Raw genomic sequence first — 144,179 nt, 5'->3', positions numbered from 1 at the left:
TATATCAAGCTAGAGAAATGCGAGTTTGAGCGAACCACTCAGTTCCTCGGATACATCATCTCCCCAGAGGGCCTAAGTATGGACCCGGGGAAGGTCCAAGCCGTGATGAACTGACCCATTCTGAGAAACGAGAGGAGATACAAAGATTCATTGGCTTCGCCAACTTCTATCGGAAGTTTATCTGGAACTTCTCCAAGGTCATAGCACCAATCACCCAACTCACCAAGAAGGCAGTCCCCTTCTCCTGGACACCCGAGGCCCAGGAGGCCTTCACCAAGGTGAAACTCCTCTTCACTTCTGCTCCAATCCTAATCCACCCGAACCCAGAGCTGCCATTTACAGTCGAAGTGGATGCATCAGACTCCGCGGTGGGGGCAGTTCTGTCACAACGGACAGGGGAGAAGATGCTACTACACCACCCGTGCGCATATTTCTCCCGCCAGATGTCCCCCTCCGAAAAGAACTATGACATCGGGAACAAAGAACTACTGGTGATCAAGGATGCCTTCTCCGAGTGGAGACACCTGCTGGAGGGAGCCATAAAGAACTCCTGGGCACAATCAAAGAAGGATACGAAAATGACCCCTTCCTCGCCCACCCCACAAGGAATGTCAACCTTATGTTTAAGAACGGTCATTGGTTTCATCAGGACCTACAACTATATGTACCAAAAATCGCACGGCTCGAAGTGCTCAAACTCAACCATGACTCTAAGCTGGCCGGCCATTTTTTCTCCCGCACCTTCTGGTCTCCAACATACAAGGAGGACATCAAGAGGTACATCTCCTCGTGCACGGTCTGTGCCCGCAATAAGACTCCTCGTTCTTCTCCCGTGGGTCTGTTACAACCCCTCCAGATTCCCTCCCGCCCCTGGGGCTCGATCTCCATGGACTTTGTGGTAGACCTTCCTCCTTCAAAAGGGATGAACACCATCCTGGTCGTGGTCGACTGCCTCACCAAGATGGCCCATTTCATCCCCTACAAAGGCCTACCCACCGCCAAACAGACGGCCGATCTTATTCTCAAAGAGGTCTTCAGGCTGCATTGGATCCCGGACGACGTGGTCTCCGACCGAGGCGTACAATTTGCCTCAAAGTTCTGGAAGAACTTCTGCCTAGCGCTCAGGGTTAAAGTGAACCTGTCCTCCGCTTTCCACCCTCAGTCAAACGGGCAGATGGAGAGAACTTATCAGACCCTAGAGCAGTACATACGCTGTTTCAGCTCCCACCTGCAGGATGACTGGTTTGACCATCTCCCCACGGCCGAGTTCGCCTACAATAATGCTGAGCACAGCTCAACCAAGCACAGCCCCTTCTTTGCTAACACAGGCTCGCACGCGGTGTTCATTCCCCACCTACCCGTCGCCTTCACCCTCCCAGCAGTGGGCGAACGCCTATACAGGAGGCACAAAAGAACATTATAGACAACCTCCAGCTCGCCCAGAGGCGCTTTAAACAGGGAGCAGACAGACACCGCAAACCCACCCCGGGCTTCCATGTGGGAGACAAGGTGTGGCTGTCCACCAGGAACCTCAGATTGAAGGTCCCCTCCAAAAAGTTGGCCCAAAGATACATGGGTCCGTTCTGGATCACCACACAAATCAATGAGGTCACGTTCCGGCTCGACCTTCCGGACTCCATTAGGGTGCACCCTGTCTTCCATTGCTCCCTCCTCAAGCCATACGTGGAGAACACCTTCACAGGCCGCCACTCACCCCCTCCACCACCCGTGAGTGTACAGGGTGAAGAAGAATACGCTGTCACATAGATCCTTGACTCCAGAATCCACCGGGGAAGACTACAATACCTAATTGGGTGGGAGGGCTACTCTCCCGAGGATAACTCCTGGGAGCCAGAAGAAAACGTCCACGCCCCCAGACTGGTAAAAGAGTTCCACCACCAGCATCCCAGTAAGCCTGCCCGGAGGTCACCTTGGAATGGGGGGAGTACTGTCGGGATTCGAACCCGTGACCAGCCATATCCCAGGCGGTAGCCCTGCTGACTAGGCTACCGTCCTCTCTGGACATTCCACCCTCAAGCCTATTATTTAACCTCAGTCTTGCCAAGCCTTGCTCATACCCTTGATTCCCCACACCTGGTACTTCCCTATATAAGTCCAGCCCCTTGCACTCTAGTGTGCTGATTATTGAGCTCCTGAGCCTTGATCAAGCGTCTCCTCATCTGCTGCTCTTGCTACTACTGTATGTCCACTGCTGACCAGGAATTGACTACCGACTACTCTTCTGCTGTCCTCTGACTCAGGTGAGCCTGTAGGATTGTTACAATATTAATCCATATTCCTCACACACCCCTGCACAGAAAGTGCCGTCGTTCAGTTAGCGGGAGTGCTGTTGCACAGTTCGGCCATCTATTAGTATGCAATTTATATTACTTCAACCCTGCGAAGAGCAGCGCCCTCTATCGGTTTTTAATACATTTTTTCCTGGGTCATAAAGTTTTAGCGCCATCAGCTGGTTGTATATTTTGTCACCCTATTGAATTGTTATAGTAACATTCCTAACATTTCCTATGGCGGATCTCAATAGCGGAAAAGAGACACGCTAGTGTGAAAGAGGCCTAAGGATACTTTCACACTTGCGTTGTTGTTTTCCAGTATTGAGATCCGGCAGAGGATTTCAATACCGGAAAAAAACTTTTCAGTTTTGTCCCCATGCATTCTGAATGGAAAGAGATCCGTTCAAGATACATCAGAATGTCTTCTGTTCCGGCAGCAAGCTGTGGTTTTGTATCCTGTCATAAAAACGGAAAAAAACTGATCTGGGCCTGAAAAATGGAAGTCAATGGTGATGGATTGACTTTCAATGTATGTAGTGACGTATCTGTTTTTTTTTTTTTGGGGGGGGGGGGGGAAGGTGGGTAATCACTCAGTGATGAAATCGGACACTGGGAAAGCTGGGTAATCACTCAGTGATGAAATCGGACACTGGGAAAGCTGGGTAATCACTCAGTGATGAAATCGGACACTGGGAAAGCTGGGTAATCACTCAGTGATGAAATCGGACACTGGGAAAGCTGGGTAATCACTCAGTGATGAAATCGGACACTGGGAAAGCTGGGTAATCACTCAGTGATGAAATCGGACACTGGGAAAGCTGGGTAATCACTCAGTGATGAAATCGGACACTGGGAAAGGTGGGTTATAACTCAGTGATACTACCCAGCTTTCCCAGTGTCAGATATCATCACTAAGTTATTACCCAGCTTTCCCAATGTCCGATAGTAAGTATGTGATAATATCTGACACTGGAAAAGCTGGGCAATAACTCAATGAGGATATCTGACATTGGGAAAGCTGGGTAATAACTTAGTGATGCTATTGGACACTGGGAAAGCTGTAATATAACTCAATGATGATATCTGACACTGGGGAAGCTGGGTATTAACTTATGTACCAGTGCAAATTAGGGCAGCACTATCGATAGCATAAGATAAAGGAGTGCCAGCAGTTAAGTGTATCTCAACATCAAAGAATCAATAAAAGAAAAAAGACCGCGGCACATCCATGTGGTGAAAAAATGTGTCGTCCTTTTATTCACCCATGTATGAGCCACTGTCCTTTTTTCTTTTATGGGCAAAGGAGAGCATCGGAGAATGAACTGCTCCAATGTTCTTGTCAGGGGGGCTGCCTGGGTGACCTTCTGGGTATATCCGGGACAACCCCTTTAACTCAGTGATTATATCTGACACTGGAAAAGCTGAGTGTGACATCACTGATCTGTCACCATTCCTGGTGTGTGTGTTCTAGAATCCTAAATTTGAGCCCCTGATTGACCAGTATCTTTATGTGAGAAGTGATGACCGCCTTCAGAATGTCCAAACACCTTCTCAACAAGGGTTTTTCTTCTTCTGTCTCTTTTTACCGCTACAGGACCGCCGTACGCAGGATTGCGTCCTGGCGGCGGCCCTGCTCTTCTGGGTGGAAGCATATACGCGTCCTCCCGCGAGAGCCGAGATTTCCTGTGAACGAGCGCACACAGGCGCGTGCGCTCACAGGAACGGAAGGTAAGCGAGTGGATCTCCAGCCTGCCAGCGGCGATCGCTCGCTGGCAGGCTGGAGATGTGATTTTTTTTAACCCCTAACAGGTATATTAGACGTCCGTATGATTTTTACGGATACATGGATCGGATCCGCAAAACGCATACGGACGTCTGAATGGAGCCTTACAGGGGGGGTGATCAGTTCCGTCGCCGGAACTGCCTGCCGAATCAGGCAAAATGTATGCTAACTGATGGCATTAGGCTACTTTCATACTTGCGGCAGTGTGATCCGGCGGGCAGTTCCGTCGTCGGAACTGGCCTCCGGATCTGCCGCTGACTGAAAGCATTTGTGAGACGGATGCGGATCCGTCTCACAAATGCATTGCAAGGACGAATCAGTCTCTCCGCTTGTCATGCGGACCGACGGATCCGTCTTGTACATTTTTTCACATTTTTACTGATCTGCGCAGACCGGAAGGACGGATCCGGTATTCTGAATGCCGGATCCGGCGCTAATACATTCCTATGGGAAAAAATGCCGGATCCAGCGTTCAGGCAAGTCTTCAGTTTTTTTCGCCGGAGAGAAAACCGTAGCGTGCTGCGGTTTTCTCTTTTGCCTGATCAGTCAAAACGACTGAACTGAAGACATCCTGATGCAAACTGAACGGATTACTTTCCATTCAGAATGCATGGGGATATGCCTCTTATTTGCATGGGGATATGCCAGTTATTTTCCGGTATAGAGCCCCTGTGACGGAACTCTATGCCGGAAAAGAAAAACGCAAGTGTGAAAGTACCCTAAGATTAGCAACATCTCCTACTAATGATCAGGACCAGGACACTAGGGCCCCCAAAGGAAGCTTCAAATGTGGCCACCAAAGAGGTTTATGTTACATTAGTATTTACCAAAGATCATCTTTTTTCCCCTCCCCCACGACAGCACCTTAGAGAGATGTCTCCGCCCCAGGACAGGAAACCTGCAGCATAAAAAAGGTGGAGCCGCTCTCCCACCTCAGTGAGGTTTCCTGTCCTGGTACGGGAGCCTGCAGTGTCGTCCTGACCTTGAAGTCCCGGTAGAAGCCGGAGGGTCGGGGCGGCAGTCGGTACCTGCCCGATTGTTCCCCACAGGCGCGGGGATGAAGTTCCGGAGGCGGCCGGGCGTCTCACTGGATTCAGGGCGGAAGGTGCTGGTCCCTCAGGCGAGGAGGACGGCGCCGGCGGTTGAAAAAGGCCAGAGGGCCTTGCTGACTTGCAGACTCGCCAGACGCCGCCGGATGTGAACGCAGCGAACCGGAAGTGCCATGCGTTCCACGGCCGTGCGTTCCACGGCAATGCACTTCCGGTCAGGTGACCGGAAGTTCGGCTTCCCGGTAGTTTTTAAACCCGGCTCCAGGCAGGTATGATAACTGGGTGGTTCTGGACGCCAGAGGCGGATATCCAGAGGCCAGAAAGTGGACCAGAGGGGTTCCTGGACAAATTTGGCGTGGTGGGTCTGCAGAAGCAGTGATCTCTCAGGTGAGAGTAGCACTTGGTGGTAGTTTATAATTAAGGCATTGTTGTATCAGTGCAGGTTGTTGCCCCCACTATGGACGAGGAGAAGAGGTCTGAAAGTGCGGATGTGGAGATCCTGCCACCGGTATTGTGAGTCCTATTCTCGATTGTTAGAGAGATCTGGACTGTTCCTTAGTGTTGGGTGTGTTCCGTTTTTTCTTAGACGGTGCCTAAGAAGGTGGCGGCAAAGAAAAAGAATAAAGAATGCCCTATCTGCAAATGCCCGCTGTCTTCTTCTTACACTAAAAAGCTCTGTCAGCAGTGCATTGAGAAGACGGTGGAGGAGGAGACTCCAAGTCTTCTGAAAGACCTGAAGTCAATCATGTCTGAAGTTCAAAATTCCCTGAGAAGTAGGAAGAGGAGAAAAGCAGTGAGGCAGGAGTCCGACGTCGAATCGAAGGATAGCGACTCTTTATCCAGGGACGAGGACTCTGATGATTCCTTTTCTTCGGAAGATAATATAAAAGAAGGAAAGTTTCTATTTCCTGCGGAAGATACGGACAAATTATTAAAAGTTATCCGATCTACCTTGGAGTTAGAAGATACCAGGGAGGACAGGTCGGTAGAGGATGTTATGTTTGAAGGCCTTAGGGAAAGGAAGCGTAGATGTTTCCCGGTCCATAGGTCTATCTCAGCTGTGATAGAAAAAGAATGGAAAAAACCGGATAAAAAGCCGTTCATTTCTAAAACCTTCAAACGGAAGTATCCATTTGAGGAGGAAGCGTCTACATCTTGGGACAAGGCCCCTAAGCTGGATGTAGCCATTTCCAAGATTTCTAAAAAATCCTCACTGCCCTTTGAGGACATGGGGTTCTTAAAAGACCCCTTAGATAAAAGAATTGACTCCTCCCTTAAGAATGCATGGGAGTCTTCTGCGGCTGCTTTCAGACCTAGTATAGCTGCCACGGTTGTTGCAAGGTCTATGTCACTTTGGTTGGAGAGGTTAGAAGGGCAGATTAGGGAAAAATGCCCTAGGGAGCAGTTATTGGCTTCAATTCCGACCTTCCAGAAAGCCGCGGATTTTATTGCAGATGCCGCGGTGGACTCGGTAAGGCTGGAAGCAAGGACCGCTTCCCTTTCTAATTCTGCACGACGTGCTTTGTGGCTGAAGAATTGGAAAGGGGGAGATCTGTCATCCAAGTTGAGGCTTTGTAGCATTCCCTGTGATGGCCAGTTTCTTTTCGGGTCAGAGCTTGACTCTTTACTCGAGAAGGCGGCAGATAGGAAGAAGTTTCCCCAGGAATCTCTTACGCAGTTTAGACAATATAAGCGGCCCTTTCGGAACCCGTCAAGGTTCCAGGGTAAGAGGCAGATGGGGGACAAAGAACAGGGATCTAGGCCTAGATCAGGAAATAAGGGGTTTTTGTTTGGATCTGCCACAGGCCGTACACCCAAACAGGGTAAGCAATGACGCCATGATCCCAGTAGGAGGAAGGTTAAAGTTCTTTCTTCCTGCTTGGGAAAAGATGGCAGGAAGATGGTTAGTGAGTCTTCTGCGGGAGGGTCTAAGTTTGGAGTTCCTCAGTTGCCCCGCAGAAAGATTTGTGGTGTCAAGGTCTTCCCCTGTCATGCTGCAAGAAATAAAAAAATTGATAAGCAAGAAGGTGTTGATTCCTGCCCCAGAGTCAGAGCTAGGGCAGGGGTTTTATTCCACCCTGTTTTTAGTAAAGAAACCAGATGGGTCATACAGGACCATCATAAATCTCAAATATCTGAACAAATTCTTAAAAGCCAGAAAATTCAAGATGGAGACTATCAGATCAGCAATATATCTTTTATCTCCAGGGTGTCATATGGCGGTTCTGGATTTAAAAGATGCTTACCATCATATTCCGATCCATCCAGATCACCAGAGATTCCTCCGGGTGGCAGTGAGGACCGAGGTGGGACTTCTTCATTTTCAGTTCCAGGCCCTTCCCTTTGGCCTCTCCATGGCACCTCGGATCTTCACCAAGGTAGTGGCGGAGATGGCTTCCTTCATCAGAAGAGAGGACATCACGTTTTTGCCTTACCTGGACGACTTTTTGGTGGTAGCCCAGTCTCGGGAGGAGTGTGCCAGGTCTCTGGATCGGGTTATGGAGGTTCTTCGGTCTCTGGGTTGGCTGCTAAACATCCAAAAGTCCAGGTTGGAGCCGTCAACGAGCCAGGTTTTTCTGGGTCTGGTTCTGAACTCCAGGCTGGAGAGAACCTTTCTCACAGACGAGAAGGTAGCTGGGGTTCAGGGAAGAGTTCTGGGGGTTCAGTTAGAACGGAACCTGTCTATAAGAAAAGCTATGTCTCTGTTAGGAGTTCTAACTTCCTGCATACCAGCAGTCCAGTGGGCTCAGAGACATTCCCGCCAGTTACAGGTAGAGATCTTGGCTGCTACAAGATGGGCGGGGGCATCCCTGGAGTCAGTGATGAGCTTGTCAGAGGTGACTCTTTCTTCCCTAGATTGGTGGAAGCAGGTAGAAAATCTGAATCAGGGACTTCCCTGGGTCTTTCCGGAACCAGTGGTGGTTACTACAGACGCCAGCCCCTGGGGTTGGGGGGCTCATGTGGAGGATCGGATCTTTCAGGGAGAGTGGTCCCAGGGTCAGAAACAGTTTTCATCGAATCGGAAGGAGCTGAGGGCAGTTTTACTGGCCTTGAGAGCGATTCTTCCGATGATCCTGAACAGACATGTGAGGGTGATGTCCGACAATCGGACAGTGGTCTCATATCTCAATCGCCAGGGAGGGACCAGGTCAGATTCTTTACTGAGGGAGTCGAGGTGGATATTCGAGGAGATAGAGGGGAGAGTACTTCATCTCTCGGCCATTCATATCAGAGGGGTCGAGAATTCTCGAGCAGACTTTCTGAGTCGCCACAGACTGCGTCAGGGAGAGTGGTCTCTAAATCCCAAGATTTTTTCCCGGATAATAAGATTATGGGGGTTACCTTCGGTAGATATGTTCGCCACAAGAGAGAACAGAAAGGTACAGAATTTTTTTCTCCCTCAGTCCAGAGGAGTGCCCATCTGGGGTAGACGCCTTTCTCCAGAAATGGGATTTTCCACTAGGCTACGCCTTCCCTCCACTTCAGCTGATTCCTCTGGTAGTAAGGAAGATCAGGTACGAAGGAGCCAGGGTGATCATGATAGCCCCCTTCTGGCCGAAGAGGGCGTGGTTTTCCCTGTTGAGAGCAATGTCAGTCTCGGATCCTTGGATCCTCCCAGAAATTCCAGATCTATTATCTCAGGGTCCCGTGTCCCACCCAGAAGTGGGGTCCCTACATCTTTCAGCATGGAATTTGAGAGGTCATTTTTAGCCAGTCAGGGATTCCTCGAGGAAGTAATTTCCACTTTGATGAAAAGTAGGAAGGAGGTAACAAATGTTATTTATGCTCGAGTATGGAGAAAGTTCCTGTCCTTTATAGGCACAGAAGTGGTTTCCTGGCCGTTAGAATTTTCCATAGTTCAGGTGTTGGAATTTTTACAGAGGGGATTGTCCCTCGGGTTAGCAAAAAGTACACTAAAGGTGCAGGTGTCAGCCTTATCAGTTCTGGGGAGAAGAAGTTTGGCCATGGACCCTTGGGTGGTTAGGTTTTTTAAGGCAGTGGATAGGATTATGCCAGTAGCAGGCCCTAGGTTTCCTCCCTGGGACCTTAACTTAGTACTTAATGCCCTTACCAGACATCCCTTTGAACCTCTGGCATCTTGCTCGGTCAAAATACTTTCCCTTAAGTTAGTTTTGCTGGTAGCTTTAACTTCAGCCAGAAGAGTTGGGGAGATTCAGGCCCTCTCTATTAACCCCCCTTTTATGTCCATCAGGGAGGACAGAGTGGTTCTTAGACCAGATCCTGGGTTTATGCCAAAGGTTCCTTCCAGGGTTAATAGGGCTCAGGAGGTAGTTCTCCCAGCTTTCTTTTCAGAGCCTAAGGATGATAGAGAGAAGGAGTTACATTCTCTGGATGTCAGGAGGTGCATTTTGCAGTACCTGGAGGTGACTAAAGACTGGAGGAAGTCCTCTGCCTTGTTTGTTCTGTTTGGTGGGGCAAGAAAAGGTAATACTGCCTCTAAGGCTTCTATTGCCCGGTGGATTAGAGAAGCTATATCCTTGGCATATTCAGTAACCGGCGTGTCTCCCCCGATTTCGGTGAGGGCTCACTCCACGAGGGCGGTATCCACGTCTTGGGCAGAGAGGGCTAGCGTATCTATTGAACAGATCTGTCGGGCAGCCACCTGGTCTTCTCCGTCCACCTTCTATAAGCACTATAGGCTTCAGCTTGATTCTATCTCTGACCTTCTTTTTGGCACTAAGGTTTTGAGTTCTGTCACCCACCCTGAGGATGATCTCTGAAATCTCTCTCTAAGGTGCTGTCGTGGGGGAGGGGAAAAATGATGATTACACTTACCGGTAATCGGATTTTCCTGACCCCACGACAGCACCTCTTTATTCCCTCCCTATTGGTGTAAGTCTGTGTGTTCACGGGTGTTGCAAAAAAAAAAAAAAGAAAATATATATACAGTATGTAGATTAAACTAACGTAAGGGGGAGTCCCTCATGCTCTGGAAACTCACTGAGGTGGGAGAGCGGCTCCACCTTTTTTATGCTGCAGGTTTCCTGTCCTGGGGCGGAGCCATCTCTCTAAGGTGCTGTCGTGGGGTCAGGAAAATCCGATTACCGGTAAGTGTAATCATCATTTTCCTATCGCCCATGACAGCACCACCAGAGAAAAGGATCCGCCCCCCGAGACAGAAAACCTGCAGAATAAAAAGGGCGGACACTCTCCTCCCCTTCAGTGTGGTTTCCTGTCTCTGGTGGGAAGCCTGCAGCATGGATGCATCAGATGCCTCTCTCTGGTGGCGCTCCGCTACTGACCTGCGGTCCCTGAAAGTTGGCGGCATCGAGGTGCGCTGAGGACCGTACAGAGGCACAGCTGAACTCCGGAGGGGGTATTCAGTGTGCTGGAGCTGGGAGAAGCCGGCACCTCCGTGGAGGTGCTGCGAAGATTGACGCCGGCCGCCAGGGGGAGGAAGAGGAGGGGCTTCGGCAGTGAGTGCCGGATAGCGCTCCTACAGTCATGTGACCGGCGTATGCGTCGGCGGTGACGTCATCGGTATGCGCCCTATGAGAGGAGCGCGATTTTCCTATTGCCGGCGTCTGTTTGCGACCTGGCTGAGCTGCCTGCATCATGGAGGAAGACAAGCCATCTGAGGAGCTTGCTGTCCCTCCTGCTCCGGTACCTCTGAAGGGGTGAGTGGGGTCTTTTATGACCTAGATTCCCTTTTACTAATTGGCATTACTGTTTACTTACAGGTTAAGCCTAAGAAAGTGGTGGCCAAAAAGAAAAATAGTGTGCTTTGTGTAAAGTGGGGTTACCCTCAGATTGGGATAAAAAAAATGTGCCAGGCCTGTATAGACAAAACAGTTGCAGAAGAATCTCCTTCCTTTTATAAATGTCTACAGGCGTTGGTTCAGTCAGAGGTTAACTCCTCCTTAACTGCTAAAAAGGATCAGAGGCCTATTCGTAAAGAGACCCGGCGAAATCCAATTTTTTTTCAGAAGAGGAAGATTTTCCTTTTTCAGTAATTGAACTTTCTGACGTCTCATATCAGTCCTCTCCTGATGAGGAAGAAGGTCAGGGGCGGAGACCGTGTTTCCCTGTGGAAGATACGGAGAAGCTTTAAAAGGCCGTTCGTTCTACTATGGGCATAGAAGAGACCCGGGAGCCCCATTCCTTTCAGGACATTATGTTTGAAGGGTTAGAAGCCAGACAACATGGTACATTTCCGGTACACAAAAATGTAGCTGCGTTGATTAAAGGGGAGTGGAAGAAACCAAATAAGAGTATTTATTTCCAAGAATCTCAAACGCAAATACCCCTTTAAAGAAGAGGACGTGGCCATCTCCAAGGTCTCTAGGAAAACGGCCTTGCCATTTGAAGATACCGGTATACTGAAAGACCCTCTAGATAAAAAAGCAGACGGTTTTCTTAAAGGAGCTTGGGAGGCATCTACCTCTTCCTTCAGGCCCAGTATAGCCTCCACCTGTACTGCCCGTTCCTTAATTGTTTGGCTATCCGAATTAGAAGCTCAGCTAAAAAACAGGAGTCCCCGTGAGGAGATACTGGCATCCCTCCCTACGATTAAAAAAGCAGCTGATTTTTTAGCGGATGCATCTGCTGACTCAGTCAGACTGGCCGCTAAGTCAGCAGCCTTATCCAGCTCGGCTGGATAAAGAATTGGAGTGGCGATACTGCCTCCAAGACTAAGCTCTGCGGAGTTCCATGTGAGGGGGAGTACCTCTTTGGTCCTAGTTTGGACGACCTCCTGGATAAGGCGGCTGACAGAGAAAGTTTCCCGGTTTTCAGAGCTCTTTCCCCAGTAAAAACAGGTTTAGTCGCTCCTTTCGTCCATTTAAAAGTAACCAGGAACAGGATAGAAAACCTAGAGAAGACCGGTTTAGGGGTCAAAGGAAGAGCAGAAATTTTTTCTTTAACCAGCCCTCCTCAGATAAAAAGTCAGACCAGCAATGACTCCAGCATTCCGGTAGGGGGCAGACTGAAGGGTTTTGCTTTTGAATGGAGGAGTATTTCCTTGAGCCCTTGGGTACTTGATACCATTTCCAGAGGCCTATAGCTGGAATTCCTTCAGTCTCCTCCTGCCAGATTCTTACCCACCGTAGTTCCTTGTTCCGTGCAGGGAAGATCCATCATGGAAAAAGAGGTGGTGAAATTAGTAAAAAAATCCGTTTTAATCCCGATGTTAGAAGAGGAAAGAGGGAAAGGGTTCTATTCCCCGCTTTTTCTGGTCAAAAAAACAGACGGTTCCTGGAGAACCATCATAAATCTAAAGAAGCTAAATCTCTTCCTTCAGCCAAAGAAATTCAAGATGGAGACGATAAAATCAGTGATCAATCTCTTATACCCTCAGTGCTTTATGGCAGTTCTCGACCTAAAGGACGCATACTACCACGTCCCCATTGCTGTAGAACATCAGAAGTTCCTAAGGGTAGCAGTTTTTTTTAGACGGTCATCTTCAACATTTTCAGTACCAGGCTCTCCCTTTCGGGCTTTCCATGGCTCCGAGTTTTCACAAAATTGGTAGCAGAGATGGCGGCCCACATAAGGGAAAGGGACATTCTTTTTATCCCTTACTTAGGTCAGTCAGAAGAGGCTTGCAGTCTAGGAGTTCTAGAGGTCCGTACCATTTTAGGAAAACTGGGTTGGATGATAAACGAGGAAGTCAAGATCCCGTCCACTGAAGAAACAGATGTTCCTGGGCCTAATTTTGGACTCCTCTCTTCAGAGATGTTTTTTACCTGTAGAGAAGATATAGACCGTTCAAAGCAAAATTACGAGTCTAACCCAGTGACTTCCATAAGGAAAGCGATGTCAGTCCTGGGCTCCCTCACGTCCTGTATTCCAGCAGTAAGGTGGGCACAGCTTCATTCCAGGACCTTACAGTGGGAGATTCTGGCCAGTTGGGAGAAGAGCAGGTCACTGGATGCCAGTTTGGAAGTCTCTTCCCAGACTATCCAGGAACTAGCCTGGTGGCTAGAAAAAAGAAATCTAACACAGGGGACCCCTTGGAAAATCGAGAGTTTAGTTTGTCTGACTACGGACGCAAGCCCTTGGGGGTGGGGGGCTCACATTCAAGGTTCTTCCTATCAGGGCCGTTGGAATTCCCTTCAGAAAATTCAATCCTCAAATCTAAAGGAACTGATGGCAGTGGGCTTAGCAATGAGGAGTTCACTTCCAGAAATAAAGGGAAAGAATTTAAGAGTTCTTTCAGACAACAGGACGGTAGTTTCCTATTTAAACCAAGGAGGAACGAGATGCAGAGCCCTCATGAAAGAAGCCTTCTCTATTCTGGAGTTAGCAGAGAGAACGTGTACCTCGATTTCAGCCGTTCACATAAGGGGTGTGGAGAACAAACAAGCCGATTTCCTGAGCCGTCATACCCTGTCTCAGGGGGAGTGGTCTTTGGACCCATTAGTCTTCCAGAAGATTGTAGATCTTTGGGGCCTTCCGGAAATCGACTTGTTTGCTACCCATTCAAACAAGAAAGTACCGAGGTTCTTTTCTCTAAACCAGTCGGGGTCCCCTTGTGGGATGGATGCTCTGTCCCAGGAGTGGAAGTTTCATCTAGCTTACGCCATTCCCCGGGTTTTGAGGAAGATTCAGGAAGAAAAGGCCAGGGTAATCCTAATAGCACCCTTTTGGCCCAGGAGAGCCTGGTTCACGGGGCTCAGAACCATGTCAGTGTCCGATCCTTGGGTTCTTCCTTCGGCCAGGGGGCTTCTAAGCCAGGGACCGGTGATACATCCAGCAGTGGAGAACCTACACTTAACGGCCTGGAATTTGAGAGGTGGTTACTAAACAAGGAAGGGTTTTCTGACGCCCTAGTTTCTACCCTGCTAAAGAGCAAGAAAGAGGTCACTGTAGGAATTTATAGCAGAATCTGGCATAAATTTCTAGACTTCGCCCAGATCCAGTTAGGGAGCATCCCTGCAGTAGCCCCCTTACATACTATCCTGGAGTTTCTCCAGAAGGGGCTAGAACTAGGCCTAGCAGTCAGCACTCTAAAAGTTCAGGTCTCAGCTCTTTCAGCCTTGTTTAACCAGAACTTAGCAGGGAATCCATGGGTTTCCAGATTTTTTAGGGCTGTAGATAGAACCTCCCTAGTGTCAGTTCCTAGGCCTCCTCTGTGGAGTTTAGAGGTAGTGCTGAAAGCCTTATCAGAATCTCCCTTTGAGCCTATTGAGTCCTCTCTATCAAGCATCTGACCTTCAAACTAGCCTTGTTAATAGCCTTAACCTCCGCCCGCAGGATTAGTGAGATTCAGGCCATCTCCATAAACCCTCCGTACACTTTGATATTAGATGACAAGGTTATCATTCGTCCTGACCCGGCTTTCCTCCCGAAAGTTGTCTCTAAATTTCACCGTTCTCTGAAGATTGTTCTTCCTACCCTTTTTCAGAATCCTTCCACTAAGGAGGAAGAGTCATTCCATTGTCTAGATGTCAGAAGAGCTCTTTTAGCTTATCTATCCTCTACATCTACCTGGCGGAAGTCTTCTTCACTGTTTCTGCTGTTTCAGGGAGTGAATAAGGGTTCGGCTGCCTCTAAAGGTTCCATCACCCGATGGATTGTTGCTGCTATTTCCTTGTCCTATCTATCCTCTGGTCTGTCCCCTCCTGTTGGGTTAAGGGCTCACTCGACCAGAGCGGTGGCAGCATCTTGGGCAGAGAGGTCTGCGGTTCCAATTGAGAAAATTTGCAAGGCAGCCACTTGGTCTTCACCCTCTACCTTCTTTAAACATTATAGGTTGGACCTGAACTTTTGGGGGGATTCTTCCTTTGGTGAAGGGGTCCTTCTTTCTACATCCCACCCTTAAGAGTTCCTCTAGTAAGTCTCTGGTGGTGCTGTCATGGGCGATAGGAAAAAATGGTATTACTTACCGGTAATTTTATTTTACGGAGCCCATGACAGCACCACGGCTTTCCCTCCCTATGTGTCCTTCCTTTTTGCACGGGTGATATAAAAAATGTTCATTTACACGTCTAATATATGTTGGCGGCCTTCCTCCGGTACTTGGGGAAAACTCACTGAAGGGGAGGAGAGTGTCCGCCCTTTTTATTCTGCAGGTTTCCTGTCTCGTGGGGCGGATCCTTTTCTCTGGTGGTGCTGTCATGGGCTCCGTAAAATAAAATTTACGGGTAAGTAATACCATTTTTCACAGCTGAACCACTGGAGACTCCTTCTTAATCCAACACCATTTATCCTGTAACTCGAATCATGTGATACTTTGGAGAGAGTTCAGAGAAGAGCTACTAAACTGGTACATGGATTGCAGGATAAAACTTACCAGGAAAGATTAAAGGACCTTAACATGTATAGCTTGGAAGAAAGACGACAGAGGGGATATGATAGAAACTGCTAAATACATAAAGGGAATCAACAAGGTAAAAGAGGAGAGAATATTTAAAAGAAGAAAAACTGCTACAAGAGGACATAGTTTTACATTAGAGGGGCAAAGGTTTAAAAGTAATATCAGGAAGTATTACTTTACTGAGAGAGTAGTGGATGCATGGAATAGCCTTCCTGCAGAAGTGGTAGCTGCAAATACAGTGGAGGAGTTTAAAGGGACACCGACAGGCCCGATAAACATATTTAGTTATTCCTATGCAGTCATAGGTCTATTAAAGTGTATTCCAATCACATAAGAGTACCCCCTGTCCGCATTTTAAACCATGTAAAAACAACTTTATAATCATCTGTCAATCACCTTCCTTTATGCCCAAGGGGCGTTTTTTCACATTTCTTTATGCCCAAGGGGCGTTTTTACTCCTACCTTTGTGCCCAGCCGCGCCCCAACTGTTGCTTCCTAGCGCCGCCCAGCTCATTATTATTCACTGCGCTGGGCGGCTTTTACAGTCCCAGATCCTCCCGAGCAGGCGCAGCAGGAGACGCTGGCATTGAATAAGGGACGCAGGCGCACTGCGAGTGAGGGTGCCGGGCAAGTTATCCTGCACACGCGCAGAAGGTACAAGTGAGTTCAATGCCAGGGTCTCCTGCTGCATTGAACTCACTTGTACCTTCTGCGCGTGTGCTGGATAACTTGCCCAGCACCCTCACTCGCAGTGCGCCTGCGTCCCTTATTCAATGCCAGCGTCTCCTGCTGCGCCTGTGCCGGCTCGGGAGGATCTGGGACTGTAAAAGCCACCCAGCGCAGTGAATAATAATGAGTTGGGCGGCGCTAGGAAGCGACAGTTGGGGCGCGGCTGGGCACAAAGGTAGGAGTAAAAACGCCCCTTGGGCATAAAGAAATGTGAAAAAACGCCCCTTGGGCATAAAGGAAGGTGATTGACAGATGATTATAAAGTTGTTTTTACATGGTTTAAAATGCGGACAGGGGGTACTCTTATGTGATTAAAATACACTTTAATAGACCTATGACTGCATAGGAATAACTAAATATGTTTATCGGGCCTGTCGGTGTCCCTTTAAGCATGCATGGGATAGGCATAAGGCCATCCTTCATATAAGATAGGGCCAGGGGCTATCCATAGTATTCAGTATATTGGGCATATAAGGGCCAAATGGTTCTTATCTGCCAACACATTCTATGTTAATTTATTTGCTCAAGTGCCCATGCCACCTACAATACGTAGGCCGTACCATCCAGATTTAACAAGCATCATTCCAATATAAGAAAGGAATATATGAAGCACAGCGTGTCCAGACATGCGGCCGAACACCACGAAGGCTATGCTGTCGGGTTCTCTGTAACACCCATTGAACATATTTCAATGCATCTCCAAAAAGACATCCAATACATCAGACGCTGTGAGATGTATTGGATTTTTAAACTCAATAGCCTCAACCCTTATGGCCTGAATGAGGCCTTTAAAATCAATCTATAAAGCCGATTGTGTCTGTACAAGGATACAAACATATATTGAGTATGGGACAAACTCCCCTTCCCTGCATAAGCTCCCGTTCACATACAGTGGGATGCGAAAGTTTGGGCAACCTTGTTAATTGTCATGATTTTCCTGTATAAATCGTTGGTTGTTACGATAAAAAATGTCAGTTACATATATCATCTAGGAGACACACACAGTGATATTTGAGAAGTGAAATGAAGTTTATTGGATTTACAGAAAGTGTGCTATAATTGTTTAAACAAAATTAGGCAGGTGCATAAATTTGGGCACCACGAAAAAAGAAATGAAATCAATATTTAGTAGATCCTCCTTTTGCAGAAATTACAGCCTCTAAACGCTTCCTGTAGGTTCCAATGAGAGTCTGGATTCTGGTCGAAGGTATTTTGGACCATTCCTCTTTACAAAACATCTTTAGTTCATTCAGGTTTGATGGCTTCCGAGCATGGACAGCTCTCTTTGAGTCACACCACAGATTTTCAATTATATTCAGGTCTGGGGACTGAGATGGCCATTCCAGAACGTTGTACTTGTTCCTCACCATAAATGCCTTAGTGGATTTTGAGCAGTGTTTAGGGTTGTTGTCTTGTTGAAAGATCCAGCCCCGGCGCAGCTTCAGCTTTGTCACTGATTCCTGGACATTGGTCTCCAGAATCTGCTGATACTGAGTGGAATCCATGCGTCCCTCAACTTTGACAAGGTTCCCAGTCCCTGCACTGGCCACACAGCCCCACAGCATGATGGAACCACCACCATATTTTACTGGAGGTAGCAGGTGTTTTTCTTGGAATGCTGTGTTCTTTTTCCTCCATGCATAACGCCCCTTGTTATGGCCAAATAACTCCATTTTAGTTTCATCAGTCCACAGCACCTTATTCCAAAATGAAGCTGGCTTGTCTAAATATGCTTTAGCCCACCTCAAGCGGCACTTTTTGTGCTGTGGGCGGAGAAAAGGCTTCCTCTGCATCACTCTCGCATACAGCATCTCCTTGTGTAAAGTGCGCCGAATGGTTGAACGATGCACAGTGACTCCATCTGCAGCAAGATGATGTTGTAGGTCTTTGGTGCTGGTCTGTGGGTTGACTCTGACTGTTCTCACCATTCGTCGCTTCTGTCTATCCGAGATTTTTCTTGGTCTGCCACTTCGAGCCTTAACTTGAACTGAGCCCGTGGTCTTCCATTTCCTCAATATGTTCCTAACTGTGGAAATCTCTGAGACAGCTTTCTGTATCCTTCCCCTAAACCATGATGGTGAACAATCTTTGTCTTCAGGTCATTTGAGAGTTGTTTTGAGACCCCCATGTTGCTACTCTTCAGAGAAAATTAAAAGGGGGAAACTTACAATTGACCCCCTTAAATAATCTTTCTCATAATTGGATTCCCCTGTGTATGTAGGTCAGGGGGCACTGAGCTTACCAAGCCAATTTGAGTTCCAATAATTAGTTCTAAAGGTTTTGGAATCAATAAAATGACAACAGTGCCCAAATTTAGGCACCTGCCTAATTTTGTTTAAACAATTATAGCACACTTTCTGTAAATCCAATAAACTTCATTTTGCTTCTCAAATATCACTGTGTGTGTCTCCTATATGATATATTTAACTGACATTTTTTTTTATCGTAACAACCAACGATTTATACAGGAAAATCATGATGATTAACAAGGTGGCCCAAACTTTTGCATCCCACTGTAGACCTCACCCACCAATTTTGAATATACTATCTAAATATTCCCTGTCAATCCTCTCGCCGGCCACTTCCCCCTCAGCCCCCCCCCCCCCCCAATAGCCATTCCTCTTTAGTACTTTCAAAGAGACTTGGATATGTTTCACAATAATTTATTTAGCATTTCATGTACATACCATGGATACATGTACGTATATATTACAGAATACATTCTCCATGGATTTTTACATGATTTTTTATACATGAATTTCTATCATCCCCTAAAATAATCTTTTTAGGAAAAATCTTATTTTTATATTTTTGGTCATTTTATTCAGACAAAGTGCATATCTGCATACAGCTACATATATGTACAAACTAACTTCTGGACAAACCATATGAAGACAATCTTGAATTCGATCCTATGAGCTACGCCTCTTGACTATTAGCATCCCAGGACAAGGGATCATGTGACCGCACAGATGCGATCACGTGACACCCTACGTCACCTGTGGACACACTCACAAACTACAGCCGCCGGCACAGAGTTGAAGGCCGAGCGTGTGCCCATTCACAAATCAGGTCTTGTGGCGACTGGCCTCTCCCCCTGCTTTTCTTTCTACATAGGAAGGCGATCACTAGAGGATGCTGTTACTTCTGGGCTCCCGGGTCATGTGACCGCTTACCTCTGCGATCACATGACCGAGAGGCTTATACATATAGAAGAGGTTTTTGAGCTGTATTATTAACACTCGTTTTCTATTAAATCCATAAATGATCATGTGTACAAATGATATGAATTGCCCCTCAGTGTTGGATTTGAAGAATCTAGTTTGTAACTTGTATGTAACCTGGATGACACCTGAGGACGGCCCCTCCTCCAGGGGGTGTCACCCAGGTGCATCCTTTTGGCATCTTTTTTTATGTTTTGTCTATAAATACTAACCTGTGCATTATATTTATTGTAATATTGTGAAACCTGATGAAGGGGAAATCGTAATCCCCGAAACGTGTTGTTTCTATTTAAATAAGAAGAATACAACTATTAAGACCGTCTCCACTGGTGATTTCGCGCCGAAGCAGAACCCTTCTTTTTCCTCTACAAATATTTTTTGGGGGACTGGACATAACATACAGTCTGCGGCTGCAGTCCCGGTACAAAGATCCTATCTATACGAAGTCTACAATAGAGTTGTGCCTATATTAGCACAACCCTACAAGGTGAGCTTGGCTATTCCTCACTACATTATTGTGGTGTTTGAACATACTATCCTATTGTGCACCCCTTTTTTTTTCCTTTCTCTTTTCCCCTCATCTCTGGAGGGGAATTCAGATTTGTTCATGTTATAGGAATCCCGGATCAGTCGCTGCCCATGAAGTCTTCTTCAAGGACCAAGTTATCGTCGGTTCATAGCGCAGTACGGCAGAATTCACAGCACATAGAAGCTTTGTAATAACTGTTATAATGATTGCATTATTGTCTGCACAGTCTGTTGTACACAGCGCCCTCTGTTGTTTCAATGCAGTTAGACGCTGCAGTTTAGCGCTCTCTATTGGTTTTTAACATATTATTAAGTGAGATAATAAATAACACCTATAAATGTACAACAATAGAAGAAAACGTAAGGCAGCTCTCACCTGCAGTAGTAAAATCACCAGAGGTGCACGGATGCCGCTCCTGGATGCGGTATATACAGTAAGAAAAATAAGAAAATCCAGCTCTCTCCGGTGAAAAAATGAAAAACTTTAATCCAGCAAGTTTAAAATCCATACAGGTGTACAAATAGCAGTCAACGCGTTTCAGACCTCAGAGAAATATGGGTCCTTCCTCATGACCCATATTTCTCTGAGGTCTGAAACGAGTTGACTGCTATTTGTACACCTGTATGGATTTTAAACTTGCTGGATTAAAGTTTATCATTTTTTCACCGGAGAGAGCTGGATTTTCTTCTTTTTCATAAATGTACAACACAGCCGTATGAAATACCAAATCTTTATTGTTACATAAACAACATACTAATAAAAGACATATATATGTGTGGCAATGTAGACACAGGAATAACAACGGACTACAAATGGTATATCAATGCAGTAAATCCCAGCTACCCCTGATGAATACCAAAGAGATGACATCTCAATAGATAATAATAAAGTGCAAAGTGCATTGGATAGGGATAAACATGGGAGAGATAGCTGCTCAGTATATACAGACCAATAGTCCTGACCCTGACACGTGTTTTGCTGTCGCTTCCTCACGAGTTACGACTTTTACTTCCTCTAGATAGTCAAGTTTGATTGTCTTCTCGGCGCTCCACCAGGGTCGTCGCCGACCCCGGCAGGGACGAGCCGAGGTCCTCACTAAACCATCCAATCGGTAGTAGCGACGGGCGGTGTGTACAAAGGGCAGGGACTTAATCAACACGAGCTTAGGACCCGCACTTACTGGGAATTCCTCGTTCAGGGGAAATAATTGCAATCCCCGATCCCTATCACGAACGGGTTTCAGCGGGTTACCCGTACCTGTCGGCGAAGGGTAGACACACACTGGTCCATTCAGTGTAACGCGCGTGCAGCCCCGGACATCTAAGGGCATCACAGACCTGTTATTGCTCGATCTCGCGTGGCTGAATGCCACTTGTCCCTGTAAGGGGTTAAAAAAACTCACCTTATCCACTTGTTCATGCAGCCCGGCTTCTCTTCTTTCTTCTTCTTTGAGGAAAAGGACCTGTGGTGACTTCACTGCATTCATCACATGGTCCGTCACATGATCCATCACCATGGTGATTTTAGTATTATTATTTTTTTTATTGAAACACCTTTATTACAATCAGTCGTCATATATACATACTTTAGTACTGTGATGCAGCACAGGCCACGAGTCAGTACTTAATAAATTACTTACAATCGTCTTTGCGAGCATGGCATTGTTATGTAAAGCACAGGCTAACCTACACATCTCAATGAATGCTACACTAGCATAGCTATTCAATCACAAAACCTTCCAACAAAGCATTTAGATGGTGATGAGGGAAGGGGAAGTGGGAAGGAGGGAGTAGGGAGGGGGAATCACATACCCGAAGCTTTATTGAGAAGACAGAAACAAACGGGGGGAGAGGGGTTCAGTCCTCTTCTTTGTCGATGTCCAAGATGTTGTAATCCTGCAGCAGACTATGGATAAGTCTGCGGCAGTCCAGGACGGACTTGTTCTCCCTCCTGAGAATGAGCCTGTTCCTAGCAAACCAAAACATGTCCTTAAAACAGTTCATAAGGCGCCAGGCCTCCTGGATGGCTCCAACAGTATGAATCCCAGGAAATAGTCCATACAGCACCGAAGTGTATTGCAGGCTGTTCCTGGGCACAGAGTCCATGTTCCAGGGCATCCAACAGGCCCCGCGCAAAGCGGCACTCCCAAAACAGGTGGTACAATGTTTCCTCCACGAAGGGGCATCTGGGGCAGTACCGGGTTTTGCACAGGTTGCAGGCGTGCATGAATGACCGAATTGGCAGTCTGCCCTGAATGGCCATCCATGACAAGTCTTTGTGCCCGTAGCTAAACCTGTCGACCCATTAGTCCAAACTGTCTCTGCGGTGTTGTCATGGATCCCTGGCATTGACTCCACCACATCCTTTGCTCTGATAAGTTTGTGGATAGTTTTTGGCTTCCACAAGTCGGGTTTGAGGCCCTCAAGCTGATGTTCCCTCCCAAACCTGACAACGTCCCCGTAGAACCAGGGAGCGTGCCAGTTGTAAGGGATGGAGCTGTCTCACTTGTCCCAGCCCAGGCCCCTCCAGAGGGGCAGGAGGAAAAAGCGAGACATAGCCTTGCCCACAGAGCCGTTGGCTGTTCTCAGAGTCCGACGAACGCTGTCACAAACAAAGGTGATCCACAGTAAAGTGGGCAGGTCCGGTATGCCCTTTCCGCCCTTGCGGGGCTCTTTGTACATGATGGCTCGCTTCACTATGTCCATCTTAGATCCCCAGATGAAGCGAAACACTGTCCTGGTGATGGCCCTTGAAACGGTAGCAAGAGGGGGCCATGCCTGTGCAGTGTATTGGAGCATAGGCAAAACTTAATTTCTCAGGATGAGTGCTTTGCCTTCAATCGTGAGGTGTCTGAGGCTCCACAGTCCGATTATTTGATTGACTTTGGCCAAGTGTTCTTCCCAAGACTTGAGGGCTGCGCCTTCCTTCCCAAACCAGACTCCCAGAATTTTGATGAAGACCGATTTGATGGTAAATGGGAAGGGGACAGAAGAGCATGGCTTCTGACTTGCCAAGGTTGACTTTGGCCCCTGAAGCTTGTCCGAACTCCTCGCAGGTCTGGATGAGTGCAGTCACCGAACGCCGGTCAGCGCAGAAGACGGTCACGTCGTCCATATACAGCGAGCACTTGACCTCGTAGTGTCCAGTTCCTGGTGCGGTGATCCCTCTTATCTCTCCATTCTGCCAGACACACTCTGCGATGGATTCTATAACACAAACAAAAAGGAGAGGTGAAAGAGGGCAGCCTTGTCTGACCCCGGAGTGCACTGAAAAGGGGTCGGTCTTCCAGCCGTTCACCAACCCCCATACTGCAAAATTCAAAATACATCAGGTCAACAAACAAACAGAACCTCCTGCCTAGACCCAGCTTGCGCAAAGCCCTGCCCATGAATTCATGAGACACTCGGTCAAAGGCCTTCTCCTGGTCAAGGCTGACCAGGGCCGCATGTACACGGCAATCCTTGATGTAATGTACCGTGTCTCTCATGAGAACGAGGCTGTCCGCGATCCTGCGGCCAGGAATGACGCAGGTCTGATCCGGGTGGACGATTCTGCCGATGACTACCTTTAGCCGGTTGGCTAGCACCTTGGCGATGATCTTGTAGTCCACGTTCAGGAGAGAGATGGGACGCCAGTTTTTCAGTTCATATCTCTCCCCCTTCCGCTTATACAGGATCGTGATCATTCCTTCCCTCAAAGATGGGGGCATCCTACCCTCCGCCACCATCTCCTCATAGAGTTCCAGCAGGTCCGGACAGATCAGATCCCCCAGCGCTACATAGAGCTCCGCTGGGAGGCCGTCACTGCCTGGGGTCCTGCCGGACCTAAAGGATCTAGCGGCAGAGAGCACGTCCCCCACCGTCAGAGGGTCATCTATTGCCTCAGTACCTGCAGGGTCAAGGTGGTTAGTGATACCTGACAGGAATTTGTCGGCGGCCGTCTGGTCGGTGTTCTTCAGGGAGTAGAGGTCGCTGTAGTAGTCTGTGACGACTCCCATTACTTCCTCCTTCCCCGAACGCATGTTGCCATCTTTGTCTCGAAGGTTGGTTCAGGGGCGTGTGGCCGTAGTGGAGTTTCCGGAAAAAGAACGAGTTACACTTCTCACCCTTCTCCAGGTTTTCCACTTTGGATCGGAAGATGATTTGCCTGGATTCCTGCTCAAAGTGCCTTTTCAGGCTCTTTTTGGCCTCCTCCAGCTCTTACACGCCTGATGTTGTTGCTTGGCCTGAAAGAAACGAAACTGGACTTTAACATACTCCCACCAGTCACTAGTCCGTTGAAACAAGCATTTGTCGTTCCACCAGGCTATGTAGACCTCTCTAAGTTCTGCAAGCATGTCCTCGCGATTCAGCAGGGCGCAGTTCAGTTTCCAGGACCCGCGGCCAGGGGGAAACCCGGTGCCTAGGCTACACTGGACCTGAACAGTCCTGTGATCGGAGAAGAAATAAGGGACCATAGAGTGCCTACACCGCCTGACTGCCCGAGAGGTAAACACAAAGTCGATCCGAGAACGGAGTGAGCCTTTGGGTCGGCTCCACGTATAATTAACGGAGCCTTTCCCCATGGAGCCCACAACATCATGCAGGGACGCTTCGGTCACCATCTCAATGAGCAGTTTGGAAGTGACATCAAGCTTGCTTGACGTCCCGGAGCTGCGTCCGTCCTCCTCAATCGGGCAGTTTAAGTCCCCGGCCATCACTACGGTCCTAGTGGTAGCGAGTTGCAGTCAGAGGGCCTGGAAGAGTTCCAGTCGCTCACCCTTGTCAGGGGGGGCGTACATGTTGAAGAGCCTAACTGGCTCTCCCGCCCAGGAGCCGTCTACGACAAGAAGTCTGCCGCAGACGAGCTCCTGGACGGAGTCAAGTGTAAATGCGTTTCCCCTGAGGAGGATGGCAACCCCGGCCAACTTAGTCGCCACCACTGGACCAGTAGGAGGGGCCATGGGACCACTCCCTGGCCAGATGGTTGTATGACCTAGAGGGGGGCAAGTAAGAAAGGTTAGTCTGACGTCTGAACCTGTCCCTGATAATCCTAACATTGATGCAAAAAAGGTAAAAATTTGCCATCATGTAAGAGAAAGAAAGAGGTTAGCGGAAACGATACATCTTAGAGACTACTCCGGACGTCCGGCGGCTTCTCTTCATCTTGCCCGCTGTCTGAGTGACTTCTCCAACAGCCGGCACTGTTCTGCGATCTCGTCGAGTGTTTCGGATTTCTGGGGGACTTCTTGCAGCTCAGTGGTTTTCTTGCTGGCCACTGTTACCTCCACATTCGTCTTGTCGAGGCTCTCTGTGGTGTGGAGGTTTTGCTGTTCGGGGGCCTCGTTGGTGGCTACCGGGTCTTCCACCTACTGCTCCATTGTTTCTGCTTCTTCGTTGTCAGGCAGGGGGATTTCCACTGCCTCAACCATCTTTTTCTTGGAGTGGTCAGCGGCTGGGCTGTCCCTCTCCATTCTTTTCCCCTTTCTTTGGGTGACACCTGGGGATTCAAGAGGGGGGGAAATCCTCCATAGAGAGGGCTGCAGCAGCTGGAGGAGAGGTTAATGCTGCAGCCCTCTCTATGGGTTGGGCTGGAGGCGGTGGAAGGTGCCACTGAGGTAATGGCCAGTTATGGATATGGGAATCCTCAGTGGTGGTGACGACGGGGCGGGAGGGGGGCCGGGAGAGGGGAGGGATGGAAGCATGGCCTAGGGCAGGTGTCTGCTTACCCTCCATCTTTTTGGACTCCTTCACTTTGGGTCTTGTTGCTGCAAGAGGTGCGACTGCGGTGGGGTTTCCGCTGGCCGGTGCTCTGGCTGCGACCGCTGCCCAGGTGCGTTCGCTTTGTGGGCAGTCTTTGTAGATGTGTGAAGCCAGTCCGCACAGGTTGCATGCCGTCTTCTTAGGGCAGTCCCGGGTTTCGTGCCCTGCCACACGACAGATCCAGCAGGCCGCCTCCTTGCAGTCATTTCCTGCAGGTCTGCAGCATTTCGGAGTAATAGATGAGCGCTTGGGAGTTGCCCAACGAGAAGGTCGGGGGCAGGTGTTGCACGCCATCAGAGTCTGTGGGGTCCCTGTTCAGGTGGACGATGACTGACCACTTGCCGGTCCAGAAGCCGTTTCAGTCCAAGATGTGGGTGGGGTCCCTCACCACGGTGAAGAAACGCTTCAGCTAGGTAACAATATCCTTGCCTGGGATGTGTGGGTTCCGCATGGCGACGGTTACTCTCCTTTCTTCTCTCTGGACTGGGTAGCTGCCCACAAAGCGTTGAAAATGGGAGTCCGGTTGTGCGGCTTTCACCATCTCCCAGTGCCTCTTGCAGATGGCCACGGAGGCAAAGGTGATCCAGAACATCCCAGCGAAGAGGGAATGGATGCTCGTCACCTCCGGCTTGGCAAATCCCTGGTCCAGGACCATCTTCCTGCCAAACACATCCTGGCTCATGTCCGGCACTCTCCCGTCCACTTCCTTTAGCTTCAGGACGACCATCTGCCTCATCCAGGGCTCCAGGGGAGGGGATCCAGGGCCGGGCTTCTGGCCTTCCCGTTGCTTCGGAGGAACGGGCGCCGCCAGGTCAGTAGCCGATGAAGTGGAGGCTGAAGGGTCCTAGAGGGCCTCTTCCGTGGCCGTTCTTCCATCTGTGGCAGTCTTCTTGTTCTTGGGAGGCTTGGAGGTTGAGGCCATGGCTTCTTCCTTCTTCCTGCCTTCCTCTCCCTGGAAAATCTTCTTGCTAGGCGGAGCTTCTTCCAGGGAAGGACTTCGCCGAGCTTCTTTTCCTCGTCGGGGGTCTTCAGTCCTCGTTGTTGGGGTTCCTCGTCGAGTCTTCGCAAAGTCTTCTCCTCAATCGCAGTGTGAGAAAATCTTCCAGTAGTCGTCTTCAGGCTGTCGAGATCCAAGTAAGCACTGTCTAATGTCGTACACCAAGACTATTAAGCCACAGGCCAAGAGGAGGTCGGAGACCAGAGCACTCTTGTTCCCTGGGGAATAGCCCTACACCCAATAGCAGCAGTGAGCTGAAGCTGAATTTAATCAACGATGCTCAAAGGCAGAGTGCAGGGGGTACCCACAAGGTAGTGATGTCCGGATCATGAACGAATCGTTCTTTTGAACCGATTCAGTTCACTGATCCGGAAGAGTCGGTTCCTCTGACTGAGCCGATCCGAATGAAACGGCTCAGTCAGATCAGCATACAGGCAGCAGCAGCCAGTGTAATAGCCCCGCCCTCCAACCAATCAGAGGCAGCCAGTGGACGCTAGCCCCGCCCCTCCCCTCCCCACCCTCCAACCAATCAGAGGCCGCAGCACTGACTCCCAGCACAGGGGGAGTCGCAGGGACTCGGAGAGTCGGCCGAGTCTATTAGTTAAAAGAATCGAATGAGTCAGAGACTCATTCGATTCTTTTGAGCTAAAAGAACCGTGAGTCACCGAGTCCCTGCCAGGCTCCCTGCTCTGCGGCTCCCTGTAAGTCCGTCCGGGGGGAAGGGGGGCATTAATCTAGCATGTAGCAGAGCTGTATGTGTACTGGGTGCATGCAGCAGTGTAGCACATGCTACACTGCTACATGCACCCTGTACACACACAGCTCTGCTACATGCTGTAGCAGAGCAGGAAGTCTGGTAGGGACTCGGTGACACGATTCTATTAACTAAAACTCTCAATTATCACAGTCTGCTCCACTGCAGCAGAGCTGTGTTTGCCAGGAGCCAGTCCCTCCTGACCTTCGGTTCACTTGAGAGCCGACTCAGCAAGTGAACCGAAGATTCGATGAGCTGAACATGCGCATTGATCTTCAGTTCACTTGCCTCTGCCGGCTCATGAAATGAACCGAAGATCCGATTCATGAATCGGTTCATTTGAATGAGCTGATTCAAATGAACCGATTCATTTGAAAGATCCGAACTTCCCATCACTACCACAAGGACCTTGGCCGGCAAGTCAAGGCAGACTGATAAGAACAGATACTACACTTGATCTTAGCCAAAAGATCTTAGCCTGTGGTGACATCACTGCATTCATCGCATGATCCATCACCATGGTGATGGATAATGTGATGAGCACAGTGATATCATCAAAGGTCCTTTACCCAGGTCCAGAAGAAAGAGAAGCCGGGCTGCGTGAACAAGTGGATTAAGGTGAGTTTAAAAAAAAATGTTTTAACCCATCCCCTATTGTACTATGCATTCTGTATTCAGAATGCTATTATTTTCCCGTATAACCATGTTATAAGGGGAAATGATACAATCTACACTACAACTAACCCAAACCTGAACTTCTGTGAAGAAGTTCGGGTCTGGGTACCACAGTCGGTTTTTTATCACGTGCGTGCAAAACACATTGCACCCGTGCAATAAAAACTGAACAACGGAACGCTATCAGAGTCAAAACTGACGGAAAATGTGTACCTACTCGCGCAGGTTTGCTGCAATGTACCTGGGACGCATCCTGAGCCAAAACGTGACGCCCATGTGAAAGAGGCCTAAGGCTACTTTCCCACTTGTGTTGTTGTTTTCCAGTATTGAGATCCGGCAGAGGATCTCAATAACGGAAAAATAAACATTTCCATTTTTGTACTCATGCATTCTGAATGGAAAGAGATTCGTTCAGGATGCATCAGAATGTCTTCTTTTGCGGCAGTATTGCGTTTTGTGACCGGACTGGCCCTGAAAAAAAAGGAAGTCATGGGTGATGGATTGACTTTCAATGTATGTAGTGACGTATCCGTTTTGTTTTTTTTTGTTTTTTTTTGGGGGGGGGGGGAGGGGAGTTGGATAATCCCTCAGTGATGATATCTGACACTGGGAAAGCTGGATTATAACTTGGTGATTATATCTGACACTGGGAAAGCTGGGTTATAACTCAATGATGATATCTGACACTAGGAAAGCTGGGAAATAACTCAGTTATGATATACATAGTAACATAGTACACAAGGACGAAAAAAGCCCTCTGTCCATCCAGTTCAGCTCGTTATCCTGCAAGTTGATCCAGAGGAATGCAAAAAAAAAAAAAACTGTCGAAGAAGCCAAGTTTCCTCATTTTAGGGGGAAAAAATTCCTTCCCGACTCCAATCAGGCAATCAGAATAACTCCCTTGATCAACGACCCCTCTCTAGTAGCTATAGCCTGTAATATTATTACACTCCAGAAATACATCCAGGCCCCTCCTGAATTCCTTTATTGTACTCACCATCACCTCCTCCTCAGGCAGAGAGTTCCATAGTCTCACTGCTCTTACCGTAAAGAATCCTCTTCTATGTTAGTGTACAAACCTTCTTTCCTCCAGACGCAGAGGATGTCCCCTCGTCACAGTCCTGGGGATAAATAGATGATGGGAGAGATCTCTGTACTGACCCCGGATATATTTATAGATAGTAATTAGATCTCCCCTCAGTCTTTTTTTCTAAAGTGAATGACCCTAGTGTTGATAATCTTTCAGGGTCTTGTAGTCCACCCATTCCAGTTATTACTTTAGTTGCCCTCCTCTGGACCCTCTCCAGCTCTGCTATGTCTGCTTTGTTCACAGGAGCCCAGAACTGTACACAGTACTCCATGTGTCGTCTGACTAGTGATGTGTAAAGTGGTAGGACTATGTTCTCATCACTGGTATCTATGCCCCTTTTGATGCAACCCATTATCTTATTGCCCTTGGCAGCAGCTGCCTGACACTTGTTTTTACAGCTTAGTTTGCTGTTTATTAAAATTCCTAGATCCTTTTCCATGTCAGTGTTACCCTGTGTTTTACCATTTAGTATGTATGGGTGACTTGCATTATTCCTTCCCATGTGCATAACCTTACATTTGTCAGTGTTAAACCTCATCTGCCACTTCTCTGGCCAATGACACTGGGAAAGCTAAGAAATAACTCAGTAATGACATCTAACACTGGGAAAGCTGGGTTATAACTCAGTGATGATATCAGACACTGGGAAAGGTGGGAAATAACTCACTGATGATATCTGACACTAGGAAAGCTGGGTATTAACTTATGTATCAGTGCAAATTAGGGCAGCACTATCGATAGCATAAGATAAAGGAGTGCCAGCAGTTAAGTGTATCTCAACATCAAAGAATAAATAAAAGAAAAAATACTATGGCACATCCATGTGGTGAAAAAATGTCGTCCTTTTATTCACCCATGTATGTACCGCTGTCTTTTTTTCTTTTATGGGCAAAGGAGAGCATCGGAGAATGAACTGCCCCGATGTTCTTGTCAGGGGGGCTGCCTGGGTGACATTTTGGGTATATCCCCGGACAACCCCTTTAATTCAGTGATTATATCTGACACTGGGAAAGCCGGGTAATAACTCAATGATGATATCTGAAACTGGGAAAGCTGTGTGTGACATCACTGATCTGTCACCATTCCTGGAGTGTGTTCTAGAGTCTTAAATAGGAGCCAATTTGAGCCCCTGATTGACCAGTATCTTTATGTGAGAAGTGACCGCCTACAGAAAGTCCAAACACCTTCTAAACAAGGGTTTTTCTTCTTATGTCTCTTTTTTTTATAGCAATTTATACAAATTGTCTTACACTGGATTCTTTAGGAGGCATAGTGTAAAGTATCGTACACACATTTACTTCATGGGAGTAGTAGTTCTATGGCTGTGTAAGTCACACAGTTAGAGATGAAAGAGTTAATATTGTTCTATCCTAGATGTGGTTTAGAGCGCCCTCTATTGGAATTAGACGGTTGAATGACCTGCTAGCGTTTTGGTAATGAAACCGAATACTATAGATTCACGCGTATCCACAGCGCCCTCTATCAGTTGTAGTTGGACGTTACAGTCCACTGCGGACAGACGTTTGTAAATACAGCGCCACCTATGGGTAGTACAGGACGGCTGAGCTCTGACGTGGACAAGCTTACCTCTAGCTTACCACTAGCTGGGATCCCGGAGCAGTCGCTGCCCGTGAAGTCTTCTAGGACCAAGTATCGGTTCATAGCGGAGTACGGCAGAATTCACAGCACACAGAAGCTTTGTAATAACTGTTATAATGATTGCATTATTGTCCGCATAGTCTGTTGTACACAGCGCCCTCTGTTGTTTCAATGCATTTAGACGCTGCAGTTTAGCGCCCTCTATTGGTTTTTAACATAATATTACGTGAGATGTGGCTCTGCAGCGCCTTCCATTAGGCTTTGTAAGGTTAGCGCCCTCTATTGGGTGAGCTCCAATGCTGTGTTAGGTTAGCGCCCTCTATTGGGGTTTGCTGCTATGCAGCGTTAGATTTTATTTTCTGCAAAAAAGAAATGCGGTACAGCGCCCTCTATTGGGTTTTAATCAAAGCAATTACTTTTTGTCCAAAAATACCTAGCGCCCTCTGTTGGATTTTAGCGAAGATACACTGAAAGTGAATGCATAGACTAGACCGTAGAGGAAGCAAGAATATAGCTGTTGTAGGTCGAGCGCCCTCTTATGGTTGTTAACCATTTCGCATCTGGGCCATTTGCCCCCTTCCTGACCAGGCCTAATTTTACAAATCTGACATATCTCACTTTATGTGGTAATACCTTTGGAACGCTTTTACTTATCCAAACAATTCAGAGATTGTTTTCTCGTGACACATAGTATTTCATGCTAGTCATATATTTGAGTCAATATATTTCACCTTTATTTATGAATAAAACCCAAATTTACCAAAGATTTCTACTTATCTGCTTTTAAAAAGGAAAGTGATACCTCATCATTTTGGAAATGTCGTTTTATTTTTTTAGGACGTTAGAAGGCTTAGAAGCAATTCTTAAATTTTTAGGAAATTGCCAAAACCCACTTTTTAAGGACCAGGTCTGAAGTCACTTTGTGGGGCCTACATAGTGGATACCCCCATAAATGACCCCATTGTAGAAACTACACCCCTCAAGTTACTTAAAACCGATTTTACAAACTTTTTTAACCCTTTAGGCGTTCCACAAGAATTAAAGGAAAATGGAGATCACATGTTTAAATTTCACTTTTTTGGCAGATTTTTCCATTTAATCCAATTTTTTTTCTTTAACACATCGATGGTTAACAACCAAACAAAACTTTATATTTATTACCCAGATTCTGCAGTTTATAGAAACGCCCCACATGTGGTCATAAACTGCTGTATGGGCACACGGCAGGGCGCAGAAAAAATGAAGCGTCATATGGTTTTTAGATGCCATGTCCCAGTTGAAGCCCCCTGATGCATCCTTACAGTAGAAACTCCTAAGAAGTGACCCCATTTTGGAAACTAGGGCATAAGGTGCCAGTTTTATTGGTACTATTTTTGGGTACATATGATTTTTTTGATTATGGGGCAAGGTGAAAAAAAATTGGTTGTTTTAGCAGTTTTTATTTATTTGTACAGCGTTCACCTGAGGGGTTCGGTCAAGTGACATTTTTATAGAGCAAATCGTTACGGACGTGGCGATACCTAATATGTATACTTTTTCTTATTTATTTAAGTTTTACACAATAATAGCATTTTTTTAAACAAAAATATTATGTTTTTAATGTGTCTATGTTCTGAGAGCTATAGTTGTTTTTATTTCTTTAGTGATTTTCCTATGCAGGGGCTAATTTTTTCCAGTATGAGGTGACATACTGGGACATACGCCTTTTTGATCACTTGGTGTTGCACTTTTTGTGATGTAAGGTGACAAAAATGGCTTTTTTTTTTTTTATGGTGTTCAGCCGAGGGATTAGGTCATGTGACATTTTTATAGAGCTGGTTGTTACGGAAGCGGCAATACCTAATGTTTACCTTTTTTTATTTCTTTCACTAACACAATAATAGCATTTTTTTAAAAATAAAAAAATGATGTTTTAGTGTCTCCATGTTCTGAGAACTGTAGTTTTTATTTTTTTGGAGCGATTTTATGTAGGGGCTTATTTTTTGCAGAATGAGGTGACTGTTTAATTGGCACCATTTTGTGGAACATACGCCTTTTTGATTACTTGCTTTTTTTGACACAGTTTTTATTTAATTTTTATGGTGTTTATCGGACTGGGTCGATCATGTGATAAATTTATAGAGCCGACGGTCACGGACGCGGCAATACCAAATATGTGGCAATAACAAATATGTCTATTTTATTAATATTTTTTTTCTATTTAAAAAAAAATGTATTCCTTAGTTGGGGATTTTTTATTTTATTATTTTTTAACACTTTTTTAAATTTTTATTTTATTTTACACTTTTCGTCCCCTGTAAGGTCATACAAGACCTCTGGAGGACATTTAACTTCACTTTTTTTTTTTTTTTTCTTTTTTTTCACTGTTAATTTCTCCTGTAACTGGGGCTGACATAGTAGCCCCAGTTACATGAGAAATACACCCCCCCAGAGAGGCTGTACAGCAGAATACAGCGCTGTACAGCCTCAGTGCAGGGCTGATCGAGGGACCTGGGCACTGTCCCTGCCTTCTCTAAGGGTTGCCCTGCTGTCACTGACAGCGGGCAACCCGATCTGCAGCTCCACGATTAGCGCGCAGCTGCGATCTCTGAATGGACGCTCAGAAACATCCATTCAGAGATAGAGAACCACCTCCTGGATGTTTTTAGTCTATGGGCGGACGGGAGGTGGTTAAAGCAAAGCATGTCGGTTTCTGCACCACTTGGCTCTGACCGAGAGCGATAAATGTATTTATTTATTTATTTTTTTAAAGCCCGAGGAACGCGCTTTCTACACCCGTGCATCAAAATCGTGCAGTGTTCCACACAAAATCGTGCACGAGGGTGCGGTCCATCACAGGCCCTCTCCGTAAGAGAAGAGGCCCCTCATAAACCATTCCCTATCCCTCCGGGCCAGAAGGCTCCTGCAAGGGACTGGGACAAATGGCAACCCTCAGCCAAAGCCAGGAGTACGCCAAGTCTGTGCTCCCGCCTTTCGCCTAGGCTGCCACCCAAGGCGTCAGCAAGGAGCTCTACAACAAGGTCTGGACTCTCCCCTGAGGGACAGCCCAATGGGTTTTGCAGGGGGGTGTGGAACCTTATGGCCACACACATCCCCCTAGACCTCAGGGGCTGCCCATAAGGGAGCCACAACCATGAAAATCCTTGTGGACAAATAAAACGTGTAAAGTGCACACACAGTGATCATAAAAAATAAATAAGTGAATGTGTGCCATTGCAGGCTGGACATTCTACCGGAATTATAAAAATTCCTCATCTTTTTTGGACCCGAAGCCGAGCAAAGAGAGGTGTGTGCGCTAAAAATGTGAGGAAAGGAAAGTGCTGTATAAATGTGCCGTCACTCAGTGGGCTCCCGCCCCCAGTGACTTCTGACCCCCCGGGGTCACCACTCCTGGGGCACTTCTGCACCTCAGGCTTTCATCACAACCCGGCCCCTGGCATCGATAGCGATAAATGGTCATGATTACCGTTATCGCGCAAAATCTGGAAACCCGTGTGAGGAACTGCGATTGCCGCGGCCACAATAGGTCACGAAACTGTCACCGCGCCCCTAGTGGTCGATCCGCAAAGCAGGCCTCCCAGCCGATTTAAGCAAACAGATAGTCTAACTTGAGTCCGTAAAGTCGATAGGCTGAAACCGCGGGGATTGGACCACAGATGGGCCACGAATAAGCGTGTGACCAACTGGACCAGAACCACTCATAGGGTAGTTTACTGCCACCACCCTGCGACCTATGGGAGCAAGGAACCCACGATCTGGATACCAGAGCCGAGTAGCTTTCTCTTCAGAGAGGCTAGGGTAAGTTATTACAGTGTTTGAAAACAGGCATGGCTAGAGAAATGACTTGGAGGTAATTTATTATATACATATAGACAATACAAATTATTAAGATGTACAGTAATTATTAAAACAATATTTCAGGAAAGTATAGTCAAACAAAAGGGAAGAAAACAGAAGGAGGATACTTATTTTCCGCAGGAAGGAGGTCCTATGGTGAAGGAGTCTGTTTGCAGGGATAAAGTCCAAGGAGCCTTTGTCCAGGGTATAATCGTCCAATAATTCAGGATGTTTTGGTTTGCATAAAATAATCCCAATATGCCTACAGCCCACGGGTTCTCTGTGGTGTTGTTACAATTGGAGAACTGCCTTTAGCAGATTCTAGGTCTTTGTTATAAGGGTCCCAGGATCAAGGCTGGGGCAGGCTGTATTCCTGAGGGGAATGTCAGTTCTGAAATATGGTATGGGCCATATCTTGGGATGTCTCTGCTGTACACAAGTAACCAGCACAGATTCACATTCCCCACAAAATATAGAGTTCAGGGATATCAAATATGAATATTATAACCTGTTCTATGATGGGGAAACACCATAACATTACCTGGGCTTCTCCTAGAGCCATGTGTGTAATATGGAAATGTCCAGTAAATTCTGAGTGACAAGATTATGTAAGTCTCATGTCCGTAAGATGCATGGTCTCTCTTAAAAAGGGTAAAATCATATCTCATACTTCGGTGCCTGGCTGTCGGCAGTTTATCAGGTCAGCTTCCTTCTCAGTAAATTGACTTAAGTTCACACTTCTTCGTGGGTCTGACAAAAGGGAGCTCTAACCACGTAACCTCCTATTTACCAGGGGACACAGATGAATAGCCACAGTCCGATCAGCTAATTGACGAGGGCACTGTAATTAGTTAGCATTTGGTCCGGAAGTGTCCATTTCCAGCTTAGCTGTTACAGACACTTTGCAGGTAGCCTGAACCATATGCTGGCCTCTGTTGAATAACTTAAACAAAAGGAATCCTTCTGTTCTCTGTGTACTGTACACGCCGAATCCATAAGTTCAGTCATTACTACGGCATACATATTAGGACATCCTCAGACATCCACAACTCCGTCAGCCCAAACTCCCTCCTACCTCAGACATCAGCCAAAACTCCCTTGTCCCTCAGTCAAAAAATACCTCCTCCATCAGCCCTCAGCCCAAACTCCATCAGCCATCAGGTGTCAGCTCTCATCCGTCAGGGGTCAGACATCAGCCTAAACTTCAACAGCCATAGTAATAGAATGTAAAATATGTTTACATTATGCGCTACATGCGCTTCCTCAGGCTGTGCGTCAATGCGTGCTTGCGCATCGCTCCTTTTAACTATTGGCGCAGGCTGTTGTCATGGAGATCGACAAACCAGACTGCGTCTACATAAAAGGGTGAGTCAAAATATAAAAACAATGATACAAGTAACAACAGGGTTTTGAATACCTTGAGGGGTGTAGTTTATAGAATGGGTCATTTTTGGGCGGTTTCTATTATGTAAGCCTCGCAAAGTGACTTCAGAGCTGTAGTGGTCCCTAAAAATAGTTTTTTTGTACATATTAGGTATCGCCGCGTCCGTATCGACCGGCTCTATAAAAATATCACATGACCTAACCCCTCAGGTGACCACCGTAAAAAAATAAAAATAAAAACGGTGTAAAAAAAGCAATTTTTTGCCATCTTACATCACAAAAAGTGTAATAGCAAGCGATCAAAAAGTCATATGCACCCCAAAATAGTGCCAATCAAACCGTCATCTCATCCCGCAAAAAATTAGACCCTACTCTAGATAATCGCCCAAAAACTGAAAAAACTATGGCTCTTAGACTATGTAGACACTAAACAATTTTTTGGTTTTAAAAATGAAGTTATTGTATAAAACTTACATAAATAAAAAAAATTGTATACATATTAGGTATCGCCGCGTCCGTGACAACCTGCTCTATAAAATTACCACATGATCTAACCTGTCAGATGAATGTTGTAAATAACAAAAAAAAAACGTGCCAAAAAAGCTATTTCTTGTTACCTTGCTGCACAAAAAGTGTAATATAGAGCAACCAAAAATCATATGTACCCTAAACTAGTACCAACAATACTGCCACCCTATTCCGTACTTTCTAAAATGGGATCACTTTTTTGGAGTTTCTACTCTAGGGGTGCATCAGGGGGGCTTCAAATGGGACATGGTGTAAAAGAAAACAGTCCAGCAAAATCTGCCTTTCAAAAACCATATAGCATTCCTTTCCTTCTGCGCCCTGCCGTGTGCCCATACAGCAGTTTACGACCACATATGGGGTGTTTCTGTAAACTACAGAATCGGGGCCATAAATAATGAGTTTTGTTTGGCTGTAAACCCTTGCTTTGTAACTGGAAAAAAAATATTAAAATGGTGAAATTTTAAAATTGTATCTCTATTTTCCATTAAATCTTGTGCAACACCTAAAGGGTTAACAAAGTTTGTAAAATCAGTTTTGAATACCTTGAGGGGTGTAGTTTCTTAGATGGGGTTACTTTTATGGAGTTTCTACTCTAGGGGTGCATCAGGGGGCTTCAAATGGGACATGGTGTCAAAAAAACAGTCCAGCAAAATCTGGCTTCCAAAAACCATACGGTGCACCTTTCCCTCTACGCCCCGCTGTGTGGCCGTACAGTAGTTTACGGCCACATATGGGGTGTTTCTGTAAACGACAGAGTCAGGGTAATAAAGATAGTCTTGTTTGGCTGTTAACCCTTGCTTTGTTAGTGGAAAAAATGGGTTAAAATGGAAAATTAGGCAAAAAAATGAAATTCTCAAATTTCATCCGTATTTGCCAATAACTCTTGTGCAACACCTAAAGGGTTAATAAAGTTTGTAAAATCAGTTTTGAATACCTTGAGGGGTGTAGTTTATAGAATGGGGTCATTTTTGGGCAGTTTCTATTATGTAAGCCTCGCAAAGTGACTTCAGAGCTGTAGTGGTCCCTAAAAATTGGGTTTTTGTAAATTTCTGAAAAACTTCAAGATTTGCTTCTAAACTTCTAAGCCTTGTAACATCCCCAAAAAATAAAATATAATTCCCAAAATAATTCAAACATGAAGTAGACATATGGGGAATGTAAAGTCATCACAATTGTTGGGGGTATTACTATGTATTACAGAAGTAGAGAAACTGAAACTTTGAAATTTGCTAATTTTTCAAAATTTTTGGTAAATTAGGTATTTTATTATGCAAAAAAAAATATTTTTTTGACTTTATTTTACCAGTGTCATGAAGTACAATATGTGACGAAAAAACAATCTCAGAATGGCCTGGATAAGTCAAAGTGTTTTAAAGTTATCAGCACTTAAACTGACACTGGTCAGATTTGCAAAAAATGGCCTGGTCCTTAAAGTGAAATAGGGCCGTGTCCTTAAGGGGTTAAATACAGGGGTTTGATTCAGGTATTTGAAATACAGCCATTTTGGGCAAACAAATTTAATTGAGGCCTAGTTTGGTTCAGGCCGTGTGAGATACACCCTGTACATACTGTCGTTCTATTCTATCAAACACCCATTTAGAGCAAGATCCGAAATTCTAGAAATATGAGGAGAGCGTCAAATAAGGGACGTGGCCCAGGTCGTGGTACTGCTGATGGAGCTCCTGTTGCATGGAGACGACATGGTCGATCTGTGCCAGCTACACGCTCAAGTGAAAACCCTTCCTCAGGTGTGAGTAGGAGACAGAACCTGCAGCGGTATTTGGTCTGGCCTAATGCGGCTCTACGAATGTTGAGGCCTGAACAAGTACAGGCGATAGTAAATTGGGTTGCTGACAGTGGATCCAGTTCCTTCACATTGTCTCCCACCCAGTCTCCTGCTGGAAGACCACAGTTGGCACCTGCAGCCGATGTCCATCAGTCTTTCACCTCACCCCATTGCAAATCAGCCAAGCAGTCTGAGCCCCAAGTCATGCAGCAGTCTCTTCTGCTTTTTTAATACTCTGTTAGCAGGGTTTCCCAGGGCCATCCACCTAGCCCTGCCCCAGAAGTGGAAGAGATTAAGTGCACCGATGCCCAACCACTTATGTTTCAGGATGAGTACATGGGAGGACCATTGCAGCACGTCTCGGATGATGACAAAACACAGGTGCCAACTGCTGGGCTTTCGAAAGTGTGCAGACCGACAAGGAAGGCAGGGGTGAAGACTTGGTGGAAGATGATGTGAAGGACGATGGGTCCTCGACCACACATGGAATCAAGGTCATGCAAGTGACCTATGTAGTTCGGAGGAAGAGGCGTTGGTCACACAGAGCCACCAGCACAGCAGAAGAGGGAGCAGGGTGCAAAAGCGAAGTGGCCGTCCTCTAGACAGTACGCCTGCTACTGCCCACCGCAGCAAGGGACCGAGCACACCAAAGCCAGCTCCAAGGAGTTCCCTGGCGTGGCAGTTCTTCAGACAATGTGCTGACGACAATAAATGAGTGGTTTGCACGCTGTGCAATCAGAGCCTGAAGGGAGGCATAAACGCTCTCAACCTGAGCACAACCTGCATGACCAGGCATTTAAGTGCAAAGCACAAGCTGCAGTGGAGTAGACACCTCAAAAACCAAGAAAGGTCTCTGGCTCCTCCTGCTTCCTCTTCTGCTTCAGTCTCGGCCTCTTCATCCACCTCTGGAGTGACCGTGCCACCTGCCACCCCGCAAACAGAGGATCTGCCAGAAACACCACCATCTGGGTCACCAATCATCTCCACAATGTCCCATGGAAGCGTTCAGCTCTCCATCTCCCAAATGCTGGAGAGGAAGAGAAGTACCACCCTACCCACCCGCAATCCCTGGCCCTGAATGCCAGCATTTCAAAATGCCTGCCTTTGAAATGCTGTCATTCCGTCTGGTGGAGACGGATAGTTTTAAAGGCCTTATGGGGGTGGCTGTCCCACAGTACGTTGTGCCCAACAACCACTACTTTTCCAGGCGAGCCATCCCTTCATTGCACAACCAAGTAGGGGACAAGATCAGGTGTGCACTGCGCAACGCCATCTGTGGCAAGGTGCACCTCACTACAGATACGTGGACCAGTAAGCACGGTCCAGGACGTTATATCTCCATAACAGCGCACTGGGTAAATGCAGTGGCGGCTGGGCCTGAGGCGAATAGCAGTTTGGAGCATGTCCTTCCACCACGCGGATTGCAGGGCGCTTCAGTTTGCCTCCTGTGCTTCCTCCTCCTACTCTGCTTCCTCATCCTCTACTAGCTCCTCATCTGGTTAGCGTGACACCTTCACCATCAACTTCAGCACAGCCAAGGGTAAACGACAGCAGGCAGTTTTAAAACTTATCTGTTTGGGCACAGGAGCTGTGGACGGGCATGGAACAAGAGACCAATGAGTGGTTGGTGCCTCAAGTCCGGCCTAGTGGTGTGTGATAATGGGCAAAATCTCGTAGCAGCTCTGGGAGTAGCCGGTTTGACGCACATCCCTTGCCTATGTGCTGAATTTGGTGGTGCAGAGATTCCTTAAAAATTACCCCGATATGTCAGAGCTGCTGCATAAAGTGCGGGCCATCTGTGCGCGCTTTCGGCGTTCTCACCCTGCTGCTGCTCGCCTGTCAGCGCTGCAGCGTAACTTTGGCCTTCCCGCTCACCGCCTCATATGTGACGTGCCCACAAGGTGGAACGCCACCTTGCACATGCTGGCCAGACTGTGCGAGCAGCAGCAGGTGATAGTGGAGTTTCAGCTGCAGCACGCACAGGTGAGTCGCTCGGCGGAACAGCACCACTTCACCACCAATGACTGGGCCTCCATGCGAGACCTGTGTTCCTTGTTGCGCTGTTTCGAGTACTCCACCAACATGGCCAGTGCCGATGACACCGTTCTCAGCGTTACTATCCCACTTCTATGCCTCCTTGAAAAAACACTCCTGGCAATGATGGAAGAGGATGTGGCACAGGAGGAGGAGGAGGACGAGGGATAATTTTGTAGGGTTTCCGGCCAGTCATTCCCAAGTGGCTCCGATGGTGGGTTCCTGCACCCACAAACGCCAGGTTCACAATTGTCCAGCCATGGCACAGTTCTGGAGGATGACTAGGTGGAGGATGAGGAGGAGGAACCATGTTCACAGCAGGGTGGCACCCAGACCAGCTCATTGCCATCACTGGTGCGTGGCTGAGGGGATACAGAGGACGCAGACGATACACCTCCCACAGAGGACAGCTTTTCGTTGCCTCTGGGCAGCCTGGCACACATGAGCGATTACATGCTGCAGTGTCTCTCCGCAACGACCGCCATTTTGCCCACATTCTAACTTGTGCTGATTAGGCTACTTTCACACTAGCGTTCGGGTGTCCGCTTGTGAGCTCCGTTTGAAGGGGCTCACAAGCGGACACGAACGGATCCGTCCAGCCCTAATGCTTTCTGAGTGGATGCGGATCCGCTCAGAATGCATCAGTCTGGCAGCGTTCAGCCTCCGCTCCGCTCAGCAGGCGGACACCTGAACGCTGCTTGCAGCGTTCGGGTGTCCGCCTGGCCGTGCGGAGGCGCGCGGATCCGTCCAGACTTACAATGTAAGTCAATGAGGACGGATCCGTTTGAAGATGACACACTATGGCTCAATCTTCAAACGGATCCGTCCCCCATTGACTTTACATTGAAAGTCTGGACGGATCCGTCTGAGGCTACTTTCACACTTAGAATTCTTTTAACATTATAATGCAGACGGATTTCCACTTGACAGCGGGGGCACAGTAGAAGCACAAGGCGAAGGAAGAGGTCGCCAACGCAGCTGGGGCACCACCAGCACCTCAGAAGGCAGGTTTAGCAAGGCCGAAATGTGGAAAAGCTTTGTCCACAACAACCAGCACCACCAGCTGATTTGGAACGTCTTAGCAGGAGGCAGCATTTCACCAACATGGTGGAGCAGTATGTGTGCACACGTCTACACGTACTGCATGACGGGTCTGCCCCCTTCAACTTCTGGGTCTCCAAATTTGGCACATGGCCTGAGCTTACCCTTTACGCCTTGGAGGTGCTGGCCTGCCCTGCAGCCAGTGTATTATCTGAACGTGTGTTTAGCATGGCAGGGGGCGTCATCACAGACAAGCGCAGCCGCCTGTCCACAGCCAATGTGAGCAAGCTCACGTTTATTAAAATGAACCAGACATGGATACCTCAGGACTTGTCCGTACCTTGTGCAGAATAGACATGTATAACGGCCCTAACCAGCCATTGTTATACTGCAGCGCAATTGCTCATTCTTGTATTTTTTATATTTCACACTCTTTTGGAGTGTACCCTAATTTTAAAAAATAAAATTAAAACCAAAAACCAGTGTTGGCTACCTCGTCCTCCTCGACCGCCGCTTCCACCTACACCGCTACGTCCACCGCCTCCTCAAACTCCTACTCCATATGGACCTCCACCTCATAAATCTAATTTTTTTTTATTTATTTGTATGTATTTTATTTTATATCATTTCACTACTTTGTCAGTTACATTTTCTGGTGAAATTCACAAATTTTTGAGTGTATAGTACCACTGCTATACCTAGTAGACAGGTTAAAAAAATAAAATAAATTGTCATTTACATTTTTGGGTAAAATTCACCAATTTTTGGGTGTGATGTACCACTGCTATACCTAGTAGCCCGTTAAAAATAAAATTAAAAATTTCCATTTACATTTTCTGTTGAAATTCACAAATTTTGGGGTGTGAAGTACCACTGCTATACCTAGTAGACAGGTTAAACAATAAAAAAAAATTGTCTGTTACATTTTCTGGTTAAATTCACCAATTTTTGGAGATGATGTACCACTGCTATACCTAGTTGACAGGTAAAATTCAATAATTTGTCTGTTACATTTTCAGTTGAAATTCAACAATTTTTGGGTGTGAAGTACCACTGCTATACCTAGTAGACCAGTAAAAAATAATATAAAATTTTCAGTGGAAATTAAAAAATTTTTGGGTGCAATATACCCCTGCTCTACCAAGTAGACAGGTTAATAAATTTCTGTAATTTTTATGTTTCATTCTTGGGTTGACATTATACAATTTTAGACGTGAAAAAACCCCTGCTCTGCATAGATGACAGAGAATAAAATGTAATAAATTATTTAGTAATTAATGCGCACCACATCCTTTCATTCAATGCTTAAACTTTAAAAAGTTGTCACACTTTTATGCTTTAATCATTTCTCCCATATTTCAACTCTATAATTTTAAATTTTAAAAATGAATCCTCCCTTGGATGTGGTCTCTCTTTCTGACACTCCCTCTCCGGCCTGGAACCCTGATTCCCCGCCACCCGTGATCACCGTGGTAGGCGCATAAAAGAACATCAAAAGTTGATAGAGCAGATATCAAATTGGATGGTGAACATCACGGGGATGTGTGACATGGTGGGGCAGTAAGTGTGCACACGCCTACACGAACTGACTGACAGGGGTCAGCCCCTGCAACTTCTGGGTCTCCAAATTGGGCACATGGCCTGAGCTTGCCCTTTACACCTTGGAGGTGCGTGCCTGCCCTGCAGACAGTGTATTGTCTGAACGTGTGTTTAGAACACCAATTAAGTCTCACACATATAGTATAACTCAATCTTTATTAATTAAAATACATACATAGTACAAAAATGCGATTTCATATAATGGTGGTAGTAGTGCAGGAGGAGTGCAGGGTCATGTGATCTTCCCCTCCCACGCGAGTGGCAGATTATGCGCCGCTGATTGTGGTGTGCGCATCCGCCGTAGTGACGGGAATGGTCAGATGATTTTAGTCACGCGATCTTGCTGTATTATTGCGTGACCTGTGGGCAGACACTACTCATTGCTGCGGCACGGTTAGTCAGGATACTGGGACGCACCGGTGGCCATGTTTGGAGTAGATTGGAGGGTTGACACACAGGTGTGTGGCATTGAGATCTCTGGGCCCCGCATTTAGTCTAATGGGAGAAGGGGGGTATTCATATCGAGCTGTTGGGTGAGGAGAAGTGACACGCCCCCTGAAGAAGCGAGGCGAAACGCGCGTCGGGTTGGTGCCATCATCCTCTCTCCTGGTTAGTATTGCCTGTTATCTTGTCCTCCTTTTCATTCATTGTTCTTTGCGATTGTTTGCATTTGGGCCAGTATATTATTGATACATTGTTACTTGTGCATATCCTGTGCTGACTTTTTTTGCAACAATATCGCAATGAACATGATGATATGTTGACATGTGGTCTGGTATATAATTGCTTATCACCTGTGTGGGTATAAATATGTATTTTTACAATTATATCGCATTTATTCAGGTGTGCCATTCTATGACTCAGCCTAATTTTACCATAGGTATTTACATTGTGAGGATGGATGCTGTTTTTTTTTGTACTTGTCACATTATCCTCCTGCACTACTACCATTATATGAAATCGCATTTTTGTACTATGTATGTATTTTCTTCTTTTAATTAATAAAGATTGAGTTATACTATATGTGTGAGACTTAATGGGTGTTCTATCAGTTTGACATACACATTATTCTATTGGCATCTAATTTTTGGTTGTTTGAACGTGTGTTTAGCACGACTGCAGGGGGTTATCACAGGTTATATTTCCCAATGTTTTGGGGTGTACCCTAATTTAAAAAATATATAAAAAAATGTAAAACCAAAAACCAGTGTAGGCCACATCCACCGCCTCTTCAACCTCCTACTCCATATTGACCTCGTCCTCCTAGATCAAGATTATAATTTTTTATTTGTAAGTATTTTATGTTATTTAAAGTAATTTCCCTAACCACATTTTGCTTGCATTTGCAGCCCTTTAGTTCTTTCCATGACATTTTTACAGCCATTTTAGTGCTCAAAAGTTCGGGTCCCTATTGACTTCAATGGGGTTCGGGGTCAAGTTCCCGAACTTTAACTTTTTTCTGAAGTTCGGCCGAATCTGTCGAACCCGAACATCCAGGTGTCCGCTCAACTCTAGTTTCTACATCTTAGTTTGCTGTTCACTAAAATTCCTAGCACCTTTTCCATGTCAGTGTTTTACCATATAGTACAAACCGGATTCCAAAAAAGTTGGGACACTAAACAAATTGTGAATAAAAACTGAATGGAATGATGTGGAGATGACCAATGTCAATATTTTATTTGTAATAGAACGTAGATGACAGATCAAGCGTTTAATCCGAGTAAATGTATCATTTTAAAGGAAAAATACGTTGATTCAAATTTTCATGGTGTCAACAAATCCCCAAAAAGTTGGGACAAGTAGCAATAAGAGGCTGGAGAAAGTAAATTTGACCATAACGAAGAGCTGGAAGACCAATTAACACTAATTAGGTCAATTGGCAACATGATTGGGTATAAAAAGAGCTTCTCAGAGTGGCAGTGTCTCTCAGAAGCCAAGATGGGTAGAGGATCACCAATTCCCACAATGTTGCGCAGAAAGATAGTGGAGCAATGTCAGAAAGGTGTTACCCAGCGAAAAATTTCCAAGACTTTGCATCTATCATCATCAACTGTGCATAACATCATCCGAAGATTCAGAGAATCTGGAATAATCTCTGTGCGTAAGGGTCAAGGCCGTAAAACCATACTGGATGCCCGTGATCTCCGGGCCCTTAAACGACTCTGCACCACAAACAGGAATGCTACTGTAAAGGAAATCACAGAATGGGCTCAGGAATACTTCCAGAAACCATTGTCAGTGAACACAATCCACCGTGCCATCCGCCGTTGCCAGCTGAAACTCTACAGTGCAAAGAAGAAGCCATTTCTAAGCAAGATCCACAAGCTCAGGCGTTTTCACTGGGCCAGGGATCATTTAGAATGGAGTGCGGCAAAATGGAAGACTGTTCTGTGGTCAGACGAGTCACAATTCAGAGTTCTTTTTGGAAATCTGGGACGCCATGTCATTCGGACCAAAGAGGACAAGGACAACCCAAGTTGTTATCAACGCTCAGTTCAGAAGCCTACATCTCTGATGGTATGGGGTTGCATGAGTGCGTGTGGCATGGGCAGCTTGCATGTCTGGAAAGGCACCATCAATGCAGAAAAATATATTCAGGTTCTAGAACAACATATGCTCCCATCCAGATGTCATCTCTTTCAGGGAAGATCCTGCATTTTTCAGCAAGATAATGCCAGACCACATTCTGCATTAATCACAACATCATGGCTGCGTAGGAGAAGGATCCGGGTACTGAAATGGCCAGTCTGCAGTCCAGATCTTTCACCTATAGAGAACATTTGGCGCATCATAAAGAGGAAGGTGCAACAAAGGAGGCCCGAGACAATTGAACAGTTAGAGGCCTGTATTAGACAAGAATGGGAGAGCATTCCTATTTCTAAACTTGAGAAACTGGTCTCCTCGGTCCCCAGACGTCTGTTGAGTGTTGTAAGAAGAAGGGGAGATGCCACACAGTGGTGAAAATGGCCTTGTCCCAACTTTTTGGGGATTCGTTGACACCATGAAATTATGATTCTACATATTTTTCCCTTAAAATGGTACATTTTCTCAGTTTAAACTTTTGTTCCGTGATTTATGTTCCATTCTGAATAAAATATTAGAAGTTGTCACCTCCACATCATTGCATTCAGTTTTTATTCACGATTTGTATAGTGGCCCAACTTTTTTGGAATCCGGTTTGTATGTACGGGTGACTTGCATCATTCCTTCCCATGTGCATAACCTTACATTTGTCAGTGTTAAACCTCATCTGCCACTTCTCTGGCCAATGACACTGGGAAAGCTAGGAAATAACTCAGTTATGACATCTAACACTGGGAAAGCTGGGTTATAACTCAGTGATTATATCTGACACTGGGAAAGCTGGGTTATAACTCGGTAATGATATCGGACACTGGGAAAGCTGGGATATAACTCGATGATATCTGACACTGGGAAAGCTGGGTAGTGAGTATGTGATAATATCTGACACTGGCAAAACTGGGTAACAACTCAATGATGATATCTGACACTGGGAAAGCTCATTAATAACTCCTTGATTTATAATTGACATTGGGAAAGCTGGGTAATAACTCAGTGATAATCTCACACTGGGAAAGCTGGGTAGTAAGTCAGTGATGATATCTGACACTGGGAAAGCTGGGTAATAACTTCGTGACGATATCTGACACAGGGAAAGCTGGAAAATAACTTAGTGATGATATCTGACACTGGAAAAGCTGGGTAATAACTCTGTGATTATATCTGGCACTGGAAAGGCTGGGAAATAATTCAATGATGATATCTCACACTGGGAAAGCTGGGTACTAACTTAGTGATGATATCTGACACTGGGAAAGCTAGGAAATACCTCTGTGATATCGGACACTGGGAAAGCTGGGTAATAACTCAATGATGATATCTGACACTGGGAAAGCTGTGTGTGACATCACTGATCTCCTCAGTCCCTTTATTAGGGATCCTCGGGACATGAATTTATATTTCCATAACGGTCTTTAAGACCGAATAAAGTCCCTTTAGGGATCCCTATTTCGCAGTTAAAAGCGTCAACTTTATTAATTTAATTTCTACTTACAAATATATAAAGAACAAAAGAACAAAGAATGGGTTAAAACTCTCAGCAGTATGAAGTTTTGGACAACTTATTTAAGCCTGGCTGCCTGGTTATGCAAACACTTGGTGGCAATGTCTGACAACTGGCTAGTTACAGTAATTGTCTTTTATTGTATTAATGTGAGGACCTGTATTATATCATACCCAGCTTTTTAGAAGGGTTTGTATAATGTTTCTAATGTAGACTCAGCGTTTTAGACCATATACTTATTATAATTGGGAATGTATATGACGACCTGTATTGAACAGGCTCTATTGAAATCGTGCTTTGGGTCACAGGTGTATCAATTCCCTATTGGACACTTTAATAGCAAACGCCATATACAAAGTTTCACCAGCTACAAAGTAACCTCTATTTGTATCATAGAGGTCGATGTGGGTGTCTCTCTATACACAATGCCCTGCTACATACTCTTGTGCCTGTTAATAGACACTACCTTCCACTAGAGGTCGATATTGTACAGTGTATCATTGTTTGTATCGGTATGCCTCACTGAACTTCACGGACAATTCTGTATGTACTAGCCAGTGTACTCCTGTCACTCCATTACTTGCTGCCTAAAATAGGTTCACATTCCTACACCCCACCCGACATGTTTCGCCGCTGTTGCGGCTTCGTCAGGGGATGTGGGGTAAGTGCGCGCGCGTTTGTATCGCCCTCCCTTTATGCATTTTCAAGTACCACCCATTTCGGTCGCTAAGCCAATCCGGTCCGTGCCTATAGTTACGAGTCAAACAGTATCCGGATTGCGTGTGTCCTGTGCGCCTATACTCTATAGTCTCAGGAAAATGACGTGCGGTCTCGCTTTAATGACGTCAATCGATGTTTACAAGTTCTGTCATGGTATGATTAGTAGACTTCTTAAGGAAACACAGGATAACTCGCTGAATTTTAAAGGATAATCGGTTTGGCCAAAGCGATCGATACCTATAGATTATTGTTGCACTTTAATAATATAGATAATAGTTGTAGATAGTCTAATCCATTATAGAAATACAGCTACTGGCTCCAGGAAATCTAGCTAGTTAGAGCAAAGTAAGGCAGACTGACACATTATGAGATGAATTTTATTCCATGGATATAATGAATATATGGATATAATGGATATATTATTCCATGGACACAATACACAATCTTCTTCCATAGGTTATATTTATTTAAATATTCCTTTCTCCCTTTTCCCTTTTTCTTTTTATTTTATAGTCACAATGGTTTTTCTTCATATATATATATATATATATATATATATATATATATATATATATATATATATATATATATATACCAGGGATATAGTAAAAGTCTTTCTCACTGTGTTGTAGTCTACCTTTCTTCAGTTCAATATTGTAGCCCCCGCTTCCTCATATATATCACCATCCTATACGGTATGACTCCGATTTTTATTCATTTTATTGATCATTCTTTTATATTAGTTTGATTATTATTTTTCTAGAAATATTTTTATTAACTTTATTCAATTTTTATTATATTTCATTATTAGGTCTTCATTATGTATTACAGTACTCATTTATAGGGATGGCTTTGAGGCAGGGATATCATTGAACATTGCAGTCATCACTTATTACTAGAATAGATCAAATTTATTATCTACAGGTAATAACTGAAATGGGTTTATGGTATCTTGAGATTTTTATTTTTTATATATATATAGGGGGGTCACTGTTCTTTATTTCTTCTCCTTTATATTATTATTATTAATGACAATTCATATTTGATGTGCTATATAGCCTAAATGAAGGCTGTGTATGAAAAGCCTTCATTCAGGCCTCCTGGACTCAGGGTCTGTAGCCTTTGTATCCACCTGGCTTCTTCTTGTAAAAGTTTAGTATCCAGGTTACCACTCCTAGGTCCCAAGGTCTTTTTGGTCAGTCCCCAAAATTTAAGGACTTCAATGTTTCCCCCATGGACGTATGTAATATGCCTGTAGAGAGATGTATCTTTTCCTGTATTTATTGCACTAATGTGTCCAGATATTCTTCTCCTTAATTCCTGTGTGGTTTTACCCACATATAATTTTGGGCAATTACAGGATGCTATATAAATAATTCCGCTGCTGCGGCAGTTGAAATACTCTCTTATAGCATATTCACGTCCATCTGTGGGATTCCTGAATTTCTTAACCCTTGGTAGATACTTGCAGAAAGAACAGTTTCCACATGGAAACGAGCCAGTGATACTTGATTGTAACCAGGTTGTATTTTTTATTTCTTTTACAGGCAAAAAGCTATGGACCAACTTGTCCTTTAGATTTTGTCCTCTCCTGTATGTTACACTGGGATATGATGATAAAACTGGTTTTAATTCATCATCGCTGGTAAGTATCCTCCAGTGTTTTTTCAGAATATTCATGATTTGTTGGTTATTACAATCAAATGTCCCAATACATCTTATCCTTTTTTCTTTTTTCTCATTTTTCTTTTTATACTCGTGGGATAAAAGTTCTTCCCTCTTGATGTTTTTAACACGGTTGTAAGCCCTTTTTAGACATTTGCCAGGGTAGCCTCTACTCCTGAATCGTCTATAAAGTTCATCAGCCTCGTTCTTAAAAGACTCCTCCGTTGTGCAGTTTCTCTTGGCTCTTAAATATTGACCCACTGGTATTCCTCTCTTCATGGCTGTCGGATGCCAGCTCGTCCAATGGAGGAGGCTATTTGTCGCAGTGGGCTTTCTAAAGATGTCAGTGAGGACTTGTCCGTCCAGGTCTTTTTGAATTTTCAGATCTAGGAAACATATTTGGTTCGGATGTATTTCAGAAGTAAAGTGCATACCTATTTTATTATGATTTAACACCTCAACAAAGGTGTGGAATAAACCTTTATCTCCCTCCCAAAACAACAAAATATCGTCGATAAATCTCCCCCAAAATAAAATGTGATCTGTGAATTGTACCATTTCGTCCGTGAATACTATAGTGTCTTCCCACCACCCCAAAAATAAATTAGCAAAAGTCGGTGCACATGGTGTCCCCATAGCGGTCCCCTTCATCTGCTGATAGAAGGTACCGCTACAGAGAAAATAATTGTGACTTAAAATAAATTTTAATAAACATAATATAAACTCATTGTGTTCGTGAAAGGTGGTACTTTTGGTATCCAAAAAATATTTTATAGCTTCTAGGCCCAAAGTGTGATCAATGTTGCTGTAAAGAGCTTCCACATCAAGACTTGCAAGGTATGTAGATGGAGACAATGAGATACCCCTAATTTTGGCTAGAACGTCGGTCGTATCCTTTATATACGATGGTAAAGATGACACAAACGGTCTCAATATTTCATCTACATACTCGCTTGGAGGTTGACTAAGGGAGTCATTTCCAGACACTATCGGGCGCCCTGGTATAGGATCCTTCCCTTTATGCACCTTTGGTAGGGCATAAAATGTAGGGATTGTGGGGCTCTTATTATATAGGAAATCAAACTCATCTTTGGATATAAGATTATTTTCTTTAGCTGACTTCAATATATCCTTTAGATCTTCCAAATATTTCCTGGTAGGATTTTCCTGTAGCGTATGGTAAATCTCCTTATCTGTTAACAACCTGTTCACCATTTCTTCATAATCTTTTCTATCCTGGATAACTATATTTCCTCCCTTATCACTAGGTTTAATAATTATGTCCTTATTGGTTCTCAGTTCATCCAGTGCCTTGATTTCTTCCTCTGTTAAATTCTCAGGGATTTGCTCCTTATTTATTCTTAGTTTACTAATGTCCTGAGAAACCAAGTCCACAAAGGTCTCGATCTTTTGAAACTGTGAGAAGGGAGGTGTCCATTTCGATCTAGGTTTTAAGTCTGTCAGTGGAAGAATGACATCCACATTATGGCCCTCACTTTCCAATTGTAGGCTCTCCAGTATTTCTAGAGCTTGTTGTTCCTTTTGGATAAGTTTTCCCATCTCTGTGTTTGTGCTGGAATACTGCTTGTGCAGTGCTAGTTTTCGTGCAAAAAGATTTATGTCCTTAATCCAATTAAATTTATCAAAACTTGGTGTTGGTGTAAAAGTTAAACCTTTTTTCAATAAAGTGATTTGTGCTAGTGTCAGGGACTGTGCTGAAAGATTTATAATTTGGGTGGAGTTGTCACTTATTTTGTGCTGTATCCCCACTTCTCTTTGTCCCTCGATTGGGCACTGTTGTGTCCTAAAAAAAGAGGGGCTATAGGTGGTACAGCAAAGATGTTTGGTTGTGTTGTTGCAATTTGACTCTGATTTTGTTGTCCTCCAGGATTTATGCCACATGCACTCATTTGTCCAGATGTTGCTAATGTTGTTTCCACGGGGGTCAAGGTATCCTGAAATGTTTTTGACCTCACTGAAGTTCCTAAGGTAGTCTTGTTCTGGGTTCCCATATTTGTATTGGAGAAAGCAAAACCACCCAAAAAAGATGGTGCCCCACTTGATTGTGCTTGTAGGCATTCTAATGCCTTCTCTTTCGGATTCCCAGTTTTTTTCTGATCTCTAAATCTGTTATACTTCACTTTTCTCTTTGTACCACCTCTTCTAGGATCTTGGTTATTTACACTCTCAGTACCAGATGTGTCAGATTCTGAATAATCCGTGTATCTTGTATTTCTTACAGGGTAGCTCTGTTTATTTCTCCAATTGTATATTCGGTTATTGTCAAAGTCCAATTTATCACGAATATATTTTCTATGTTTCCTCTCTCTTTTATTTCCTCTTTCAGGATTTCAAGACCCTTCTGCAATCTCTGTTCCTGATTTTTAAAATCTGGGTGCTGTTCAAAGGTGAGTATCTCTTTTACCTCTTGGTTTAGTTGTTCTATTGTCCGTTCGAAACAGCGTTTTTCATATTCGACCATGTATCTCATAAGTCTCAAGGAGCTCTCAGTCTGAATCTCATCCCATCCCTTGATGTATTCCGGATCATCAATATGAATATTGGGTCTTAAGGTGTTTCTCAGGCCCCTATATACAATATTTTGATTTAAATACGTCTCCAGGCTGGCTATTTCCCACCAGGATCGATAGTATTGTTTATATGTTTTGCTAAGGTTCTTAAAACCAGTCACGATATCCGTACTATTTAGGGGGATTGCCTGCTGTGAGAAGACCTGATTGGCTTCTAGGTTAAAAGTATCTTTACTTATACCCTGTGCCAGAAAACCTGCCATAGCACATATAATGTATACTGGAATAGAAATTTTCCAAATAGGGCACAAAAAATGGGGAGTAACCCCTATTGTACAACGTAATCTCCTCAGTCCCTTTATTAGGGATCCTCGGGACATGAATTTATATTTCCATAACGGTCTTTAAGACCGAATAAAGTCCCTTTAGGGATCCCTATTTCGCAGTTAAAAGCGTCAACTTTATTAATTTAATTTCTACTTACAAATATATAAAGAACAAAAGAACAAAGAATGGGTTAAAACTCTCAGCAGTATGAAGTTTTGGACAACTTATTTAAGCCTGGCTGCCTGGTTATGCAAACACTTGGTGGCAATGTCTGACAACTGGCTAGTTACAGTAATTGTCTTTTATTGTATTAATGTGAGGACCTGTATTATATCATACCCAGCTTTTTAGAAGGGTTTGTATAATGTTTCTAATGTAGACTCAGCGTTTTAGACCATATACTTATTATAATTGGGAATGTATATGACGACCTGTATTGAACAGGCTCTATTGAAATCGTGCTTTGGGTCACAGGTGTATCAATTCCCTATATCGACCTCTATGATACAAATAGAGGTTACTTTGTAGCTGGTGAAACTTTGTATATGGCGTTTGCTATTAAAGTGTCCAATAGGGAATTGATACACCTGTGACCCAAAGCACGATTTCAATAGAGCCTGTTCAATACAGGTCGTCATATACATTCCCAATTATAATAAGTATATGGTCTAAAACGCTGAGTCTACATTAGAAACATTATACAAACCCTTCTAAAAAGCTGGGTATGATATAATACAGGTCCTCACATTAATACAATAAAAGACAATTACTGTAACTAGCCAGTTGTCAGACATTGCCACCAAGTGTTTGCATAACCAGGCAGCCAGGCTTAAATAAGTTGTCCAAAACTTCATACTGCTGAGAGTTTTAACCCATTCTTTGTTCTTTTGTTCTTTATATATTTGTAAGTAGAAATTAAACATCACTGATCTGTCACCATTCCTGATGTGTGTTCTAGAGTCTTAAATCGGAGCCAATCTGAGCCCCTGATTGACCAGTAGCTTTATGTCAGAAGTGACCGCCTACAGAATGTCCAAACACCTTCTTTTTTATAGCAGTTTGTACAAATTGTCTTACACTGGATTCTTTAGGAGGCAGAGTGTAAAGTATCTTATTATACTCATTTACTTCATGGGAGTAGTAGTTCTATGGCTGTGTAAGTCACACAGTTAGAGATGAAAGAGTTAATATTGTTCTATCCTAGATGTGGTTTAGAGCGCCCTCTATTGGAATTAGACGGTTGAATGACCTGCTAGCGTTTTGGTAATGAAACCGAATACTATAGATTCACGCGTATCCACAGCGCCCTCTATCAGTTGTAGTTGGACGTTACAGTCCACTGCGGACAGACGTTTGTAAATACAGCGCCACCTATGGGTAGTACAGGACGGCTGAGCTCTGACGTGGACAAGCTTACCTCTAGCTTACCTCTAGCTGGGATCCCGGATCAGTCGCTGCCCGTGAAGTCTTCTAGGACCAAGTATCGGTTCATAGCGCAGTACGGCAGAATTCACAGCACACAGAAGCTTTGTAATAACTGTTATAATGATTGCATTATTGTCCTGCACAGTCCTGTTGTACACAGCGCCCTCTGTTTCAATGCATTTAGACGCTGCAGTTTAGCGCCCTCTATTGGTTTTCAACATAATATTACGTGAGATGCGGCTCTGCAGCGCCCTCCATTAGGCTTTGTAAGGTTAGCGCCCTCTATTGGGGGAGCTCCAATGCTGTCTTAGGTTAGCGCCCTCTATTGCTTTAAAGTTAACTGTCAATCTGTACGTTTAGCGCCCTCTATTGGGTTTTAATCGAATCAATTACTTTTTGTTCAAAAATACCTAGCGCCCTCTGTTGGATTTTAGCGAAGATACACTGAAAGCAGTGCCTGCCTAGAGGAAGCAAAAATATAGCTGTTGTAGGTCGAGCGCCCTCTTATGGTTATTAAAGCAAAACATGTCGGTTTCTGCACCACTTGGCTCTGACCCAGAGCGATACATTTATTTATTTATTTATTTATTTATTTATCTTTGAAAGCCCGAGGAACGTGCTTTCTACATCCATACATCAAAATCGTGCACGAGGGTGCGGTCCATCACAGGCCCTCTCCGTAAGAGAAGGCGCCCCATAAACCATTCCCTATCCCTCCGGGCCAGAAGGCTCCTGCAAGGGACTGGGACAAATGGCAACCCTCAGCCGAAGCCAGGAGTCCGCCAAGTCTGTGCTCCCGGCTTTCGCCTAGGCTGCCACCCAAGGCGTCAGCAAGGAGCTCTACAACAGGGTCTGGTCTCTCCCCGGAGGGACATCCCAATGGGTTTTGCAGGGGGGTGCGGAACCTGGTGGCCACACACATCCCCCCCTAGACCTCAGGGGTTGCCCATAAGGGTGCCACAACCCTGAAAATCCTCGTGGACAAATAAAACGTGTAAAGTGCACACACAGTGAACATAAAAAATCATTAAGTGAATGTGTGCCACTGAGAGGAAAGGAAAGTGCTGTGTAAATGTTCTGTCACTCAGTGGGCCCCCGCCCTCAGTGACTTCTGGCACCCCAGGGTCACCACTCCTGGGGCACTTTTGCAACCCGGGCCCTGGCATCGATAGCGATAAATGGTCATGATTACCGTTATCGCACAAAATCTGGAAACCCGTGTCATTATTTCATCACGTACTACTCTGTATTTATATAACTAGACTTCATTTAAGTACACCTCTTTCCCGAACTTCTAGCTGGGTGAAGTGTGAATGTCTCAGGTGTGCACCAGGTAGAGGCAAGAGGGGGCAGCGGAAGAGCCATGGGCTGAACGGAAGAGGTTAGGTTCAAAAATTTGAATTGGGAAGGGATGGCGTCGTTTGAGTTTTTGCCTCAGGAAGCAGAAAGGATAGGCGCACCCCTGCACAGAAAGTGCCTTAGTTCAGTTAGCGGGAGTGCTGTTGAACAGTTGCGCCATCTATTGGTATGCAATTTATATTACTTCAGCCCTGTGAAGAGCAGCGCCCTCTATCGGTTTTTAAAACATTTTTTTCCTGGGCCATAAAGTGTCAGCGCCATCTGCTGGTTGTATATTTTGTTACTCTATTGAACTGTATAGTTATGGTACTTTCACACTAGCGTTTTTCTTTTCCGGCACTGAGTTCCGTCAAAAGCGCTCAATTCCGGAAATGAACTGATTAGTTTTATCTTAATGCATTCTGAATGGAGAGTAATCCGTTCAGGATGCATTCAGGATGTCTTCAGTTCAGTCATTTTGACTGATCAGGCGAAAGATAAAACCGGAATGCCAAATCCGGCATTTTTTTCCATAGGAATGTATTGGTGCCGGATCTGGCATTCAAAATACCGGAATGCCGGATTTGGCAGGCAGTTCCGCGATGGAACTGCTTACCGGATCACTCTGCCGCAAGTGTGAAAGTAGCCTTACATTCCTAACATTTCCTATGGCGGAAAAGAGAAACGCTAGTGTGAAAGTAGCTTAAGGATACTTTCCCACTTGCGTTGTAGTTTTCCAGTATTGAGATCCGGCAGAGGATCTAAATACCAGAAAAAAACGTTTCCGTTCCGGATGTATCAGAATGTCTTCCGTTCCGCCAGTATTGCGTTTTGTGACCGGACACACAACCGCTGCACGCTGTGGTTTTGTGTCCTGTAATAAAAACGGGGAAAAAACAGATCTGGCCCTGAAAAAAAAAAAAATTCAATGGTGATGGATTGACTTTCAATGTATGTAGTGACGTATCCGTTTTTTTTTTTTCCAGTTTTGATTTCACACAACAGCATCCTAACGGAACGGACGCATCCTGATGTGCAAAATCCAAACTGAGCCGTTTAATTGCAAGATCCTCCGCCGAATCTCAATATCGGAATTACAAACGCAAGTGTGAAGTAGCCTTAGGTTCACATCAGCGTCCTTAATTCCATCAGTCTGTTACATCGGGGAAACAAACTGCTGGAATTCACAGTATTCGGCGTTCATGCCGACCCTTGGCCAGACAAAAAAATGCTACATGCAGCATTTTTTATCCAGCTGGATTTCTACCGTATCGTATTACAGTGAATGGGGATTCGGCGGTGCACTGTGTTATCCTGCTGTGCCGGATATCGTAAACTCCAGCAGTTTGTTCCTCCGCCAGAACATACTGCCAAAGACAAAACCGCAGATGTGAACCCAGCCTAAGGCTTAGTTCACACTTGAATGAAACAGATCTGGCAGGATGTTCTGGCCGGGCACAGCCTGTCGGATCTGTCCTTGCCAGGCACAGCTGTGCACTGCCGGCATTCTGTCCAGTCACTATAATGGGGGCAGGCTCCCTGGATAGCCTCAACAGTCTGAATCCCAGGGAATAGTCCGTACAACACCGAGGTGTGTTGTAGGCTCTTTCTGGGCACAGTCTTTGACCCAACTTGCACAATTCCTTTCACATGAATTCACAAAGGCCTCCTCCTGATCGAGGCTGACCAGGGCCGTGTCTACACAGAGGTCTTTGATCTAGATGCACACAACCCCAAAAAAATTATAGAACGGACACGGAAAGAAAATGCGTTCATGCGCGTGAGCCCTTATTGTACAGTGTCTCTGATCAGAGCAAGACTGTATGTGATCCTGCGACATTCTGTAAATAACGGATCCTTTGAAAAAACTGATCCTGTCCATCAGTTTATGCACATTTTGTATCTGTTTCAGCCATTTCTGTTAGGCCTCTTGCACAGATTTGTTCCGTTCCATGCATTGGGGAGCGGAATTTACAGTCCTCAATGCACAGGCAACGTTCATCGGGCAGCCGGAACAGATCAAGACCCATTCGCATCCGTCCGTTCCGCAAAAAGATAGGACATGTTCTATCTTTTTGCAGAACGGAAGCACTCCGAACTGCTTCCGTAGGGTTCCGCTCCACACCCAACTCTGAATTTGCAGACCCTTTCAAGTGAATTGGTCCGCATCCGTGAGGCAGAATGCGGAATGCATACGGAACGGTGCCCATGTATTGCGGATCCGCGTATGCTGGTCCTCAATAAGGCCACGGAACCAATACGGCCGTGTGCAAAAGGCCTTAGGCTAATTTCACACCTCTGGTGTGAAATCCAGGGGGCTGTTTCGGCAGAAAACAGCCTCCCGGAATTCTCCGGATCCGCCTCTGCTTAATAAGGCCAGCGGAGATCCATACACAATGGGGAACATTGGCCGGACACAAACCGCTGCATACTGTCGTTTGTGTGCAGACGATTTCCGGACAGCCAGACAGAGTTCACACCGGAGGTCAGATACTAGCCTCAGAGATCCGTTTAGACGGAAGAAAAAGTACTTTCAGGAGAACTTTTTCTTCCGTCTAAAAAAAAAAAAATGGATCTCAGGCAGAAATGGCTAAAACGGATGCAAAATACAGGATCCTTATTTTTCTTTTATGTTCTTCTGACGGATCAGAACAACTGAAAACAAAACGGTGATGTGAACCTAAAGACGGACTCCTAACAGAAACACGAATGGACCCATTAGACCTAATGGTTTCCGTCCGTGCCGTTCCTGTGCGTTATGTCATTTCCGTTATGGTATTGTGAGTTGGTAAACAGCGCCATCTACTGGCTTTATTTTCTCTGTCACCCTTTATAAACTAATCACGTTATAAAAAGTGCGCCCTCTATTGGAATTACAGTAAATATTGTCATACACTGCTATGTTCAATGCCGCACTGTAGAAACAGCACAAACCCGATGTTTTACCTTTTTTTTTTTTTAACCTGCCGGATCCATTACATGAAGAATGCAATGGCGATAGACAGATCCCATTGTGTTAGAGTTTGTCAGGTGTCCATAGTGTTCATGTGAACTTTTTTGCCGTTTCTGTTACAATGACAGAACCAGGGCGCTGTTAGCGTCCACCGCATCACGAATCCGGCACTGCATCATGTATCAGCGTATAGGCCCAGCCTTCCCAGTATCAGACCATATAATATCACTGAGTGATAAAACCATTTTCCCAGGCTCAGGTTTCATCACTGAGTGATAACCCAGCTTTCCCAGTGTCCAATATTATCATTGAGTTATTACCCGGCTTTCCAAGTGTCAGATATCATCACTGACTTATTACCCAGCTTTTCTAGTGTTAGATATCATCTCAGTTACTACCCAGCTTTCCCAGTGTCAAATATCGTCACTGAGTTATTACCCAGCTTTTCTAGTGTTAGATATCATATCTCAGTTACTACCCAGCTTTCCCGGTGTCAGATTTCATCACTGAGTTATTACCCGGCTTTCCCAGTGTCAGATAATATCACTGACTTTGTACCCAGCTTTCCCAGTTTCAGATATAATCACTGAGTTATTACCCAGCTTTCCCAGTGTCAGATATCGTCATTGACTTATTACCCAGCTTTCCAAGTGTCAGATGTCATCACTGATCTGCCGGTGATCAGACTGCAGTCTGTGGACAGCGTTCTGTGGAGTAAAGGGTTAACCTGTTGGCTGCTCCAGGTGAGGTCCCGGTGTACAGCGCCATCTACTGGTGTTTGTGTTCTAGAATCTTAAAGGGGATAATGTCTTACGAAAATTATTCAATAAAATGTATCTGTATAGCGCCACCTGCTGTTTGTTTTTTATTTCTTTGTCCTGCTCACTGAGAAGGCCGCACATGCTCAGTTTCATCCTTCATCTCTCTCCTGAGCTGTGATAGGGAGAGCTGAGACACGCCCCTGAGCAGCAGCAGCAGAAAAGACACTCCCCTTGAGCTCTCAGCTTGATATAAATCTAGCAGAGTAATGAATAAGGAGATCTCTGGGTCCATGTGAGGTACAAGGCTGATTCTAGCTTTGTTAGAAAGAGATTGTCTTGTTCTATATGATGTGTGGTTTTCATTTTTTACATTAATAATAGGATAACCTTGTTTCAGTCAGAGTCCGTTTTAACTCCTAATTGACCAGTAACTGTTTGTCAGAAGTGACCCCTACAGAAAGTCCAAACACCTTCTGAACAAGGTTTATTCTGGCGTTTTCTCTTAAAGCAGTTTGTAAAAAATTGTCTGACACTGGATTCTTCAGGAGGCATTTACTCCATAGGAGCTGTAGTTCTACTGCTGTTTAGATGGACATGGAAGAATTTTGGTTCTATCATAGATGTGGTTTGGAGCGCCCTCTATTGGACTTACACTGTTGAAGGACCTGCTGGTGTTTGCTAATGAAACCAAGTACTATGGAACCCACGTATCCACAGCGCCCTCTATTAGTTGTAGTTGAGCGTTACAATCCACTGCGGACGTCTGTTAAATACAGCGCCATCTATGGGTAGTACAGGACGGCTGAGCTCTGACATAGACAAGTTTACCTCTGCGCCCATTAGCTCACCGGCATCCCGGATCAGTCGCTGCCCGTGAAGTCTTCTTCAAGGAACAGGTTAGTTGCGCAGTACGGCAGAATTCACAGCACACAGAAGCTTTGTAATAACTGTTATAATGAGTGCATTGTTGTCCGCACAGTCTGTTGTACACAGCGCCCTCTATTGGACTGTTGAAGGACCTGCTGGTGTTTGCTAATGAAACCAAGTATTATGGGTTCGCGCGTATCCACAGCGCCCTCTATTAGTTGTAGTTGAGCGTTACAATCCACTACGGACGTCTGGTAAATACAGCGCCACCTATGGGTAGTACAGGACGGCTGAGCTCTGACGTAGACAAGCTTATCTCTAGCTTAGGGCTCTTTCACACCTGCGTTATAGTCTTCCGGCATAGAGTTCCGTCGTCGGGGCTCTATGCCGGAAGAATACTGATCAGGATTATCCTAATGCATTCTGAATGGACAGTCCGTCCTTCAGGATGCATCAGGATGTCTTCAGTTCCGGAACGGAACGTAATTCTGGAGCGCCACGGGAGCCGCACTGACTGTAAGTATACCGCTCCCCCGCTCCCCGCTCCTACTATGGCAACCAGGACTTTAATAGCGTCCTGGGTGCCATAGTAACACTGAAAGCATTTTGAAGACTGATCCGTCTTCAAATGCTTTCAGTACACTTGCGTTTTTCCGGATCCGGCGTGTAATTCCGGCAAGTGGAGTACACGCCGGATCCGACAACGCAGGTGTGAAAGAGCCCTTACCACTAGCTGGAATCCCGGATCAGTCGCTGCCCGTGAAGTCTCCAAGGACCAAGTATCGGTTCATAGCGCAGTACGGCAGAATTCACAGCACACAGAAGCTTTGTAATAACTGTTAGGCCTCTTTCACACTTGCGTTGTCCGGATCCGGCGTGTACTCCACTTGCCGGAATTACACGCCGGATCCGGAAAAACGCAAGTGTACTGAAAGCATTTGAAGACGGATCCGTCTTCAAAATGCTTTCAGTGTTACTATGGCACCCAGGACGCTATTAAAGTCCTGGTTGCCATAGTAGTAGTGGGGAGCGGGGGAGTAGTATACTTACCATCCGTGCAGCTCCCGGGGCGCTCCAGAATGACGTCAGAGCGCCCCATGCGCATGGATGACGTGTCCATGCGATCACGTGATCCATGCGCTTGGGGCGCCCTGACGTCACTCTGGAGCGCCCCGGGAGCCGCACGGATGGTAAGTATGCTGCTCCCCGCTCCCCACTACAGTTTACCATGGCTGCCAGGACTTTAGCGTCCCGGCAGCCATGGTAACCATTGAGAAAAAGCTAAACGTCGCATCCGGCAATGCGCCGAAACGACGTTTAGCTTAAGGCTGGATCCGGATCAATGCCTTTCAATGGGCATTTATTCCGGATCCGGCCTTGCGGCAAGTGTTCCGGATTTTTGGCCGGAGCAAAAAGCGCAGCATGCTGCGCTATTTGCTGCGGCCAAAAAACGTTCCGTTCCGGAACGGAAGACATCCTGATGCATCCTGAAGGACGGACTGTCCATTCAGAATGCATTAGGAAAATCCTGATCAGTATTCTTCCGGCATAGAGCCCCGACGACGGAACTCTATGCCGGAAGACTATAACGCAGGTGTGAAAGAGCCCTTATAATGATTGCATTATTGTCCGCACAGTCTGTTGTACACAGCGCCCTCTGTTGTCTCAATGCAGTTAGACATTCTGCAGTTTAGCGCCCTCTATTGGGGATTATCACAATGCTGTTAGATTAGCGCCCTCTATTGTTTTCAAGCTGTAGTTGCAGCTGCTCTGTGGTTTAGCTCCTATTCTCTGAGGACAGTGTTTTAGCAGATTTTCTAGTTTTTGCTGCAGGAATCAGCACACAAAATCCACTGTGTGAATAAGCGCTTAAGGTACGGTCACACAGTCAGGTTTCCTGATACAGTTTTGGAAGCCAAAATCAGGAGTGAATCATAAAAGGAGAGAAAGTGTAAAGGACGGGTACAACGTCTGCTTGTTTTATAATTATCTCCTGGTTTTGGCTTCGACAACTGCATCAGGAAACCTGACTGTGTGACCGCACCCTTAGGCCCCTTTCACACGAGCGTGACGGATTAGGTTCGGATGCGTTCAGTGAAATTCGCACTATTTTGCAAGCAAGTTCAGTCAGTTTTGTCTGTGATTGCGTTCAGTCGTTCAGTTTTTTCCGCGCGGGTGCAATGCGTTTTGATGCGTTTTTCACGCGCGTGATAAAAAAAACTGAAGGTTTACAAACAACATCTCCTAGCAACCATCAGTGAAAAACGCATCGCGCTAGAGAGTTGTGCAAGTCTGACCTATTTTGAAGGGATTAAAGTCGGAAAGCCGCAAGTGAAAGCGGCATTGTTTGCCGACAATATTATTTTATTTATGTCAAAACCACGGGACAAATAGATAATATCTTTAAGGCATTGGAGAGTTTCGGGAAATACTCTGGATACAAAGTGAACATGTCAAAATGTGAACTTCTACCGATAGGCCAAAAAAGCAGGCTTGAGGTGGATAAGAATACGGGCGCATTGGGCTCCTTGATAAAATCCCAAATCAAATACTTAGGCATAAAGATTGGACGGACTCCGCATTCCATCTATCAACTAAATTACCCACCTTTGCTCAACAAAATTAAAGATGATTTAGCCAGATGGCAGAAACTACCACTATCGCTAATGGGGAGATGCCATTTAATCAAAATGCTAGCAGTATCCAAATTGATGTACCCACTCCAGACCATACCAGTACTTCTAAGACACATAGCTGTGAGGAATTTGGAGGGATGTTTTATAAAATTCATTTGGAATGGTAAAAAACCAAGGGTCTCATTGAGGAAGCTGAAATTGCGAAAAGAATTTGGAGGGCTAAATGTACCGGACATTAGGGGATATAATTTGGCCTGTTTGAGTAGACACCTGTTAGACTGGTTCAATGAGACTTCCCATTACTCTAATTTGAGGTTAGAAAAGCAGTTGGCGGCACCCTGGGATTTAAAGGCTTTGGTTCATACCAAACTATCTCAACTACCACGCCTAGCTAGATGCTCGTTAATACTACGGGATTCCATTATAGCGTGGAAGAACCTTAGAAGGGTATATAGATTGCCGTATCAGGTCTCGAAACACCTTCCTTTGCACAATAATCCAGCCTTTAAGCCAGGGCAGTCGGAGAGGTCGTTCCGGGAGTGGAAAATCAAGGGTGTGAAGACGGTAGGCGATTTGTTCCATGTTCAGGAGAATAGATGGGCGACTCTACAGGAACTAAAAGATAAGTGGGGGCTGTCGGGATCTGATTTGTTCCCATATCTACAAGTCAAGCACTATTGTAAGAGCCTGGCTATCAATATGGCTGGTGAATGGGTTAGGAATAAATTTGATACACTCATTACCTCTGGCAATAGACAATCCATATCGCTTTTGTATGGTAGTCTGCGGAGCCATTGGGAAGACACTTTCGCCAAGGGAGTATTCGGGAGATGGGGGAACAAATTGGATCTAGAGGAGGTTTACCCAATCATGAGAAATGGTATAGCAGCTTTGCACAGGTCAGTGGTGAATGAAACAATGAGAGAGACTCACTTTAAAATTATACATTATGCCTTATATGGTTTTGACATGCCAATCAATAGTGCAAAACCAGATAGGATAGTGGCATGTCCTAGATGTTCCACCCCCAAAACTGATCTGCTACATGGGCTGTGGAGTTGCACAAAATTAGAAGATTATTGGAAAATGGTGAGATCGATCTTACGAAACGGCAGTAATTTTAAGGAGGAACTCGACATCCAAATAGCAATGCTGCATGCAAGAAAACAGGTGGAGTCAAATGAGGGTGAAAACGGGCAGAATAAAGGCCTCACAGCAATGGGACATAGGATAGTTCTGGAAGCTAAGAGATGTTTGTTGTCGGCATGGCTTGAATCAGGGGTACCATCAAAGGCAGAACTTTTGAGACGTCTGAGGCATATGCTTCACTTGGAGTGGCTAGAAGCAATAGGTAGAAAGGAAGCGGCTGGGAAGAAACTGTACAAGATATGGAAAGAATTGATGTTAAACTTCATGGAGGAGGCAGAGTTAGTTAGGATCATGAGACCGTTTACCCTAACAGCTTGGTACCTGCAGGAAGACATTAAAGGACGGCTAGGTAGGCTTAAAGTCTGTGACCGGTAGAGATATAAGACAGGACAAGCAAGAAGAGACAAAGGGGTATCAGGAAAAGAGTATTAATGGTGATGACGAACAAGTTAGCGCTCAGAGAGATGTGTCTACCCTTGTCAGATATGCTTTGATCTGTTATTATTATTTGTTGGATTACATGGGGGGGGGGAAGTGAGGGGGGAAAAAAAATGTAAAAAATGCATAGTATTGTGTTGTCACCTAAAATGTTATAGAAGGTTATGGGAATGTAATCTTTATTGTATGATGGATGATACCGTATTATCTTTTTATGATCATGACACAATGCTAATAAACATCTTTGTTAAAAAAAAAAACGCATCGCACCCTCACTTGCTTGCGGATGCAATGCGTTTTTCACACAGCCCCATTCACTTCTATGGGGCCAGGACTGCGTGAAAAACGCAGAATATAGAACATGCTGCGATTTTCACGCAACGCAGAACTGATGCGTGAAAAACAACGCTCATGTACACAGACCCATTGAAAAGAATGGGTCAGGATTCAGTGCGGGTGCTATGCGTTCACGTCACACATTACACCCGCACGGAAAACTCGCTCGTGTGAAAGGGGCCTTATTCTGGCCCCATAGAAGTGAAAACATTCAGTTTTTTATCACGCGCGTGAAAAACGCATCAAAACGCATTGCACCCGCGCAGAAAAAACTGAACAACTAAACGCAATCGCAGACAAAACTGACTGAACTTGCTTGCAAAATAGTGCGAGTTTCACTGAACGCATCCGGCCCCAATCCGCAACACCCGTGTGAAACCAGCCTTAGGGCTCATGCACACGACCAAATGTATTTTTCAGTCCGCAAAACACGGATCCGTGTCCGCAAAAATACGAATGATGACCGTGTGCATTCCGTATTTTGCTGAACTGAACCGCTGGCCCCTAATAGAACAGTCCTATCCATGTCCGTTATATTGACAATAATAAAACATGTTCTATATTTTTGCAGAAGGGACATGCCGTCATACGGAAACGGAATGCACACGCAGCAACTTCAGTTTTTTTTTTGCGAACCCATTGAAATGAATGGTTTCGCCTACGGTCCGCAAAAAAATCTGAATGGAGACGCAAAAAAAATGACATTTGCTTGCATGAGCCCTTAGGCAGAACTCCCCCCTTGCTTTCAATGAGGTAATCTGCATTTTACTCCATACACCACAGATTTTTTCCGCCCGCAACTTTAAAAAGCTCCTGCAGGTGGGAAGATGGCTGAAATCATGTAGAAGAAGGCAACACGTGGCGTGCGGTCAGAGATGGCAGCATGGCGACATGACTGTACTGTACTGCGCTTCGCAGCATCATGAATGTGAACAGGGATGTACTCAGGGCCGTACTTAGGGGCCACGCTGCTCTACTCACTAAGGTTGAATACACCCCCATTAAAGGCACATTTACACTTACCAATTACCGCCATAATTCGCTGATATCTGCACAAATGTCATAATAAAGTGGTCGGTGTTCACAAAGGAGATCAATCTTAATCATAATCTTTATTTATGTAGCACCAAGATATTCCACAGAAACTATGGCTTATCATTGAACATTATTGGCGATGCCGTAAAAATAATGATTGTTGGCGCAATTAATAAAAGTAAATGGCGCTCCCTTCTACCAAGTGCACTGCCCGTCCTGGCGATCAGTGCTGTGGACTAAATAATACTGCCATAGTGTATAATAGCTTGATACAGTGATTTAATAACAACGTAACATGTTTGGATAATAGCCCCATACTATGACTGAATAACATCACCGTACAGTGATTGACCATACAGTGACAGGATAACACCGCCATACAGTGACAGGATAACACCGCCATACAGTGACAGGATAAAACCGCCATACTGTAACTTGATAAAACCGCCATACAGTGACAGGATAACACCGCCATACAGTGACAGGATAACACCGCCATACTGTAACTTGATAAAACCGCCATACAGAGTCTGGATAACACCAATCTAAAGTTTGCACTGGGGCCCATAACACTCTAGTTACGCCGCTGCCTCCGTGTGCAGATCTGCTCCATCTCAGTGTCCAATACAATCACTGATAAGAACAAATACAACACTTGCTCTTGGCCAAAAGGCCGAGAAGCGACCTAAGCTTGGAAGGACCAAAACCACCTTATCAAGAACCACCTTAGTGATGATGGTGTCTCTCCTTCCAGGTACTGAAGGCTCCAGTCATCACTATGGCCCTGGTGGTGGTGTAAAGCTGTGGTCGCAGGGCCTGGAAAAGCTCACCGTGGTCAGGGGAAGTGCACACATTGATGACCGTAACCAGTTCGCCTGCCCACGAACCATCTATGACCAATAGTCTGCAGCAGACAAGCTCCTGTATGGAGTCAAGTGTAAGGGTACTGTCACACTAGCGTTATTCTTTTCCGGTTTTATCCTAATGCATTCTGAATGGAGAGAAATCCGTTCAGTATGAATTAGGATGTCTTCAGTTCAGTCGCTCTTATGTTTTTTGGCCGGAGAAAATACCGCAGAATGCTGCATTTTTCTCTCCGGCCAAAAATCCTGAACACTCCCAGCATTATTTCCATTGAAATGTATTAGTACTGGATCCAGCATTAAAATTTCAGTTTTGACGGATCCGTTCTTCAGGTCCGTGCATGCGCAGACCTTTAAAAATGCAAAAAAATAAATAAATACCGGATCCGTTTTTTTCCAGATGACACCGGAGAGACGGATCCGCATCCGGATCCGTCTGACAAATGCCATCCGTTTGCGACGAAACTGCCTCCCGGAATCCTCTGTCGCAAGTGTGAAAGTACCCTAAAGGCACTTCCCCTGAGGAGGCAACCCCAGCCGACTTAGTCACCCTCACCAGACAAGTAGGACGGGCCGTGAGACCTGGAAGAAGACAGAGCAACGTGAAGACATCCACAACCTGAGCAGCAATTGAGTATCAGGAGGTCCGGCAGAGATCCGTACACATCCCGGCACACAATGCAGAGGATCAGCCGGACACAAACTGCTGCATGCTGTGGTTTGTGTCCAGGCGATTCCCGGACAGCCCGACAGAGTTCACACCGGAGGTCAGATACTAGTCTCAGAGATCCGTTTAGATGGAAGAAAAAGTACTTTGTGGAGGACGCTTTCATCGGTCTAAAATAATGGATCTCAGGCAGAAATGGCTAAAACGGATGCAAAATACAGGATCCTTATTTTTCTTTTATGTACTTCTGCCGGATCAGAACAACGGAAAACAAAACGGTGATGTGAACCTGAAGACGGACTCCTAACAGAAAGACGAATGGACCCATTAGACCGAATGGTTTCCGTCCGCGCCGTTTCTGTGCGTTATGTCAATTCCGTTATGGTATTGTGAGTTGGTAAACAGCGCCATCTGTCACCCTTTATAAACTAATCACCTTATGATATATGCGCCCTCTATTGGAATTACAGTATATGTACATATTTTATGCACATATAGCGCTGACATATTCTGCGGCGCTTTACAGACATTAGCATCAAGCTATCCCCAATGTGGGATAGTGATATCATCACTGATTAATTACCCAGCTTTCCCAGTGTCAGATATCGTCACTGAGTTATTACCCACCTTTCCCTGTGTCAGATATAATCACTAAATGATTACCCAGCTTTCCCAGTGTCAGATGTCATCAATGAGTTATTACCCGGCTTTCCCAGTGTCAGATATCATCACTGAGTTATTACCCAGCTTTACCAGTGTCAGATATAATCACTGACTTACTACCCAGCTTTCCCAGTGTCTGATATCGTCACTGAGTTATTGCCCAGCTTTCCCAGTGTCAGATGTCATCACTGATCCGTCGGTGATCAGACTGCAGTGTGTGGACGGTGCTCTGTGGAGTAAAGGGTTAACCTGCTGGTGAGGTCACGCTGCACAGCGCCATCTACTGGTGTTTTCTGTTCTAGAATTTTAAGTCCAGGCTAGTTTTAACCCCTGTAACTGTTTGTCAGAAGTAATCCCTACAGAAAGGCCAAACATCTTCTGAACAAGTTTTTTTTTCCTGGCGTTTACATTTATAACAGTGTGTACAAATTGACTAACACTGGATCATTCAGGGGACATTAACTCCATAGGAGCTCCGAGTTGTAGTTCTACCGTTGTGGAGATGGACTTGGAAGAGATAACGTGGTTCTATCATAGAAGTGGTTTCGAGCGCCCTCTATTGGACTGTTTAAGGACCTGCTGGTGTTTGCTAATGAAACCAAGTAGTACTATGGCTACGTGCGTATCTACAGCGCCCTCTATTAGTTGTAGTTGGGCGTTACAATCCACTGCGGAAAGACGTTTCTAAAATACAGCGCCATCTATGGGTAGGACAGACGGCTGAGCTCTGACATGGAGGAGTTTACCTCCGCGCCCATTAGCTGGAATCCCGGATCAGTCGCTGCCGGTGAAGTCTTTTTCTAAGTATCGGTTCCTAGCGCAGTACGGCAGAATTCACAGCACACAGAAGCTTTGTAATAACTGTTATAATGATTGCATTATTTTCCACAGTCTGTTGTACACAGCGCCCTCTGTTGTTTCAATGCAGTTAGACGCTGTCTTAGTTTAGCGCCCTCTATTGGGCATTAAGTGCGGTGTCGCTATGCAGCGCCCTCTATTGTTTTGAAGCTGTAGTTGCAGCTGCTCTGTAGTTTAGCTCCCTGTATTCTGTTCTACTGAGAAAGTAATTATTAAAGGGAGTCTGTCACCCACATATCAATCTGATTCTATAGCTCTGCGGGAGACAGATCCACAACACTGATGGTACCCGGGTTTGGTTTTTCAGAGCCTCCAAAGTGTCAAAACCTAAGTTTTAAAGATATGCAAATACCTATCACAAGTGCCTAATGCTCCCAGCTTTACTTGCCCCTGACTCCTACCCTCTGTATTATCCCGCCAGCCCTGTATCCTTGTGACTTCATTCTCGTCTCCATTCAAAATCCAGCGCCTGTGCACTTTATCGCTGGGTTCGGGCATGCACAGTACATTGCCCACTGTGGGCAGAGGCATACTGATATGCAGTGCGCATGCGCCAGTTAAGTGCACAGGCGCTGGATTATGAATGGAGACTAGAATGACACTGCAAGGATACAGAGGGGAGGAGTCAGGGGCAAGTAAGGCGGGGAGCACTAGGCACTTGCAGCACTCTCTCCGCCCCCTGGGCACTTGCAGCACACTCTCTGCCCCCTGGGCACTTGCAGCACACTCTGCGCCCCTGGGCACTTGCAGCACTCTCTCCGCCCCCTGGGCACTTGCAGCACACTCTCCACCCCCTGGGCACTTGCAGCACACTCTCCGCCCCTGGGCACTTGCAGCACACTCTCCACCCCCTGGGCACTTGCAGCACACTCTCCACCCCCTGGGCACTTGCAGCACACTCTCCGCCCCTGGGCACTTGCAGCACACTCTGCGCTCCTGGGCACTTGCAGCACACTCTGCGCCCCTGGGCACTTGCAGCACACTCTGCGCCCCTGGGCACTTGCAGCACACTCTGTGCCCCTGGGCACTTGCAGCACTCTCTCCGCCTCCTGGGCACTTGCAGCACTCTCTCCGTCCCTGGGCACTTGCAGCACTCTCTCCGCCTCCTGGGCACTTGCAGCACTCTCTCTGCCTCCTGGGCACTTGCAGCACACTCTCCGTCCCTTGGCACTTGCAGCACTCTCTCCGTCCCTGGGCACTTGCAGCACTCTCTCTGCCCCTGGGCACTTGCAGCACTCTCTCTGCCCCTGGGCACTTGCAGCACAGTCTCCGCCCCCTGGGCACTTGCAGCACTCTCTCTGCCCCTGGGCACTTGCAGCACACCCTCCGTCCCTGGGCACTTGCAATAGGTAATTTGCATATCTTTAAAACTTTGTTTTTGGCACTTTGGAGGCTCTGAAAAACAAAACCCGGGTACCATCAGTGTTGTGGATCTGCCTCCTGCAGAGTTATATAGCTTGATATGTGGGTGACGGACTCCCTTTAAAGGGGTATTCCCATCACAGACAATGGGGCATATCACTAGGATATGCCCCCATTGTCTGATAGGTGCGGGTCCCACCACTGGGACCCACACCTACAACGACAATGGAGCTGGGAGAGTTGTGGCTGGAGGACCCCAGGTTTTCTGGGGTCTGGCCACCACAAAGCGCTGCACCCTGCTGCTCCCATACAAGTGAATGGGAGCGCACCGCACATGCGCGCCCCCTGTCCCAGTCATTTCTATGGGGCTGCTGGAAATATCCGAGCCACTGCTCGGCTATTTTCGGAGGCCCCTTAGAAATGAATGGAGGGCAGCTGCGCTTGCGCAGTGCGCCCTTCAGAACTCTCCCCGCTTCGTTCTCCATGTAGGTGCGGGTTCCAGATGTGGCCTGGCGATATGCCCCCATTGTCTGTGATGGCAGAACTCCTTTAAGGCCTCTTTCACACTGTCAGTGTTTGGTCAGTCTTTGATCAGTGATTTCCAACAGTGATTATGAGCCATAACCAGGCGTGGGGCTTAGGCTACTTTCACACTAGCGTTTCTATTTTCCGGTATTGAGATCCGGCATAGGATCTCAATACTGGAGAAAAAAAACGCTTCCGTTTTGTCCCCATTCATTGTCAATAGGGACAAAACTAAACTGAACAGAACGGAGCGCTCCGAAATACATTCCGTTCCGTTTGGTTGCGTTCCCAGACTGGAGAGAAAACTGAGGTTTTCTTTCCGTCATGGAATGCGGAGCAAAACAAATCCGGCATTACCCACAATGCAAGTCAATGGGGACGATCCGTTTTCCGGTAAAAATAGAAAACTGATCCGTCTCTCATTGACTTTCAGTGGAGTTCATGACGCAATTTGCGGTCCCCAATGCACGGGCAACATCCGTGCAGCGGGCGGGGCGGATCGAGACCCATTCAACTTAAATGGGTCTGTGATCCGTCCGCTGCAAGCAGCGTTTTCTGTCCGCGATGTGGTGCGGAGCAAGACGGATCCGTCACGACACACAATGTAAGGCTACTTTCACATTGGCGTTTCGGCTTTCCATTTGTGAGATCCGTTCAGAGCTCTCACACGCGGTCCAAAACGGATCAGTTTTGCCCTAATGCATTCTGAATGGAAAAGGATCCGATTTGGAGGTGGACACCAAAACGATGGCCGCCTGACGAAGCTGAGCCAAACGGATCCATCCTGGCACACAGCGTAAGTCAATGGGGATGATTACGTTTTCTCTGACACAATAGAAAACGGATCAGTCCCCCACTGACTTTCAATGGTGTCCATGACGGATCCATCATGGCTATAGAAGACATAATAGAACCGGATCCGGTTGCGGTTGTATTATGGTAACGGAAGTGTTTTTGCAGATCCATGACGGATCCGCAAAAAAAACGTTAATGTGAAAGTAGCCAACGGAACGGAATGCATTTTGGTCCCCATTGACAATGAATGGGGACATTTTCTTCCGCTATTGATATCCTCTGACGGATAGCGGAGAATTCTTTACCAGATCCAGAGCTCCGTTCTGCCTCATGATAGATCCGTTACTACAGTGTGCTAGAGCTGTGAACAGGGTAGAAACAACAGCAATCCCGATAGATGGCGCTGTCCACCACTCCGCCTCACAGTATAGCGCCATCTATCGTTTTTGAATGTTTTGTCATCATGTTTAAATTATAGTTTGGTAAAAGTGCGCCCTCTATTGGATGTAAGATTTCTGTCATCATAATTAAAAGCGACGTTGTGAAAAGTGCGCCCTCTGTTGGGTTCACAGTGTATTTATAGATTACGGGCTGAACTTCTGAACCGCTGACTTCTGGGATTTCTAGTCTTTCACTTCTATTGCAGTCAGCCATGAGTGTCTGACGTAGCCTAGTGCGCCATCTGGCGGTTTTTCATATGATCGCGTGTTAAAGTAGGTGCATGGCGCCCTCTATTGGTTGTTCGTTCATAAGCGTCTCTGAAACCGTCGCTTTTTTTTTTTTTTTTTTTTTTTTACAATTTCGAGAAGTAATACAATTCTCTGAAAATATATACCCTGCATTCCGGCTCTAAAAGACGGTGAAGATGCCCCCATAATGAGTGACACGCTCTATCGACAGCACAGCATTAATGACGTCACACGTTCCTTATTTGGCTGCAGTGACGGAGAACACACAGCAGAGGGCGCCGTTGTGTGCGGTGATGAGACATGCCGGAAGTGGGTCAGCCTCTGTGCTGTCACCATGGCGTCCGCGGAGCAAACCGAGAACCAAGCTTCAGGCCAAGCCATGGACGAGCAGATGTTACAGGCATGGGAGAGGCAAGTGGGACCGCTTCTGGTGCACGTTATTTTTTCGGGCATTACCGCGGGCAGCCTTTCCTACCTGCTGCTGTGGGACAGGAAGGTCCCATGATGTCGCACGGTGTGCTGGGATTTGTAGTTCCACTACTTCCAGAGAGATTGGGACTTTTTGTTGCTGCACTTTCAAGTTGTGTCCACACAGAATAGTGCAAATGGATGTGAATGCGCTACGTGTCAGTGGCTGTCTTCTTCTTCTGCCTGTTCAGATTTGTATAAGATTACACTGCCAGTGAGCTCCCTGGCTTCTTTCAAGGGCAATGACGTCATATTAATCAGTCACATGACCTAGGCTGCAGTACCAAACACGGCCACTATACCATGTATGGCGCTGTGAGGAGACCGCACTGCTCAACAGAGCACCCTGGTGTCTTCAAACATCTGATGGGTGGGGTACCAGGAGTCCGACTTCCATGGATCAGATATTGATGACCTATCCTGAGGATCAGTCGTCATTATCGGACGCCAAGAAAACCCCTTTAAGACTGCTAGAAGAGCTTGTATGCAGGCAGCGTTTGTTTGGTAGAATGCCGGCATTCATGCCAGAAACCCAACAAACTCCATTATAGTGAATGGGATGCGGCAGCCCCTGGCGGTGTCCGACTGCAGGAATAGAATGCCTGCCACAGGTGTGGACTTACCCTTGGAATTTTATAAAATTTTGTCTGCCTTCAACCCCCACTAGGGGGAGCTCACTACATACATATTTATCCAGCTCCAGCTGAAGTTAAAAGGGTTTTAATGCTGATGACCTATCCCCCCCCCCCCCCCCACACACACACACACACACAAAAAAAAAGTGTGGGGGGAGAATGGCAGTGCGTCTTATAAAGCGAATGGTGCAATTTTTACATTGCTGACACGGATACATCACCAGCCGCTGTGCTGCACAGCGTGGCCTGCGATGTATCAGAGCTCTATCACGCTGGGTGGGAGGAGGAGCTGGAGGCCGGCAACACTCGCGGCGGGGCCCGGTGCGGTCGCTGTACTCCATTATACCGGGCCCCGCTGACAGCAGTCTTCATATGTAAAGTTTAGTCATGTAATCCTCAACCAGTGGCTCTGCTTTGTTAAACTACCGTAATCGTCTGTAGTAGTACTCCCTATCAAACTGGCAGGCCAGCAGCAGAACGTCACTCACTCCGTCATGCTACTCCCACTTCATTAATGAAGCTGGCGAAGCCGGAGCGTGACAGAGTGAGTGACGTTCCGCTGCCGGCCTGCCAGTTTGATAGGGAGTACTACTACAGACGATTACGGTAGTTTAACAAAGCAGAGCCACTGGTTGAGGATTACATGACTAAACTTTACATATGAAGACTGCTGTCAGCGGGGCATGACAGAGGGGACCAGCATAAGATGCTATATATGTGTCATCCAGAGATCCCCCGCCCCCATAACAGTGCGTCATCCACAGATGCCCCCATAACAGTGCGTCATTTACAGATCCCCTCCATAAGTGTCATCCACCGATCCCCCCATAACAGTGCGTCATCCACAGATCCCCTCCATAACAGTGTCATCCACCGATCCTTCATAACAGTGTGTCATCCACAGATCCCCTCCATAACATTGTCATCCACAGATCCCCCATAACAGAGGGTCATCCACAGATCCCCCTCCATAACATTGTCATCCACAGATCCCCCATAACAGAGGGTCATCCACAGATCCCCTCCATAACATTGTCATCCACAGATCCCCTCCATAACATTGTCATCCACAGATCCCCCATAACATTGTCATCCACCGATCCTTCATAACATTGTCATCCACAGATCCCCCATAATAGTGTCATCCACAGACAACCATTAGTTCAAAAGTACACCTTTTAGTTAAAAATATTTTTTTTGTCCAGAGTCCTGGTCTCTCTTTCTTCATAGACCAGGGGTTACCGTAGCACCCTCCGTCACTCCAGCTGTTCTGTAACTACAACTCCCAGAATGCTCCATTCACTTCTGTGGGAGTTAGAAGAATTGGCAATTATGTTTGCATGCTGGGAGTTGTAGTTTCACAGCAGCTGGAGTTTCCGAAGCTCGCCATTCCCTGTCATAGACAATATGATTATATTGGGGGGGCTTCAGAAATGTGGTGTTAACTTCATTAGTATTCCTGACTGAGGAGGACGACTGTCCATTTCATTCCAGGGAGCAGGGCATCTTGAAAGACAGGTTGATCACCAGCAACACTGAAACCTGGCAGAATATCCCTAATTTCCATGGCCTGGAGCGCATTGGAGGAGTGGACCTGTCCTATGTAAAGGAAGATGACACGAGTGCATGTGCCTCACTCATAGTACTGAGCTACCCAGATCTGGAGGTAAGTGTCACTGCAAACCCAAAACCAATGTGGATCATCCACCCGGAGTGCTAAATGTGTGAAGGAGTCCGTGCCACCAGGATGTAGAAATTAATATAATGGATCTAGTTTTTTCTTTTTTATTGAAAAATGAATCAATTTCTCTAACTATATTCTCCTATTGTTTTGTGTCTACAGCTTCTATGTACACCAGTGTGTCTCCATGGCAACAGACTACAAACAATCCCTCTGCAGTCATTCTCCTTCCATCTGCCTCCTACTTCTTGCTGTCCTACATCAGAACTAAGGGAAGAGAGAATGACTACAGGATCAGACTACACAGGGTTTGTTTGTAGTCTGTTACCATGGAGACACAGGTCTGCATAGATGTCGAAGACTATTAGAAAACTTTTTTCATCATCATTTTCATCATTTTTCAGTGTAAATACGTTGGAGCAATCACTTTTTAATTTCTTATTGCTGCCACTATACCTGGTGTGTTCTAGGTAATCTACGAGGACTGTCAAATGGTGACCCTTGATGCCCCCTACATAGCTGGCTTCTTAGCCTTTCGAGAAGTACCATCACTGGTGGAGGCAGTGAAGAGGCTGCAGGAGAAGGACTCCAGATTGATGCCTCAGGTGAGCTGGACCTGGGGTTTATAGTGCCGTGTACCTGTGAAAGAGTGATTGCATCCATCACACCCGGCCATTATCACCAGAGCTGAAGCCTGTGGCGGTCTCAGTTTTTGGCACACTTTTGGCCATCTCTCCTGCATGACGGAAACAGGATGGATCCGTTTTGCAGCCCATAGACTTCTATTATGACGGAATGCCTCTAAAGGCATTCCACCATAGTATTGCATTATGGTCCGTGGTAACGGAATCCATAACGCAATTCACCTTTTACCAGTAAACGAAGCGTGAACAAATTTCATAACCTGAAATTTGCTCTTCTCTAGCCGTGATCAAGTGAAATCACGGCATCTAAAGTGTTAAAAACCAAGAAGCGCACGCTGGTTTGTTACCGACATCCTTTGTGGCCAATGAGGATGCCAGTAATTGATTTAAATGCGCTCAGCCTCACTGAAGAGGCAGAGGGTATTCATGGTGCAATTCTATTTTGGCCACCAGGTGGCAGGCCAACATAAGAAATGAGCAATAGTCAGTAATACGGTAAATGCATTTTAAAAATCAATGATTGTTCAAAATAAAAAAAATGCATTTTGTACGCTCATATACAAGCTTCAAAATCATTACAAAAACGTTTTAAAAAACTGTTAAACATTTAAAAGAATATAAAAGTTAAAATCATCCATATAATAAAAAAATAAATACCTAAATAACAAAAAATATTAACATCATGGGTATCACCGTAATCGAAAACACCTGTACTACGGTGAGTGGCGTAACAAAAAAAAATAGATCAAAATGTCCAATTTGCTATTTTTTTTCATTGCTTCTGTTGACCAAAAAAAATTAAGAAAATGTGATCAAAAAGTCACACACACTCCAAAATGGTATCAATAAAAACTACAGATTGTCCCGCAAAAAATGAGCCCCCACACAGCTCAGTACATATTACAATTTTTTTTTTCAAAGTTTCAATGTATCTTTACACTATTTAGACATATACATATGGGGTATCGTTGTAATCGTACTGACCCAGAGAAGGGCATGGGCCAGTTTTGCCACAAACGGAACGCCGTGGGAACAAAACTCGTAAACCGGTTAAGGAATTGCTTTTTTTTTCCAATTCCAGCCCATTTGGATTTTATTTACCGCTTCCCACTACATTGTATGTCATAATTAATGGTGGCATTAGAAAGTACAACTTGTCCCGCAAAAAATAAGCCATCATATAACTATGTGAACGGAAATATAAAAAAGTTACATCTCAAGGAAGATGGGGAATAAAAATGAGAATGAAAAAACCTCCGGTATCCTAAGGGTTAAACTTAAGCCCTACACCCCCCCCCCCCCCCCCAAAAAAAGTTTTTCTCTGCGCCATAGGTGAGAGGTGTCTGATCATGTTCACACCACGTTCAGTGCATAGATCCAGTACACGTGTTTGTTTGAGGAAAAGCTCTTAGATTTTTTTTCCAGCAATCAGCAGAATTGTGAATGCAGCTCTGGATTATAATACAGATTCAGTAGCACAGAATCAGTACTGTCCTGTAGGTTGACTATCTGTAATGTTGTCTTCCGAGAGGACATGCATTATTTCATGTAAATTCTGTAAGGGTATGTTCACACGTAGAGGTTGACTTAATGCCTATTGTGCAGTGACCACATGAATATCCCTTAGTGTACTGGTTCTGATATTCTCCTACATATTTTTCTTGTGTTTCAGGTGCTTCTTGTGGACGGTAATGGAGTCCTGCATCACAGGGGTAATTTATGATCCTGATGACCAATCTCTGGATAGGCATAATTATCTGATTGGTTGGGGGTCCGACACCCAGGCCCCCCCCCCCCCCCGATCAGCTGTTTGAGAAGGCATCACCAAGCACAGTTCAGTGCTCACCAAGCACAGCGCTGTACATTGTATAGTGGCCGTGCTTGGTATCGCAGCTCATCCCCATTCATTTCAAAGGGGCTGAGCTGCTTCTAGGCTGTGTGACTGATGAACTTGACGTCACATGGCCTAGGAAAAGTTGGAGGAGGCCACGGCGCTACTTCGATCTCCCGTGCCTTCTCAAACAGCGAGGGGAGTCTGCTGTGACTCCTGGGGAAGTGAGGGGAGTCTGCTGTGACTCCTGGGGAAGTGAGGGGAGTCTGCTGTGACTCCTGGGGAAGTGAGGGGAGTCTGCTGTGACTCCTGGGGAAGTGAGGGGAGTCTGCTGTGACTCCTGGGGAAGTGAGGGGAGTCTGCTGTGACTCCTGGGGAAGTGAGGGGAGTCTGCTGTGACTCCTGGGGAAGTGAGGGGAGTCTGCTGCGACTCCTGGGGGCGTGAGGGGAGTCTGCTGCGACTCCTGGGGAAGTACATAAGAGAATATGAATCAATTCTTACTACTGGAAAAAAAAGAAGAGAGGCTCCTAGACCTGGCTAGGAATGGTCCTTGCCGGGTGTTAGGTATTTTGCCCAGAGTGTTCCTTTAAATCAATAGTTGACCATATGGGTACCAACCATTCTTCTAGCTAGATAGACTTAGGAATATTCTATTGATTTTCTTCCGCCTATAATACTGGCGAACGACCACCATTTGTACGGCTGCATTAATTACGTCTCCTTTATTCTTCTCCAGGTTTCGGAGTAGCATGTCACCTTGGGATTCTCACTGGTCTTCCCACCATTGGTGTTGCCAAGAACTTGCTCCAGGTGGATGGTCTAGAAAATAACGAGTCACATAGAGGACAGGTAACTACAAGGATCCACAGTAATCCTGTTAGCTACTAAAACCCCAATACAAATGTGGGAGATTTATAAAACTGTGTTTATTGCCCATAACAACCAATCACAATGCACCTTTCATTTCATATTTTGCTCTTGAAAGCTGTGCTGTGATTGGTTACTATGGACGATATCAATACTATCGTTATCAGATCGGTGGGTTCTGACTCTCTGATCCCCCTCCAATCCACCGTTTGAAGGGGCTGCTGCATTGTAACCGTTTAATTTTTTACATGGGTCCCTTGACATGCACACTGTAGCATTGTCCTCCTGTTCAAGTGAATGGGACAAAGCCTAAATATCCAGCACCTTCACTACCAGATGTTCAGCATGCAAGAAACAGCCCCATGTAAAGGATGAAGACTCGCAGTGCTCGTACAAGCAGCGCAGTCCCTTCAAGCTACTGATCTACAAGGGTGCTGAGAGTCGTACCCCAACCAATATAATACTGATAATCTAAACTAAGGATAGGTCATCAATATCTAGAAACTGTAGAACCTCTTTAAAAATTAAACTTAGTTTTCTTACTATAAATAACTATTACTGTACACGCTAAGATGAAAAAACGTTATAAAGCTTATTGCAGAAAAATGCCTCTTTCTCCACTTATCAGACTCCTCACCTCCTTCTCCTTCTGACTCCTGATTCCATAAAACCCCTTAAATGGACCGACTACACCAGTGTGCAGAACAATCTGGTTATTTTATGATACTGCAGCAAGTGACTGTTTTTGTTGCCTGCCACAAAATATTAATGCAACAGTACACATTTGTCATTGAATATTTATACTTAATCCCTTTAATATTCAGGAGTGATTTGCACCAAATGGTCACATAAATCCGTCTGCTGAACACGATGCCCCTATCTCCACCGCCAGAGCATGATAAATAATGTAATGCTGCGGGTGACTTTCCTGGTATATTTGATAGGATTTCACAGAAATGTCATTTATCAGCTTGAGATGTCTTGTCATGTTTATAAAGCGTTGGATTCTAGTGACTGTTCGGCTTCATTTCCTTGAGGACGTCTTTGATCATCATTTTCCAGTTTAAGGAAACGTTTAATGATAACTGTTTACTTATCTTGCACACATCATGAGTTAACAGAGTTTTCTAAGACTTAAAGGGGTTTTCCAGGCATTTAATATTGATGACCTCTCCTCAGGATAAGTCACCAATATCACCCGGCCGCTGTATAGAGAGAAGGCATGCGCTGTGCAAGCAGGAAGAGAGAAAGGAGACGGCCTTCTCTTCATACAGCTGATTGGCGGGGGTGCCAGGTGTCGGACCCCCGCCAATCTGATATTGATGACCAATCCTGAGGATGGGTCATCAATATTAAAAGCCTGGAAAACCCTCTTTTTAAATGCAGATGATCTATCCTCTGGACAGGTCATCAGTGCGTGATTGGTGGGGGTCCGACACCCGGGACCACCGCCGGTACTCGCAGTAGCGCAGCAGCCTTCTCTCAGCTTTCCCTAGGCCAGTGACGTTTAATGCGCATGCAGCGGCCCGTACATCCCGATCTTGCGGCAGTTTACTTCGGCCGGCTAGATTGTGAGGTACAGGTCAGCGCATGCGCATTAAACGCTCTGCTGCCTCTGCCCTAGTGGGTAATGGAGTGCGCAGGCGCGAGGATTATGTTGAATGGTGCAGGCGCCGGATTTGTCAATGACGGGAGGATGGAGTCTGAAGAACCTAGGGTGGGACAGAGGGGTGAAAGGGGAGGGGTTTGATTTGAACTGCGCCGTGGAGCATGGGTACCGGCCGCATAAACGCCGCCCCTGGGCACCATCAGAACCTAATTAGCATATGGAATAAAAGCGTTTTTAAGAGAAAATAGGCGATGGACAGCAATATGAAAGGTAAGATTATAATATGGGGAATGCAATGGATATCATAATGTTTGTGGTGTAAAATGGTCATTTTAGGTGAAAGGCACCGTCCGCATAAACGCCGCCCCTGGGCACCTTCAGAACCTAATTAGCATATGGAATAAAAGCGTTTCATGTAAAAAATTTGAGATGCTGAGATTGGTCAGAAAATCCCATAGGAAGCTGATGAACATACAGGGAGTGCAGAATTATTAGGCAAATGAGTATTTTGACCACATCATCCTCTTTATGCATGTTGTCTTACTCCAAGCTGTATAGGCTCGAAAGCCTACTACCAATTAAGCATATTAGGTGATGTGCATCTCTGTAATGAGAAGGGGTGTGGTCTAATGACATCAACACCCTATATCAGGTGTGCATAATTATTAGGCAACTTCCTTTCCTTTGGCAAAATGGGTCAAAAGAAGGACTTGACAGGCTCAGAAAAGTCAAAAATAGTGAGATATCTTGCAGAGGGATGCAGCACTCTCAAAATTGCAAAGCTTCTGAAGCGTGATCATCGAACAATCAAGCGTTTCATTCAAAATAGTCAACAGGGTCGCAAGAAGCGTGTGGAAAAACCAAGGCGCAAAATAACTGCCCATGAACTGAGAAAAGTCAAGCGTGCAGCTGCCAAGATGCCACTTGCCACCAGTTTGGCCATATTTCAGAGCTGCAACATCACTGGAGTGCCCAAAAGCACAAGGTGTGCAATACTCAGAGACATGGCCAAGGTAAGAAAGGCTGAAAGACGACCACCACTGAACAAGACACACAAGCTGAAACGTCAAGACTGGGCCAAGAAATATCTCCAGACTGATTTTTCTAAGGTTTTATGGACTGATGAAATGAGAGCGAGTCTTGATGGGCCAGATGGATGGGCCCGTGGCTGGATTGGTAAAGGGCAGAGAGCTCCAGTCCGACTCAGACACCAGCAAGGTGGAGGTGGAGTACTGGTTTGGGCTGGTATCATCAAAGATGAGCTTGTGGGGCCTTTTCGGGTTGAGGATGGAGTCAAGCTCAACTCCCAGTCCTACTGCCAGTTTCTGGAAGACACCTTCTTCAAGCAGTGGTACAGGAAGAAGTCTGCATCCTTCAAGAAAAACATGATTTTCATGCAGGACAATGCTCCATCACACGCGTCCAAGTACTCCACAGCGTGGCTGGCAAGAAAGGGTATAAAAGAAGAAAATCTAATGACATGGCCTCCTTGTTGACCTGATCTGAACCCCATTGAGAACCTGTGGTCCATCATCAAATGTGAGATTTACAAGGAGGGAAAACAGTCCACCTCTCTGAACAGTGTCTGGGAGGCTGTGGTTGCTGCTGCACGCAATGTTGATGGTGAACAGCTCAAAACACTGACAGAATCCATGGATGGCAGGCTTTTGAGTGTCCTTGCAAAGAAAGGTGGCTATATTGGTCACTGATTTGTTTTTGTTTTGTTTTTGAATGTCAGAAATGTATATTTGTGAATGTTGAGATGTTATATTGGTTTCACTGGTAAAAATAAATAATTGAAATGGGTATATATTTGTTTTTTGTTAAGTTGCCTAATAATTATGCACAGTAATAGTCACCTGCACACACAGATATCCCCCTAAAATAGCTAAAACTAAAAACAAACTAAAAACTACTTCCAAAAATATTCAGCTTTGATATTAATGAGTTTTTTGGGTTCATTGAGAACATGGTTGTTGTTCAATAATAAAATTAATCCTCAAAAATACAACTTGCCTAATAATTCTGCACTCCCTGTAGAAGATAAACCATGTAAACATTCTGCCAGGATGCAGTGATATTAAGAACAGGAAGTCAAAGTGCTGACATGAAAAACAGGCATATGGTGCAAAAATATGCAGAGGTACTCTTGGCAACTGAAAAAAAAAAATCATTATGGGACCCTACTAAATCGGTTTCAAAGGAAGCATACTTCCATGTCAGGTAGGTGGTTTGAAACATAACCATAACTCTTTTGTGAAAATCCCGTCCTCTGATCCTGAGAAATGCTTTTTGTTATTTTTATGCACCGTGAGCAGGGCCCCTGTCTTTGGTCGACCATCACTCTGCCAGTAACGCTGCCTCCTCACTCTTGTTTGATTGACAGTCGCTGAGATTTCAGAGCTGGTAGTGATGATGCAGTGAAAGCCATGTGCAATGAATGCACCAAATAGAGCAACCCCGCCTACAGTGCACCGAAAACCTTATTTGCATAAAAATAAAAATAAGCATTTCTCTGGATTAGGGGGGGGGGGGGCGGATTTTCATAACAAAGGTATTTGGGGTATCTAACCTATATGGTGGTATGCTTACTTCAGTACTGATGTTGGTGGTGACATACTCTATTTAACTGTCAGTCTGAAGAAGCACTGCCCCCTGCTGGCTCACGGTCTGGAGAGAGCATACTCTGCTGTTATGCATTATGGGGGATGTAGTGTCTCCGTCAGTCTCAATACATGCACACTCAGCCGTGCATCTTGTGTATTGAAATGGGGCAGGGGCAGGAGGAGCAGCTAGTAGTCAAATGAGGAGCTGTCAGATTAGCGAGCTTCTGATGAGCTGCCTCTGGGCAGATGTTGTAAAAGTAAGGAATGCTAAGAGATTGCAGCTCTGAAGCTTGCAGAAATGTGAAGTCAGCTCTGCACTACAATACAGGGCTGTACTAGATAAATATGTAGATTATGGCCTCATGCACACAGCCCTATTATATATACACACACACATTTTATATATCATTTTTTATTTTTCAGGCCAAAGAGCTTCAAAGTTCAGGAGACTTCTTTTATCTGGAAGGCAGCTCAGGAAATATTCTGGGAGCAGTAAGTATACAGCACAGGTGCTTTTCTATTCTGGGGGAAAAATGGCGTCATCATGTTGTATTGAATGGAGTTTTCCAGGAATGTACATAAATGGCCTATCCTTAGGATGGGCCATCACTGTGTGATCGGGAGCGGTCTTATTCCCAGGATCTTCAGCGATCAGAAGGAAGTGCAGCTGCCCCTATAATATTTTTCCAGGCCCAGCCTGCAACATGATGGGACTTTATAACTTAGCTGTAGTATCTTATAGGGGGGCCAAGAGAAAACATGGGACCATGGAAATACAGTATCCTTCTCATGCAGCCAACCGGGCTGAAGGAATCACATGTTACGATGTGGACCACGGCCAAGTGACCATCATCTTTTCCTGCCCTTCCCACCCCCCCGGCCACTAACAGTATTTTAGGCTTAGGGCTCTTTCACACTTGCGTTGTTCTGTTCCGGCATAGAGTTCCGTTGTCGGGGCTCTATGCCGGAAGAATCCTGATCAGGATTATCCCCATGCATTCTGAATGGAGAGAAATCAGTTCAGGATGTCTTCAGTTCAGGACCGGAACGTTTTTTGGCCGGAGAAAATACCGCAGCATGCTGCGCTTTTTGCTCCGGCCAAAAATCCTGAACACTTGCCGAAAGGCCGGATCCGGAATTAATGCCCATTGAAAGGATCCGGCCTTAAGCTAAACGTCGTTTCGGCGCATTACCGGATCCGACGTTTAGCTTTTTCTGAATGGTTACCATGGCTGCTGGGACGCTAAAGTCCTGTTTGCCATGGTAAAGTGTAGTGGGGAGCGGGGGAGCAGTATACTTACCGTCCGTGCGGCTCCCGGGACGCTTCAGAGTGACGTCATGGCGCCCCACGCGCATGGATGACGTGATCGCATGGATCACGTCATCCATGCGCATGGGGCGCTCTGACGTCATTCTGGAGCGCCCCGGGAGCCGCACGGGCGGTAAGTTCACTGCTCCCCCGCTCCCCACTACTACTATGGCAACCAGGACTTTAATAGCGTCCTGGCTGCCATAGTAACACTGAACGCATTTTGAAGACTGATCCGTCTTCAAATGCTTTCAGTTCACTTGCGTTTTTCCGGATCCGGCGTGTAATTCCGGCAAATGGAGTACACAACGGATCCGGACAACGCAAGTGCGAAAGAACCCTTACCAATAACTATATGGGATCGACAATACAAATGTACATTGCCAGCCTACACAGAATGGTAAAAGACAACTGAGCCTAAAGTGGTTGTCCGGGTTCAGAGCTGAACCCAAATATAACCTCTTCTTCACTCATGTATGAGTGGAGCATCGGAGCATTTCTTGCCATGCGCTGCATAGCACAGGACAAGGTCTGTTTTCTTGACATCCTCACTCAGGGGCAGACTGGGAACTTAAAGCCCTGGAAAAAATAAATAAAAGTGGCCCAAAGTTGTAGGTGCCATCCAAACTGATGGACGGCAGGGCAACACAAGTAGGCAGGGACAACTAAACTAGGCCAGCAATACTGTATTGCCGAGCAAAATACAGCACCAACAAAATACTGCCACCCATGCCACAGTATGAAACTGTATCATCGTCCTATGGAAGGCCGTTGGCCAGGAGAGTAAATGCCTGCTCCTACATTCATTTATGCTGAGAGCATCAGATCTTTATGTACCTGGTTAGTGGCCATGAGAAGAGCATCGGTGGTCTCCTGGGCATAAGCCCACCGGGAAATTTCCCTGTAAGGTCTATGGCGAGTCCACCCCTGTCCTCACTATTTTGTTCCACCTAGTAGTGATCCCGGTGATCTCAGATGGGCTGTCTATAGCGCTCTAAAACAGCCTACAGAGAGATAGTGGAGCCTGATCTCCTCTTATGTATGTTTGCTGTGCATGGGAGACATCATAGTAGCTAGTGTACAGCCCTTAGTTCAGGGAAAACTGGCAATTGGAGATGGAGCCTGCAAAAAGGAAACTGGTGAGAAATGCTTGATACAAGGTATTAAGGCCATGAGAGCCTTTTCTGAATACTCGCCTGAAATGACCGGACAACCTGAAATTGGCCGCAGTGGTCACTGGACCAAGCCACTTTCTGGTCCTGCAGGGACCATAATCGTCCGGGAACAGAGCAGCTTCGGTATCACGGACAGTTAAGTGGGTTTTTTGTTTCTTTAGGGAATCATGGGAGGGGTTGTCAGCTCCAAGGTTGGATATCCCCTCTAAGGGGGACACCAGAGTACCTAGAGGAAATCCACACAAACACGGGGAGAACATGCAAACTCCATGCAGATGTTGTCCTTGGTCAGGATCGAACCTAGGACCCCAGCACTGCAAGGCACGAGTGCTAACCACTGAGCCACCATGCTGCCCATGTTATATATACATGTACATAAAAGGTAAAACCTCTATTGCTCATGTTTCTGGCTGCATTCAAAAAGCTGGAAAATTGTTCACATTTAGGCCTTTTTTACACGGGCGAGAATTCCGCATTGCACCCGCACTGAATCCGAACCCATTCATTTCTATGGGGCTGTGCACATGAGTGGTCATTTTCACGCATCACTTGTGTGTTGCGTGAAAATTGCAGCATGCTCTATTTTGTGCATTTTTCACGCAACGCATGCCCCATAGAAGTGAATGGAGCTGCGTGAAAATCGATTTTTCACGCACTGTTGCTAGGAGATGATCGGGATGGGGACCTGATCATTATTATTTTCCCTTATAACATGGTTATAAGGGAAAATAATAGCATTCTTAATACAGAATGCTAAGTAAAATAGGGCTGGAGGCGTTAAAAAATAAATAAATATATATATAACAATTTAACTCGCCTTAATCCACTTGTTCGCGCAGCCCGGCTTCTCTTCTTTCTTCTTCTTTGCTGTGCAGGAGGAAAAGGACCCGTGTTGACGTCACTGCGCTCATCACATGGTCCGTCACATGATCCATCACCATGGAGATTGATCATGTGATGGACCATGTGATGAGCGCAGTGATGTCATCAAAGGTCCTTTACCCAGGTCCTGAAGAAAGAAGAGAAGCCGGGCTGCGCGAACAAGTGGATTAAGTTGAGTTAAATTATAATTATAATTTTTTTAACCTCTCCAGGCCTTTTTTACTAAGCATTCTGTATTAAGAATGTTATTATTTTCCCTTATAACACCTAACCCAAACCTTTTGGGTACCAAACATGCCGAGTTTTCTCACTAGCGTGCAAAACGCATTAAAATGTTTTGCACTCGCGTGGAAAAATCTTGCATTTTCTCGCGACGCACCCGCATCTTATCCGGACCAAATCCATGACCCCCGTGTGAAAGAGGCCTTATAGATATTGTTTTCAGATTATATTCATTGTTAAAGAGTTCATCCTTCCATATTCCTGCATTCCTACCGTCTAGTTTAGTGTCAATGCTCAGGCTAGGAATCGCCCGTCCAGGGGACCACATGGTTTTCTGCACATCTGTCTCTGCAAAGCTATAGTAACGCCAAACTCCATATTTCCTCCCTCAGGCCTTGAAGAGCAGCCAAAAAAGTGTTAAACCCATCTATATCTCAGTTGGACACAAAATAAGCCTGGAGACTGCTGTGAAGCTAGTCCATTCCTGCTGCAAGTATCGGGTGCCCGAGCCAACAAGACAGGTACGTCATCAAATCCTTTTTTTTTATTAAAGTAACTGTCTGCCTTTGAATAACATACTTCTTTCTTAATTAATTTCTTTACATATCCGTATAGGGGCCAGAGCTCCATTTTCTCTCATACAGAGCTCCAAATATTCTGCATAGACATAGTTTTAAAACATAACATGCTGCTCCTAGTAATCACCACTAGAAGGAGCTCACTGTATGTTGTTTACACAGTGAATTCCATAATATATTATGGAGCTCCCTCTAGTGGTGGCTGCAGAATCCTAGCTTTCAAATTATTAACTACTAACTGCAGCATTTGAGATGCAGAAGGAAACGCTTTACTGGTTCTTTGTATAGAGGGTAGTAGCAAGTGAGAGCAGGTAGCAAGAATGCAGCTTATTACGGTCTTCTCTCACCCTTTAAAGTCTCTTATGACCCCAGGCATCAAATGTATCAACCTATATTCATTTTATTTACCTTCTTCCTTTCCCAAGTGAACATTTATGCAATTTACAAAACATTATAGTTTCATGCAAAATTGCATGAAGGCATCAATCAGTGTAAAACACCAGGTGTCTATTTTCAGAATATATATGGGTATAAGAGTATAATATGATTTATTTTTTAAATCTCAAGTTTAAAAACTGTCTCAAACCCTGGCAATGAAAGGATATAAAATGACCCGTATGACTAAAGAGTCATCTGACAGATGTGTTTTCTTGAACCTTATAGGCTGTTGACAGTAGAATTTTTCTTATTGTTTAATTAGTTCCAAAATTCAAAATGAAGCAACTTTCTAATTAATTTTCATAAAATATTTCCTACAATTTGACTTCTGCAAAGTGTGTCACTCCTTCACCAAACTTGTGGTGCTTCTGGCGCTTTCATATGTCAGAGCACTGCTCTTGTTTCTTACATCTTTCTCTGCTCTCCCTTCTCTGTTAGAAATAGCAGCAGGAAGGAGGTTGTACATGGCAGATCAGAGTGGGGAGGGGTAGGATCACATAAGCGGTGTACGATCCTAAGCATCACTAACTGTGAGTTCAAGGGAGAGGAGATCTGTCATGGGCTGCTTTAGAAATCAGTCCAGGAATGAAGCTGTGCTGATACATGAGAGCTAGTGAAGACAGCAGCATCCTGAGCACACAGACGTCACATCCAGCATGTATTACTGGGAGAAACATGTCCACAATAAAAGAAAAAAGAAGACAAAAAAAGTTTGAAACTGGGAGCAACGGAATACCAGGGAGTCTAAAAATGAAAGACTGAAACCTTGTGCAACTTTTGGTAACCACTGAGATATGCGAAATCTGACAGCCCCTAGACACCTCATAGATGCCTGTATCTAAACCCTCATGGTTACGTGACATGGAAAGTAGTGTACGGCTACATAAGGGGAATCCAGGAGAGTCCCACAATTAGAATCTCAGTCTATTGCAGCAAACCTCTAAAAATCAGCATTCAGTCTGCTCCGTGCACCTGTAGAAAACAGATGCAGCCGGCACTCTGATATATCAGCCTTGCGGTGCTCGCGTCCAGAGTCAGCATCCCATAAATCAATGTGAAGTAAAGGACCGGCATTCGCAGTAAGGTATAATCTTCAATCTTTCTTTATTTCGCCATGTAGAGGACTAGAAAAACAATGCGTTTCGACTCACATACTGAGTCTTTGTCAAGTACAATTTAAAGAAAAAATATGGGATTTAAATAGTCCACCACTGATGACGTCAATAACACATGACAACAGGGTTGTCATAGAAACAAAATACAAACAATAAGCGTCAGACTACATGGACATGGAAAACAACATGCTGACGATATAGATGTAGATATATATATATATATATATATATATACACGCAGTGGACTAAGGATGTTAAATAACGAACATAAAGAAAAGAAACATAAACATAATAAATTGTTAGTGCACATTGAATAAACGACCTGCAGTAGAATTTTAAAAAATTCTGGTTATCTGAATTTTTTTTAAAAATTATAACTACATGATAAAAATTCAAGTAAACGCATATATATTGGATATAAAATATCCTTCTAAAACAACTTATGTTTTATATTCGTATTTTACACGATTGAGGCCCTTTGGTTCCAGGGTCTGCAACCTGTGAATCCAAAAGGCCTCACGTTTTTTAAATAACTGTATTCTATCTCTACCCCTGCGTGGTGGCAATACCTGCTCAATCACCTGAAAGCGGAGCTGGGAGAAGTTGTGGCCACATCGATCAAAATGAAAAGGAACAGGTAACAGCAAATTTTTCTTTCTGATAGTAGATTTATGTTTACAAAATCTGTCCTTCATCCTGGTCGACGTTTGTAAACATAAATCTACTATGAGAAAGAAAAATTAGCTGCAATAATCGGCAGTCTTCTCTTCCGGGTGTAGTGTGACGTAATCGGCACAGGCGCACTGAGGAAGGAGCTGGCAAGCGCGCGTCCTTCACTCAGTACGCCTGCGCCGATTGAGGAACGTTACGGCGCAGGGTGGGAATTCAGCAGCAGACTGGGCCAGCGGGAGGAGGAGAGCGCTCGCTGGCCCTGTCTATCAAGAGGAGATGGGGCGTGTCTAGAAGCGGCAGATGCGGCGGCTACCAGCAAGTACACGGCAACTTGCTGGTAGTGAAGAAATTTGCATATGATAAATAGTATGATTTTTACAAGAAATAAGCCACAGACAAAGGTAGGACACGTATTATCGCACTCAGCTGACATTAGCAAATAGCCAATGTCGGCTAATGAAAATTGCACAATGGGGGGTGACAAAAGCCCTTTAGACTGGTTTATAGAAATAGAAAAACATTACAGCTTTCTTCCAAAAATGATGCCTCACATGTTCACAGGTGGTGTATGGTATTGCAGCTCAGCTCTATTCATTTTAGTAGAGCAGAGCTGCAACCTGTGGATGGGGGGGGGGACACTGTTTTTGGAAGAAGGCAGCTATGTTTTTCTAATCTTGTACTGTTCCTTGAAATCTAGGAAAATTCTGGTCCAGCGCCTGATAATCTGGCACATGACTAGTCTTTGGAGCAAAAGCACCAAATTTCAGATGATTGAAATCATGTTGCTGAGTCCTTGGCATGCTGAAATCTTGCAGCTCATACTTACCAGGGCCCGTTCTTCTTATAGCGCTGTATTCGCCCATTTCGGATGACCCGATGTCATCTGTAAAGTTTGCACTTTTTAAGTCGCTGTCTTCATAGAAGCAGCATTTGTAGACTGTCCACAAAAGACCGGCGCAGCGTTATGTAACCAGGAAAGCTTGTTATCTGTAAGCTCCTTAATCTGTTTCTTACTGCTGCTTCCCGTCATGTAGGCCATGCAGCTCCGATTAACCCCTTCTGGATTCCCCTTAGGAAGAAAATCCAAGAGATGCAAAACTAGGAAATGAAGAGAGTCGTTTTATAGTTATTTAAAGTGCACTTAATAACTTGATGAGATTAGATCTGCTTTTCTGTTCTTTAATCACCTGTGTACGTCAATGGGAGTCTGTCAACAATGTCTGCCATGCCAAGCTGCTGAGAGTACTACGATGGTGCTGGAGAGGGCAGTACAAACATACCTTTTGTTGGGGGCCCTTTCTCACCAGGAGTATTGAGAATACGATCTTTTATTCTGCCAGGTTCTGCTCCTGCAAGTGCTCTCTGGATCGATCTGCTCACCTGTTCTGAGTGTGACATCAATAGCATCCAAACAGGAGACTACTACAGCTGTCACTCAGAGCAGATGGGAGTTACTGTAAAGAAGCAGAAAGCAATTCACTTTGAAGCTCTACCACCAGTGTACTTGCAGGAGCAAAATCTGACAGAATAAAATTGCATATTCTCACTGCTCCTGGTGAGAAAAACTCCACAAAAGGTGTGTTTAGCCTTCTCTCCTCAGCCAACACCTATTGTTGTGAGCAGTTTAGCACGGTCAAAACTGCTGACAGACTCCCTTTAACACAGCTGTAAAGCTAAAAGATAATATTCTACCTTTCTGTAGCCACCACTAGGGGGAGCTTACTGAATACCAATTTACCACTGAGTTCAATGAGTGCTTTAGTAAAATATAACTAAAAAATAGTTACAGAAAGTGGAGCTGTTGTCTTCCAACAATGGCAGCTGACTTTATCTGGCTGAAGCTCCCCTTTACACATTCGTCCACAGTTTCTTCTCTTCTTGGAACACTCCACTCAGCAATGAACACTGTATTATGCAATCCAGGACTGAGGGTCCTGACATGGGGAATGAAAAGGGTATTCTCATTTTAGAAAGCAAAGCCATACCACTAGAATATGCCATTGCTTCATGATTAGTGGGGGTTTGACTTTTGGGACTCCCACCGATCCTGAGAATGAGCCCTGAATGGGGTTGCCCTGCATAGCAGGTGGCTGGAGAAGCAGTCCTGAGTGCAGCTTCCCCTTCATTCTTAGGATCAGTAGGATCTTGCTGATCATAAAGATGGGAATGCCCCTTTAAAGAATAACAAAGGGAGGATCCCTATGTCATGATCTTCCCCCTTAGACCCCGCACTACATGTAACTCTGTATATACTTTTTGACAATTTCTTAGCAGTATGATCCCTGGTGGTCTAGAGAGGTGAAGGGTCTTACTGTTCCAATGCCTGTTGGTCTGTAGTAGGTAAATCTTTAAAGGGGTTATGCAAGAATATATATATATTTTTTCCATTTGCACCCCCCTACATACACACTTGGCCAGACCTGTAAGGGAAACTTACTTGCCCGCTTCCCGGTGCTGGCTCCCCGCTTCTTGTCCTACCGGCCTCCCTCGCTGAGACACTGCTATAGCCAATCACAAATGATCACATGATGCAAGGGGATCTGGACACGCCGCAGCCAGTAATTGGTTGCAGGTGGTGTCAACTGGATGTTTTCAGCAGGGGATCCCAGCTGAGCATTGCAGACGTGGAGGAGAAGGAGAGGGGAGCCAGCGCCTGGAAGCAGGTAAGTCATCTTTCCTTTACAGGTCCGTCCAAAAACCTCCCCATTCTTGCATAACCCCTTAAAAGAGGATATCCAACTCTGCATCTGATGGCCTATCATGGCCTATCCAGCCTTCTCACTGCTTGACTTAGGCCGTGAAGTCCCAAACAGTTGGTCACGTGGCCCAGGCGCAGAGCAGCCCATTCACTTGAAGCCGCGAGCAGGCCGCATCGCTCATAGGAACGCCTGGCCCTTCTCAAATAGCTGATGGGTGGGGAACCCGGGTGTCGGATCCCCACCGATCAGAACAGTTACAAAGAGTCGGATAACCCCTTTAATAGGAACAGCCTTAGTGGTTTACAGTGTAAGAAGGATATATTATTTCATCTCCAGTAGACTAGATTGGAAAAAGAGTTGTTTTTATAACTGGTAAAAATAAAATAAAAAATGTTTATAAAATGCTAAGATCTTCTCGGCTTCTGTCCACGAGCACATAACATGCTATAGTAGTCACTGATGATACACATTAAAGCAACTTTCCCCAAAAATCTCAATACATGGTTAATGGAACTGTAATCTAAATGACCAGCAGATGGCAGCACAGGACAAATGTTCTACTGACCACCAGGGCAGCGGGTCTTACGGTTTTAGGATTTGGGAAATACAATATCTACTTATGGAGAGCGTCTTAAACGGCATGAGGAGACTTATAGGCCAGGCAAAGCTCCTCTGGGATTCTATGAAGACGGTATGTGCAAATGAACTCTTAACAAGCTCTGCCTCTAATGTCACGTGTAGAGATGAGCGAATTTCATATTTTGAAATTTGTTCACGCTTCGTTTGGTGGTAAAAGTAGAATTGCATATAATATCTAGTACTAGAAGACTGGCACACTAAACATATGGGACATAATGGACAAGTCCGAATCACCAAAAATGTATTATACACACAGAAAAAAATATGAATAAAATATTGATAAAATAAATAAAAAAATGCCTGGAAATACAAGGTATTGTACAATGTTGCAGTAGATATCCAATGGCTAGCTCAGTGAAATTTGCGTCATAAAATGTAATACACCATTAATATCCCATAACCAGTAACTAGCTCCTGTTAAAACTTGACATCCTCAAATAAGTCCACCATTAGTTAGTAGCATAGATATGACATCATTGATTGTGTCCTTTATAAGCAGCAATGCAGGGAAATTGTTGTCTCGCCACTGCAATGAGGTCAGTGATGTAGCCAAAATAACAGTTGGACATAACCACATTTAAAGTAATACCAACCAACTGTTATTTTGGCTACATCACTGACCTCATTGCAGTGGCGAGACAACAATTTCCCTGCATTGCTGCTTATAAAGGACACAATCAATGATGTCATATCTATGCTACTAACTAATGGTGGACTTATTTGAGGATGTCAAGTTTTAACAGGAGCTAGTTACTGGTTATAGGATATTAATGGTGTATTACATTTTATGACGCAAATTTCACTGAGCTAGCCATTGGATATCTACTGCAACATTGTACAATACCTTGTATTTCCAGGCATTTTTTTATTTATTTTATCAATATTTTATTCATATTTTTTTCTGTGTGTATAATACATTTTTGGTGATTCGGACTTGTCCATTATGTCCCATATGTTTAGTGTGCCAGTCTTCTAGTACTAGATATTATATGCATTTTTGAAGGGTGAATCAATATAGATCTGAGCACCTTTCTGTGATTGTGAGGAGGTGAGCTATTTCCCTTGTAACTTTAAAAGCAGAATTGCGTTATGGATTCCGTTACCACGGACCATAACGCAATTCCATAACGCAATGCCTTTAGAGGCATTCCGTTATTAATTCCGTCATAATAGAAGTCTATGGGCTGCAAAACGGATCCGTCCCGTTTCCGTTATGCAGGGGAGTCCTCTAAAGGCATTCCGTCATAGAATTGCGTTATTGTCCGTGCTAACGGAATCAATAATGCAATTTTGCTTTTACCACCAAACGAAGCGCGAACGAATTTCATAACATGAAATTCGCTCATCTCTAGCTACGTGCATGGATCTGCAAGTTTGACATCTTGTCTTGTAATATTAATGAGCCAAAACCATAGCTGCCAACTGTTCCAAATTTGCTGGGAGTGTTCCTGATTTCTCAGAGACAGTCCTGGCAAATTTGCGTTGTCCTGGCCGAAAATGGGCGGGGCCAACACAAACTCCGCCCACTAATCGTGTTTCTGGTCTGGTGCGGGTCTTATATGTTCTGATTTTACCAACTCAAATGTTGGTAAGTATGCCAAAACCCCTGTTTTTATATGTCTTACCTAGCCATATGAACATCATAGACCTCCCTCTAAACCACCCCTGCCAAGAGTATCTCTGTCCAGCAGATCCATGGATTACATGGACACCTTGGGATCTCCATTATGTTTCAAGTTTTCTGTAAGTTAAATATATTCATTATATAATTGAAAGATTCAGCAACTTTCTATTATACTTTGTGTTCCAATTTCTTATCATTTTCAAGATCTGTGCTTGTTGTCAGTGAATGGAAATGTTGGTTTGGCTCTTCCAAATTCTTCCCCTCCACAGCGCCACTTCTGACTACCAGCCGAGCGGGGAACTTCAGCCTAGCCCCGTGCTGCAATTCCATGCACAGCGGTTGGCCAGGAACACTAGTTTTGGGGGGGCTGTAACTCTTGTTAGGGTACTTTCACACTTGCGTTTTTCTTTTCTGGCATAGAGTTCGGTCAAAAGGGCTCAATGCCGGAAAGGAACTGATCAGGCATATCCCCATGCATTCTGAATGGAGAGCAATCCATTCAGGATGTCTTCCATTCAGCCATTTTGACTGATCAGGCAAAAGATAAAACCGTAGCAAAAAAACTGAAGACTTGCCTGAACGCCGGATCCAGCATTTTTTTCTATAGAAATGTATTAGATCCGGCATTTAAAATACTGGAATGCCGAATCCGTCCTTCCGGTCTGCACATGCGCAGACCAAAAAAGAGGTGAGAAAAAATAAATGCCAGATCCGTTTTGCCGGATGACACCGGAAAGACAGATTCGGCATTTCAATGCATTTTTCTGACTGATCAGGCATTTTTAAGACTGATCAGGATCCTGATCAGTCTTACAAATGCCATCAGTTGGCATACGTTTTGCCGAATCCGGCAGGCAGTTCCGGCGACGGAACTGCTTTCCGGATCACTCTGACACAAGTGTGAAAGTAGCCTTAGGATCAGTGGGGTACCAGCAGTCAGGCCTCCCACCAAGTGATGGCATATCCTAGTGAACCTGACCAGCCCTGGCCTAGTCCTGCTCACACAGCTGCCGTTTTTACATTGTGTCAGAGGTCAGAAATGAAGGCTAACCTGCGCTACTTCAGTGTTTCGTTCATGCACAATACTGTTACATTGTAACAAACTCTCAGCTGAGTAAGTAGGACTACATTAGGACCGAGTTCTCACTCTCTGAACGGTTATAAAAATGATCACGATTGAGTAAGAATATTGTTATAGAGCGTGAACTGTGTGCAGGATGAGCCTTCTATTGTCTGCTGCCCGGGGCCTCAGTATGCCCCCGTCTGTTCGCCAGGATTTATGACATCTGAAGAACCGTAGCAGTGTGTTATGTCCTACGGCCAGGACATGTTGAGAGATGAACTGCTTTATATCTGCCATGAGGACACTAAACCTCCGGCTCGTGCCCAGCAGCTAAGCGTTCATGAAATTGTCAATGTAAATCCTGATAATCAGATGTAAACCTTAGATTTAGTTGTCTTTGGCTATTGCCAGTGCTGTAAAATCATTACTCTGTGAGTCAGCCGCTTTCCATATGCCCTTTTTCGAACTCATGGATATCATGAGGGGGGGGACATCGACTGAAGACTCTGCTCTTGGCAGACGTGACCTGTCTATTTATTACATGGCTAACCATTCAGTGACTGCCATGTAATTCTACATTTCTCCTTCATGAGGCACTGTTGTATGGCCAACAAGGATTTTCAGAAGGGGTTTCAGAAACACTAAGTACAAATTTAGGGTAAAGTTAGTGGTGCTGGGGCTCATTGGACACCCAAGCATGTATTCCTGTACAGTACCAATGGAGGCTTCAAATGTTCCTCCACTTTGGCATGGTGCTCTGATAGCTTCAGGAGCGCCTCCTCAAAAAATTGGGTTGTCCCAGTTGGGCAAACCCTTTTAATATGGCATAAGGATGTTGCAAGCATTGGAATTGTTGAATTAACTCCAATAAAAACTGTAAAGAGCTGTTCACAATAAGAACCAATAAAATCCTTGCTTCATCTTCCATCTGTCCTAATAAATAAGACCTAGAGTTTGGTTGGTAACGTATGTTGCACGTGATCACTATACGAGACTTCAACCAAAGATGAGTCACTTGGATTTGGATTAAACAGTGTGACCAGTGGTTTACCTCCAATAGAGACAGACCCCGCAGATTCTATGGGGCCCAGGGGGAGGAAAGGCCTTCTCTCCTAATTATACTTGTATAGCTACCTGTTAGAGGAGAGCATAGAACATGGAGAAGGAGCTTTGTTGAGGTCATCATCAACGGCGAAAATCATGGTAGTGCCGGATCTAGCACATCATGGACAACAACACCTGATGGATCCCGCTGACTGCGATGAGATCTGACAGGATTCCATCATGGACCCTGGCAGGCTGAAAAATTGCATCCAGCGTTTATGACCTGATCTGCAAATGAAGCCCCAACACAGATGTGACCAAAGCCTTATATGTTCTCTAGCATCAGATTATTATGTCCTGCTGCAGCTGGGGTGTATTATGATGTTCTGCAGCAGCTATTGTGTGTATTATGAGGTTCTGTAGCAGCTGAGGTATGTTAGTAGGTTCTGCAGCAGCTAAGGTGTGTATTAGGCGGTTTTACAGCAGCTGAGGTGTGTATTAGGAAGTTCTGCAGCAGCTGAAGTATATATTATGAGGTTCTGCAGCAACTGAGATGTGTATTATGAGGTTCATTGGCAGCTGAGGTGTGTGTTAGTAGGTTCTGCAGCAGGTAATGTGTGTATTAGGAGGCTCTACAGCAGCTGAAGTGTGAATTAGGAAGTTCTGCAGCAGCTGTGGTGTGTATTTGGGAGGCTGTACAGCAGCGGAGGTGTGTGTTATGATGTTCTGCAACAGCTGAGGTGCATATTAGGAAGCTCTTCAGCAGCTGATGTGTGTTAGGAGGTTTTGCAGCATCTGAGGTGTATATTATGAGGTTCTGCAGAAGCTGAGGCGTGTGTGAGGAAGCTCTACAGCAGCTGAGGTGTGTTTTAGGAGGTTCTGCAGCAACTGAGGTGTGTGTTAGTAGGTTCTGCAGCAGCTGAGGTGTGTATTATGAGTTTCTGCAGCAGATAAGGTGTGTGTGTTATGATGTTTTTCAGCAGCTGAGGTGTGTATTAGGAGGCCCTAAAGCAGCTGAGGTGTGTGTTATGATGATCTGCAGCAGCCGAGGTGTATTAAGAGGTTCTACAGCAGCTGAGGTGTGTATGAGGAGGTTCTGCAGTAGTTGAGCTGTGTGTTAGTAGGATCTGCAGCAGTTGAGGTGTGTGTTATGATGTCTGCAGTATCTGAGGTGTGTGTTAGTAGGTTCTGCAGCAGCTGAGGTGTGTATTAGGAGGCTTTACAGCAGCTGAGGTGTGTGTTACTAGGTTCTGCTGCCACTGAGGTGTGTATTAGGAGGTTCTGCAGTAGCTGAGGTGTGTATTAGGAGGTTCTCTAGTCAGTTGTGATTGGATTAAATAGTTTAGTATTCTGTGTCGGCACTTTGTAAAATGTTTTTCATTTTATTAGCAAGTATGGTAGTTTTTAATTATTTCTACAAAGGTGGTGCCATTTGCCCAATCTGCCTAGGGCACGAAACTACCATGTTCCGGCCCTGTTCCTCTGCCAGCACATGTTGCCTTGTGACCTCACTGACCAGTCTGGACCTGACGGGATCCAGCAGCGTCACCAGTCCTATGCACTTTTGCACTTCCTATCCAATAGAGCGCCTTGATTAGGTGGTACATATAGGTGTGCTTGCTCCTCCTCCCATCGGTTGCTTGACACACATGGAGGTGACTAGGAGCAGCACACCATATGTGTGGCGTCTGCGGTCCTGAACCTAGAAGCCCAATAGCTTAGGTTGGTTTAGGGTAGGACCCGCCTGACCTGAGACCACCTTGGCGCTTGGCGGGCACAGATGTGTTTTGATCAAAATATATTGGCTGTCTCAGATTTTATCATATCAGAGTGAGGACTTTGTCCATATATAATGCTTGCATCTACTTTACTAAGTGCATTATTATCTTATTTCTGTGATTTTCTTGAACATACAAGTTGCCTTAAGTTGCTGGTCCTGCTGATGTGCCTTCAGAATATTTTCAGTATTATTCAGATTACCATTAGTGAAGTTTTTCAGACTTTTCAATACAGTTGAATTTTCCAGACTCTTTAGAACTTGTTCTTACCACTATCACTTGTCGAATCTAAAAGCAACATTGTGCTACCACTTCGTCCCAGCATCTTATTCAGTGTCTTTGAAAGAGCGTTTCTTCTCCGAAGGTAGATCGTCTTAGTTCCTTCCACTATTCAAGATTTATGTCAACATGACCCTCTTTCAACAATGGTCTGTAACTTGTTTTTCTGTCTAAATGTTGGTTGTCTGACAAAGAAGAATATATTCAGCAGTGACATCAGCTCAGCACTGTCAGTAACCAGTGGGACCTAGGTACACTCATCTACTGTTTGGAGAAGTCTGGCCAGAGGTGATCTTTGTCGAATAATTGCAGACAAAAAGCCATACCTCTGACGTGGAAACAAGACCAAGAGATTCAACTATGCACGAAAACATAGGAACAGGGGGTGCAAAAAAAAAAAATGACAGTAGGTGCTCTGAACTGATGAGTCAAAATATGAAATATTTGGTAACACAAGGCAGTTTGTTGGCCAAACGGCTGGAGAGCAGTACAATAATGCGTGTCTACAGGCAACAGTGAAGCACGGTGGAGGTTCCTTGCAAGTTTGGGGCTGCATCTCAGCAAATTGAGTTGGAGATTTGGTCAGGATTAGACTGCTTTCACATCTGCACTTTTACATTTCCGTTCTTCTGCTCCATTATAGGAGCAGAAGAATGGAAATGTCGAATCTGACACTTCCATTATTTTCAGTGCTTAGAAATACAGATACTTATCCATCATGGGAGGCATCTGGTTGCCTCCAAATTTATTCTGAAACAGGATGACAACCCCAAACATACTGCCAATGTCATAAGATCTGTCTTCATCGTAAAGAAGAATGAGGAGTCCTGGAAGTGATGATATGGCACTGCAGATCCCTGATCTCAACATGATCGAGACAGAAGGATTTGAGCGAGCCTACATTCACAGAAGATCTATGGTTAGTTCTTTAAAAACAACCGGCCGAGTTCCTTCAAAAACTGTGTACAGTGTACCTAGAAGAACTGATACTGTTTTGAAACCAAAGAAAGATCACACCAAATATTGATTGAATTTAGATTTCTGTCTTGATGTCCTCTGTGACATGGGGAGGAGCGATCGCTATGCCATTGCTCATCCCCATGCAGGGCAGCGGCTTACCGGCGGCAGATCGCTATTACAAAATGCGATCTGCCGCCAGCACCATTGTGATTATTAAGCATGTTTGAAAATCACAATTAGCTGCTCGTTCATCTGGCATTTGGAGGCAGTATTATACTGCCAATGAGCGTTCATAGGAGCTATCTTCTGCCAGAAAATCTGGCAGTCTAATACGCCCTTTACTTTGCAGCATTTTTTCCACACCTGCCTAAAACATTTGCGCAGTTCTGTATATTACAAACTTTCATCTGCAGTTGTGTTATGTGTCAGGTGGGTTTGCTGGACCCCCCTGGGTCTCAGAAAACTCCTTCATTATTACCAACCAGCATCAACAATGGCAATCAACCGTGATGGGGTTTGGTCGAGTCAGATAATTCCACTGGGGTTTTGGTGGCTGCAGCTTCTCCACTACAATTCCCACGGCTTCCCTCAGGTTTACAGAAACATGGAGTTGTGTCTTTACTCGAGGACTGGATAGTGTTCACCCGAAAGGTTTAGGGCTGTTGTCCATTCGGGTTTACAGACATAAGATCACCGCCGCCTGTGTCATGTTGTAAAGAGCACATCAGAAGCCCACCTCAAGTCATGGTCACATTTAAAATAGAATCAATCCCTTGGGATTATAGAAGATTATTTCAGCACAAAGCCCCTCATGCATAATAAGATATGTGTAATCTGCCTAAAGAGATTTTCCTGCTTCCTCTAGAGTAGCGACGCCGACTGTAATGTGCTTGGACGTAGATGACACTGATACTGGATGTTCTTTTTTGAGGAGACATGTATATAACATATGCGGGTATACCCCAGGTTCCTACATGCGACCACACAGTAGAGGTGCAGATCCAACCCCATTATAATATCCCCCCCCCCCCCCACCAAAGGGCACTTGTCAGCCAAGCACTCGTTCAGCTCGACAGCTATTCGGCTCACCCCACCATACACATGCACTTACAAGTATTCACTTTGCATAGGTAAGCCCCAGCGATAGTGCCAGGACCTATGAAGGTCATAGAGGAGAGTGGAGTCACCCACTCAGTGCCCCCTCTGTGAGCCACCACAGGGGAAAAAGGTTCAGTTCTGTCGGTGTAAACCACTGATTGCCTTAGATGTTCAGTCTAAGAAAGCAGAATTAGTTATTTTACGTTTGTGCTCATTACTACTTGTAATAAGAAATCCAGAAACAAACCAGAGCTTGTCTATGGACGCTAAGTGGAATATTTCTTCTTATACCTTCAGCTAATACTAGAACACCGTGCTCTTTGGGCCAGAGCAAGGATCTGAAGGCTAGGATTGCCCCTTAAAAATCATGAGAAGTTCTCACTGATGTAATGTTGGCCGCCTGTGAGATGATATTAACACGTTCCAATCAATTAGTCTGAGGGATTATATCTAGGAATGATCCCTAATTATATCACATCATGGGTTAAACCGTGTGAGGCGACTGGACAGCCCCTGAAATGAATAGCTTGGAACAGGGTCCAGCTGCTGCCCAGCAGGGTCTGAATCCTGTCCCACCTTCCCTGGGACATTCAATGAGATCATGGCAGCAGGAGACTGGCGTGTCCAGCACTGACGTAGCAATCAGTCATCTCTCTGCCAGTCAAGATCACAGTGCAGTGTTTCAGCTGGCAGAAAGGCAAACGTTTCTATCACGGGTCCCTCCAGCCTGAGGGAATGATGCATCCGTCCCTCTCTGAACACAGCTTACAAACAGAATGAATCTACATATAAAGTTGAGTCACTTTGTAATTGCATTGCATTATTTATCTTGTACTGATCCAGAGTTACAGTCTGTTATACTCCAGAGCTTCGTTCACAATTCTGCAAGCTCCCAGCATTCTTGACATAACACTATTCGGTAATGTGATATAGGAAGAAATGGTTGTACCCCTGCTACATAGAAGTTCATCATAACTGTTAGTGGCATGTCTGTGATCAAGCTTGATGACTGTTTCCAGTAGTAACCAGTAGTATGTGAGCACAGCCCACCTCTGGGACCCACACCTATCTCCAGAACGGAACCTTCCGTTCATTTCATGGGACCCCTTTAAATAGCCAAGTGCAGGCTCGCCTATCTCCTCCAGTCTATTAGAAGTAAATAGAGCAGTGGCCATGCTTTGCGGTGCACTGTCTTAGCAATGAGACAAGCCCTTTAAAGAGGTTTTCTGGGAGTAGAATATGGATGACCTATCCTATGGGTAAGGGTCTGTGGGGTCCTGACACCGGGCAGCCACCAATCGGCTGCACTCGCACAGCACCATACTTTGTGGCTGTACTTGGGATTGCACTCCAGGCTCATTCACCCCAGGCCATGTGACGGATGAACGTGACCTCCCTAGCCTAGGAAGAGTTCACTGCACTCAATAGAGCACCACAGCTTCTTCAAACAGCTGATCGGTGAGGATGCCTAGTGTCGGACCCCCCCTGATCAGATATTGATGACCTATACTGAGAATAGTTCAATATTTTAGTCTTTCTCATTAGCCATGAGCAGAACTGGAATTTGCACATCTATATTTTTGTTGCTCTAACAAGTGAACTACTACATCAGCAGTGTCCGGAGCTGCACTTCCTACTGTCAGTGTGAACAGAAAGTGGCCACAAAAGTCAACACTTTTGCATTCTACGGAGGGCCGTCTTTGTCACCCATACTGGTTTTTGACATCTGATGCATTATTATAATTTCGGCCTTCGTCCCTATGCGTGGACTTATCCTTGACAGCAAAGTCCAACATGGGTCACATTTTCCATACCCGACATGTAAGTTACCCTGATTTGAGGTTCATTCATGTATATAGCTGTGTGTATTGAAGGACTGCTCAATGTTGTTTGGGGACCAGACATTACAGACCTCTTCATGCATTGAATGCCAGTATTTTCATTGCATTTTCCTATAGAAGTTCAATCGGCTGTTTCTTAAAGGGATTGTCCAGGATGTAAAATAGTCAATACCAAACAAAACCGATAGACAGGAGTGGTGCTGTTTCTGGAAAAAAAACACAGATCTTTAGTACACAATTCCTTGAAAAATGTAAGTAAGACAATGAGATTATTGAGCACTATAAATTCTAGGTGACAACCCTAGTCTGAGCTATAACGGTGACCATATTAGATATGAACCAGTCTTCCCAGAAATTGTAACTAAGAAACTGATGAATACAGCTGGACAGAAGAGGATGACTTGTGGATCTATATTAACTGATATGGGCCTTTTAGGGGGAAATTGCTCATAATCCATGTCTTGCAGAGACAGAATAAAAAAAAAACACGTCAAGCTTCCTATACATGACTCCCATATGAGCACTATAGCCAAGGATTCAGCAATCTCAATAAGTCACAATATCTGTCCAGGGTTGAACGACCTGAAAAAACATTATTAATCTGCTGGACTGAAATCCCTGGACATAGAAATAACATTTCACTGCAAAGCAATATAAAGATGAACGATTACAGGAGAACCTAAAGTAAAAGGTGTCTTCCACTAAAGCTAATAAAAAGAGTGGTGGATATCACCAACACGTGTAAGTCAATGTTCTCAGGGTTCAAGATATGTGAGATAATGTAGTGCTCTTGGGGAGGCAGAGAGGTTTCTGGACTTTTCATATGTGACCCCGTTGAAGATCACCGCAGTCAACCTCCATGTCATACTACAAGAACATTTAGACAAGCACATTCATAGTCGCAGGTGCACATCCATAAAGCTAGCATGCAGAAAGCAAACAAAAAAAGGTATGGTAGCATCTCACATACAAACAATAAAACTGGGAAATAGGGATTATTCTAAATTAAAATGGTATTATACCTACTATAAATGAAAAAAAAATAGAAGCATTTTTGATCAAACGTGTGTCGGGCCCATCTACCAGGCGTCAAGGTGGCTTCTGCAGATGGGTCCCTAACACTAACAGAACTGCCTCTCCTGGGCTTGACTAAGCCTACAATGTTCAGGGTGGTGTAGGAACCAGCTACATTTATACTCTGCTTAGAAGCCCCAGGCAGATGGGTGGGAAGTGCTCAGTCTAAAAAAGGCAGCTACCCTTAATATACACTATTTCTGGATGAGTCCATTATGATAGGACGGAGCTAAGAGCTGAAGACTAAGTGAGACTCTTCAAAAATGATCATATTATCACCCTGCACAACGCAGTACACCATCTACCTCATTGGTCTTGATCTAGAACATTTTACTTGAAAGGTAAATGTTGCTCTTTGTGCTTCCACACCGAGACTCCCCAAGAGGTTTGTCCATTGGAGCCTTTTCTTCTTTTTACCGTCTTGTCTGCTCTGTGATCTAAATTACCCATTCAACTTCCCTTTAATGTTTATTTCACGCTCCTCTCCACCTTTATTCTGTGAATTAGATGAAGGATGATGCAACTCTCCTCCAGATAAACTCCTGTGATGCCGATGGACTCATTAGCTAATCAACACTGACAAGCGGAGTGCTTCAAAGCACAGCCAGCTGCACAAAGTCCTCCTCACTTTTGGTACTAGAAGCTAAATGCATATGATTCCTCATACACCATCCATGACCTGACCGGTTTCTGGAGATCTGCACATCAGTTAATCATAAGTTCTCATACCACAACTTTGTAAAGTTTTTTGTTTTTTAAACTCACTTATTACTAAAAGTATTCCATGGACCCGGACTCCTTTGTATTAATACCTCAGTATGGTCAGGTAGACATGACATCACCAATAATGTGCAAATTACAGCTTTTACTTAACCATTTCCATGTTTTCCTGTTCCTTCAGGAAGCTACAGCTGCTTCCTCGTCCTTTGTGAGAGCCAGCTTGTCTATCTGTGTCTAACCCCAATGTTAACATGAACAGGATATTAGCAGTTACTATAACTGAGCTCCCTCTTGCACTAGAAGGTTTGAGAACTAGAAGATTTATTAGGTTTCTGTTGGGTGAATATATTTTGTCTTGAGAATGGAGGATACAGGACCTGCAGGTTCTGACACAGGCACTTAAAGGGCATCTGTCAGCAGTTTTGATCATGCTAATTAGTTAGGGGCTTAGGAGAGCAGTACCTATCTGACGTTGGTGGGATATCCTATCAACATGCCACCAATGTCTGAGGCAAAACAACCCTTCTAAGTTGTAAGTCATGCTGCATGCCATATTTGCAACTTTTAGTGCTTCGCGTCACTTCTAAAAAGGCAAAAATAAGGGGTCAGGGCTTAGCCACAGATGTACTATAATTTAAGTGTTGGAAGTCTCAGACTCTACTTGGATCAGACATTTTTTTAATTTTATTTTTTAATTTGGGATTTGTTTGTCAAAAGTGAAAGGTCTAAAGTGGTATTCAGAGGTGGACATGCCCTTTCTTTAAAAATTGGTAATGCAACACTCAGTGTGATGTATTTGAGAAAAACTGTTGGCTGTTTGGTTTTTATTTCAGGCTGATATAAGATCAAGGGAATTCTGTGTTAAAACAACCAACGAGAAGCAGATGCCGCAGGACTGACCCACTTATAGCAAGGACGAGAATTACCAAGGCTGGCTCGGATTTTAATGCACCTCTGAACTCAGATCTAATATTTCTTCTCTATAATTTTTTTACATTTTAAATGAAAATATTATTTTTTACCAGGATACTTATTTTTGAATAAAGAGATTTCAACAATCATTGACTTTTGGTTTTTATGGAAATAAGAGACCGGAAAAATACATGGAGGAGAGAAGTTCCCCATCACACTCATCTTAAAAACCCACCAGCCACCCACTACCAACCATCCCACATGTTTATACACACTCTATAGGTGCCTTTGGTGGGAATTGATTAATCGTCATGATTTTCCTGTATAAATCGTTGGTTGTTACGATAAAAAATGTCAGTTAAATATATCATATAGGAGACACACACAGTGATATTTGAGAAGTGAAATGAAGTTTATTGGATTTACAGAAAGTGTGCTATAATTGTTTATACAAAATTAGGCAGGTGCAGACATTTGGGCACTGTTGTCATTTTATTGATTCCAAAACCTTTAGAACTAATTATTGGAACTCAAATTGGCTTGGTAAGCTCAGTGCCCCCTGACCTACATACACAGGGGAATCCAATTATGAGAAAGAGTATTTGAGGGGGTCAATTGTAAGTTTCCCTCCTCTTTGAATTTTCTCTGAAGAGTAGCAACATGAGGGTCTCAAAACAACTCTCAAATGACCTGAAGACAAAGATTGTTCACCATCATGGTTTAGGGGAAGGATACAGAAAGCTGTCTCAGAGATTTTAGCTGTCTGTTTCCACAGTTAGGCCTCATGCACACGACAGTATTTTTTCACGGTCCACAAAACGGGGTTCCGTTGTTCCGTGATCCGTGTCCATTTTTTCTTCTGTGTGTCTTCCATGATTTTTGGAGGATCACCAGACATGAAGGGAAGTTAAAAAAAAAAGTTGTTTTGGTGTCTGCCTGGCCGTGCGGAGCCAAACGGATCCGTCCTGACTTACAATGCAAGTCAATAGGGACGGATCCGTTTGACGTTGACACAATATGGTGCAATTGCAAACGGATCCGTTCCCCATTGACTTTCAATGTAAAGTCAGGAGTCCCTATCAGAGCTTTCTCCAATCCGATGGTATATTTTAACTTGAAGCGTCCCCATCACCATGGGAACGCCTCTATGTTAGAATATACCATCGGATTTGAGTTACATTGTGAAAACTCAGATCCGACAGTATATTCTAACACACAGGCGTTTCCATGGTGATGGGGACGCTTCAAGTTAGAATATACTAAGAACTGTGTACATAACTGCCCCCTACTGCCTGGCAGCATCCGATCTCTTACAGGGGGCTGTGATCCGCACAATTAACCCCTCAGGTGCCGCACCTGAGGGGTTAATTGTGCATATCATAGCCCCCTGTAAGAGATCAGGTGCTGCCAGGCAGCAGTGGGCAGACCCCCCTCCCTCCCTCCCCTGTATTACATTCTTGGTGGCCAGTGCGGCTCCCCCGACCCCCCCTCCCTCCCTCCCCTGTATTAAATTCATTGGTGGCCAGTGTGGCCCTCCCTCCCCTGTATTAAATTCATTGGTGGCCAGTGCGGCCCCCCTCCCTCCCCTGTATTAAATTCATTGGTGGCCAGTGCGGCCTCTCTCCCCCCCCTAATTAAAATCCCCCCCCCCATCATTGGTGGCATCGGAGAGTTCCGATCCGAGTCCCAGTTTAATCGCTGGGGCTCCAATCGGTAACCATGGCAACCAGGACGCTACTGCAGTCCTGGCTGCCATGGTTAATTAGCAATTTTAGAAGCATTATACTTACCTGCGCTGATGTCGGGGGGTAATAATTCAATTAAGAATTATTAATTATGGTCATAAAAATAATTACCGTATTTTTCGCCTTATAAGATGCACCGGCCCATAAGACGCACCTAGGTTTTTGGGGAGGAAAATAAGAAAAAAAATATTTTTAACCAAAAGGTGTGCTGTGTGTTTGGTGGGTTTGGAACTAATGGTGGTCTGTGGATGGCACTATTACTGGGGATCTGTGGATGACTGACACTGTTATGGGGGGATCTGTGGATGACTGACACTGTTATGGGGGGATCTGTGGATGACTGACACTGTTATGGGGGGGATCTGTGGATGACTGACACTGTTATGGGGGGATCTGTGGATGACTGACACTGTTATGGGGGGATCTGTGGATGACAGACACTGTTATGGGGGGATCTGTGGATGACAGACACTGTTATGGGGGGGATCTGTGGATGACAGACACTGTTATGGGGGGATCTGTGGATGACGGACACTGTTATGGGGGGGATCTGTGGATGACGGACACTGTTATGGGGGGATCTGTGGATGACGGACACTGTTATGGGGGGATCTGTGGATGACGGACACTGTTATGGGGGGTATCTGTGGCTTGCACTGTTACAGGGGGATCTGTGGCTGGCACTGTTACAGGGGGGGGATCTGTGGATGGCACTGTTATGGGCTGGGGGGATCTGTGGGTGGCACTGTTAGAGGGGGGATCTGTGGGTGGCACTGTTATATATGTGCCATCCACAGACCCCCCAGCCCATAACAGTGCCATCCACAGACCCCCCAGCCCATAACAGTGCCATCCACAGACCCCCCCCAGCCCATAACTGTGCCATCCACAGATCGCCCCCGCCGCTGCTGCCGCCGCCAGTATACAAATATAAGATGTTATATTCAATTAATGGTTATTAAACATGCCCCCTCAGTCCTATTACTCTCACTGACGTCACTTGCCTGCGCCGCCTGCTTCATTCATAAAGTAGGCGGCACAGGCACGTGACAAGAGTTACGCTGCCGCCCGCCCGGCCTGCCAGAATTCTACAGATGCGATTAGGATGTAAGGTAGTAATAGGACTGAGGGGGCATGTTTAATAACCATTACATGAATATGACATCTTATTTTAGTATACCGGAGCGGCGGGGCGGGGCGGGGCGGGGCTATACTACACTGACTGCACCGCCCCGCCGCTATTGCCAGCCCCCAGATCCTCCTCCCAGTCCCTCCCCGAGTGCCCGCTCGCTCCTACATCGCAGCTTGCGATGTAAAACGGCAAGCATTCGCCCCATAAGACGCAGGGGCATTTCTCCCCCGTTTTGGGGGAAGAAAAAGTGCGTCTTATGGGGCGAAAAATACGGTAACCATAAAAAATAAAATGTATAAAATTTGTCATAAATTCTTAAAATCATGACCTGGTGAATTGTAGACAGCCTAATTGATACAATTCACATCTGAGTCCGACTATTTCCTCAGATAAATAAGTTCTTTTTGACATGAGATGACGTTAATGATAAACATGTAGTTCTGTATTATACAATAATACAGAGGTTTTATAAAAATATGCAGATTTATTGGTTACAAGGTTATAAACATATATCAGTAAATAAACACAATCATACATGCAAATGAATATATATAGCGTTAATATAAAGCATTACAAGCTTAACAATACATGTGAGTGGAAATAACTTGTGTTCAGAGAAAACCTCATGATATCAGGACGGGCATGTCTAATCCTAGACATCAATATGGAATGCTAAATACATTCCACCCCCCTCTAACCAACTACACATCACTTGACTTCAGGCATGGGCAAATCCAATCAAGGATATAACTTAGAAGAGATAACTGTATCCTTCCGCCCCATCCTGGACTATTTTCACACATATAACTTTGGTAAGACAAATAACAGGGATCTAGGATCTTTCCTAGACCATATCTTAAATGGGAAGGACTTAAAATAAGTCTTTCCTGTTGGAATTCATCATTTAGCTTGGCGAAGAATGTTCTATCAATATATATATATATATATATATATATATATATATATATAAAAAAAGCAATTATTTAACGATTGCTAAATTATGAGTCATGATTCGACTGCAGGTAGAATGAAGCCTCACAATATCCTAAGACTACATCTCAATATGGAGATGATCAATTAATTAATATATTTATTTATTCGCCAATCTAGATGGTATAATTTCACCCACACTATCAAATTATCACATTTTCTGTGTCTCTTACCAAGTCCTAGTAGAAATCTCACTTCTGTTCCTAGGAAAGCTGGGTGGTCCATCATAGCACATCTCACCATGGCTTTCATCTTGATAGACCCTTCTAAAGAGCTTAACTTCTCTTTCCTCTTTCTCCTCTCCTCTTTCTTGTGTGTTTTGTCTCCCTCCTGTGTATGGTTTATGATCACAAACTTATCAGTTAGACACACCTTCCTAGTTTGTAACTTTCCAATCATAGTCGGATGGGCGTGACCATTGATAAAAAATGTGACATCATAACCTTACCCAGAATGCACTTTTGCTACTGTTGTAATGTCACCTACTCATACCTAGGTGGCACTGCTGTGTAAGCTATTTGCATCATAGTATAAAGGGTTAACTTATGTAAGTCTGAATAAAACATATTATATACATTTGACCTTAAAAGCTTTAATTCAAAGCTATAGGGATTAATTCTGACACTTGTAGCAATTAGAGACAGACCTCTAGGCGTCTCTCTGAATGTTTTCTCACACTGTTGATTTGTGAATCATAAATAACTTCAATGGCCTTGTTTTCTCACAGAGATATCAGTACCTCCTGTCATACCAAAGAGGTGAATAATAATTGTTACAAAACACACATCTTCACAGACACTCTTTTAGAGACAATGATAAAGAAAGACCGGCACTCACTGTAGTCTTCAAAAAAGATGATGTCTTTATTGGTCACATACAATAATCTGTGACGCGTTTCGACTCACATCAGGAGCCTTTCTCAAACGTATAGATATGGATGGTATACAAACATAGTGAGCACACGGAATTTAAATAGACCGTATTTAGAGACAAAGATTCTCCTAATGAGAAATATATATAATATACTGGATACATGTTGTCTTCATAACATATAACAGTATAATATACCGTATTTTTCGCCCTATAAGACGCACCGGCCCATAAGACGCACCTAGGTTTTTGGGGAGGAAAATAAGAAAAAAAATATTTTGAACCAAAAGGTGTGCTTTTGGTGGTTTTTGAACTAATTGTGGTCTGTGGGTGACGCACTGTTATGGAGGATCTGTGGATGACACACTGTTATGGGGGATCTGTGAGTGACGCACTGTTATGGGGGATCTGTGGATGACGCACTGTTATGGGGGATCTGTGAGTGACACACTGTTATGGGGATCTGTGGATGATGCACTGTTATGGGGGATCTGTGGGTGACGCACTGTTATGGGGGATCTGTGAGTGACGGACTGTTATGGGGATCTGTGGATGACGCACTGTTATGGGGGATCTGTGGGTGACACTTATGGGGGATCCTCTCTGGATGGCACTGTTATGAGGATGAGGATCTGTGTATGACAGTTATGGGGGGGGATCTGTGGATGACACATATATAGCATCTTATGCTATGTGTCATCCACAGATCCCCTCCATAAGTGTGGGGGTCGCATATGCTTTTATAATGGGGGTGGGGGTCGCATCTGCTTTAATAATGACAGCGGGGCCCATGCAGTGACTGTATTCTACTACACGGGCCCCGCTTACTGTATAATCATATCCCTAATAGTTAATCGTTGTATGCATGTAAAAGCATAATGAGCGTTAATAAGCGCTGTGTATTACTTACAATTAGAAGCGCTCGCCGTTCGGAGCAGAGAGGAGGGAGGAGGCAGGCCGGGAGGACGGGCGCTGGCAGTGTGAGTCATACGTCATGCGCCCACGCCGCCTGCTTCATTCATAAAGTGGGCGGCGCAGGCGCGTGAGGTATGACTCACACTGCCAGCGCCCGTCCTCCCGGCCTGCCTCCTCCCTCCTCTCTGCTCCGAACGGCGAGCGCTTCTAATTGTAAGTAATACACAGCGCTCATTAACGCTCATTATGCTTTTACATGCATACAACGATTAACTATTAGGGATATGATTATACAGTAAGCGGGGCCCGTGTAGTAGAATACAGTCACTGCACGGGCCCCGCTGTCATTATAAATGCAGATGCCGCCCCCAGCCCCTCCTCCCTCACAGCTGATACACCCGCCGCACGGCATCGCGGCGGGTGTATCATTGAAAACTGGGCAAAATAAGCTACATTTGCCGTATAAGACGCAGTGCTATATCCCCCCCACTTTTGGGGGGAAAAAAGTGCGTCTTATACAGCGAAAAATACGGTAATATATATATGTTCTACTGATTGTCTTATGCTAAGGACTAAGGCTCATTAAATGAATACATACATATTATATATTTTGCTTCATTAATAAATACCTAATTGTATAGGTAATTATCACCAGCTGCATAGAGCTTATCTTTATCTCCCGTCATAAATTTAAAAGTAGACAAGGAGGATTCTTCTCAGACTGGTACATTCATGAGAAGAATAACACTAAAGAGTGGAAACCTTTGTGCGACCTTACTTTGGCCTACTCAAGACACACAAAATTGTAACTATAGTCGAGTATGGCTCTTAAAGGCAATGAACATTCATCTTGACTAGAATAATTGGATATCAATGCATTCACCTATGAAAGGGGAGGCCGCACTGGCCACCAATGAATTTAATACAGGGGAGGGAGGCCACACTGGCCACCAATGAATTTAATAGAGGGGAGGGAGGGGGAAGGGCGCACTGGCCACCAATGAATTTAATACAGGGGAGGGAGGGGGGGCCGGAGGAGGCCGCACTGGCCACCAATGAATGTAATACAGGGGAGGGAGGGGGGTCTGCCCCCTGCTGCCTGGCAGCACCTGATCTCTTACAGGGGGCTATGATACGCACAATTAACCCCTCGGGCAGCAGGGGGCAGTTATGTACACAGTTCTTAGTATATTCTAACTTGAAGTGTCCCCATCACCATGGGAACGCCTCTGTGTTAGAATATACTGTCGGATCTGAGTTTTCACAATGTGATGAAAAATCTGTATGCAGACGGATCTGCGGATCCGTCTGTGCTAAAGTAGCCTACGGACACGGATCACGGACGCGGATGGCAATCTTGTGTGCCTCCGTGTTTTTTCACGGACCCATTGACTTGGGTCCATGAACCGTTGTCCGTGAAAAAATAGGACAGGTCATATTTTTTCGGCAGACAGGAAACACGGATCACGGACGCGGATGACAAACGGTGCATTTTCAGAGTTTTCAACTGACCCATTGAAAGTCAATGGGTTTCGCAGAAAATCACGGAAAACGAAACAACGGACACGGATGCACACAACGGTCGTGTGCATGAGGCCTTAGGAACATATTGATGAAATGGAAGACCACAGGCTCAGTTCAAGTTAAGGCTCGAAGTGGCAGACCAAGAATCTCGGATAGACAGAAGCGACAAATGGTGAGAATAGTCAGAGTCAACCCACAGACCAGCACCAAAGACCTACAACATCATCTTGCTGCAGATGGAGTCACTGTGCATCGTTCAACCATTCGGTGCACTTTACACAAGGAGATGCTGTATGCGAGAGTGATGCAGAGGAAGCCTTTTCTCCGCCCACAGCACAAAAAGTGCAGCTTGAGGTGGGCTAAAGCACATTAGGACAAACCAGCTTCATTTTGGAATAAGGTGCTGTGGACTGATGAAACTAAAATTGAGTTATTTGGCCATAACAAGGGGCGTTATGCATGGAGGAAAAAGAACACAGCATTCCAAGAAAAACACCTGCTACCTACAGTTAAATATCGTGGTGGTTCCATCATGCTGTGGGGCTGTGTGACCAGTGCAGGGACTGGGAACCTTGTCAAAGTTGAGGGACACATGGATTCCACTCAGTATAAGCAGATTCTGGAGACCAATGTCCAGGAATCAGTGACAAAGCTGAAGCTGCGCCGGGGCTGGATCTTTCAACAAGACAACGACCCTAAACACTGCTCAAAATCCACTAAGGCATTTATGCAGAGGGACGAGTACAATGTTCTGGAATGGCCATCTCAGTCCCCAGACCTGAATATAATTGAAAATCTGTGGTGTGACTTAAAGAGAGCTGTCCATGCTCGGAAGCCATCAAACCTGAATGAACTAAAGATGTTTTGTAAAGAGGAATGGTCCAAAATACCTTCAACCAGAATCCAGACTCTCATTGGAACCTACAGGAAGCTTTTAGAGGCTGTAAGTTCTTCAAAAGGAGGATCTACTAAATATTGATTTCATTTCTTTTTTTGTGGTGCCCAAATTTATGCACCTGCCTAATTTTGTTTAAACAATTATAGCACACTTTCTGTAAATCCAAAAAACTTTGTTTCACTTCTCAAATATCACTGTGTGTGTCTCCTATATGATATATTTAACTGACATTTTTTATCGTAACAACCAACGATTTATACAGGAAAATCATGACAATTAACAAGGTTGCCCAAACTTTCGCATCACACTGTATATGTTTGTGTACTTGAAACAATAAAGTTTTAATGTTTATATCGGGGTTGCGCTACATTGTGTCTTCTTATAGGTCTCAATAGAGCCTAGTTGTAAATATAGTCACACACCTGTTCTTTGGTTGCTTCTGTTTTGGAAGAAAAATTAGCCATGGTTTTCAAATCCTACACAGCCCCTTTAAGTAAAGAAAATGAGGAGCAGAATTTACATTTAAAGAGTTAATAGAGGAGGTATTCAGGATCCTCATCTTTTGACCAGAGGGCAGAGTGGCTACAAACTGGGTCTCCACCTTTGGATGATCTGTCCTGCATAACACAGACAAACCATTGATTTCAGTGGACACCGTGTAATACATAGTTTCCCCTGGGGAGGCGCTGCAGGAAATTGAACACTTTCTGCCGAGTTTCCATACAAACTACAGCTGATTGCTTGCCCTTCCAGCAGGAGGACACTTTGTGATCAGTTTATTATCATGGGACGCTTTTAACAAGTAGGAATTGCCTAAAGCGGAGAACCCCTTTAAGTAAAAAATGATGATGAATAGAAAATAATGGCGATAACATAATGAGCTCAGTTCTTTTGAAAAATTCAAAGGCCCCCCCCCCCCCCCCAAATAATGATCTACATTTCCATGCAATAGTCAATAATCTTCTTTTATCCCGTCTGGCATTAATAAAAGATGCGTTGTGCCGATGTACCGCTATCTGATGCTGACATTACCCATGCAGAACCTGCAGAGCTTTGCGATACACAGTTGGCAGGTGAGGCAGAGAAATATAGAGATTCCTCCTCATTGACATTCCCATCTGGTCTCTGCTCTTCTCCATACTTCAGCAGTGTTTTCCCAGCCATCAAAACCCATTAGCTCAGCGGCGGGGCTCTTTGAGATGATACTCGATCGGGGTAGGGGCGAGATCTGAACACACGGGAGCAGCTGGCAGAGTCTGGATTTGGGGAAATTGCTAGCAGTGAATTCACTGGGGATCACAGGCATCAGAAACTGAGTACTGAGTAAACAGATATAATCTCACAATCAACACATCTACCTCCCCTCTCCTTGTGTGTGAGACTCCGGAGTGAGGAACCTCTACAACCTCAGCTCTTTAGAAGTCACGTCTTCATGGTAGTAGATTGCAGTGGGCTTCTTACATGACCCTAAATGTATGCAATGAGCAGGAACGGGGTACGCTGACGCCAAATTATGCAGTGGGTCAGGATATGGATATAATAGTCTATAGTTTTGTTTGTGATGCCAATTGCAGCATGCGCAGGGTACTGTCACAGGGACCTTTAAAGGTGTTATAATGCACATCACAGGTTAGGAATGCCAGAGTGGTGTAATGTCTCTGTAGGGTAGTAGTAACTGTGTCAACGGTGTCTCCTACCTGGGTATGGCTGGACTCCTGGATCCTGGCTCACTTGCAATAAAATGAGTGTAGTGCTAGTAGGAATAATAGAGTGATTTTGCAGCAGAAATTGAGATCCAGACCTTTGGTGAAGTTCAAACTTGTCTTTACTGATTGTAACTTTCATCCAAGCAAGGTACAGCTTTAGTCTTAGGTCCCAGCAGGTATTGGCAATGGTTGGCAGGAATTTATCTTCTGCTCTATCAACCTGGAGCTTGTAGGAAAGGACGTCTGCTTAGTAGCTCTATACTGTGGCAGGAATTTGGCTTCTGCACTCTCTATATTCTGCTGTATGGGGACTGACTAGCTGAGGAGGAATATGGCTTCTCCTGGGTCTCTGGACTTTACTCACAGTTATCTTCTCAGGGTATGCTTTCTTCCAGGAACTGGAGTTTGTCTGCTTGCTTCATCCAGCTGAGGCTACAGGGCTCAGGCTGGGGATGATGATCACTGTCTCAGCCGAGACAAGATCCTGGCTTCCCTCTCTATCTCAGGGAGCTCCTACATGCACACCCTATCCCTAGCAGGCGGTGGGCTACACTCCTCACTAACTTCCTTCTCTCACCATGCTGCAGGATGTGGGCACAGCTCACTTTGCTCACAGAGGGGGAGCTAAGCTGGAACAAACTATTCCAGCTTAGATGTACTTAACCGAACCAAAGTCCTTACCAACACATTGCTGCCACCTGCTGGTGAACATAGAAATTACAGCAATAATTAGATTTATAATAACACAACCGAATATAGTCGGTCAGACTATGGTATCCAAGAAATTATATTGACAGTAGTGGGTAGCTTATTTAAGTTAAAACTTAGCGTTTAATAAAGTATTTGAAGTAAAATTATAGGCCCTTTAGTATTAAACACAAGATGTTTGTAGCCACTGGTCACACTAATCTCCTAATAGATGGCGGAGGTGGGAGAGGACCGTATATAGGGACAGCAAAAAATGTGTTGACAGACAGGATGAAGGGTACATAAGTACTTAGATGGAAAGATACAGTGCTGGGACAAAGCCCTAATTAGCCCTGTCGGTCTCTCTTAATCACCCTGGCTGATATTCTGACCCTATTGTCACCCTCCCTAAATGTGGACTGCCCAGCTTTGCCCAAAAGACAGAAAACAGTCCTATTGGTAAAAGGCCAAATGGATTGCAAAGAGGGCATATAGACTGGTTTGATATGTGCAGTGAGTGGGGTCAGATATAGATGTCCTATAAATGTAGGGCACCCATGACACAATACTCAATTTTACTCGCGCACATATCCATCCATGTAAGTATATATGTCTGTGTATGTATGTTCGTTTTAATATCAACAGTTGCGTGTTCTAGACGATATAAACCTACACATACATGCACTAACAAAATATCACAGTGTCCCGACGCGTTTCCTCAATGATATCAGATTCATCAGGGGACAAGAAAAGACAAAAACACAGAATTGCAGGAGTTCCCTTTTGTTCAGGGTACATATCTCCAGTCACAAAGGTGGAGTCACAAGGCATATATTATAGTATGTGAAAGCAGGTCAGAGAGAGCATGATGTTGGCTCAGAGGACCCTAAGTCATCCAACCAGTGGGTAGTGATGAAGGGTGAAATAAGGAAAACCTTTCAAAGACCAGAATATATGGTTTGGTTAACCTCTTAGTCACATAGCATGGGGTGATGTCTAGTTAAACAAACACTTAAGTGTGCATGGCTAGATTACACCAGAATTATTGTCCATGTACAAATATCTCACAGCCCGGAGCAATACCCGGGAAAGATCCCATGCATTAAATGCCCTAGTGAAGCTCCAGTCCAAAAGCAATAGTGTTTCAAGCAAAGGTCAGGTTACAAAACAAATCACATTGATTTACAAGTGTCTACTTGTTGTACATTGTAGCAGACCTCCCAATGATGATAATAACACCGGGGATAGACGAGGTCTCTGCAATGTCATATACTCAATAATGCTGGATCTCTTTAATGTGCAGGTATCTCAGCACTGTCAACTTATCTGTCCAGTCCTAGATGCCGACTGTTTCCAGACAACGATGGGCGGAGAGTGCTCCCCGGCGTCCCGCGTGTAGCAGTGGCCACTGTATCTTTCCATCTAAGTACTTACGTACCCTTCATCCTGTCTGTCAACACATTTTTTGCTGTCCCTATATACGGTCCTCTCCCACCTCCGCCATCTATTAGGAGATTAGTGTGACCAGTGGCTACAAACATCTTGTGTTTAATACTAAAGGGCCTGTAATTTTACTTCAAATACTTTATTAAACGTTAAGTTTTAACTTAAATAAGCTACCCACTACTGTCAATATAATAATTAGATTTAACAAGGTTTTATGCACATCTGTGAAGATATAATGTAAAATTACATCAGATGACAAAGTTAATGCTCTTAGGAGATGGAAGCGGGGTAGAAGAGTTTCGTAACACAACTCTGGGGTATTACACGTACCCATCCTAGTCAATAGTCCTTGAATATCGTTGGCTCTGGCACCGGACCAGGCTTTTGCCACCATCAAGCTTCTCATTGGACTTTTACAAGTTATTGGGAATTTGAGGGCCCCATTACCAGTTATGTACAAATTGAAGGGGACTCAAGTAGAAGTCTTTCACGTGAAGAGGATATGAAGCTCCAGGACCTCAGGACTGTCATACTGGACCTGGGACATTTCACAGGCATGTCCGAATGAACCCTCAACCACTGAAAGAACATTAGACAGATAATCCTTGAATAGACATCAAAACATAGAAGATTGGTCTTTTTCTGCTGTCGATCTTTCACATTCTATGTCCGTTCATGGATTATCTCGCTAATGTTTGTTCAATGGCCGAGGGTTCATTTGCATATGCCTCCGAAATGTTCTTGGTCCAGCAGGTCCTGGTCTTTTTCTGCTGTCAATCTTTTATGTTTCTATGTCTGTTCAAGGATTATATCTCTCTAATGTTCAGTGGCCGAAGGTTCATTCGGATATGCCTCCGAAATGTCCCAGGTCCAGCAGGACAGTCCCGGGGTCTTGGAAGTGCTGTATCTGCATCCTCAGACACAAATAAAGTTGAATACAGTGGTCAAGCAGTAAGACAGCAGCTCCCTGATCCACCATACACCCTGTAACCACTGTTGCTTGATACAGGAAAGATGTGGTGACATCATCGCACCTGCTGCCTGCAGCAGACAGCACAGGCTAATAGAGGACTGCACTGAGTAGTGAGCGCCGTACTTACTGGGAATGACAGGTTTAAGTGAGTATAATTATTTGGAGGCACAAAGAAGGCATTGTACTGCATAAGGGACATTAAGAGAGCATAATGTGGTGTGAGAAAGCACTAAGGAGGCATCGTACTATTTTGAGGGCACTAAAGGGGCATCATACTATGTGGGGGTCTCTAAGGGGGCATAATTACTGTGTGGGAAGAATCCTTACTATGTGGAGGGCACAAAGAGGTACTATTACTTTGTGGGGATACAAAGGGGTCTCGGTGGGATTAGGCGTGTATGGATAGCAACTGGATAAAGTTAGAGACGTGGCTCAATGTAAAAACCATTTGTCGCAACGCACAACGTGTGCTTCTGCTGTTGCGCCTCTTTGTATATATAAGTTGCAAGGTATGCATTCAGACATTGCAATTTTTGCTGCGATTTTCATGAAACTGTGGCAAAGCTGCAATATTTTAACAGGGTAAACACATGTGTATAGGGGTGTCGCAACTTTACCTTGACAGCAGATTTCCAGGCAAAGAAGGACTGGACATAATGGATTTTAATATGCCCGATCCTTTGTTCTCAAGATAAGCCTGGCCACAGCTTGTTTCCTTTTCCCTATTGAGAGCACGTCCATTTTCAGAACCATTGTCTATGGGGCTATTCATATGGCCATTTTTTAATGGCCAGTGAATAGCGGCCATCAGAAAATAGGACATGTCCTATTTTTGTCCGTTTTCACAGCCAGACAGACTCCCATTGAAATGAATGGGGACATTTTTAATGGCCGTTTAGACAGGAGTGCATCCATCTAACAGCCATTATTAATGGGTACACTAGTGCAATATAGCCTTTTATGGGTTAAAAAAACAAAAACAAATGATCATGCCGGGAGTGTACGGTGATGTCATGACGCTTGAGCACAGGTTTTTGGGCAGGTCTTTCAGAATCAAGACAGGAATGACTGCCTATGGGGGACATTATTACTGCTGGGGACACTATGGGGGATATTATTACTGCAGGGGCCACTCTGGGAGACATTACTGCTGGGGGCCACTATGGGGGACATTATTACAGATGGGGCCACTATGGAGGACATTATTACTACTGGGAGCCACTATGGAGGACATTATTACTGCTGGGGGACACTATGGGGGACATTATTACTGCTGGGGGCCACTATGAGGGACATTATTACTGCTGGGGGCCACTATGGGGGACCTTATTACCACTGGGGGCTACTATGGGTGACATTATTACTGCTGGGGGCCACTATGAGGGACATTATTACTGCTGGGGGCCACCATGGGTGACATTATTACTACTGGGAGCCACTATGGAGGACATTATTACTGCTGGGGGCCACTATGGGGGACATTATTACTGCTGGGTGCCACTATGGAGGACATTATAACTGCTGGGGGCCACTATGGGTGACATTATTACTGCTGGGGGCCACTACGGGGGGCATTATTACCACTGATGGCCCTTATGGGGAATATTATTACCGCTGGGGCCACTAGGGTGGACATTATGTATACAGCAGGGGTTGGGATGTTATTTTTAAAAAAACAATGAAATTCATCCATTTTTAACGGCCATGAAACAGGATGCAAAAATAGCCATGAAAAACTAACAGTGCGTCTATTTTTAACAGTCCATTTTTTTTTCTCTGTCATGTGAATGTAGCATTAGTTGCCCATAGCAACCAATCAGATTGGTCCTTTCATTTTCCAAAGGAGCTCAGAAAAATGAAAAGTGGAATCTGATTGGTTGCTATGGGCAACTAAGCCAGTTTTCTTTTGCACCAATTTTGATAAATCTCCTCCATGTGACGGGGTCGACTCTTGTAAAGTCTTCCAGCCACTGACTAAATATGTGGATTCTGTAAGTCGTGATCCATTTGGTGCTGGTTAAACTGGGATCCAGAGTCTATGATACCCTGGTCTTCACCCTCAACCCCCACAAGAATGTATGGATTTTGCTGCACAAAGGTCTCCAGGTGGCGGTTACCAGAATAGTCAAGGAGTGCGGGTAGTTGTGCAGAGTCAATGCTAGCATACTCAGGACTGGAGACAAGTAAATAGGCCGCCGCGGTTTGTTTCAGACTGGAGCCATAGCAAAAGAAGAAGGCGGCAACCAGAAGCGGAAACGGTGCTGGAAAGTAACATAAAGGTATATCACGAACTTCAGACCTTTTCTACAAAAGCGTCATCAATTAGGTGCACACTAAGGTCACTATTGTCTAAACATAAGCATTAGGGATGAGCGAATAGACTTCGGATTAAACATCCGAAGTTGTTTTGCATAAAACTTTATTCTAATACTATACAGAGCAGGAGCTCCATACAGTATTAAAATGTATTGGCTCCAATGAGCCGAAGTTATTGCTTCGGGAAGTCTGGGGAGTACTGTGTTGAGCGAACTTGTGTTTTAAGTTCGGCGTCTAAAATTCGGGTTCGGGTTATCGAAGAATCGCGTTATGGATTCCGCTACCAATGGAATTTAGAATCCATAACGCGATTCTTCGATAACCTGAACCCGAACTTTAGACGCCGAACTTAAAACACAAGTTCGCTCAACACTACTCGCGAGACTTTTCTCAATAACTTCATAAATTAATTTGTACTGTAAAAGAACATTTCCCTGCAGACCTCTGCAGATCTCTGCAGACCTCATGGTCAGTAGCAGGCAGAAGATTTAACAGAGGTCGCTGGTGCTGCTGCCGGATATTAAGCCAGAGACAGGCCTTCAAAAAAGACCAGCCAGCCTGTAAGCCATACAGCACTTTACATGGAAGGGCATACTGTAAGTGGCCCTGGAAAAAAACTTAAAAGTGGCCCCATGTGGTAGGTGCAAATTGACAGAAGGTTAGATAACAGAAGTAGGCAGGGCCAGCAATACCATTGCAGAGCACTTAGTGTAAGAAAATGAAAACTGCAGTAAGTAGCAATAATTAAAGGTATGTATGATAGCACCACATATCAGAAAACCCAAATTATAGCAAAAAGTCACCATATTGTAATTCCCCACCAAAATGTACAATGTTCATGCACCTGATTGCCCCCCCCCCTCCCCCCCATTGCAATAGCAGTGATTAATACCATGATGTCCATCTTCTACAACAGCTATTGCTGCACTTGAGCAGTAAATTGTTTTCAGCTGTCTATCTCTGTCTATCGCTTCTACAACGAATGCCTCCTCCTAGGGCCTTCTATAAAAATAACGCGTCCCAGGTGTAGGAATTGCCGAGTGGTATAGTAAGGCCAAAAATGTCTCTTATTGTGTGTCACGGTGCTCCTACCTGGATACCGCTTGACCCCAGGCTTTGGCTCTAAAGCAATAAATAGGGGGAATAATTGAGGGATTAGAAAGAAAGATTGAGTCCAGACCTTGTATGTAGTAGAACAGCAGCTTTACTTTGCATAAACTTTCTCCAAAATGGTTTACAGACTTTGTCTTAGTCCCAGCAGGCTTTAGCATTAAAACTGGCAGGCAAACTTGGCTCTGCTACATCTGTTTCTCTCTGGCTCTGCTGTACGGACAGGCTGACTGTATGACTTTGCTTCTTCTTGTATGCTGCACTTCTCTTTGTATGGTATGTTTCTAGATTAGGCCAGGGAACTTTCCTCCTGGCTCTTGAGGCTCTAAGCTTGGGCCTCCATGGCCAGCAGAGCTGAGGGTGCTCTGGCTGGCTTGGGCACATTCAGCAGAGACGTTCCCCCTGCACACCTGTCCCCTAGGGGTAAGCTAGACTAACTCTCACCGGTCCCCACCCTTCCTGCAGAGGGGGGTTAGAATGGAATGGAAAGCTCCATTCTACCTAAGTACAGCTCTGTTGTGTTTGCTGCCACTTGCTGGTGAACCAGGCACATTACACGTGAACATAACAGTTGCATAACAAAATAGGAATGCACATTGTGGAGGACCTGAAATAAATGCATAAGGTGACATTAGGTTAGACCAATAAAGACAGTAGCAAGGTGCAGAAGTGGTAAAACCACTCTGGGGTGTTAAAGGGAACCTGTCACCTGGATTTTGAGTATAGAGCTGAGGACATGGGTTGCTAGATGGCCACTAGCACATCCGCAATACCCAGTCCTCATAGCTTTGATACATATGCAAATTAACCCGAGATGAGTCAGAGCTTGAAAATATGACTCTTCTCTGGTCACACAAGTAAGATATGACTCTTTTATGTTAATTTGCATATGTATCAAATTGGTGTTTTTACACAATAAAAGCACAGAGAGCTATGGGCTCTGGGTGTTGCGGATGTGCTAGCGGCCATCTAGCAACCCATGTCCTTGGCTCTATACCCAAATTCGAGGTGACAGGTTCCCTTTAAACTTCCACAGTTTTAATGAGGACCATTCTTTATCCGTCAGGAGAGACATAGCATGATGAAGAGAAAAAAAAAATTCCCAAGAATAAACTGAGGCTGACACAAAGGGTGACGGTATGTCTTTGTTCAGATTCAGACAAGTGGGTTGAAGCTTCAAGACAGCAGGAGAAGAGAAGTAAAGGTGCATCAGACAGAATGATGTCATCAGTTCTACAGAATGAATGGAGCACTGTGAATATATGTACAGTATATAGATGGAGCATTGATAGTATAGACTGGTAACTTCACCCACACAAACAAGCAGGCTCGGACTGGCCTACAGGGGTACAGGGAAATCCCCTGGTGGGCCCCTGAGCAAGGTGGGCCCCTAGTCTCCCACCCCCTGCACAAGTGGCACATAACACAGTAGACATAATGCACTACATACATATATTGAATGTATAGCACCTCGACCAGCCTATGTTCATATAAAAAAAACTTGTTAGATTATTTATTATATTTGAATGTATCCGTATGGTGGCCCCAAAAATCCATTTTACTGGTGGGCCCTAGGTCCCCCAGTCCGACACTGCAAACAAGTATATACTTAGTTATGCTTGCAGCTTGCCATTTACTTTAAAGAGATTTCCGAGATTTTTATACTGATGCCCTAGGTCATCAGTATCTGACCGGTGGGGGTCCGACACCCGGGACCCCCGCCAATCAACTGTTTTGAGAAGGCACTGGCTGTGGGCGCAGCGGCCTTCTCATGGCTTACCATGCACAGCGCAGTACATTGTATAGTGGCTGTACTTGGTATCAACCCTATTCACTTGAATGGGGCTGAGTTGCTCCTAGGCCACAACACGTGAAAAAGCAGAGACGGCCATGGCGCTCACAGTAGCACCGCTGCCTTCTCAAACAGCTGATCAGCGGGGGTCCCAGGTGTCAGACTCCCACCGATCAGATACTGATAACCTATTCATATATATAGGTCATCAGTACAAAAATCGCTGAAAACCCCTTTTAAGTTCCTTTATGAAGTCTATAGAGCAGAATAATAAACATTGTATACTGTAAGTGACTTGTTCTTCTGGGAGTATAGAAATCCATCAGATATATACTTCTGTCCGTAGGGGGGTAGAAGTAGATTTGTTTAATGGGAAACATGCCTAACGAATGCACCTCTGTTACAAGGTCTGCTGGATCTACCTTGGTCACCGGTAAGTGATATTATTGTCAAGTGGAATTTAGGGACAACTCTATGAATGTCCTTGACTACACTACTACACCCTTATCCAGTACACTATACCTCCCCACACTTTCATCATCTAGTACCATGCATCTCTCCTCACCCTCATCATCCAGAACACCCCAGGTCTCCACACTCCCATTATCCAGTAGGCTACACATTTACACACCTTCATCATCTTGCACACGCCATCGGTTACAATGGCAGTTCATGCCGCTGCTGTCTTGTGCGCACAGGCGTCTACTGCATGTGTGTGAATTGGAACTAGTATTAAGTGTATCTCACCTTGATTGCAGTACCGCAAAGGTTAATCCTCCTTTACTTTGTGTGCAGGTTCTGGCTGTGTGGTGCTGATTGTTCTACTATATATGCTCAGCTGTGTGTCCATCCCTTGCCTTATCTAGCTTCTGCTAGACCTTGCAAAAGAGCTATAATCTGCATGTCTACCTGTGTACTGATCTCTGCCTGTTCCCTCTTCTGACTCTGTGCCACCAGCCCTGACCGCTGCACTGAATTAGAGATTTACACGAACTCTACCTGCCCTGACTGTTGCCTGTTTTCTGATTACAAGTGTTGCCTGCCCCCTTGTGCTTGTCCCTGGTGTCTCTGATCACCATGGGCCAGCAGCCATCCACAACAGTGGTTTGGCACAGTGTGTCCACATCCATTGTCCGTAACATCACCTCTCTATACCACCACCATTGTGCAAACTGTACCTCTCTACATTCTCATCATCAAGAACACTATACCTCTCAACACCCACACCATCAAGAACAACCCACCTATTCACACCCTCATTACCCAGTTACATTACACCTCTCCACAGCTTCATAATCCAGTACAATACACCTCTCAACATATTCATCCCCCAATTACATTACACCTCTCCACACACTTATCATCCAGTACATTATGCATTTGCACATCCTTATCATCTTGGACACTCCACCTGTCTATACTCCACCACTGTGCAAACTGCACCTCTCTACACCCTCATCAAGAACACTATACCTATCAACACCCTCACCATCAATAACCACACTTTATTACCCAGTTACATTACACCTTTCCACACCCTTATCATCCTGTACAATACACATCTCCACACCCTCATCATATAATACACTACACCTCTTCACACCCTCATCATCCAGTTACATCCCATCTCTCCACACCCTCATCATCCTGTATCCTCCACCTTTCCACACCCTAATTATCCTTTACACTACACCTCCCCACACTCTCATCATCCAGTACACTTCACCTTTCTACATACTCTTCATCCTGTACAATACACATCTCTACACCCTCATCATCCAGCACCTTCTCTTTCTTTACAGCCTCATCATCCAGAATACTCCATCTTTCTTTTTTTTTTTTTTTTATTAATAATTTTTATTGATTTTAAAGACATACATGATTATAAATAAAGCAATAAAAAAATAAATAAAAAAAAACGCCTACACAATTAATGCTTTTCATAGCCACCTTGGAATCACCAACTTAGCCAAAGCCAATACAGCAATAGATATACAATAAACATGGTAGGAGAAAAAAATAAAAATAAAATAAAATTAAATAAAAATACATGAAAAAGAAAATACAGTGCAGTCATTTAAAGGAAAATAAATAAAGATCTTATTCTAATATCATCTTGTCTGCCGGTCAGCATTATATCTTACAATCATCTTAATTAGGATATGGTGCTGCAAGAGGAGAAGACCTCCAATTGCTCCATTCCCTCTCAAACCTCACTGCTGAGTCTCCAGATCCCGCCACCACCATCTCATGTATATAAGTTTAATTTAGTTTCCGGATAATCTCTCTCCAACTAGGAACATTTTGAGATTTCCAATTTTTTACTATAGCCAATTTAGTTGAAAGAAAGAGATGACCGAGTACCACCCTTGAATCGCAGGGTATCTTAATCAAATCAATCCATAGAAGGGCCATTGAGGGGGAGGGCAGGAGACGGAGACCCGACAGATCCGAGGCAATAGAAAATATAATATTCCATATAGCCTGTAGCCTAGGACAGGACCACAGGACATGGTATAATGTGCCTCTCTGTCCACATCCCCTCCAGCACAGGGATGAGGAGCCTGGGAAGAGGTGGCTTAGACGATCAGGGGTATAGTACCACCTCAATATGGTTTTCATCAAAGATTCATAGTGTAAGGCGCATCGAGTATTCTTGGAGATAAAGGAAAAAGCCATAGACCACTGCTCATCAGAGAAAACCATCCGCAGTTCTCTCTCCCAGGTAAGCAGTAGAGTCGTTTTAACAAAGGATCCCTTGTCTCCAAGAATCATATATGCAGGCCGCAATCGTGTACCCTGTGGGGGGGGAAGTGACCAAATTTTAAAGACTTCCCAGTTAGCCACAAGGTTTAAAGGGGCATTAGCAGAAATAAAATGCCTAATACATAGGTATTTATAAAAATCTATATGTGGGATCAGATACTGTCCACAAAGGTATTCAAAGGAACAGAGGGTATCTGAAACAAAAAGCTTAGATAGAAGATCCAATCCCTTCAACGCCCAAGAGGAAATCGAAAGGTTTGGAATAAGATAATTAAGTACCGTTATAGGAGTACAAGGTGGGAATGCTCCAGATTCGCATAGGCATCGTTTATGGTATTGGGACCAATTATCTAATGACATGGATACTAATGTCGGAAGCAGTGGACGGTTAAATGACGGGTGGAGAGCAGCCAATAGAAACGTTTTGAAACTATTACCTGGAGATAAGATTGCTTCAATATATACCCACTGTTTGGTATAGTTATCCATCCACCATTCTCTTAGCTGGGATATCTGTGTAGCTAAAAAATACTCATAGATATTTGGAAGACCCAGCCCACCGCAGACTTTAGCTCTCTGCATTATTGTGGTAGCTATCCTGGGTCTGTGTTTTTTTCCAAACCAAAGCGTTAATTATCTGACTACACTTCCTGAAAAAGCTAATTGGAGGGGTAATGGGCAATGCCTTAAATATATACAATAATTTAGGTAGGGTAAACATCTGAAAGGATGCAATGCGACCTACCCAAGAAATCTCAAATTTACCCAAGTTGTCTAGGTCCTTCTCTAAGGTCCCCAGGAGTGGAAGATAGTTTGCAGCATATAGCTTCTTAAATGAATCTGTCAGCTTTATTCCCAAGTAATTAATCTGGGTATCTTGCCAGTCCAAACCAAAGCTATCTTTTAGTATCTTCATCTGAGTAACCGGGATATTTATTGGGAGAGCTTGGGATTTTGCAGGGTTTAATTTATAAAAAGAAAGGTCTCCAAATCTGGATATAATATTTATGGCGGCTGTTAGAGACTTCTGGGGATTTGACAAGGTCAAAATAATATCATCAGCATATAAGCTAATTTTATGTTCGGTCTCTCCTATATTTATTCCCTCTATATTCGGGGATTGGCGTAAGGCTTGAGCTAACGGCTCTATGCTAAAATGCAAAATGAAAATCAAGGGGGATAGGGGGCAACCCTGGCGGGTACCATTAGATATATCGAAGGGATCTGAGAGCGCCCCATTAACCCACACTCTAGCGTTAGGTTGGGTGTAAAGTGCTCTGATAGCCGCCAGGATAGCCCCAGAGAATCCCATCCTTAACAATACCGAGAAGGCGAACTGCCAATTAATACGGTCGAACGCCTTCTCGGCATCCAAAGTGACCAAAAGAGCAGGAATTTTCAACCTCTGAACATAGTCCATGATATTTAATGTCCGCCTAATATTATCCTGTATTTGCCTACCTCTTACAAATCCCACTTGGTCTACGTGAGTAAGAGTTGGGATGTGAGGAGCTATCCGTCCCGCTAAAATTTTTGCATATATTTTTACATCTGTATCTAACAGCGAGATCGAGCGATAGCTCCCCACATCATCCGAGGGGGGATCGGTTTTCGGTATAGTAACTATAATTGCCTCCAATGTCTCCTTTGGGGGCTGACTAGTTCTCACTATTTCTAGACAGAATTGGCATAGGTAAGGAGAAAGTTCTTTTTGAAATACTTTATAGTACTCACTTGAGGGCCCGTCTGGTCCTGGGGCTTTGTTGTTGGGTAATTTCACAATGGCATCAAGAACTTCTTGTTCAGTGACAATACTCCATCTTTCCATACCCTCATCATCCAGTACATTCAACCTCTCCACACTCTCATCATCCAGTACATCCCCCTTCTTTACACACTCATCATCCAGTACACTCAACCCCTCCACATTCTCATTATCCAGTATACTACATAATTAGAGACAACTGGTGGAAGAGGAGGAGGACAGGACATGGCAGTTGGTGCGGGCTACCACAGAGGGGTAGCTTCTGGGAAAGTTTTTCTGCTGGTAGGATGGTATATTGTGCTGCACTGTGGTATTTTGTTCTGCTAGGAAAATTATTTTGTGCTTCACTAAACTATTACTGACCCATCTACTTGTCATTTGTGTTGTCCCCAACTACAACATGTGGCCACTTTTAGTTTTTTTCCTGAGCCACTTTAAGTTCTTAGTCAGCCCATGCTGCTCATTGCTAGAGTTGGACCTTATTTACCACATCTACCAGGCTCAAGCAGAATCCTCCCTCTAAATATACACTGCCTCAACATTTCTAGGAAGATTTCCACATCAAAGAACGTTTGTGCTGTGATAAGGGATCCCACCAAGATCCTGGATTGGAATGTCTTCTGCACTGATGTGATTAAGCTTGTGGAACCATTTTTGGTCTTGTACACTACACCAACTTGCCATAAACCTTGTCCAGGTTGAGAAAACCATAAAGGATTGTGGATATGAAAAAAAGACAACTGCACTCATGCAAGATATAAGTGATGACCCTTAGATCCTTCTAGATGACATGGAGACATTTTAGTCTTTTGGCCAGCTAGATGAAAAAGAATTGTCGCAATTACGTATCAGACCAGAGCAGTAAATAAGAAAGGATCAATCATGTTATAATCCAAAATACCTGCAGTTAAATCACTGGTCTGGGCCCACCAGAACGAGAGTAACTCTTTGTATTGGCTCTCTGCTCTAGCTAATAGAAGGGGGGTCCTTAATAGGGGACCTCCTCTATTATATCCTTATACCTTGATGGAGCCTATGAATAGATGTCTTTAAAGGCAAGTAACACTTTAAACTGCAGATATTATTTATGTGAAGGAGAGCGTCTGGCAATCCATGACTAAAACCGCTGAGTGGAACAAGGAGATTACTCTGTGGGCCACTTCTGAAGCCCCGTGCAATGGCGACCTTGGGACTCTTATTAAATCCAGGTTTATTTCTGTTGTAAAACATGTTTTGATACCTGGCACAGTGCATCTAATTGAGCTGGATTTCCTTAGGGCGCCGTTCCATTTATTGCTCCAAGGCATGAACCTTCTTGCAGCATCTTATGCTTTTCTTTTCCTAAAGTCTCCTTTCCTTTTATCAGAATTGTAATCCTACATTACAGTACCGTGTGCAATGCTGTGAACCATATGGGGGCATTACGCAAAGTGGTGGAAAAAATAATAGAACATTGCCTATAGACTACACAGATATGATTTAAATATAAATTGCCTCCACTAGTAGAGGAAACTTTTGAACTTAAAGGAGTTCTCCAGGAATTAAGAAACTGAAAATGCTTAAATATTACTTTATTATAAATATATTCCCAAATATCTTTTATTAGTTATAATGGTTGTTTTGTCTGGGGAGCAATCATCAAGGGAAATAAAATGGCCACCGTCCTATTAGTGCACACAAAACCTGTCCTAATCACACAGCAGGACAAGTTAATGTCACGGTGCGGTGTGGGTGGTAACCTCCACACCGAACCCAGGAGGAAAGGGAAGAGGTACTAGGCCTAGAAACTAGGGAAAGGGGAAAGGTCACCATCTAGTGAATCCCTAAATGGAGCCCTGACTACTATCAGTATGAACAGACTTCAATGGTAGGAATGTTCATACGTAGGAACCTAGAGCCCTGTCTGACCCTAAAGGGTCCTGGAAATAGTGTCAGGACAAAGGGTGATGTGTTCCTTCCCAGCTGAAGGAACAGGAGACTCCCTCAGGCCTAATACCAAAAGATAGGGGAAAACAACAAACTAAAAATAGGAAAAGACACTTAACTCCAAAGTACGCGGATGAGAAGAAACTCAATGGAGAACCAGACACCAGCACTTCCACAACCAGAAAGGAGCTATCAACCGCATAGCATGATGGATGAGACCAGACTAAATAGAGGAGTTGGAATGATCACTTAAGCTACACCTGAGACAAGAGGTGTGGTCATAACCAACAACAACACAGAAACAAGTGAAACCATGGAGGCTGTCAGGTCAGATCACATCACGTGCAGCCAGTCTCTTAGATCTTCTGACCCCTGTCATGGGAGAGGCCGTGATAGTTACTTCACAACACTGAGGTGAAGAGCTAACTTCCTCTCTGCTCTGCTTGTTAGGAATTATGATCCTGAATACAGCTGATAAGATCTTTAGCTGAATCTCAGTAGGAATAGAGCTCACAGAGAGGATGGACAGGACCGAATGTGGGGCTGTGGTAATAGAGACTGCATTCATGTGCTGCTGCTCATTAGCCACATCCTCACCTCCTCTCTGTTACTTCATATCTCCTCATAAACTCCATTCCCACAGAGATTCAGCTGAAGATTTTATCAGCTGTATTCAGGATCATAATACCTGACAAGTAGAGCAGAGAGGAGGATGAGGCAGCTCTTCAGCTCAGTGTTGTGAAGTAACTTGTCCTGCTGTGTGATTAGGACAGGTTCAGTGTGTACTAATAGGATGGTGGCCATTTTATTTCTCCTAATGATTGCTCCTTAGATAAAATGAACCATTCTAACTAATGAAAAGTATTTGGGAATATATTTATAATAAAGTATTATTATTATTTTTTTCATTTTCTTAATTCCCGGAGAACCCCTTTAAGGGGGTTTGCACCATTTATTTTTTATTTTCTCCTCAGCAAATCTGCATTGGGGGGTAATAACCCCTCCCCTTCCTTTCTCCTCAGCAAATCTGCAAAGAAAAGCATACATGCCTGCTTCCCGACACAGGTTCTCGGCTCCGTCGTTCCATGGCCTCAGCTACTCCGCTGGTCTCCCTGGAAGTAAACATGCTGTATGACGCTGCTGCAGACAATCACTGGCCACAGCGGTGACCTGCTCTCCTTGTGTGATGTGACCATTTGTCATGATGCAAGGGGAGCAGGTCACTACTGTAGCTAGATATTGGAGATTTACATCCAAGACCTAGAGGAGCAGTCGAGGCCATGGAGCGAAGTTGCCGGTTTCTCCCCCCGCCCAAAGGTGCAGAATCTTTTGTGAGAAGGCACAAGGTGCCATAATAGATGATAGATACGTGTCACCGAGGTGCCTGGCCTCAGTGAAATGAACCGGTAATGTTTCGTCAGTAACCCTAGGTTACTGACAGTTGCTAGAGGTAGTTTAGCTGCTAGCTGCAGCTGATCCGGGCCGGGTTTCATTGGAGTAGTCAAAGAGCAGGGTGGGATGACCACTCCCACGTATCCAGGCCAGGTGTTGGCTGGCCTATTTAAGCCAGGAATCCCAGGAGAGCTGGGGATGTGGTTCCTAGTCTGGAAGTGTAACAGACTGGGAGTAAAGCTGTGTGGTGTGTTGCTGTGGATAAGCCTGCCGTGGCCTAATCCTTTTCTCCCTCTCCAGCGGGTGGTGGAACTCTGGAACTACAGAGGACTGTGAGTTAGACCATTTCATATGAACTGTGTTTCTTTGTGTTTACCCGCTGAAGTAAGCGAGCATTTGTTAAAGCTGTGTTTGAACAAAATAAAAGACTATTGTTTAAATGACACCTGAAGTCACTGTTTGAGCTGATCCCCACACTTTTTATAGAATGTACAGTATGCGGTAAGCTTCTGGGTTCCTCCTAGTGGTGACTGCAGCCAGCAAGCATATTATAGCTTTATGCAGATGATTTGCAGCTCTGTATCAGAAAATCAGAACCATAATGACTATGGTGTAGAAGGTATGGCCCTATTTAGATTGAGGGCCGGCCTTGTACTTTCCATGACTTCTAAGGCTACTTTCACACTAGCGTTCGGGTTTCCGTTCGTGAGCTCCGTTTGAAGGAGCTCACGAGCGGACCCGAACGCAGCCGTCCAGCCCTGATGCAGTCTGAATGGAGGCGGATCCGCTCAGACTGCATCAGTCTGGCGGCGTTCAGCCTCCGCTCCGCTCGCCTCCGCACGGACAGGCGGACAGCTGAACGCTGCTTGCAGCGTTCGGGTGTCCGCCTGGCCGTTCGGAGGCGTGCGGATCCGTGCGGATCCGTCCAGACTTTCAATGTAAGTCAATGGGGACGGATCCGTTTGAAGATGCCACAATGTGGCTCAATCTTCAAGCGGATCCGTCCCCCATTGACTTTACATTGAAAGTCTGGACGGATCCGTCCCAGGCTATTTTCACACTTAGCTGTTCTATGCTAAAAATAAAGCAGACGGATCCGTACTGAACGGAGCCTCCGTCTGCATTATTATGGGCGGATCCGTTCAGAACGGATCCGCCCGAACGCTAGTGTGAAAGTAGCCTAATTGTGTAAAAAAAAAAAAAAAAAAAAAAAAAATGTTGTTCTGCATGCAGGCTACTTCTCTCATCATCATCTTACAGTTTAAATATAGAATGACTGTACATAAAAACCTGCTTCCATCTATTTCCTTCCACACTGATCCTCTGATGCTCTACATATGGGTTACCTTTTCACTCGCTAAGAAACTGCTGCAGATTCTGCCCTGATTTTTCCTCCATCGCTGAATATTTATGAGCTGTAGATTTCTTTACAGGAGGAAAGGAGCATTGGCCTGAACATCTTGTGGTGAGGGAACAAACAATTGGGACATCTTGTTCAGTTCAGATTTTTATCTAATGTATTTAGTCTTCATCATCTGGATTTGATCCAGGGGTGGATCCGAAACCTAAAGGGGAATAAAATATTAGTAGAGTAGGGTAATATAGGGTGTTAAATTGGCAGCAAAAGAGAGCAACACAAATAGGCACAGTCTGCAAACAGTCAGCCGTAGGTGGTTGGCAGGGCAAATTCACAAATACAATGGAATACCCCTTTAAGACAATAGAACACACATTCTTCTAGAGTTGATCCTGCTGAATAAAATGATACCTGTCTTGTGAAAATCAGGTGCACATACAAGGGTTAAAAATGAGTCTGTTTGCACTCATTATAGTTCAAATGTTATCAAACTGATAAGAATATGGCTTAAAGGGGTTCTCCAGCCCCTACTTGAAATATTTCCTTGCAAATAACCTGTGGAGGGAAGGTTATTACAGTAATACTTACCCTCCGCAGCGCAGGGATTGGCAGGATGCTCTTGGTGGTCACGTGACCGCTCTTTCAGCGTTTTCTTCTCTTCCTCTCTGAAGACAGCAGACTGCACGTCACCGGCTCCTGCCAGCCTTCCTTGGTCCCGACGCCTGCACACTACTGTGCATGCGCCTGGATGGCCGGCTGTCTCTTCTATGTGAAGCCTGTACTGACTTATACACAGCGTGATGTGTATGAGTGACAGCATAGCAATCAGCCACAGGGGCTGATTGCGATGCTGTGAATGTGACTGGGGGCACTGTGGATGGCACATGGGGGCACTGGATAGGACATGGGGGGCACTGAATGGCACTTGGGGGGCACTGAATGGCACTTGGGGGGCACTGAATGGCACTTGGGGGGCACTGAATGGCACTTGGGGGGCACTGAATGGCACATGGAGGGCACTGAATGGCACATGGGGGGCACTGAACGGCATATCGATGGCACTGAATGGCACATGGGGGGCACTGGATGGCACATGGGGGGAACTGAATGGCATTTAGGGTCACTGGATGGCACATTGGGGGCACTAAAAGACACATGGGCACTGGATGGCACATGAGGGGCACTGGATGGCACATAAGAGGCACTGAATGGCACACAGGGGGCACTGGATGGCACATGAGAGGCAATGGATGGCAGTGGGTGGCACATGGGGGCACTGTATGCCATATAGGAAGCACTTAAAGGCACATGGGGACACTGAATGGCACTTGGGGGACACTGGATGACACATGGGGGACACTGGATGGCACTTAGGGGGTGCTGTGGATGTCACTGTTATGGGGGAAGATGTGGATCCACATTTTTTCACATTACACCCACAAACTTAAATGTGTTTTATTGGGATTTTATGTCATAGAACACCACAAAGTAGCAAGTATGTGTGACATGAAAAAAAAATGGCACACGGTTTTCAAAACTTTTAATAAATAAAAATCTGGGAAGTGTGTCGCGTTTTTGTTGCGTGTTTTTGTCAATAGTCAACGCACGTTTGTGTGATTGACAGCAGTGATGTCCAATGAAAATACAGCCCTGTCTATATGAAAGGTGTCTAATGAGAGAGAAATGGAGGTGATAAATTTCACGTGTGTTGGTAGAGTGGATTGTTTGCAGTCATGAAATTCTCTAGAAGGCGACAAATTGCGGCAATTGTGGCAGCAATCCTTCTCCGACGTTTGAGGCGAAGGGCAGGCGACGCTTCTGGCTCCATCCTGTCATTGCCAATCGACAGGAAAGGGGACAGTTCTGGGCACTGTACGAGACCCTCCGGGCCCATGAAGACACTTTTTTTCCTACTCACGGATGTCCATCACCAGGTTTGTACATATACAATAGTTATAGTAGTGGGGTTCCAATTGTGAAGGTACCAGTTGTAGTTTTTTGTTATTGTTAACCCTCACCATTTTCGTTTTCAACAGCTTTGATGAGCTCCTGGGGTTGTTGGGCACCCGTTTACAACGTCAGGACACCTTCATGCGGGACAGTATACCACCAGCGGAAAGACTGATTATTACTTTGCGGTAAGTAGACTGTAATTGTGGCCTTATAAAGCATTTGCATTGTGTGGTGACTGGATATTAGTGTGGCCTTTGTTATTTTCTACTGGTGGTTGTGACATTTCAAGTGTTTTTGAGGGGGGGTATTGGATGTGTATGCTTTTTAAATTTGGCATATAGATACCATACATACATAGTTTACCCACATTTTTCCCTACGGAAACACTCTCTTCGAAATAAGAGTCCCAAAAAGTTTGCAAATGTTTATATTTTTGGGAAAAGTAATAACATCTTACAGTTCCTCAAAAAATGCGCAAACTGTGTTTAACACAATCAACATAAGTATCGTACTTTTTAACTTAAAATTATTCAGTAATTTTCAGATATTAACAATGAAGGTCGAACACCCCTGATGCACCAAATTATGTATGGTATTTCTCAAAGGTTTTGGTATTGTGGGAATGCAAAATGTGGCTCGGTATCCCGCATGGCCTCTCTCATTCCGCCTGATTGCTGACCAGGTTGCATTTGAGTGGTGGTGGAGGTGTTGGTGCCCATGCTGGTGGAGGGATAGCTGTATGATGATTGTGGTTGTGTGTGCCATGTGTCGTGAGGGTGTGGTATGTTAGTTTGTGGGTATGTTTGTGATGTGTATGTAAAAATGGTGGTTTGTTGAACCCTTTTTCTGCGGCGCTGAAACAGGAGGCAGGATCTTGTAGAATATTTTTTAAAAAATAATAGATAATAAAAATAAAATAAAAAGATTTATTTATTCTTTCTGTCAACGCGTTTCAAGGGCTCACAGCCCTCTTCGTCAGGACAATAAAAGCATATGTTGTGTCATAGTAGGACATCGACTTTTGAAACCAGGATTTTGGCGCGCAGGCCAGTGGTTTGTTGGGCGGGGAGCTGTTGTGCGTGACGTCATTTGTGGCGTCATTTGAAGGAACGCCCTTTGTTATCTAACTGTCACTAAGGATGAGAAGGTCGCTACTCTTTTACTGCAGTTATTGATTGTATGGTATGTATAACTCCTAGTATGTGCTGGTCGGCCCATCAATGTTGTAATGGTGTGCGGCATGTTACCGCATCCTGATCTATTGTTTGGTTCATACTTTTGGGCTGCTGCCGGCACTGTAAAGTAGGGGGGATATTTGTGCTTTGGCAGCGCTTAAGGAGCCCGCGGATGTCAGGGCTGTAGTCTGCTGATGGCTCTCGGAGTTCCTATGGATGAGGGGGGGTATATTAGGCTGGGAAGCGATACAGGGAGCGCATCGCAGATGGCCATGTTTTCGTCTATATACAGACGGCTGGATGTTCTTAGCGAATCGTAGGTGGCCGTGTTTACGTTCATGTGCAGGCGGCTATATGTTCCTAATGATAGGGGTGGTATTCTGCTGGGGAGCGGTGGAGGGGGCACATCACAGAAGGCCGTATTTTTGTTCATGTATAGGCGGCAGGGTCGTTTTTCTTAGTCTCTTGTGGTGGGAAGGTGTATTCATTGGAGATGTTTTCTGCCAGTTTCTGACCAGGTAAAAAGGAAGAAGAGAGGGGTGCAGTGATTCTTCTTAGTTGGGGATTGTATTTTTATTTTTATTATTATTTTTATTTTGATAGAATATTTTGTGTATGTGTAAATGTAGGCCCCGGGTTCTGTCTTATCATATTGTGTGTGGTCAGGATACTATCATTAAGATTTTATGTTTGTGTTTAATGGTATTAATATTTGATTATTTTTCTGTTGCTGTTTTATTTGGATTGTGTTGTTTCTTTAGGGTTCTGGATTGAAGATGGTCATATCGTCCACAGGTAGTATCACTGTCTTTGTCATTTGTTTTGTAGCAAAAAAAGTGCTCTCACATGGAGGACAAAGTGTTATATTTTTGTGTTGACTTATTGCAACATTTTCTCAACTGTGTTTCTATATTTATGGCTTGGAGCTAGGGTTGGATACCTTATTGGTTGTGTTATGAACATGGGATGGGGGGGGGGGGGGAAAGGTGATGGGAAAGGGGAGATTTAGAAGGGATTCTGGTATGTTTAAACCGGAAAATATATTCTATTGGGAGATGGATTGAAGGGTATATGTTTACAGTATTGTTTCTGAAATTGCATTGAGGCCGTGTGGGGCAAGTGTGTCTAGCTGGTATATCCAGTATACTTCTCTCTTTTGTAGAGTATTGAATCTATTGAAGGGATTCTCAGGTATAAAATCGATTGGGGTGATGGTTAGGGGGTGTTTTTCTTTTTCAGTTGTTGATGCACAGTGTCTGGAAAGGCTGTGTTTGAGGTATTGTCTGCGTATATTGTATCTGTGTTGGTTTAGACGGTTGTGTAGAGCCTGGGTTGTGCGTCCCACGTATTGGAGGCCACATTTACATTCGATCAGGTATATTACGTAGCAGGTTTGGCATGTCATATGGTGTTTGATCATAAAAGTGGATCCATTTTTGTTTGAAGAGAAATGAGTGCGGTTATGTGCAATGTCTTTACAGCATAGGCAGGTTTTTATTCCGCATTTAAAACTGCCTTTCAGGTCTTGCTTATCTATTTCCGCAGTTTTTTCATGTTGTCTTGGTTTACTGGGGGCTAGCATGTTTTTCATAGTGGGGGCTCTTCTATGAATGATTCTTGGTTGTAATGGAAGATATTTGTCTAGATAGGGATCTTGTTGTAAGATATGCCAGTGCTTGGCTAATATTGAACGGATGGTTTTGTTTGATGTATTATATTGGGTGATTAGGCTTAGATGCATCCCTGATTTTTGTTCATTCTTAGTGCTTTTTTCTAGGCATGTTTTTTGTGATATTTGTGCGGTTTTCTCGTACGCATCCTTTATTAGTTTTTTAGGGTATCCTTTTTCCTTAAATCTTTTTTGTATTATTTTTGCTTGCAGAGTAAAGTCTTCCTCTTTTGTGCAGTTCCGTCTGATTCGTTTGTATTGGCTGTAGGGAATGTTTTTGAGCCATTTTTTATGGTGAAAGCTTGTGAAGTGTATATAGCTGTTTGTGTCTACTGTTTTGAAGTAAGTTTTGGTTGTCAGTTGGTTGTTTGTATTGGTGATTGTAATGTCAAGGAAGTCAATTGTTGTTTTATTGAAACTTGGGGTAAAGGAGATTCCCCAGTCTGTTGTGTTTAGCTGGGTGCAGAAATTTTGCGCTTGCTGCTCGCTGCCGTCCCAGATGATGAACAGATCATCTATGTATCTCTTATAATAGATGATGTGTTTGTTAGGTTGGGCGGTGTTTATGATATGTTCATTCTCGAATTCGCCCATGAAGAGATTTGCGAACGACGGTGCCACTTTCGTCCCCATCGCGGTCCCCCTGCGCTGATGATATGTGGTGTGGTTATATATAAAGTAGTTGTTTTCTAGGATGAATTTTAGGCTTTCTAGGAGGAAGGTTATCTGTTCTGGTTTTAGTGTTTTATCATTAGATAGTACTCTATTTATACATTTTATCCCTAGGTCGTGCTGTATGTTGGAATATAATGCGGTGACATCCATAGTGAGCAAGGCGTATGTGTCTTTGTATGGAATGTCGCTTAGTTCGCGGATGAGTTGACAGGAGTCGTGTAGATAGCTAGGAAGTAGACGGACGTAGGGTTGTAAGAAAAGATCTAGATAATGGGACAGGTTACTGGTGGCTGATTTGGTGTTGGATACAATCGGTCTGCCCGGGGGTTTTTCAGTGTTTTTATGGATTTTTGGGAGGTGATAAAAGTATGGTATACAAGGGAATTTCGGTGTTAGGAAGTTTTTTTCTTTCTTATTTATCAGCTGTTGCTCAAGGGCATTTTTGATTCTGGTAGTCAATTCTTTATTTAAAGCTGGGAAGGGGTTTTCTTGGACCGTCTCATAGTAGATTATGTCTTTTAGGATATTTTGTGCCTCATTTTCATAATCTATATAGTTTTGTATGACGATGCCACCTCCTTTGTCAGCTGGACGGATTGTTATCTCGGTGTTTTCTTTTAGTTTTTTCAGGGCCGTCTTTTCTTGGCTATTTAGATTCTCTCTGAGTATAGATGTTTTTGTTTTTGGTTTTGATTTTGCTGTCATCTTTTTAATATCTGTGGATATCAGATCAAAGAAGGTGGGTATAAAATGTCCCTGACTTTGTAGGGGGAAAAAATTCGACTTCGGGTGTACTTTTTTCCCCCTACAAAGTCAGGGACATTTTATACCCACCTTCTTTGATCTGATATCCACAGATATTAAAAAGATGACAGCAAAATCAAAAACAAAAACAAAAACATCTATACTCAGAGAGAATCTAAATAGCCAAGAAAAGACGGCCCTGAAAAAACTAAAAGAAAACACCGAGATAACAATCCGTCCAGCTGACAAAGGAGGTGGCATCGTCATACAAAACTATATAGATTATGAAAATGAGGCACAAAATATCCTAAAAGACATAATCTACTATGAGACGGTCCAAGAAAACCCCTTCCCAGCTTTAAATAAAGAATTGACTACCAGAATCAAAAATGCCCTTGAGCAACAGCTGATAAATAAGAAAGAAAAAAACTTCCTAACACCGAAATTCCCTTGTATACCATACTTTTATCACCTCCCAAAAATCCATAAAAACACTGAAAAACCCCCGGGCAGACCGATTGTATCCAACACCAAATCAGCCACCAGTAACCTGTCCCATTATCTAGATCTTTTCTTACAACCCTACGTCCGTCTACTTCCTAGCTATCTACACGACTCCTGTCAACTCATCCGCGAACTAAGCGACATTCCATACAAAGACACATACGCCTTGCTCACTATGGATGTCACCGCATTATATTCCAACATACAGCACGACCTAGGGATAAAATGTATAAATAGAGTACTATCTAATGATAAAACACTAAAACCAGAACAGATAACCTTCCTCCTAGAAAGCCTAAAATTCATCCTAGAAAACAACTACTTTATATATAACCACACCACATATCATCAGCGCAGGGGGACCGCGATGGGGACGAAAGTGGCACCGTCGTTCGCAAATCTCTTCATGGGCGAATTCGAGAATGAACATATCATAAACACCGCCCAACCTAACAAACACATCATCTATTATAAGAGATACATAGATGATCTGTTCATCATCTGGGACGGCAGCGAGCAGCAAGCGCAAAATTTCTGCACCCAGCTAAACACAACAGACTGGGGAATCTCCTTTACCCCAAGTTTCAATAAAACAACAATTGACTTCCTTGACATTACAATCACCAATACAAACAACCAACTGACAACCAAAACTTACTTCAAAACAGTAGACACAAACAGCTATATACACTTCACAAGCTTTCACCATAAAAAATGGCTCAAAAACATTCCCTACAGCCAATACAAACGAATCAGACGGAACTGCACAAAAGAGGAAGACTTTACTCTGCAAGCAAAAATAATACAAAAAAGATTTAAGGAAAAAGGATACCCTAAAAAACTAATAAAGGATGCGTACGAGAAAACCGCACAAATATCACAAAAAACATGCCTAGAAAAAAGCACTAAGAATGAACAAAAATCAGGGATGCATCTAAGCCTAATCACCCAATATAATACATCAAACAAAACCATCCGTTCAATATTAGCCAAGCACTGGCATATCTTACAACAAGATCCCTATCTAGACAAATATCTTCCATTACAACCAAGAATCATTCATAGAAGAGCCCCCACTATGAAAAACATGCTAGCCCCCAGTAAACCAAGACAACATGAAAAAACTGCGGAAATAGATAAGCAAGACCTGAAAGGCAGTTTTAAATGCGGAATAAAAACCTGCCTATGCTGTAAAGACATTGCACATAACCGCACTCATTTCTCTTCAAACAAAAATGGATCCACTTTTATGATCAAACACCATATGACATGCCAAACCTGCTACGTAATATACCTGATCGAATGTAAATGTGGCCTCCAATACGTGGGACGCACAACCCAGGCTCTACACAACCGTCTAAACCAACACAGATACAATATACGCAGACAATACCTCAAACACAGCCTTTCCAGACACTGTGCATCAACAACTGAAAAAGAAAAACACCCCCTAACCATCACCCCAATCGATTTTATACCTGAGAATCCCTTCAATAGATTCAATACTCTACAAAAGAGAGAAGTATACTGGATATACCAGCTAGACACACTTGCCCCACACGGCCTCAATGCAATTTCAGAAACAATACTGTAAACATATACCCTTCAATCCATCTCCCAATAGAATATATTTTCCGGTTTAAACATACCAGAATCCCTTCTAAATCTCCCCTTTCCCATCACCTTCCCCCCCCCCCCCCCCCATCCCATGTTCATAACACAACCAATAAGGTATCCAACCCTAGCTCCAAGCCATAAATATAGAAACACAGTTGAGAAAATGTTGCAATAAGTCAACACAAAAATATAACACTTTGTCCTCCATGTGAGAGCACTTTTTTTGCTACAAAACAAATGACAAAGACAGTGATACTACCTGTGGACGATATGACCATCTTCAATCCAGAACCCTAAAGAAACAACACAATCCAAATAAAACAGCAACAGAAAAATAATCAAATATTAATACCATTAAACACAAACATAAAATCTTAATGATAGTATCCTGACCACACACAATATGATAAGACAGAACCCGGGGCCTACATTTACACATACACAAAATATTCTATCAAAATAAAAATAATAATAAAAATAAAAATACAATCCCCAACTAAGAAGAATCACTGCACCCCTCTCTTCTTCCTTTTTACCTGGTCAGAAACTGGCAGAAAACATCTCCAATGAATACACCTTCCCACCACAAGAGACTAAGAAAAACGACCCTGCCGCCTATACATGAACAAAAATACGGCCTTCTGTGATGTGCCCCCTCCACCGCTCCCCAGCAGAATACCACCCCTATCATTAGGAACATATAGCCGCCTGCACATGAACGTAAACACGGCCACCTACGATTCGCTAAGAACATCCAGCCGTCTGTATATAGACGAAAACATGGCCATCTGCGATGCGCTCCCTGTATCGCTTCCCAGCCTAATATACCCCCCCTCATCCATAGGAACTCCGAGAGCCATCAGCAGACTACAGCCCTGACATCCGCGGGCTCCTTAAGCGCTGCCAAAGCACAAATATCCCCCCTACTTTACAGTGCCGGCAGCAGCCCAAAAGTATGAACCAAACAATAGATCAGGATGCGGTAACATGCCGCACACCATTACAACATTGATGGGCCGACCAGCACATACTAGGAGTTATACATACCATACAATCAATAACTGCAGTAAAAGAGTAGCGACCTTCTCATCCTTAGTGACAGTTAGATAACAAAGGGCGTTCCTTCAAATGACGCCACAAATGACGTCACGCACAACAGCTCCCCGCCCAGCAAACCACTGGCCTGCGCGCCAAAATCCTGGTTTCAAAAGTCGATGTCCTACTATGACACAACATATGCTTTTATTGTCCTGACGAAGAGGGCTGTGAGCCCTTGAAACGCGTTGACAGAAAGAATAAATAAATCTTTTTATTTTATTTTTATTATCTATTATTTTGAAAAAGGGTTCAACAAACCACCATTTTTATCTCTTTACTTATTTCTCGTGCCACCTCTGGGGCAGAGAAAAAGGAACCTTTGGCAGCAGTACAGGACCCCGCTTGCTGGACGGGAAAATACCAGCAAAAGCTTTTTACAGTTGTTGTGGCTCCACACAACGACATACGGTAAGCGCTTCTTGTATAGAGTGCAATAAGATCATATATACAGCCACACACACGAGGCGCGGCCTCCTGTCTCTCTTTCTCTCCCCTTTTTTTCTGTGATGTGTATGTGTGAGTGGTTGGTGGATGTTGTGGTGGATGTTGTGGTGGATATTGTGGTGCATTGTTGGGCTGTGTGATGTCATAATGTGTAATGAAGCTGTCTAGGGTCCTTGTTATGGCCTCCCTCGCTTCAGTTATGCGACTTCTGTGAACTTGCTGCATTTTTTTCCTCCAAACTTAGTAAGAAATGGGCATCACTAGTGAGTTTGGGTGCTGGATGGGCAAGTGCATCCAGGCATGCAATTAGCCGGTCCTCTTGGCGATCTGTTCTTTTCCTTTTTGGACGGTGAGTCTGAATGTTTTCGGGTTTCACGACAGGTGGGGCAGGCTGTGTGGGTGTTTGGAATGGAGGGGTGGGATCGGGTGGAGGAGGACTTAGTGGCCCCGTAGATGCACAGGCCTCACTGTCCCTGGTGACCTCCTCCTCTTCCTCCTCCTGCTGTTGTCTTTTCGACCAGCTACTATCGGTGCTGTGAACATGAAAATATACATAAGTATGTGCAAGATATGAAAGTGAATGCATGTCATACCACACCCTCTCCTGCATGTGTATGCCCTGGACTTACCTACGCATTTCAGTGCATGGTATTAGAAAGGCCATTTCCTCCGCATGGACATAGCTGGACCGTGCACTTGGCTCCGCTCCGCTCCTCTGTTCCTTCTCTTTGCGCCGATTACGAATGAAGGCATCTTTCAGGCTCTTCCACTTGCTTTTTAGTAAGTTTACTATAATTAAAAAAAAATAACATCCATTAATTTTTATCTTTATTTTCTCAAATTTTTTTCAGCTATTTAGCTACAGGCCAATCTTTGATCAGTCTTCACTACACCTTCCAGATCGGGAAATCCACAGCCAGTGTGATTATGAAGGAAACCTGCAGCACCATTTGGCAGGTCCTTCATGCTGTTGTGATGGGCCAACCAAACAAGGAGGAGTGGCTGAAAATTGCGGATACTTTTAAAAAAACTTTAAAAAATTTCCCGAACTGTGCAGGAGCAATTGACGGAAAACACATCCGCGTTCTGAAGCCAATGAGGAGTGGCAGTCAGTTCTATAATTATATAAAATACTTTTCTGTTGTTCTTTTTGCGGTATGTGATGCAAACTATTGTTTCCGTTATATCGATGTGGGTTCCTATGGCAGCAGCTCTGACTCTGCAGTTTTTGGGCATTCTGACTTTGGTCAAATGCTCAGTACTAATGCCCTTGACCTTCCCGGGAACACCACACTGCCTGGCACCACTTATCCATCTATGCCATTTGTTTTTGTTGGTGACGAGGCATTTGCTCTAGGTGAGCATCTTATGAGGCCATACTCCAGCCGTAGTCTCTCCATTGCGCAACGTGTTTTTAATTATCGCCTGACAAGAGCAAGCAGGGTGGTGGAATGCGCATTCGGCATATTAGCCAACAAATGGCGAGTTCTGCACTCTCCCATAAATCTCAAATTGGAGACTGCCATCTCGGCTGTGAAGGCAGCATGTGCTCTTCACAATTTTGTCCGAGAAAGGGATGGCTTCAATTTTGAGGATTCGTTGAGCCATTCCATGGAGAGTCAGATTCGCAGCGGTGTTCGTGGGACCACACATGGTGCCGCCATTCGGGACCACTTTACTGCTTATTTTATGTCACCACAGGGGGAGTTACCTTGGCAAATGCAAGCCATATAAATTTATATTATTTAGTCTTTTGCAACTGCAAAGATTTTTTCTTTAACTTGTAATATTCCATTTTCTTTGTTTATTGTAATGGCTGAATTAAAAGATTTGAAGAGTGAATTTGTGCAATGCCGTTTTTTCACCTATATCGTGCCCCTTGTAGAAGCCCCAATAGTGCCCACCAATACTCGTCCATTAACAAGGGAAAACAATGTGGGCGGAATTACGGATCCCATTTATGTGCCCAATACTGGTACTATATAGACATACAATCACCTATAATGTGCCAGTGCTGCAATAGCCCACAAGCACAATAATGTTTCAACGTAGACAATATCCATATCAACTTTATAACACAAATCCGCACCACTAATGTAGGCCAACATTTGAATTTAAAATACATTGCCAGATTGGAACAAGTGCAAATTGAGCATACTGGCCCACTACATTGTGCCAGAATGTGGGTGACGGGGAACCATTGACTGGCCATATACTAGAACAGGGATAGTGAAGCTGCGGCCCTCCAGCTGTAGCAAAACTCCAACTCCATGCATGCCAGGCTACAGCAAGTAAAATACAGCACAGCATATTGGGAGTTGTAGTTGGACAACAGCTGGAGGGCCACAGGTAGAGCTGCGCTGGACTATTACATATAGTTTTTACACCAGTGCACACAAGGAGTTTTTTTTTTTTTTTTACACTCAGAACACACTGTCAATACCTTTTGGCTTCTTGCACTGTTTTGGATAATGTCTTCCACTGTGGCCAGATGCTTTGTCCAATGTCCTCCCATGCCTGCTGCCTGCTTCTCCTGTTTTTGTATTTGGCATCTTGGATGTCATACAGGCAGCGTTTTGCCTGCACAAGCCTGATCAGTGTCTCACTATCACAGCCTGCTTCCTCCATCTTGGTCAGGCTAGACACTTGCCGATCACTAGGGTGTGGCCTTTTATTGAGAAAATCCAGCAACAAAAACCCTTATGAATTTTAGATAGCTAATGTTTAATAAGAAAATAACAAACTATGCTATACAGTTATCCAGGTAGGACCACAGAGGGCTCGGTATACCTAGCTAATGGGTGGGGAAGGTGTCCCTATACTGCTACCCTCGTCTAGGACCTAAGCCCAGGGACGTCCCCTAATGGTGGGGACTCCCTGTCCTCGAG

General features: G+C 44.7%; 1 protein-coding gene and 1 pseudogene across 1 annotated transcript; one reads left to right on the top strand and one right to left on the bottom strand.

The window, feature by feature from the left end:
- Positions 1–65,762: 65,762 nt before the first annotated feature.
- LOC122942899 lies at positions 65,763–65,901 on the bottom strand (annotated as a pseudogene).
- A 6,019-nt stretch (positions 65,902–71,920) lies between these two features.
- Positions 71,921–104,251, top strand: ENDOV (endonuclease V). The gene is made up of 8 exons (XM_044299065.1): positions 71,921–72,049; positions 74,236–74,407; positions 74,893–75,027; positions 76,739–76,778; positions 77,635–77,747; positions 82,404–82,472; positions 85,961–86,089; positions 104,024–104,251. The coding sequence occupies exons 1-8, from the start codon at positions 71,973–71,975 to the stop codon at positions 104,087–104,089; spliced, it is 801 nt and encodes a 266-aa protein (XP_044155000.1). The 5' UTR covers positions 71,921–71,972; the 3' UTR covers positions 104,090–104,251.
- Positions 104,252–144,179: the final 39,928 nt, after the last annotated feature.

Source organism: Bufo gargarizans, chromosome 6 (genome assembly GCF_014858855.1).
Source record: "Bufo gargarizans isolate SCDJY-AF-19 chromosome 6, ASM1485885v1, whole genome shotgun sequence".
Taxonomy (NCBI): Eukaryota; Metazoa; Chordata; class Amphibia; order Anura; family Bufonidae; genus Bufo; species Bufo gargarizans.
Note: the sequence above shows the minus strand (reverse complement) of the source record. Positions and strands in the feature narration are given on the sequence as shown.

Coding starts and splice junctions, on each gene's coding strand:
- ENDOV (XM_044299065.1), top strand. CDS start 71,973: ATGGCGTCCGCGGAGCAAACCGAGAACCAAGCTTCAGGCCAAGCCATG. Junction 74,408..74,892: donor TGAGCTACCCAGATCTGGAG/GTAAGTGTCACT, acceptor GGTGTGTTCTAG/GTAATCTACGAGGACTGTCA. Junction 77,748..82,403: donor ACGAGTCACATAGAGGACAG/GTAACTACAAGG, acceptor TTTATTTTTCAG/GCCAAAGAGCTTCAAAGTTC.